At 34.6% G+C, this 121,090-nt stretch overlaps 2 protein-coding genes and 16 non-coding genes across 18 annotated transcripts; all 18 read right to left on the bottom strand.

Annotated features, from left to right (window-relative positions):
• Positions 1 to 5,786: 5,786 nt before the first annotated feature.
• Positions 5,787 to 53,589, bottom strand: LOC124541937 (putative fatty acyl-CoA reductase CG8306). The gene is made up of 12 exons (XM_047119876.1): positions 53,483 to 53,589; positions 19,215 to 19,437; positions 17,284 to 17,535; positions 15,979 to 16,124; positions 15,483 to 15,592; positions 14,052 to 14,135; positions 13,173 to 13,281; positions 11,156 to 11,272; positions 10,447 to 10,566; positions 8,914 to 9,073; positions 7,913 to 8,010; positions 5,787 to 7,292 (listed from the first exon to the last, which is right to left on the bottom strand). Exons 2-12 carry the CDS (start codon positions 19,410 to 19,412, stop codon positions 7,154 to 7,156), a joined length of 1,533 nt encoding a protein of 510 aa, XP_046975832.1. The 5' UTR covers positions 19,413 to 19,437; positions 53,483 to 53,589; the 3' UTR covers positions 5,787 to 7,153.
• Positions 53,590 to 57,987: 4,398 nt separating this feature from the next.
• Positions 57,988 to 102,460, bottom strand: LOC124541862. The gene is made up of 20 exons (XM_047119771.1): positions 102,130 to 102,460; positions 84,573 to 84,663; positions 83,667 to 84,169; positions 82,842 to 82,992; positions 81,382 to 81,577; positions 79,466 to 79,542; positions 74,141 to 74,339; positions 73,271 to 73,406; positions 71,876 to 71,993; positions 70,019 to 70,205; positions 68,836 to 68,995; positions 67,384 to 67,891; positions 66,604 to 66,766; positions 66,086 to 66,125; positions 65,017 to 65,124; positions 64,223 to 64,350; positions 62,785 to 63,175; positions 61,051 to 61,204; positions 60,008 to 60,194; positions 57,988 to 58,618 (listed from the first exon to the last, which is right to left on the bottom strand). The coding sequence occupies exons 1-20, from the start codon at positions 102,209 to 102,211 to the stop codon at positions 58,538 to 58,540; spliced, it is 3,660 nt and encodes a 1,219-aa protein (XP_046975727.1). The 5' UTR covers positions 102,212 to 102,460; the 3' UTR covers positions 57,988 to 58,537.
• Trnai-aau lies at positions 74,519 to 74,592 on the bottom strand. The gene has a single exon. It is a non-coding gene; the product is annotated as a tRNA-Ile (tRNA).
• Positions 75,260 to 75,333, bottom strand: Trnai-aau. Its single transcript has one exon. It is a non-coding gene; the product is annotated as a tRNA-Ile (tRNA).
• On the bottom strand, positions 75,997 to 76,070 carry Trnai-aau. The gene has a single exon. It is a non-coding gene; the product is annotated as a tRNA-Ile (tRNA).
• Positions 76,145 to 76,218, bottom strand: Trnai-aau. The gene has a single exon. It is a non-coding gene; the product is annotated as a tRNA-Ile (tRNA).
• Trnai-aau lies at positions 76,292 to 76,365 on the bottom strand. Its single transcript has one exon. It is a non-coding gene; the product is annotated as a tRNA-Ile (tRNA).
• Positions 76,587 to 76,660, bottom strand: Trnai-aau. The gene has a single exon. It is a non-coding gene; the product is annotated as a tRNA-Ile (tRNA).
• On the bottom strand, positions 76,735 to 76,808 carry Trnai-aau. Its single transcript has one exon. It is a non-coding gene; the product is annotated as a tRNA-Ile (tRNA).
• Positions 76,882 to 76,955, bottom strand: Trnai-aau. The gene has a single exon. It is a non-coding gene; the product is annotated as a tRNA-Ile (tRNA).
• On the bottom strand, positions 77,177 to 77,250 carry Trnai-aau. Its single transcript has one exon. It is a non-coding gene; the product is annotated as a tRNA-Ile (tRNA).
• On the bottom strand, positions 77,472 to 77,545 carry Trnai-aau. Its single transcript has one exon. It is a non-coding gene; the product is annotated as a tRNA-Ile (tRNA).
• Positions 77,767 to 77,840, bottom strand: Trnai-aau. Its single transcript has one exon. It is a non-coding gene; the product is annotated as a tRNA-Ile (tRNA).
• On the bottom strand, positions 78,062 to 78,135 carry Trnai-aau. Its single transcript has one exon. It is a non-coding gene; the product is annotated as a tRNA-Ile (tRNA).
• On the bottom strand, positions 78,210 to 78,283 carry Trnai-aau. Its single transcript has one exon. It is a non-coding gene; the product is annotated as a tRNA-Ile (tRNA).
• Trnai-aau lies at positions 78,357 to 78,430 on the bottom strand. Its single transcript has one exon. It is a non-coding gene; the product is annotated as a tRNA-Ile (tRNA).
• On the bottom strand, positions 78,505 to 78,578 carry Trnai-aau. The gene has a single exon. It is a non-coding gene; the product is annotated as a tRNA-Ile (tRNA).
• Positions 78,652 to 78,725, bottom strand: Trnai-aau. Its single transcript has one exon. It is a non-coding gene; the product is annotated as a tRNA-Ile (tRNA).
• Positions 102,461 to 121,090: the final 18,630 nt, after the last annotated feature.

Raw genomic sequence — 121,090 nt, 5'->3', positions numbered from 1 at the left:
CGATATACACCTGTCAATTTGACAGTTATTACAAAGTAGCATAGGCTTAGATTTAAGACTCTAGATTTATTAATAAAATAGTCATATTATGTCTACATATAAGCGGGCTTAGATGAAGTATATGTTTGTGAAAATATAGAATATTATATGTAAATTATTTATAATGTTTCGATGTCACAAAATTACTATAATATAATTGTTTATTTCTAAGCCATAAATTTGTCTTTATAATAATTAGACAAATAATTATATTGTATCTAAGTCCGCTGAATATTAAAATATCAGAAGTGACAATAGTATCGATATATCGAGTTTAGTTATACATCACTATTTAGTGCTTATCTTATAGTTATTGTGTTTCAGTAAAACTATTCTGTAAATAATTTTAAAATCGACAGAGAAAATAACTCATAATTATTTTGATCGTAAAATTGCTTATTTTTATATTGGAAGTGTTCGTAAATAAGGATAGTTTGGTTTGACGACATAGATAATGAAAAATGTATTACATCAATATCATGCCAATGTGATCTTTCCTGTGAAAATGTAAGCCAAGCCCGCCTGGGTAGGTACCACCCGCTCATCAGATATTCTACCGCTAAACAACAGTACGCAGTATTGTTGTGTTCCGGTTTGAAGGGTGAGTGAAAGTGTAACTACAGGCACAAGGGACATAGCATCTTAGTTCCAAAGGTTGGTGGCGCATTGACGATGTAAGGAATAGTTAATATTTCTTACAGCGTCATTGTCTATGGGTGATGGTGACCAACAGGTGGCCCATATGCTCGTCCGCCAACCTTTTCCATAAAATATTGCCTTGCATTGCCTAAATGATACCGTATTTAATGATAGCGAAGCTATTTACAGTAATTGGGAAGTTTAATATGCATATATGTAGTTAATTGAAATAATGTTGTATTATAAATAAATATATATTAGGGAGTTTGTATTTAAGGCTTTCAAGCAATTTATGTACACTTCTTAATTACATGTAGGCTTTCTCGAATGATGTGTCGATTTAGATTAATTACAGAATAGTATTGCTAAAAAATCTTGAATATTTTTGTATATCGAAATCAAAAATATTCGTTTAATATAAGTGTTTCTTTGGCAATTTTTGTGTTGGCAACAGTTTTGTTGACAACTTACGTTACTAAGTTTCTAACACAAAAGTTGTTGCTACACAGCTTAATGTTTTTAAACAAAATAGCTATCCATAATGTGCAAAAATAATAATTAAATTGCAATTAAAAATGTGCTTCTGCTGTCGGTACCTATAATGTCACCTTGACATATGTCAAAATGACATTTCAGTTACCTAAACTAGTGCCAATATAATAATTCTAATGGCGTCCAATACTGTGCCATCTCATCATACTATTCCCATATCTAGATCATTAAGAATGCATGGATTTTCAAATTAAATATTCCCGACTGCCCAATAAAATATATGTAGTCCGTATATTTTGTAATCAAAGTCAAAATCAAAAATCTTTATTCAAAATAGAAGTGATTACAAAATCGAAAATCTACCACCGGTCCGGTGTTAAATCCTACCTATAAATAAATATAACCTTGTAATATGTAATATCACTTATATACATAAGTACAAACCTCATTTCATTCGGTGTGAAGCTGCCACCGGTACGGTGTTAAATTCCGGGCCAGTGGTAGATTTTTGGTTCGGAATTTAACACCTCAGATTATATGTAATGATACTAACATATATCCACATATGTTAAAATTAGGGTGGATTTTAAAATCACAAATATATACATTTAAACCATTAAATATGTAACCATCAAGAACCAGTGTGATCTATAAGATATAAAATATATACCCGAAAATGTAAAATTGCTTGGTATAAATTGATATGCAAGTATATTATATAAATCTATCATTTTAATGACTTACCAGTTAATTCGTGATAATAATATTGAACTTTATTTTCTGTAACTTATGAATGATAAATGTATATCTTAGACTCTGTAATAAATCAAATCAAATATATATATTGTTAATACGTCAGAGGCCCCCATACCCCTAAGTTATGAAACCCCTTAGGGGCCAGTATCTTCAAAATCAGTGTTTACATTTATTAGAATTTAAATAAGTGTATGCTTAAATATATTATATACAAAAAAGAGAAAAAATATATATACAATAAAAAAATATTTCAAACTTAATTGGTGATGATTTAAACTTATAAAAGACTACATAACATACATATACATAACTAATGTATATTTTCGTTCCTATAATGGTCAGTATAATTTATAATTAAGTTAAACTTTATTAAAAAAAAAGTAACTTATATATAATTATTGTACTCAGTATATATGTAATATCACTTATGTATATAAGTGTCATTCAGTGTGAAGCTGCTTAAAGTCTGTTTTAAATCACATTATCATTCTTTTTCGCGTTGTAATCGGTAAAAAAATATATATTTTTATAATCAATCATTAATTTTAATATAAATATCACATGTAATACTAATTTCCTTAAAAACAGTGTTGCTAAACATTTTTCTTAGCTTAGTATGAAATTACATCCCTTGTTGAAAAATTCAAAACAATATCACCTTATAGTAGATAAAGCTTTCTGATGCTCAAGAGTGCTTCTAAAAGCTTACTTGAATAAAGAATATTTATACTTTGATGTTTTTCTTGAACAATACACCTATAATAAAATATTATAATACTGTATTTTAAGAAAAATAATTATTAAAATTATTTCAAAACACTTGTACATTTTTTAACGCTACCAAATGTTTAGAAATTCTGCCTATTAAACAATAAAATAACGTATCTCATAAAAGCATTTTCTTTAACTAGTCGTTTGTATAAATAATCATTTAACGCATTTATATAATGACAAAATATATAAAACTTGAATAATAACTATATAATAAAGTTCAAAGATGTTAATATTTTAAATGAGGCGGTGACCCAGTGGAGTAAGCGAAGATTATGGGATTCAATCGGGAAAATCCGCTGAATTTTCATGTGCTTAATTAGTGTTTATAATAATTAGTCTAAAGAAGTAACTCTCTTGAGTTAGATAAAACTTAATATCCTTATATAACGCGTCGGGGTTTCTTTCAATATTTTAAGTCCATATTTTGAGATAGGAACACAGTTCTTTCCTTATATTGACTTAAATTATTGAAATATATAATCACATGAAAGGAATCTTACATAAAGTCATAAGAAGTGTGCTGGATTACGTACTAATCCTCATTGAGAGAGGAGATTTTTGTTCAGCTGTCATTTAAAACTTACTGTAATCTATTTACAATTTACTGTATCGATATATATGTTGCCGAAAGAATTATTTATCTAATTATATTACTATAATCTGGCAATACTGTCAAAAATAATTTTGACAGATGACAGTGTCAAGTTAGTTTAATTTTTGTTTTGATTTTCTTTGAGGACTTTTATTACATTAACTCGTAGTCCGTAAACTGAAATTTATGATAAAGATAAAAGCTTACAAGGCAGATGATTTATTGATATATAAATATCATTTGACCTTAATTCCGGTTTCATATGGAAAGCGAGCCTGACATCTGTCAGTTTGACATGACATAACTGTCAAATTATATGTTGATATAATTAATGTCATTCGTAAATAAGGCAAATAGATAATAATACGTTATCGTAGATTTTTGTCTTTTAATGTTATATCTGTCAAAGATTGGATGTATTTTGTCAATAGTATTTTTCGACCGAAATATTCATAGCTCTGACTGGAGCGGATACTTTAAATAAAATATTTATAAAATATATGATATGTCATAAAATTCGATTGTATTTTGTGAAATTATAAAAGATTATAAGGCTTTGCCGTTTCCCGTCCGTGCTTACAAAATGTGTAGTTAAATAAAAATGCTTAGAAATATTTTTGTAGTCAGTAGCTGTTACGTCGTTTTGACATTAATATAAACGTATTAGGCACAAATATTATGGTAAGGTAGTCTCACAACATTTTCTTTTTATTCTTTATTTAAATCAAATACTACAAAAAGACATATTTTTGTAATAAATACTAATATTTGTGAAGATTTCATCTAAATCGTGCCTCAATGGTCCAAATGCTGACTTATAACGTTGCTTCCAAAGCTTGCCTCGTTATTAAGTAACTGCAATTTGATCTTTGACCTTATATAAGAATGTATCAACTGAAACATTAAACCCATCAAACCTTGATGCACTATTTATTATTTGTTACGAAATAAAGTTGTGATTTTTTTTCTTCTTATATTATAATGAATGTGTCTGTTTTTTGTATACGCTAGTTTTTTTTTTAGGTTATAAGTTAGATGATATATTTTTTCAACAGATTAAATATAAATACAGATATATTGCAATAAATACACATCACACACAATAAAAGTGAAATAGAATAAGTACTTATTTTCATATATTTACAAAAACTGTAACGTACAAGTTTATTTAAAACGAGTGTTGAGTGATGCCATGTATATTTAATTTTTCGCGTTTTATTTTAATTGTGACTAGCTCATAATTTACATTTCTAGAATATTATACATGTATTACTTTAAATATATTTTAAGGAAAGCATTGTATTATGTATGTACTGATGTGTAATAAAATTTATTTAGAAGAACGTAAGAGCATTTTTTATTTTATTACCTCTTTAATATGCATCCGTTTCATATTTATTTTTTAAAGTTATGGGTCACTTTTACCTTATATTTATGGGTAGTCTCCAAATGGCAATGTATTTGGACTCAAATCCGCTGCTTTCTGCACCGTAAAATCCTCCAAGCTTTGATGGGTAAGTATAAATTAATGGTAGTTAATTATTCTTGTAACTGAAATTTCACTTATCTGTACTTTTAAACAACAGTACAGCATGGCAACATATTACAGTAAAGTAACAGCCTGTATATTTCCCACTGCTGAAAAAAGGCCTCCTCTTCCATTAAGGAGTGGGTTTGGAACATATTGTACCACACCAATGCGGGTTGGTGGAATGCACATGTGACAGAATTTCGATGAAATTGAACACATGCAGATTTTTCCACGATGTTTTCCTTCACCGCTGAGCACGAGATGAATTTGCCTGGGTTGAACCCACATTTTCGGTTAAGATGCACGCTTTCTAACCACTGGCCCATCTCAGCTCAGGCAATATATTGTGAAAAATTATATGAGCGCAGTATCATTAAGCACTTATATACGTCATTTAGAAGTATGTATGTATCAAAATATACTTTATTGAAGCTCTTTAGAATCGTCGTTTAACAATTATATTAAGTGAAGCTACCACCGGTTCGGAAAGTAGATTCTACCGAGAAGAACCGATAATGAAACTCAGTAGCTACTCTTTTTTACCATTTTAATATACAGTCATGTTAGTGAATTACAATTACATATGTATGTAATTTATCATATGTGGTGAAATGGTCGCCGTGATTCAAATCGACAATGGAAATGTATTTTTTCCGACTAATCGAAGTAATATATATATTTTAAGATATTTTATACAAGATTCATCCTAATGCAATGTCTTCGCTAAAGTAAGACTTGTATTATACCGTCAAAAATCTATATTTCTTTTTATCCCTAATATATTGATAATTTGTATATCTGGAAAGCTATTATATTAGGATATAATAACACTATATATATATGTATATAATAAAACTCACATTTCAATAAAAACTATTTATTTGTAAAAATATATTTCCAAATAGCACAGATTTATTTTGTAAAACAATAAAAGGATATAAAAAATAAATCCCAAGCATATTCGTAATTGTACTGTATTTTCACGAGTCAGCTTAATCGATCAACAGCTAAATTAAAGCAATTCAATCACCTAAAGAATATATTATATGTTTGCCTCACAAAATTGGCTTAATCAAATCTATATTTTTTAATTTTCTGTTGATCTGCTAATATTGACTCATGAAACCATTATCAGTAAGCAATCAAAGCCTTCAATAGTAATTTAATATAATATATCTCTGAGAACCATTTCCCATACAGTCAATTATTAAACTTATGATATCAATAATACTAGCAGGAGACAGGTATAACAATTAATCAGCAAAAATTCTCTCAAATATTGTCATGAGCCCAAATACAAAAATGACAAAATAATACGTTGCTTTAGTTTATATAATATATATCTCAAAATACTGCAGTGGCGGATTTACCAATAGGCTAAGTAGGCTGGAATCCTAGGGCGGCTTATTTGGCGGCAAATTTAGCCCAAATTTGTTATTATCTTCCAGAAATTAAAAAAAAAGGAAATCATAATTATATGTATACACATTACGTCCGTAATCCGTATACTCGTCACTACATAGCGAGTTGGAAAAATAATCTAATAACTGACAGAAATATCACCTAGTTTATAATCATACTAATAACGGGAAAAAACCGATGTAATGGGGACGATAGAACACAAATCATAAATGTTGCAAAAATAAGTAGGGGCGGCAAAAATTGAATAGCCTACTAGCCTACTAACGGCAGATTTGTTAATCCGCCACTGAAATCTGAATTAAAATATGAAATTGTATTTTTCCAGAATAATAATATTAAAGAGATATTAGCTCTAATAAAATAAATCTGTAATTTTTGGACGTATTTTAAGAAAAAAATATTTTTACTTATCTAAATAATTCACTAAAACCATTTTAAGCCAAAACATCTTACTGTAGACATACCTAAACCAGTCTAATCTTTCCTAAATTATATTTATCTTAAATTAATAATATAATATATATAGTATTCAACTTTTTATACATTTCCAATAAATTAAAGAGACATTCATATAATATATAAAAATTATGCTTGATTAAAATGGTCATATAAATATATATAATATGTAATAAAACTAAATGTCAGTTTGTTCACTGTGATCCACAATTATTGTGGCTCATTGACTCCTTCAAGCCTATAATATTACACAATGATCTGCATAATGAGATTCTTGTTTTAAAATTGGAGAGATATAGACAAAAACAATTTGTTAAAATCAGTATATACTAATAATAAATATATAATACTCATTTTAAAACAATTATAAGAAATACTGGAAGTCATTTTAATTAGTAGGAAAAAAAACCCATTAAAAATCATGTGATGTTCCTGACAAATTAAAATATCATTTATAAAAGACTGTATAAGAAGTAAATAACAGGTGGACACCATGAGGTCTGGATCATAGTGAGCCCAGTGATGAGTGCGAATATGAACCACACTAAAGTAATCACTAAAACTTGCCATACGATATGTGCCATCCTCAAGCTGAAAAAAAAGTAATAAATTAATTGAATATAATTTTTATACATTTGTTGGTTACGTTGAGTGAAAATTTAAATTACAAAAATCATTATGAAATTAATATAAAAATAATTTTCTGACCTAACTAAGGTATGGATTATATATGAATTATTTTTATGAAATAATCTTTACGATTCACAATATTTTAAACAAAAAAACTGGTAAAATAAGTATTTAATTTTACACCCAACAATTTTAACCAAATAAGTATTAAATTTTAACCCTATGTTACATAATAGTAACACTAAATATCTATCTATACATATAATAAAATTGGAGTGTCTGTTTGTAATATTAAAATAGCCTCTTTTTAGTCAATGGATATGTTTTTATACGGCACATTTACCAAAATAACAATTTTTACAATTTTTGTCGGTCTTTCTGCCTGTTTGTTCCGACTAATCTCTGGAACGGCTGGACCGAATTTGACGGAACTTTCACTGGCGGTTAACTTACATAATAGGGAGTAACTTAGGCTACAATAATATTTATTTTTTTGTTAAAGTCAAACGCGTACAAGGTTGCGGGCACAACTAATTGTAGAATTGTAATATGTAAAAAAATTACATAGATGAAGAACTTACATGGACTGTTTGCTTTTCGCAGCCGGTAATGTCTTCTCACTTTCCTTGTTCAAATATCTTCGCACGCCCAAATGTAGATTAACAAAGTACTCCTCCCACTGTCGATAGAATAAATCACCACAATTAAAACATATACATATATGTCACCGTAAAATTGTAAATACCATAAGATTGTCATATATCTCGAGATTGTCAACTGTCGGATAATTGTGAAACATAACAACAACTTAACGCGTAAGATTCAGTAGTTTATAATCTAACGAAATGAACTTTTTTTATGGAATAGGTTGGCGGACGAGCATATGGGCTACCTGATGGTAAGTGGTCACCATCACCTATAGACAATGACTCTGTAAGAAATATTAACTATTCCTTATATCGCCAATGCGCCACCAATATTGGGAACTAAGATGCTATGTTCCTTGTGCCTGTAGTTACACTGGCTCACTCACCCTTCAAACCGGAACACAACAATACTGCGTACTGTTGTTTAGCGGTAGAATATCTGATGAGTGGGTGGTAACTACCCAGGCGGGCTTGCTTAAAGCCCTACCCACCTACTACTTTACAATTATAATCTAACGATATTCACAATTTTGCGGTGACACATACATTAACAATGTTACAATTTACTTATAAAGTTACTTATAGATAGAATCGAAACCAGTTACTGATTTTACCTAACTTGAAAATTGTTCAGTTAAAGTCAGCTTGTACAAATAATAAACATATTTTTACATTATCTAGTCTTGTATACTATATCAGCAATTATTATGTAGGTAGGTAGTACTCATTCATCAGATATTCTACCGCCAAACAGTACTTGGTTTGAGCCTCAGTTCTCAAGATTGGTGGCGCCTTAGTGTTGAAATAAATGGTTAATGTTTCTTACAGCGCCATTGTCTATGAGCCTTTTGACCACTTACCATCAGGTGGCCCATACACTCATCCGCCAACCAATAGCATGAAAAAAAATTACTTATGTACCCTCGAATACTTACATACATACTCTCGATGTTTATATAAAACTTCTCCTTGTCTGTCTTGCTGAGTTTCTCACTGAGTTCCCTCGTGTTTGGATTGTGGAATTTCCATTCAGTGAATATGAAAACCTCGAGACGATTGAGAGAATTCCATACGTTTTTATGCAAACGGAACAATCTGTAATAATTAATGTCATACATATATGGATTTGGAGATGGCCCAGTGGTGAGAACGTTTGCATCTTAACCGCACCGCTGATTCATGTGCTTAATTTGTCTTTAAAATTCATCTCGTGCTCAGCTGTGAAGGAAAACATCGTGGGGAAACCTGCATGTGATAAATTTCATAGAAATTCTACCACATGTGTATTCCACCAATTGCATTGGAACAGCGTGGTGGAATGTTCCAAAACCTCCTCAAAGGGAGAGGAGGCCTTTAGCCCAGCAGTGGGAATTTACAGGCTGTTGTTGTTTGTTTGTTGTTATATATGGATTTCAGATTTCCGTAGTACATATACAGGTCACCTAATGATATTTTCTATCACACTGGATTATGAGGCTTAGTGTTAAAGACACAAAGTACATTTTTAAGTAAAATGTATTCGTACGAACGGGAAAATAGACCATCTGATGGTAAGTGGTCATCACTGTCCCTTCACACGACGTATGAAGGCTTTGATACTGAGACGTTATTAAGTCTCTTGAGCCTGTTACACTGACTTAACCTTCAAATCGGAACACAAAAATACTAAGTATCTACGTATATCTTGCCTCTTGATCTTGCTCCATCAAATAAAAAAATACATGGTATATATCCCGTTTTCTTTTATTCAACTTTAAACTTTATTCAAGTAGGCTTTTAAAAGCACTTTTGAATCGTCATTTTACAATTAGTGAAGCTACCACAATACTTGCAGTAATAAAAATGACCATCAATCAAGCAGTAATCAAAATCTAAAAATACCAAGCATTTTTGAACGGCAGTAAATATGTTGGGTTACTAGTCTAGTTAATAATACCAAACATTACATAATAATAACAAATATTATGTAAAACTGCATATAAAAACCCATATTTCTTATTATGATAACCAACATTTTGTAAACAAAAATTTAGTGACTTTAAACATGCATTATTCTTTTAAAATTAGCAAGTTCTAAATTTAAACATAAGAAACATACATACAAGATTACCTATCCATCCACGGGTTTGCTAAATAGAAAAGAAACAATTATAATTCAATATATTACAAAGTAACACAACTCAGTTTCAACGAAACACATTTTCATAATAAATAAAAACTATAAAGATAAAACGACCTCCGTGGTCGAGTGGTTTGCACACCGGTTTTAATGGGTACGCTACTCCGAGGTCCCGGGTTCGATTCCCGGCCGAGTCGATGTAGATTACCATTAGCTTTCTATGTTGTCTTGGGTCTGGGTGTTTGTGGTATCGTTACTTCTGATTCCCATAACACAAGTGCTTCAGCTACTTACATTGGGATCAGAGTAATGTATGTGATGTTGTCTCATATTAAAAACGTTCACTTACATGGGTTTCCCCCCCATTATCCTCAATAACGTATCCAATAGGACGGCCGGGATGAAGTGTACGAATATAGCGGACAAGCGAAACAGCCAGAGCGATGGAACAAAACTCAAATACGGATACCTGGTAGGAAAAAAATGAGATTACTTCTATTGCTCTAGCTGAGCTGAGATGGCCCAGTGGTTAGAACACGTGCATCTTAACCTATGATTTCGGGTTCAAACCCAGGCAAGCACCACTATATATATGTGCTTAATTTGTGTTTATAATTCATCTCGTGCTCGGCGGTGAAGGAAAACATCGTGAGGAAACCTGCATGTGTCTAATTTCATCGAAATTCTGCCACATGTGCATTCCACCAACCCGCATTGGAACAGCGTGGTGGAATATGTTTCAAACCCTCTCCTTAATGGGAGAGGAGGCCATTAGCCCAGCAGTGGGAAATTTACAGGCTTTTACTTTACTTTACTTCTATTGGAACTGAGAAAATAATAAAAAAATGATTAATTCAACAAATAATATTGTCACCATATCGTTCAATTGACATCACAAGTTAGCATTATGAAAATGGAATGAAATTTCATTCAATTCATCAAAATAGATCTTCAAATGAAACTAAAGGCCTGATTGATTCTACAATGCTATATTTATCTAAAAGCAAAGAATTAAAAATGGCCCACTATCACGATTAGATATAAAAAAATACACTTACCACACAGCGCTTTTAAGAGGATAGTTGTGTAGTATATCATTGACTACAGGTTCTATAATTGACCATCTGAATGGTCTTTGGGTTGAAGACGAGCAGTGGTACACTGTGAGCCCAGATCTGTAAATAATATTACAATTTGTATTGTATTATAAAGAGTTAAGATTAGTAATTATTGTGTATTATAAAGAGTTAAGATTATAAATTAAAGACAGAATATTTTGTGTTCTATTGTACACCAATTTCAATTTAATATAATTGAATATTTCATTTATTTATATTTGGAGCCTATTTGTTTATTTTTTTTTATTTATTAATGATGTAAGGATTAGAACTGTTTGCTTATTGTACGAACGTATAAAGAAATTTTATTTCAAAGTAATACACTATGAGCCACATTACAAAATTTTATGAGCCATAAAATACAAAGTTATATTAATAGTATACATGTATAACTTTCTAGAGTACGGTAATAACGATAATGATTCGGTTCTATACAATACTATATAACGAGTTTTTGATAACATTATTTTAAAGGTGCAGAGAAATGAATCACAGCTATGTTTGCAGATTGATAGTATAATTTCCTTACTCAAATACGATCAATTAATTCTAAGACTAAGCGTTTTATATTTGTTAACTAGCTGCGCCTGCGACCTTGTATGCGTTTGAATATAACAAAAAGTAATATTGTAGCCTAAGTTACTCCTTATTATATCAGTTATCTGCCAGTGAAAGTCCCGTTAAAATAGTCCCGCCGTTCTAGAGATTAGCCGGAACTAACAGACAGACAAAAATTATAAAAAAATTGTTATTTTGGTATATGTACCGTGTATACATACATATGCATTGAGTAAAAAGGGCTACTTTAATATTACAAACAGACACTCCAATTTTATTATATGTATGGATATGAAAGTTACTAAGATTAATGTTGATATAATCGCCTGAAGCAAGTTCGTAGCTGACTCAACTAGAGCACACCGGTTTCATCATATTACTTTTTAATCTGTTATCATTACATAGCAAAAAACAAAGATGTGACCGCTGTCCCTATGTATGCTTAGATCTTTAAAACTACGCAACGGATTTTGATGCGGTTTTTTTCAATAAATAGAGTAATTCGAGAGGAAGGTTTTTGTATATAATACATGTACAATATAGTAAAGAAACAATGATAATTTTAGACGTTTCAAAGTGATGTTTTTAATAAACAAATTCTGTAGTATATTTAGTATCAGTATTGCCCGTGCGAAGCCAGGGCGGGGCGCTAGTAGAAAATAATTATAGCTTTGCGAACTAGTTGCAATGACCCTGTAGAGTTCAGAGCTGTGTTACTCATCAAGCAACAAACGAAAGTAACCAATAGTAGCTCTTTAAATTTATACTAAACATTTTACCTATGTGTGCGAATATGTGAATTTGTATGTATGTGTGTTTGAGCGTTCTATACATTTTAAAATATTATTTTTCAATTAAGATTAGTAATTTTTTTTTTATGGTATAGGTTGGCGGACGAGCATATGGGCCACCTGATGGTAAGTGGTCACCATCGCCCATAGACAATGACGCTGGAAGAAATATTAACTATTCCTTACATCGTCAATGCGCCACCAACCTTGGGAACTAAGATGCTATGTCCCTTGTGTCTGTAGTTACACTGGCTCACTCACCCTTCAGACCGGAACACAACAATACTGAGTACTGTTATTTGGCGGTAGAATAACTGATGAGTGGGTGGTACCTACCCAGACGGGCTTGCACAAAGCCCTACCACCAAGTGAAATATGGATTGAAATAAAGATTTATTAAAATTTTACGATAGATCGTGATTGAAAAGTATTTATTTATTTATGCTTTGTGCCCTAATACTAATGTTACATTATACCTAAGTATTAACATTTAAAGTTGCATTATGCAACAGTGATATTTCTCAGGCAACCTTTGGGAGGACGGTTTGTGAAACTAATTTGTTACAAACCTGAGAAGGTTATATAGGAAGCTAATAAATAAAGCTTACTTGGTGGTAGCAGCGTTCCACCCGGCGACGAGAAGCTGGTTAACCACCACATCCACAGGGATATAGTCAGCTATATTCTCTTTCGCTAGAGGAAGTCTACGGACAACACCTGTGGATGACATACTAAATAAAATCTACCATTACACTATACATATACATAGTACGACACAGCATAGATGTAGCATCGGCAAAAATCGTAAAACCGATCACATCCGAATTGAGTACGCTATCCCAAATTATCAATATTTCTTTCTCACGCGAATATGATGTTTACACAAACGTAATAACTTGTAATATCATATGACCTAATATATTCGTCAATTTGACACGTCACTGACGCGAGAATCTATAGCGACGAATAGCGTCGAATGGCGCGATAGGGAGATATTTCTACTGTGTAAATCGGCAGTAATCGGTTTTTGCCGATGCTTCATCTAAGTTGTGTCGTACAATTATATAATTATATAATAATAATAAAGATTTATTGGTCAAGTTGCACTACAACACAGTAACATCTTATTCACATATAAAAACAGTATAAAAAACACAATAAATTAAAGTTACACAAAAAAAAAAAAATATTATAATAGAAAAAGGGAAGAAAAAAAAATTGTGCTGCTGTACAACAATACCAAATGGAGATTCGCTCAGTAAAAGAAGAAGCATCAATGATGCTTCTAAACTGATTTTCAGCGGTCTCCAGAAGGTATGCGCTGACAGCTGTGACACAAAAAAGAAATAGTAATAAAAGTAATACAAAGTAAATCTAAACACTAAAAACAAGCAAAAAAAAAAATTCTTACAATAATATAACGAAAGTAATTAAAAAATAATATAATAATAATAATAAAATGTATATATAATACAAATGTATCGTACCTTTAGCGGCTCCCATTAGGAAGCCTTGAGGTCCAACTTTGGAACACGTCCAACCTATAACCGGCTCCTTCCATGACGCTACAACTGTAATTCAATAATCATTTATTATCAATACAATAATAATGTAATTTGTAAGCTATGGATACCATAACAACAGAACAACAACAGCCTGTAAATTTCCCACTGCTGGGCTAATGCCCTCCTCTCCCATTAAGGAGAAGACTTGGAACAAATTTCCACCACGCTGTTCCAATGCGGTGTGCCGGTTCAAACCTAGGCAAGCGCCACTATATATATGTGCTTAATTTGTGTTTTTAATTCATCTCGTGCTCGGCGGTGAAGGAAAACATCGTGAGGAAACCTGCATGTGACAAATTTCATAGAAATTCTGCCACATGTGTATTCCATCAACCCGCATTGGAACAGCGTGGTGGAATATGTTCCAAACCTTCTCCTCAAAGGGAGAGGCCTTTAGCCCAGAAGTGAGAATTTACAGGCTGTTGTTGTTTGTTTGTTTTTTATAATATATATAACATAACATAACATAACAACATAAAATACAATATAATCTTACGTTCATACGTTATATCAAACTTAAAAATAACATTAGTTTTTTTTATTAATAATAACATGAGATACTGACCAGTTGAGGCTCAATATATCTATCATTCGAATAACGACTTTATTACAAACGAACTAAGGTCTAATTTCGACTAACATACATTCACTGGTTTAAATATATAGCAATTATTTCGATGGAGTTAAACAACCTCAACCTTGAATTGAATTGTAATCATTGGGATGTAATCGAGATCTAAAATCGATATTATTAACTCGTGAAGAAATATCGATTTGAAAATTTTTTTTTTTTTTATATAGGTTGGCCGACGAGCATATGAGCCATCTGATGGTAAGTGGCCACCATCACCCATAGACAATGAAGCTGTAAGAAATATTAACCATTCCTTACATCGTCAATGCGCCACCAACCTTGGGAACTAAGATGCTATGTCCCTTGTGCCTGTAGTTACACTGGCTCACTCACCCTTCAAACCGGAACACAACAATACTAAGTACTGTTATTTGGCGGTAGAATAACTAATGAGTGGTACCTACCCAGACGGGCTTGCACAAAGCCCTACCACCAAGTAAGGTATACTGTAACATTAAGTGTTTATTCAATAAAGCATAAATAAATAAATGAATATTTTGCAATGTCATTAGTCTGCCACACTAAGAACTGTTGTTTAGCGGTAAAATATCTGATGACTGGATGGTACCTACCATGACAGAAACACAAATCCCTACCACCAAATAAAGATATGTGGAAGAGGTAAGTATGACGTTTGTACACGTTCTCTTTCAACATGTTTTCTATCTATTTCTTTTGTGTTACCTATAGATAATAGATAGTTAAATAAATCAACTTACTCATCGTCGGTCTGACTATCGTACAGGGGAATTTGTCAGCACATTTCTTGACCTCATGCTCGGCGAGGTGTTTTGTAAAAGTGTATGTGTTTGGATGATCCTTCAATATTCTGAAACATATATTATTTTTTTAATTTGATACGAAAATAAATAACAAAACGACCTCAGTTTCGGGTTCGATTCCCGGCCGAGTCGATTTAGTAAAGATCATTAGTATTCTATGTTGTTTTGGGTCTGGGTGTTTGTGGTACCGTCGTTACTTCTGATTTTCCATAACACAAGTGCTTTATCTACTTACATTGGGATCAGAGTAATGTATGTGATGTAGTCCAAAACATACCTTACTATAATACATATATATTTATTAAATTTTTATTTATTTTTAAAAGTTAAAAATCATCAAATTCATGATCCACTATGAGCCAAAATGTATTAATGAGCTATAATGTATAGTGTATTATTTTCCTTATAGATTTTTTGTACTGTATTTACTCACGTCTTCTCCAAATCAATCAACGCTTGTTCCGTTAGTTTTTCAGCCATGCTTATTACTGATTCAACCTCCGCTGGCGCATCATAAACCTTCTCATCAACTTCCTTTAAATAAGAGTTCACATAGGCCGATGATACATGAACCATGACCTAAAAAAAAAAACATTTTGGATCATACTTGTAATAGGGCTCATTGTGGTTACTATGAATATATACTAACTACTTAGGATATATCTTCACTGAATATAGAAATTAAACTAACGTTACAAATGTAAATATAAGCGAAACCGTAAGTTTTACCATATGAATACACAAGAAAAAATTGTAGATCATAAAAATCTCTACAAAAAATGTATTAATAGGCTATTTGACTGGTTTTTTAAATCCATTTTATATTATTTAGTAGAGGTTAAGGAACCCAGTAAAAGTTGATTTTTTTTTATTTCTAGTACATATTTGCCGAAAGATATCATATTAAAAATTCCATATTTAAATAACGCGCGAAAACGATACTTGGACAACATGGCGCTGCAATGGGGTCGGTGACGTCACTTTGCTGTATTTTAATCTGTGGTACATATAGTAGAAAAGCAAGGTTTACAAGAAAGTGACTTAATCATAAGCCCGGCCAATCAGGAGCGTTTTGTGTCACGTGACAAACGTTTGAAAAAATGCATTTTTATTTATTGAAATTCGCAATTTATTTTTCGCATTGTCAAATAGCCTATACTTCTTCCTATGAGTCACCTTAGGAATTCAGTTTCGTTAAAAAATCTAAATATAAAAAATAAGGTCAATTTATTTGTTATTATGTTTGAACACTTTTACTACTACTAATATTGTTGTAAATTAATGTATCATCGAACATATAGACCTGACCTGAGTATAATAATAATAATAATATTGTTTTTAAATTTAGATACATTAATTATATACCAAAACAATGTGTATTTGACCAAATATGGGAGTCTGCGTCCAGTCTCAATTCTAATCTATCATTATTAATGCAAATTTAGGATAACTATCCTATTCTTTGGATATATATCCAGGCAATCATCGCATGATGCGTAGCAGTCCCCCAGCAAACTGCGCAATCACGGGTGATTGCGCAGGTTTCCTCACGATGTTTTCCTTCACCGCTGAGCACGAAATGAATTATAAAGACAAATTAAGCACATGAAACAGCGGTGCTTGCCTGGGTTTGAACCAGCAGTCATCGTTTAAGATGCACGCGTTCTAACCATTGGGCCATCTCGACTCTCAACCCAGATATGTAAACTACGAAATAATAATAAGTCAATCATCTTACCTTTAAGTTTTTAATCTGTTGACAAAGTTCCATAACCTGCCGTGTACCCAATATATTGATTTTGACTGTTGGCTTCAAGCTCTCTTCAAAGTCAAGCGTCGCAGCTGAATGGATAACAACATTGACATTATCGATAAGTATCTGCCGATCTGTGCTACTGATACCGAGGTCTGGTGACCCCACATCACCAGATATTGCCACCAGTTTATTGAAGATATCTTTTGATTCTGTCGTTAGGAGTTTCTCGAATACCTAAAACAAGAATTATTAAATTAGTCAGTGGCTAGTTAGATAATACTGCATATTGTTATTTTGATATACATATTTTTATGTTATGCCAAATGGGATACCTTCATTCATAAACATTGGCGATGGGTCACCAACATTGAGAACTAAGATATTATGTCCCTCTCTGAGTGAAATATATTCATCAGATATTAATATTGTTATTAGTGGTACCTACTCAGAAAGGCTTGTACAAAACCCTAACACAAAGTAGTTGACAAACCAATAATTAAAAAAAAAGAGATATCAGTGTATATTTGAGACTACACCCATAACATTTTCCATTTTGAGTTTATACAACAGCATAAATCTTTTTATATATAAATATTCTCCATGTGTGAATATATAATTAAAATTCTACACCTACACCTGACTTATTGTTTGTATACTACAAGTTATTTATTTGATAGGTTTGAATTGTTTGGACCCAGTAGATGATGCTGTGACCAGGAACTACATAAATAAAATTCTTATTTCCCCTGAACAAAGCCAGGACAGGTGGACATTTTGAATGTAATAAATACTAAGGTATCATTGTCTATACAGGTAATACAATCATAAACTGATTTATATTCATATAATTATCTCTAATAACATTTTAATAATATATCAATGCAGAGATGCAGAACTTTTTAATTAGTTTAATCAAGGCAATTATTTGCTATGCTCACAAGGATAATTCATGTAGAAATGAGTACCTTATCAACATATATTTATAATAACATCCTCGAGCCAAGAATATAAGATTACTCTATGTATTGAACAGCTTTATTTACATATAATAATAAAAAATCATACAAACAAAATCATTACATTTCCATTTCTAAAAATGAACACATTTGCAGTAACTAAGATATATTTGAAATAAATTTAAATAATTCAGTTGCAATCATATACAAATGCAAACCAATCAGATGTGTGGTCATTGCATTATGATTTACGAAATATATAAATGAAATACAGGGGCATTCATTATTATTATTATTATTAATGAATTACTTGTGAGAGGACATCTGACAGAGAAGTATGGAAGGAGAAGACATGCTGCACCAACCCCAAATAAAATTGGGATGAGGGAGGAGGATGATGATGATGACAGGGGCATATACAAAGTGGTAAATTGTGCCTTTGTGTATGTGTAGGGGACACAGGGAAAATATATAAAAGTTAGACATGACTGCTAAAGCTACCGGTTAAAATAAGAAGAAAGGAATAGTAGAATGAATAGATTTACAAAGAAAGTACAGTTCTGTTTGTTAAAATTGAGTAACTCATTGCTGGCTTCAAGTAAGTACAATAAGTGTCTATACATAATTTTAAAATAAAGATAGTTCTAATTCTTGACTTTTCAATACTATAGTATTGATGTATAAACTTTCATCTTCAATCACTCTGTCTATTGATAAACTGTACTAATAACCATTGCGATCTAAACATACAAACAGATGACGAGAACCGACTTTGTTTTATTAAGTAGCCAGTGTATATTTGAAGGTAGAATCCTTATTACCTAGAGCTCTAACACAATTTATTTTTAAAAATGTATCTCTATGATTTCGTATTAATAAATAAGAGATTCAAGATCACAAAGATACGTTAATCAGATACAATGTATGGAAAAAAGTGTCATTAAAATAAATACTTACAGGATTGGTAGGAAACTCCTGCAATCTCTCCGATATCTCCTTGCCCTTCTTCGGTCTCATTAATAAGTATATTTTTCCAACATCGGGTATTGAACGAAGTATTTTCTCAATAAGACACAATCCTACAAAGCCGGTGCCGCCGGTTATAAAGATGTTTTTGCCGGCGTAGAACGCGGCCACTTGGGAATCTTCTGACATTTTCACGGTTGTTCTTTGGTTACTTCTGTAACAATCATTGACTAATTTATAAAACTTATAATTAAACGAAACTTTCTTTCGATTAATAAACAAAAATTGACAATTCTATTTTCAGATGTCACCAGGGTTGCCAATGCCTATTCACCTGATTCTCCAAAAATCTCAGCGAAATTCCCCAAATTGGGGAAAAATAAAGTCCCAATTCTAAACTAAAAAACGGGTAAACAATCAACTACCGATCGTTTTGCTATAAAACGCATAAGTATATATTCCTCTCATTTTCCCCACATCAATCCCCGATCGACTTGCGATTCCCCGCAATTTGGGGAATTCCCCACACATTGGCAACACTGGATGTCACAGTCGAGGCTATCAGTAGAGCCAACATGAAAGCTACGAATTACAGTATCAAATATTATACAAATTAACAAAATTGCAGCAGTGTTACCGTGAAATTACGGACGCACTTTTTTCAGGTTTCCAAATGATTTGTTTAGTAAGGGACAGAATTATTTTAAGTAATCGCCAATTTTAATTTTAGGTTTCGACTTATCGGTTTATTTTTCTTAAGTTACGTATACAAGATAATCAAATCAAAAAGCCAACCTGCAACTACAAACATTTATATTCTTGAAATGCGTTATAAAATCTTTAGCAATACTTTACTAAAGTATTCAAATCTTTTTTTAGTGATTATAATAAAAATTTTGTAACTTTGAACAGGAAATGATTCTCTAATTTGTATCAACATCGATTTGACTTAATTCCGCTGTTCAGGTGTAGTTTGCGCTTAACAAATTACTTTTCAAATGCTTATATCCAAACGGCTCTAGTTTTGCAGTACGAAAAAAAATCGAATATGGACGGTGCAATTTCGATTTCTTGACGGTGTTTTCTTTACGGCCGAGCATGAGATGAATAGTAAGCAAATTAACTACGTGAAAATTAGGTGTTTCTTTGGGTTTGAGGCAACAACCGTCGAATAAGACTCAGTTGTTCTAACCTAACCGCTAGGGTTTCTAGACACTAGCTTAGCATAACATAAATAGTTTTCCGTTAATTAATTATAATACAGTCAGAATATTTTACATTGGAAATATATTTATGACATGATAAATCTTCGAAAATATTCATTTAAATTGTAATTTCATATGTATTTAAGGTAGTTTAATTTGATAAGAATTAACGCCGTATTTCTAAAAATCGCCAATAAATCAAAATATTTCACGTAAAAAGTAAAGGTTAAACAATTATTAGTGTGGGTTATACCTAAGATATTTATAACATCTCAGACCTTTTTGAAGATTTTTTTGAAGATTTGAAATGCTGTGATACATTACATTAATCTACAACAACAAGTTTACAATTTAAAAGCAAAAAATGTGTATTACATTACATTAAAACCTCTAAAACTATCCGTATTTCTCTACCATATTGTGCATGTGTTACACACAAAAAGCTTCCTCTAGAATCATCTAACTCAGCGTTTCTTAACCTTAGGTCGTGGACGGTATTGGGATGGGTCGCAGAAATTTTGAAAAGACATGGTGAACACCGTAATCGATGTCATTCTTTACTCGAATCGTAACGCAATACATATTATGAGACGGCTGGATTATAAGAAGCACAGCAAGATTATATTTGCCACAATTAGTCTGTTTCCACTAAATAATATACTCCTATTATTTTAATATCACTGGAACATATATGAAAAGTCAGGGTTTAAACGCAGCCTTAAAATATATTTACATTTTGGGTCTAATTACCTATTAAAAAAAAAACGCATCAAACTTAATTGCGTAATTTTAAAGATCTCAGCATAAATAGGGATAGACAGCGGTAAGCGACTTTGTTTTATACCATGTAATGATCTTGTACAACTAGCTGTTAAAACCATAAAAAGTAAAGAAAACTATTACGTAGTGTTGTGTTGTGTAAAAAACATGTACAAATTATATAGAGGTCAAACATGTCTTATTAACCTCTATTCCCATGAGTCAAAGTAAAGTAGTAAAGTAACAGCCTGTAAATTTCCCACTGCTGGAATAAGGCCTCCTCTTCCATTAAGAGGGTTTGGAACATATTCCACCACGGTGTTCCAATGCGTGTTGGTGGAATGCACATGTGGCAGAATTTCGATGAAATTAGACACATGCAGGTTTCCTCACGATGTTTTTCTGCACCGCCGAGCACGAGATGAATTATAAACATAAATTAAGCACATATATATTATAGTGGTGCTTGCCTGGGTTTGAACCCGCAATCATCGGTTAAGATGCACGCGTTCTAACTACTGGGCCAATTTAGCTCATTCAGTCAAAACTGTATTAAAATTTGTTGAGTGATTTAAGGAAAGTGGATATACAGACAAAGATAGAAAGCGACTTTGTTTATCGAGATTATTTGGCTTGTTATATCTAGATTTGGTACCGTTTATTATAATTTTGAACCCATTTATACACTGGCTCACTCGCTCTGATTCCGTTTAGCGAAATATCAATTAAATATGCAATATTCTAATTTTAAAGATATCACTATTTTATTGAATTTACCGGACCGGCAAGTACCGGTTTTTATGGAACATATAATATGATAAGAATAATCTAATTGCAGAAATATAATGTATAAATCATAGATAATTATTTTTTTTCTTTTTAGTAGTTTGAAGTTTATATTTATGTATGTAAATACATATTAGTAAAGCAAGTATTAGAACCGTTTGTTCAATTAAATTTAACTTTTTCTTTTAAAATCGAATTGTGCAATTAATACTTTTGAAGTCGAAGAAAATATTTTATGAATGAAACCGTAAGAAAATTCAGGGTAAAATAATGCTAGTTGATTTCGAGAAAGTTGTCAGAAAATTTAAATACTGAATATTAAGGTTAACAGACTAAAAATTCAGATAACTTGCGTTTCCAAGCGGAGATGATTATATTATTTTATTAAACTAGCTATTCCTCACAGGAGAATTTATTCAAAAATCCATGAATAAAAATTCATTTTTTCTAACGTTTGTCAAGTGACACAAAACGCTCCTTATTGGTCGGGCTTATGATAAAGTCACTTGCTTGTTAACCTTGCTTGTCTACTATATGTACCACAGATTCAAATACAGGAAAGTGACGTCGCCGACCGCATTGCAGCGCCATATTGTCCAAGTAGCGTTTTCGCGCGATTTTTAAATATGGAATTTTTAATATGATATTTTTCGGCAAATATGTACTAGAAATAAAAAAATAAACAACTGTTACTGGGTTCCTTAACGTCAACTAAATAATATAAAATAGATTTTAAAAACCAGGCAGATAGCCTATTCTGTCTTAGACCTCAAAACCTATTCCAGTACATGTAGTTTCCTGATTTCCTTGAAGGTCATTTGTCCACTGAGCAATCAGTACCATCAGGTAACTGAGTATTCAACACTTATGAACTTATATGGAATACGCCTACATAAGATGTTTATTACATTACTCACATCATATATTGTCTGTGAATAACACACTTTGCATACATAATTGGTAATTAAAAAAAATAACAACACATATATTATGTTTTTGACGTGAAATATATCTTAGCGAAGGGAAGACGGATTCGTATATGTCTGTAACGGTATGTCGTTTTCGCAGTTTCGAATAAAAAAGTAAATAAATAATTATTGAACAACATCACATACATTACTCTGATCCCAATGTAAGTAGATAAAGCACTTGTGCTATGGAAAATCAGAAGTAACGACGGCACCACAAACCCCAAGACAACATAGAAAACTAATGAACATTTTCTAATGGACAGAGAATCGCTGAACCGAATTAAATCAAATCAATTTTATTCAAGCAAACTTCACAATGAAGCGTTTTTGTCATCATCATCATCATGTCAATCATCAATAATTAATTACTACCACCGTTTCGGAAAGCAGCTTCTAGCGAGAAGAAATAGCAAGAAACTCGCATAGTTACCCTTCTGAATTAAACAGATTTACAATGCTGTTATTTACAGTAATTAGTGTCCTATGATGGAACCCGAGCCTAACTCTATGCGTTTCTTTCTAAAAAGTACTCTTTTAATGAATAATATGATTTATTTATTAATTAAGTCATTTTAAATTTTGAAAATGGTAAATTGATTATATTTTCCGGTATCTTATTATATGCGTATACCATTGCTCAAAAACGTTCTGTTTACCGTATGCAAACGGAAACTGGGGGTTACAAGTTTATTCTTATTTCTTGTATTAATAGTATGTATACAACAACAACAGCCTGTAAATTCCCACTGCTGGGCTAAAGGCCTCCTCTCCCTTTGAGGAGAAGGTTTGGAACATATTCCACCACTTTGTTCCAATGCGGGTTGGTGGAATACTCATGTGGCAGAATTTCTATGAAATTTGTCACATGCAGGTTTCCTCACGACGTTTTCCTTCACCGCTGAGCACAGGATGAATTATAAAGACAAATTAAGCACATATATAGTGGTGCTTGCCTGTATTTGAACCCGCAATCATCGGTTAAGATGCACGTGTTCTAACCACTGGGCCATCTCGATTCTATTTTGTATGTATATCAGCATGAAATCTGGTATGAAGCAAACTTGAACTACAAGGAAGAATATAGGCTATATTACCACAGCGAAGCCGCGGGCAGGGCCGGATTTAGGGGAGGGCAACCGGGGCAACTTCCCCGGGGCCTCCACATAAGTGGGGGCCACAAAAGTTTTCCGTGAGTTAACAAATACCGAGATATAGTCAAATTATAATAATCTTACTACTTAATATTATAAAAGTTACCGATACCAGTCGAGAAATACTTACTGATTCAAATTAATAAAAGCTTAAACTAATCCATTATTAATCCATGATATAATTATTAGGATCTCCACGTTCCTGTTGGTCTAGGGCCTCCACTGTTTTGTGGCCCCAGGGCCTCCAGACCTTGATATCCGACTCTGGCCGCGGGCTATTACTAGTTATCTTTACGTTCAAGTGATCGGTTGCCCTTATATGATCTCATTGCTTGCTCTCCGTTTGACACTTCACGAGTGTATCTTAAACATTGCACGACGCTTCTCTGTTTACGTAAAAACTGGTATATGTTTGTTCTTTTGTTACACAATCAGATTCATTAGTAATCATTGACGTTATAACAAATTGTTTTTCTGTTAATAAATCTACTTTTTCGTGTGTTTTTGTCAACCTTATAAAGATACTTCGATGGGGGACGTTAGCTGAGTTTCTTTCGATGATACTTCTCAGGTCAGGATTCTTTTTCCGAACCGGTGGTAGTGTTTAATTTGATCAAAAGGTAAGTGAGTAGGCTATTTGACAATGCGAAAAATAAATTGTGAATTATTGTAATCAGTGTATATTATGAGGTTATTTACTAAAGAAACTTGAAAATAATACTTAATTTATTCAAAAAACAATAAATAAAAATGCATTTTTTCAAACGTTTGTCACGTAACACAAAACACACAGTCAGTCACTTTCTTGCTTTTCTACTATATGTACCACAGATTAAAATACAGCAAAATAAATTGTGAATTATTGTAATCAGTGTATATTATGAGTTTAAAAATGGTTATTTACTAAAGAAACTCGAAAATAATACTTAATTTATTCAAAAAACAATAAATAAAAATGCATTTTTTCAAACGTTTGTCACGTAACACAAAACACACAGTCAGTCACTTTCTTGCTTTTCTACTATATGTACCACTGATTAAAATACAGCAAAGTGACGTCACCGACCCCATTGCAGCGCCATATTGTCCAAGTATCGTTTTCGCGCGTTATTTAAATATGGAATTTTTTATATAATATTTTTCGGCAAATATGTACTAGAAATAAAAAAAATCTACTTTTACTGGGTTCCTTAACCTCTACTAAATAATATAAAATGGATTTTAATAACCAGTCAAATAGCCTATTGTTCATTGAATAAGAATTTGAGTTTGAGTTATGATTTTTATTATACGTACAAGTCAGCGGGACCTTCAACGAATATTAACGGCAAGTGCTACCATCGTTTACATAATCCTGTACCATTTAAAGTGCCATCGTATTGCATTTTTGTAAAGAGTTATATGTTTAGCTACACCCAAATGCTAAAATAAAAAAGTACTCTATTCAAGTAGGCTTTTACAAGCACTTTTGAATCTACAACCGATTCGGAAACTAAATTCTACCGAGAAGAACCAGCAAGAAAGTCAGTAGTTACTCTTTTTCAAAATTTAAAAATACAGTCATGTTAGTTGAATACAATTAATTATATATGTTCGTAATGTATCTGCCTGGAAGTCAACATGTATTAGTAATGTAATACTTATTAATCTACTTCTCTCTTTTATACTCAAAAGGTGCTTTTGTTTTTTGTCATCAATTGTCAAGAAACGTCAACGTGACAGTTCCTTTTCGGGCACGCTACGTGACCAACATAATACCGTTAGAACGCCGAGAAGCATCATTATCATTACATAGTATAAAACAAAGTCGCTTACCGCTGTCCCTATGAATGCTTAAAATTACCCAACGGATTTTGATGCGGATTTTTTTAATAGATATAGTGATTCGATAGGAAGGTTTTTGTCTATACATGGACAATATAGTAAAGAAACTCTATCTAATATCTACTGTGATGTTGTACATAAACAAATTTTGTAGTATATTTAGTATCAGTATCGAAGCCGGGGCGGGCCGCTAGTTAATAAAAAAAAGAAAAAGATTGAAACTTAAGTTAAAGCGAACGTCTAGTTTATACTAAAATTTTAAGTCATGTGTCAGGCAAAAAGTAGCCTATGTTAAGTAGCCTTACTTGGAGTTCAATTTTGGCTCAAACCAAATTTCATCAAATCGTGTTCAGAGTTTCGGTCGTGAAAGAGCGACAGACAGACAGATAGGGTTCGTTTCACATTTATAATATTAATGTAAGGGCACTGGAGCGCCATTATCATCTTTGTCTCTCAGTATAGGATTTGTATCACTCATCATGAAGGCGTGGGAATTCGCGTGGTTGCTATGAATTCCAGAAATAAAAGTTGGTATAGTTAGATTACCTACAATGTTGTTATGCTTTACATGCGTTCGGACAATTATTTTCAATAGTTAAATCGCATAATTAACTGGGATTACACTGATACACGTCGGCGATTCGTTTGCGTGACATATACTGCTTTTACCGGCCGTTATTCGTTCCTAAACAATATTAGCCATCTAGCGCGCTGCACGTCAAACGTTTCACCAGAGCAAGCTTAACTCACCCTTGTCAAATAATCAAAACTTTACAATTTAATTCAACATTAATCAAATAGGCACGGCATTTCAAGGTCAAATGCTTTCTCTATTCCAATGGAAATAGGAGAAAAGATAAATAAACAACTTTGACCTTGAATTGACATGTCATTTGAGTCACACTAGCGAAGAGAACAAATTATTGAGTGACTGGATAATGAATGCTAAGGAACGATTTATTTTTTTGATTTTAAACGTAATATTATGTTATTTTTTCAATAAATTTTATGTAAATAGCATATACCTAATTTGAATATGTACTTTATGTATTAAAATTTTTAGGTAGAAGTATTTTTAGTCACAAATAAAAATTGGGTCGTTAGTTCATCGAAAAATGGCGATTTGTATCTCAGCAAATCTGTTTTACGTTATTTGGAAGTAAAATTAAATCGTTTACGTTGTAGTATTACAAATGAAGATATATTAATGAAGTACTGTTTGTAGTAAACCATGTAGTAGACTTATTAACAAAAGACTTGTATTGATAAGTACGGTTTGTTTTGGTTGTTTTCTATTCTCATTGGAATCATGGAATGTAGTATTGCGGAATGCACGATGTTTATATATATTTTGCACCCGTGGGAAGCTGGGTTGCTAGTGTTAAAATATATTTAAATTAAATTGTGATTAAAATTCATCCAACGTTCGGATGTGAAGGATATAATGTGCAACTCTCACGTATTAAAATAAATCTAAGACGTAAATTGAAAATAAATTTAAATGAACCTAACTAGAGCAAAATTTGAAATTACTTTTTAAATTTATTTTTTTTATTTTGTCAGCCTGTAAATTGCCCAATGCTAAGGCCTCCTCTCCCTTTGAGGAGCAGATTAGCATATTTCACCACGCCGCTCTAATGCGGGTTGGCAGATAGATATACATGTGTCAGAATTGATCATGCATGTTTCCTCACGATTATAAACACAAATTAATCAATGAATAGTCAGTGGTGCTTGCCTGGGTTTGAACCCGCAATCATCGGATGCACGAGTTCTAACCTCTGAAAAGTGTACACGTATACCTAAGTGAAGTATACACGTCTAGTACGCCTTAGTACACTGGAATACCCATATTAAAGTCAGCGGTTTCTTGCACGTATTTTCGGACCCACGTTATCGTTTTCATCTGCTACTGTGGCGGAAATGAATCATCCTGTGTATTCCGTTTTTAATCTATAACGAGAGCCGATTTTAAGGAAGTTTTTTTATCATCTGATTTTCATATATCAACTATAAAAACAAATATGTATTTTACTTTGTACTTTTAATACTTTTTTTATATGAGATAATAATTCTCGCCTGTACTTATCATTATGATAATACTAGTTCGACATTATTTTACGTTTACCTAACTGTAAATCGTGATTCACGTGCCGGCACGAATAAATATTTAGATCTAATTTGACTGTGTTCGTACATTCTGGTGTGTTATTTTAATGTCTTTATATTTGGTTATAATAGTACAGTACATTGCCAATTATCCGAATCAATCCCAGTCTCAATTAATTCGAAAATTCGTTTAATTGTAATTTCACAGGTTCTAAAGGTACGCATCCCAGTCCCGGTGTGCTTGAGCGCATTCGGCGTTCAGGGCTAACGGGGAGTTCCACACACCCCCCCACTTTCATCACGTGGGGGAAGCGCGTAAGGGGTTTATCAGCGAGAAAAAAAATTTAACTTTGCGCATATTTTTGATCTTACGTTAATCTTACTTGGTGGTAGGGCTTAGTGCAAGCCCGCCTGTGTAGGTACCACCCACTCACCCACTCATCAGTTATTCTATCGCCAAATAACAGTACTCAGTATTGTTGTGTTCCGGTTTGAAGGGTGAGTGAGCCAGTGTAACTACAGGTACAAGGGACATAACATCTTAGTTCCCAAGGTTGGTGGCACATTGACTATGTAAGGAATAGTTAATATCTCTTACTGATGATGGTGACCACTTACCATCAGGTGGCCTATATGCTCGTCCGCCAACCTATACCATAAAATAAAAATCGTATTATTTCTACAAAATCACTTGCCCCATAAAAATGAATATCAAAATATAAAGTCTTAATACGGATCTGTTCCAGTTATTTAATAAAACAACTTTCATTTTAATTGTTCTTAAATTTATAAAAAACACACATAAATGAATGTTGATATGTAGAGTACTTTCTACTTTATTAATTTAATCAGTGATATATTTTGATTAAGATATTTATGTATCGTCAATAATTTCACATTAACGATTTTTCAAACGAAAATAATCTCATTTCAAAAAACAAATTTACAATTTGATATGAAAACGCTACCATCCACGATACAAACTATAAAAAAAAACTTTATTCAAGTAGGCTTTTATAGTCCATTCCAAAGACAAAAGGAAACATTCAAAACATACCGTATTTTTCAATATCACAAGTGTTTTGTTGATAATTCCACTATATGATTAACTACACACAGTTCTTGATTAATATATCTTCATTTGTAATACAACAATATTTCACTAAACTACATAGATCCACTTTAATTTCACTTCCAAAGTAACGAAAAGAGTTTTGTCGACATTCAAGACGCCATTTTTCGATGACGAACATTAAAAATAGAGGCCTCATCTAAGGATGTTCGCTAAACGAATGTAGACAAATGAATTTAAACAGATAAAAAATAAATTATTTTAGTTTTAAGATTCATTATAGATATTTTTTTAATATATATTTATTTAATTGGTTGTAATATATAATATGAATTATTTATTAGAAACGTAAAAAGTTACCTAACGATAGTTAAAAAAGTTATTTTTATACAGTAAGGTTTTTACATAAAAATAATATTTTTACCAAAAATGTTAAAAGAATTATTTTACTTAAAAATAATCTCTTATCTCGAAATGTAGATCAGTTTTGTGCATAGCAATTTTATAGTTTTGAAAATAATACAATGGTAAGAAAGACATTCGTCTCTCATCTTTCGTATCATGTGCACGGATGCATATTCGGAATTCTCTGAAGTTTTTTATTACGACCTGACTTTTTTTAAACGGAAAATTACTTTTAAAATCAAAAAATATATATCGTTCTTTAGCATTAATTACCCATTCATTCAATTATTTTCACCTCACTAGTCGACATCGACATCGACAAATGACATATCAATTCAAGGTCAAAGTTGTTTATTTACCTTTTCTCCTCTTCCCATTGGAATAGACTATACAAGCACTTTTGAATCGTCATTTATCAAATAAGTGAAGCTACCTCCAGTTTGGGAAATAGATTCTACCGAGAAGAACCGGCAAGAAACTCAGTAGTTACTCTTTTTCAACATTTAAAAAATACAATCATATTAGTTAAATACTATATATGTATGTATGATCAGCTCGCTAAATTCGTTTATACATTGTAATCAAAGATTTACAAATAGCATTACAAAATATATATGCAGCCCCCTATGGCTGCGTTCTGTTTTTTTTTATATGTGTGAAGTATTGCTGTTGACCCTACTGGCCTTTACAGCGTCACCGGACGTTCGGGCGAGAACTGATGTCCTCAGACCTGAGGTTGAGCGCGGGGCTCGAATTTAAAGTTCGTCCTGAGGGTGTCTCAAATCAAATCAAAATAAACTTTATTCACGTAGGCTTTTACAAGCACTTTTGAATCTACCACAGGTTCAGAAAGTAGATTCTACAGAGAAGAACCGGCAAGAAACTCAGTAGTTACTCTTTTTAACATTTAAAAATACAGAGTCATGTTAGTTAAATACAATTATTTAAATAAATATATCCTGCGTGGAAGTATTAGCTCCACGCTTTTTTATCATCTATAAAATCCTGTATTGAATAATATGCTTTTTCTACCAATGGATTTTTTAACAAACGATTTGAATTTACGAAACGGCAAAGTTAAAAATGTCTGCAGAATTTTATTAATATATAATTATAATGATTATATATACATTCTCGATGATGATGATGCCTGGATTTGATCATCGGTTAAGATGATTGCGGGGTCAAATCCAGGCAAGCATCGCTGATTCATGTGTGTTACGAGAGTACCCTTATCCTTCAATACGGTTATGACATTTGATTCTATATCATAATTTATATCACAGTATTATTGCATATTATTAATATCGCAGGTGCTATTGAATTTACTTTATTATATTTAATTACAATTATTATTGTAATTAATTGATCAATAATTTGTAAAACTGTAATTAATATTATTTTATATGGCATAGCATTTAATACCGGCATGTAACACTATTTCTTATTTTAAATATGATTGAGCTGTCATTATAAAACATTTGGACTATAGCGTGGGGCATTCTAGAAAAAGATAGAGACATTGAAGCATCATTGTAAAACGATAATATTATTTTGGCTATCCCGAACTACTGATATAACATTTGCTTAATTTGTCTTTATAATTCATCTCGTGCTCGGCGGTAAAGGAAAACATCGTGAGGAAACCTGCATGTATCTTATTTCATTGAAAGTCTGCCACTTGTGCATTCCACTAACCCGCATTGGAACAGCGTGGTGAAATATGTTCCAAGCCCTATTCTCAATGGGAGAGGAGGCCATTAGCCCAGCAGTGGGAAATTTACAGGCTGTTACTTTACTTTACTACTTTTCTCACGTTTCACGATCGAGTTCCGCGGTGAGATTCGCGTTCGTGTTTACGGAATAGCTCTACATATAACGCATTCCTTCCAAATAAGGTAAGTGAAAGCGGCTTACGTCACTGCTCGCTTTTTGGAGACTATTCCACCACGCTCGTTCAATTTGATTTCGTGATAGATTGTCATCATATAAGATTGAGTTTGTGAACGAGATTGAACTAAGTAAAGTTCATTGATGATTTGATAATAAATTACAATTCATCTGTTTTAGATATCGGTATAGTAAGACACAAATTAGATGTAGCATCGGAAAATGCTATGGAATGAAAATAAAACCGATTACTGCCGATTTCAACAACCAATAGAAATAGCTCCCTATCGCGCCATTCGACGCTATTCGTCGCTATAGATTCCCGCGTCAGAGAAAGCAAGTGCATGTAAATCGACGCGTCAAATTGACGAATATATTAGGTCATACGATATTACAAGTTATTACGTTCGTGTAAAGATCATATTCGCATGAGAAATAAATTTTGATTATTTGGGATAGCGTACTCAATTCGGATGTGATCGGTTTTACGAATTTTGCCGATGCGACATCTAAGTTGTTTCGTACTATATATCTCAGCTCAACGAAGATTATTATATGTAGTAATCTTATAAAATAGTTGATAATGATAATAAACTGGCGACACGTCCCGGCTTCGCACGCGTGTACATACGATGTTTTTAATATTTTTAACTTTTGTTGCTTTTTTCTAACACGTTTAACAATTGTCATCCAATTTAAATTTATTTACACAAAAATCTTAATAAAGTATATACTTAAACCTTCCTGATGAATCCATCTGTGTATTAGTGAAAACCGCATGAAAATCCGTTCAGTAATTTCGGAGTTTATCGCGAACATACAGACGGTAGACGCGGCCAAGGATTTTGTTTTATAATATGTAGTGATTAATCTAAATTTCAGCAGCAATTTTATAAACCTATTTGTAACACAGATTTGTTTGTATGCACGTAGTGTGTGTGTGTGTGTGTGTGTGTGTGTGTGTGTGTAATTATATACATTTTAAAGTGCTTCTGAGCTTCATACTGTTCTCTAACAAAAGCATAAACCTACATTCACGAGGTCTCGGGGTCAATGACCATACACGCTCTCATAAACTTGCGTAGATCTGCACTTAATGGTTCATAATCATATATTCATGTTTTCCTCGGCACGTCGCCGGCATTGTATTCATGAAAGGAGGTTGGTAAAAAAAAGGTTTTAATGTCTAGAAACTATTTAAAATAAAATAAAAAATAACGGATATAAATGAAACGCCATGCTCTAAAATTAATTTGTTAATTTTATTATAATAACTGTATTTTTTATTTAAATTACGAAATTTGTCAATGTGTGCGTCCATTTTGAAAATATGTGTAACAAATACAGTTGATACAGCTTACTATTGGCAATTTCTTGTAACAGTATTTTTATTTTCTACTATAGTAACATTGATTACTTTGGTAAAATCTATGATATATCATATGGCATATTACTTTAGCGTAACACTGCAGATATTGAATCTGACTTTATTTTACAAAAGAGCTAGAGACTCTCTTCGGGATGTTTTTAACAGAGTAGGAATACTCACTGTTGCGTCGCAATATATTTACAACAATATCATGTATATTCACAGTAACATTGATCACTTATAAAATCAGTGATAATCATTGTATGTGCACAAGCAGTAAGGATAAACTTATAATGCCAAGTTTCCGACTTCGCAAAGTCAATAAATCCTTCTAGGGGCAAGGTATCCGTATCTATATTAAAATTCTGCAGGCATTTATACTTTGCCGTTTCATAAATTGAAACCATTTGTAAAAAATACATTGGTAAAAAGGCATATTATTCGATACAAGATTTTATAGATGATAAAAAAGCGTAAAGTTAACACCTGTTGACTTCCAAGCAGGATACATTACATACATAATTGTATTTAACTAATATGACTGTTGTTTTAATTGTTGAAAAAGAGTAACTATTGAGTTTCTTTGCGGTTTTTCTTGGTAGAATCTACTTTCCGAACCATTGTCCAAATTTTCAAGTCCCATATCAAATGAAAAAATAACTTAATTAAAAGTATAACATCTCACTTTATTGCCTCCACTGGTGACAGGAGGGCTGGTTCGTTTGCCCAGAGGATCGGAATTGCGATTCAACGGGGAAATGCTGCTAGCATTCTTGCAATTGCACGCGGTCAAGATATATACAGTTACTATTTTTAATTCATATTCTTTTATATTTAAGGACTTAATGTCAATAATTCTTATGCCAATAAAATATATTATCATAGATGCCAATCAGTTGATTAAAACATATATAATTAATATATTAATCATAGTTTCATGGCAAACTTGATCTTATCGCCTTGACCGTAGTCCATGGGTAATTAAAATATACAATTAATTATTTAATATCGAATCTTTAGGGATGTTGTGTTGTTTGTTTCACTGTAAGAAACATACAACGGCCTGTAAATTTCCCACTGCTGGGCCTACTCTCCCTTTGAGGAGAAGGTTTGGAACATATTCCACCACGCTGTTAAAATGCGGGTTGTTGGAATATACTTGTGGCAGAATTTCTATGAAATTAGACACATGCAGGTTTCCTCACGATGTTTTCCTTCACCACTGAGCACGAGATGAATTATAAACACAAATTAAGCACATATATATAGTGGTGCTTGCCTGGGTTTGAACCCGCAATCATCGGTTAAGATGCACGCGTTCTAACCACTGCACCATCTCAGCCATATTCTATAACTATATTTAAATTCTATTATTTCATTATCTACGTTTTATATTTATATTATGTAAAATTCGGAGTTGAAACAACGTAGCACGACCGTTATAATTTTGTGGAAGTGACCTCACGAAGAAGCGTTCTCCGTGACAAATATCCAACGTGCGTTAGTAGAAGTGGAGCTAAGTGTCTTAGTGTGAGTGTGTGTAAGAGTACAGACAGCAAAAAAACAAATTAGATCAAATATTTTAATGCACTAAGAGCGTTGAGATGTAGATGAGTTTTTTGTACACATTTTTTGCTGTCACTATTCGTTGTCTGTTAGTTCATTTATTCATTTTTTACTCGTTTTAATATAATCTATACTTTCCGATTAGTTTTTTATCTTTTGATTAAAAATTGGTTCGTACTACACTACTCTGAAATAATATTTAGGTCTCAAGTCAGTTTTATTATCATAAATGGCAAAAAAGAAAAAAATACAGACGAATTGATAACATCCTTTTTGAAGTCAGTTAAAAAATAAAATCTTCCGCCACTTTAAGGCAACTCGATGCGCCTTCATGAGTAAACAGATCTATCATGTACAAACGACTGACATAAGGATTTTTAATCTGTGGAATAAAGGAGACAATGCTTCTTATATAGTTAATGCGAAACTTTGTAAGGATGTATATATGTACGTTTGTTACTCTTTCAAAAACTGCTTGAATGGATTTCAATGAAATTTAACAGTAATATAGATTATACATCAGAATAACACATAGGCTACAATTTATAATGACTTTATGTTATGTGGTCATAATATAACGATACATATCAAATAACCGTACAAAGTCGGAGCGAGTCGCTAGTTTAATAAAAATGTATAATAGATGCAACAACAAACAACAACAACAGCCTGTACATTTTCCACTACTGAGTTAAGGCCTCATCTCTCTGAAGAGAAGGTTTGGAACATATTCAACCAGGCTGGTTCAATGAACGGAACAAAACTTCTATGAAATTAGACACATGCATTTCCTCACAATGTTTTCCTACACCGTCGAGCACGAGATGAATTATAAACACAAATTAAGCACATATTTATATAGTTAAGGTGCACGCGTTCTAGCCACTGGGCCATCTCGGCCATAATAGCAGAAATGACAGATTTCCAATCAATTTAAAATGAATAAAATGACTATCGCTGATTTATATGGTGGAATTTTTTTTATAATAATTATTATAAAATTGTGTATTATTTGTGTTAGTCTTAATAAAAAATGAATCAATCATAATAATAACTTTTTTTTTTAATCCGCGTCGCGAGTTCTGAGCCTGGCGACATACAGACGCAAAATAATTATAATATATTTTGTATGATTTATATGACATTTCAAGATGAAATATGTCATGTATAAATTAGCAAGTGTAATTAAGAATAATACCTTAAGCAATTCTGCCTTATTTTTTAGAGTTCTCGGATTCAAACCCTGGTCGGATCGATAAAAAATGTATTTTCTGTTGAAAATTAAACAACAATTAAAAAAAACCGCTATAGGGTCATCGGTAAGGGTCTATGAGCCGAGATGGCCCAGTGGTTAGAACACGTGCATCTTAACCGATGATTTCGGATTCGAACCTACGCAAGCCCCACTATATGTAGGTATATATGTGTGCTTAATTTGTGTTTATAATTCATTCATCTCGTACTCGGCGGTGAAGGAAAACATCGTGAGGAAACCTGCATGTGTCTAATTTCATTGCAATTCTGCCACATGTGCATTCCACCAACCCGCATTGGAACAGCGTGGTGGAATATGTTCCAAGCCCTCTACTTAATGGAAATTTACAGGCTGTTACTAAGGGTCTATCTAGGCAGTGCTAAAAACATATAGTTTATGAAATTGTCGAAGGAAAATTAATTACAGTTTTTAATCAAATATGTTAAATTATCGTAATGTAAGCTAATATTATACATGGGAAAGTAGCTTTGTTTGTCTGTCTTTCACGACCAAACCACTGAACCGAATTGAATGAAATTTGGTATGAAGCAAACTTGAACTCCAAGGAAAGGGCATATTCACTTTTTTGTCTAACACATGATACCTAACTTCTAAAACGCGAAACTGCGGGCAACGACTAGTTTCGAATAAGACTGCCTTATACTAGGATATATATATACAGGTATCTATGTATTGGCTAGCGGTCCCCACTCCGCTAATCCTGCTCTAGGTAAGGTGTCATTAACCCTGGAAGGACTGGAATTTTGCTCTCCACTATGCAGCATTGCGTTCATTTAATTTTAAGAGTACAAATTCAAATATAGACGTTATATATTACTAGATGTCGCCCACGGCTTCGATCGCTTTTTGGGTGTTGGTTGTCAGGCAAAAAAGTAGCTTAGCTTGGTGGTAGGTAGTCTGGGTAGGTACCACCCACTCATCAGTTATTCTACCGCCAAATAACAGTACTCAGTATTGTTGTGTTCCGGTTTGAAGGGTGAGTGAGCCAGTGTAACTACAGGCGCAAAGAGCATAACATCTTAGTTCCCAAGGTTGGTGGCGCATTGACGATGTAAGGAATGGTTAATATTTCTTACAGCGTCATTGTCTATGGGTGGTGGTGACCACTTACCATCAGGTGGCCTATATGCTCGTCCGCCAACTTATACCATAAAAAAACCTATGTCCTTCCATAGAGTTCAAGTTTGCTTCAATTCCCTCATTAATCATCAATATCCCTTCATTGGTTTGGTCGTGAAAGAGCCACCGACAGACAAAGTTACTTTCACATTTATAATATTAGCATTGATATTGATAAAAGACTTTTAATTTTAAATGGTACATATTAAATACACATATTGATAAAAGAAAAAGTAAAAGGGAAATATCTTTAAATATATGTATATATAAGTTTTTATCTTATTTGTTGAATTGAACTGCGTTTATGTGACTTTCACCGTTAACGAAATTTGATTTGTGCGATTTGTTGGCGCCAATTGAAAATTGAAAGGCTGACAATTGAAAATCGTTACCTGTGCGTACAAAAAAAGTTGATCTGTCAAAATTTCGCGCCTAATTTTTTTTTTTAATTCCTTGATCATTTGTTTTGGTCTTTCGATTTAATATTATCTATTTGTTGCCCGCGGCTTCAGTCGTCTAGTGTTAAGCTTTAAAAGTAGCCTACGTTTCTTCTTGGTCTGTAAGCTACTTTCATCGAATTCGGTTTAGGTCTTAACCGTGTAAGAGAAACAAAGAAACAGACAATTACTTTCGAGTAACTGCGCTTTGCAATGTTCGAAAATTTAATTTAATCTTTTGACGTTTCAAGAGTAATTTTTTTATTCTCGTGTCTAGATATGCGCTAGTGTGACAAGCTAAGTTCGTGTAACAGAAGTGGCAAGCACTGCGTGGGCACTGCGTTTCTCCAGAGATTGCCATACAAATATAATAATAATAATAACAAATTAATGACCGGTTCAGTTAAAGAACAGCCATTTCCAAACCGCTAATCGTTAAAGAAACTCTTACTAGAAAGTAACACGGTAGAGTTGATGCGAAAGGCAACCTCTGAGGTTTAACCGTCTGTGAAATTTTAACTTATGCATTCTTAAAAAAAGATCCAGCGACCGTCGAGATGATGCTGTGAATACGGAAAATCATTATCCATAATTGAGACAACAAACAAACAAACAACAACAACAGCCTGTAAATTCCCACTGCTGGCCTAAAGGCCTCCTCTCTCTTTGAGGAGAAGGTTTGGAACATATTCCACCACGCTGTTCCAATGCGGGTTGCCGGAATACACATGTGGCAGAATTTCTATGAAATTTGTCACATGCAGGTTTCCTCACGATGTTTTCCTTCACCGCTGTGCACTCTAAAAATATTTTGAGTACGCAACTATTTTTATTATTTTTTTGGTGCTTTTTATATTTGAGTATGATTAACCATTTAGGTGTCTAAGCATGTAGGCTTGTTTGCATGTATGTTTGTGTACGAATTTCTCGAAAACCAAAGTCGCATTGATATGATCATTTTTAATCTAAGTGCAGTCGGGGTAAGAAAAGGTTCGTCAACTTAAGATCTATTTTCGTGTGCTCGGTATGAGCGATAATCTGCTTTACCGATCGAGAATGACATATTGCGTCGCAATGATTCGATGTTTAGATTCAAAAGGTACTAAGAGTTTAAGATTCGATAAAGGAATTAATTTGAAAACTGAAAAAGATTTTCCTACTCTGATTCTGAGTTTCATTAAAATCGCTGGATTAATTTTCACTAGCTATTTCTAGTTTTAAAGTCTGTTTAATTTATTTATTTTGTAACAATTGTATACTTCAAAGCGTCACCTTGAGGTACGCAGTACCATCGAGTTTAACTTAGATACGATTTATGAAACTGGTTTTACGTTGACAAAGTACTTATAATGTTAAGCAATTATAACTTTAATTGAATAAAAACACGATATAAACAAGTTACGTACGTTATATTCAAGGTTTGCTTAAATATTAAATTAAAAAGCCTGTAAATTTCCCACTGCTGGAAAAAGGGCTCCTCTTCCATTAAGGAGAGGGCTTGGAACATATTCCAACACGCTGTTCCAATGCGGGTTGGGGGAATGCACATGTGGCAGAATTTCGATGAAATTAGACACATGCAGGTTTCCTCACGATGTTTTCCTTCACCGCCGAGCGCGAGATGAATTACAAACACAAGTTAAGCACATATATATAGTGGTGCTTGCCTGAGTTTGAACTCGCAATCATCGGTTAAGTTGCACGCTTTCTAACCACTGGGACATCTCAGCTCTATTTTTCCTAGACATATTTTAATTTCTTAAAGTTTATAAAAGATGAAGGATACTAATATAGTCTTCCACTTGGTTTGAGCTCGCCTGGGTGGAACCAAAAGCGATCCCGTGGCACCGATCGAAGAGAAGGTACTGCTGTTACTTTAAGTGGGTATTCCGGTGTAACGAGGCGCCATCTTCTTGGGCACTGGCCAAGTACCCCTTCTCCCACTATATAGAAAATGGGGAAACACAATCCACTCATAAATATTATACCGTCTAACAGCAATACTCAATATTTTTGTGTTCCAGTTTGGAGGTCGAGTGAGCCGGTGTAACAACGGACATCAACGGAAACTTAACACAAAGTACAGTACAGTTACATTAATCTTATAAAAATACTATTACTAGAACTCATTTTGGGTACTCTGATGTAATGCAAGACAAAATATTTATATGAAAATCGTTTCTAATTTTTGTACTTTTGTCAAGTATGTTTTTTTTTTAGGAACGTATGAATTATATATAATCAAATTGAACCTAACAAGTTGTATTGTATGTAAATATAGTCAGCACGACATCGTGCTCACATACACAAAAAAATCCACATAGCTTCTGAAGCGAAATTTATTTCCAAAAAAACGTCATTTGCAACAAAGTTACGAATAATATAAACGCGAGTTACTTAGTATGTTGGACGTTTTTGACTCTTCGATGATAGACGCTATTAATTACATACATATAATCTGGGGGCACGGCGGTGCCCCAGCCAAGTCTCGTCATCACATACATAGAAAATAATAATATAAATGTAATACATAGACTGTAATGAATACAAATTAATACATGAAGTTCATAATTTTAAATAATAAAATTTAAAATTAATAAATTTAAAACTCCATTGTATAGCGATAAATATTGTATGCGCGCTCGGGTTCAGGAGACAGCAATGGCTGAATATAATCGACTCCGAAGTATAGGTATTCTTAATTATTGTATTGGAGCATGTAGTCGGTAGTGACCGTCATCATTCACACATAGCAAATAATCTGATCACAGGTCTCGTCAGTAACATTTGCACATAATTCCAGACAGCAAGCAGCTTTTAATCTGTGCTCATTGCCACGTCACTATAACTATAATATAAAGAAAACTATTGATACAATTACTTGATTTATAACTACATAACAATTTGAATAGGACTTCGCTTCTATGAGATCTCAAAACTTTTTACGGTGGAAAGACTGCATCGAGAGGCTTGGCATTTTTTTACATTTCATGTTTTTGGTGGGATATAATTGTAATGAACTATACAATATTTAAAAATACATGACTGTATTTTTAAATGTTGAAAAACAGTAACTACTTATTTTCTTGCTGGTTCTTCTCGGTAGAATCTACTTTCCGAACCGGTGGTAGCTTCACTTAATATAGTTGTTAAATGACGATTCAAAAGTGCTTGTAAAAGCCTACTTGAATAAATCTATTTTTTAAACTATACCATATTAGCATATTGCCATATTTTTGGGTATGTAGGGCTTGTTAGAATACCGCCTAAAAAACCAGCGTTGCCCACTCTTCAGGGGAGCATCATTATCGCTTGCTCATGCCACCGTGACGTCCAAGATTCAATCTTGAGGGGTTTTACAACAAGCACAAGACATATTAACCACTTACCAAGAATGTTGGCATTACTACATAGTATAAAACAAAGTCACTTTCTCTGTCCCTATGTCCCTTTGTATGCTTAAATCTTCAAAACTAGGCAACGGATTTTGATAAGCTTTTTTTATAAATAGAGTGATTCGAGAGAAAGGTTTTTGTATATAATACATGGTCAACATAGTAAAGAAACTCTGATAAAAATCTGTAGTATATTTAGTATTAGTATTGTACCCGTGCAAAGCTGGGGCGGGTCGCTAGTATTAATTAAGAAATCTTACGATGCCAATGATTATAAACAGTGGTGACCACTTAGCATCAGTTGATCTATTTAGTTGATGCATACCTATACCAAAAAAATGATATCTTTACGAAATAACCCATGGGTCATTAAACTTAACCCAACAATAAAACGACGTATTGCATCATTATTTCTCAAGCAGCTAAGACCTTTGATCCTGCACACAATGAAAGCCTTTGTGTAATTGTTTACTTCACTGAAAAAAATCTTAGACAATGACGATAATAACGATGACTACCATTTGTCTATTTAAAAACGAGCTGTATGGTGGCAGTAATCGAATTCTTGGCTAGACTTGGCTTGGCTAGGGTACTTAACCCGATGTGTTCAAATCAGCATAAGCCGGGATGGCCCAGTGTTTGGAACGCAGGCATATAAACCGATGATTTCAGGTTCAAACCCAGGCAAGCACCACTGAATATTTATATGCTTAATTTGTGTTATAATTCATCACGTTTCCTGCCACTCTGTCTATCTGCCTGTGTCTAATTTCATAGAAATTTTGTCACATGTCGACTCTTATTTATTTATTTATTTATTTATTCATTTATATCTTACTACAATGATTGTACACTTTTGGATCCCTGATTTCTAAACTAGATTAAACTGTATTTTAGAAATCAGTGCTAACTCATCGGACATTTAACATAAGTAAAATATAAAAAAAAAAAAAAAAAAAAAAAAAAAAAAAAAAAAAACAAAAGAAACAAACAAAGAATAAGGTCAAACATAACATGCTCATAGGGTTAAAGTAAAGTAATACAATATAAAATTATTTTGTGTCTCTCTGTGTGTGTATGTGTGTGTGCGTGTGTGTGTGCATGTATGTGTAGGTGTGTGTGTGTGTGTGTGTGTGTGTTTGTGTATGTATGTGTGATTGTGTGTGTATTTGTGATTGTCTCATTTAAATAAGCTTTCGAGGTTGACATATTCCAGGTTATTTAGCCACGCTAGTATGGCTCTTTTAAGTTTAAATTTATTAAATGTTATAACTTGGTTATTTGCAATATCGCGGATAAACTTATTATAGAGGTATGGAGCATAGTAATGGAAGTGCTTCTGTGCAAATTTACTAGATGTACTTGGTAGCGGAATTTGAAATAGTCGTTTTTGGGACGTTTTATGTGATATTGGAATTTTAAAGTGGAACCTACATAAGCATCTTAACACAAACAATTTCCTTACACTCAATACTTTGGCTTCCTTGTAAAGTTCAGTTGTTGGATGCCTTAGAGGAAGTGATAATATAACTTTGAGGATGGTTCGTTGTGATCGTTCTAATTCTAGCAGGGCTGACTTGTACGCGCCTCCCCACGCACAGATGCAGTAACTTATGACACTTTGACATAAGGCTTTATAAGTAGACATAAGAATTTTAGAACTAGCTACTGTCCGCAGTGATTTAAATGCGTAAATTAGTTTTCTTGTACGCTTAGCAACGCTTTTAATTTGACTGTCCCATTTCAGTCGACAATCTATCACGACCCCTAGGTACTTTGTTGTTTCGACCCTAGTCAAGATTTCACAGGAACATGTTTCTGAGTTATCATTACAATTCTGTAAATGGATGGTCAATCTATAATTATTATCAGGCCGAGTGGCGTTGGTTTTACTGAAACATAAGTAGTTCGTTTTCTTAATATTTAGCGTGAGAAGACTGTTATCGAGCCACTTGGTCACCCTTTTTAATTCTGATTCGGTTGAACGTTTAATTTGTTCCCAACTTATGTGTCATAAGAGTCGAGATGGCCCAGTGGTTAGAACGCGTGTATCTTAACCGATGATTGCGGGTTCAAACCCAGGCAAGCACCGCTGATTCGTGAGCTTAATTTGTCTTTATCATCTCGTGCTCAGCGGTGAAGGAAAACATCGGGAGGAAATAGAAATTCTGCCACATATGTACCAACCCGCATTAAAACAGCGTCGTGGAATATGTTCCAAACCATATTGAGGAGACTCAAAGAGAGCCTTAGCCCAATAGTGGGTTGGCGGACGAGCATATGGGCCACCTGATGGTAAGTGGTCACCATCACCCATAGACAATGACGCTATATGAAATATTAACACATCGTCAATGTGCCACCAACCTTGGAAACTAAGACGTAATTTCCCTTGTGCCTGTACTTACACTGGCTTACTCACCCTTCAAACCGGAACACAACAATACTGAGTACTGTAGTTTGGCGGTAGAATAACTGATGAGTAAGTGGTACCTACCCAGATGGGCTTGCACAGAGCCCTACCACCAAGTAACTATATACTAAGTAACAACTACATACTAAGTAATGTGTAGTTAAATTAAATATACGATGTGTTATAATTCATCTCGTGCTCGGAGGTGAAGGAAAACATCGTGAGGAAACCTACATAGGTCTAATTTCATAGAAATTCTGCCACAAGTGTATTCCAACCGCATTGGAACAGCGTCGTGGAATATGTTCCAAACCATATTGAGGAGACTCAAAGAGAGCCTTAGCCCAACAGTGGGAAATTTACAGGCTGTTGTTGTTGTTTGTCTTAGTACATTAATTAGTTGTTTATATTTGTTGCAAAAATATATTTTTTTAATATAGAACGGATCAGTTGATAACGAAACAGTTTTCGAAACATATAAAAGATATAAAGATTCGATCACAGCAATTAAATATTTATATATATGCGTGTAAAGATACTTTTATGGAAATGGAAAAGTACAGCGGATTGCTCGTTTTTAGGGTTCCGTAGGCGTGATAAAAAGTTTAAGAAGTCACAATTTTTTTAATATGAATTATGTTGGCAGTCTCCTGACCTACCACCAAGTAATGTGGTACCCACACTAGGTATTTCGTTCGAAAACGTTCTAATCTAAATAAAACTAATTATAACGGATTTGAATCGCGTATATTAATTATTTTTTAAACATCCCGACGTTTCGAGCACTTTACAGTGTTCGTGGTCACGGGTAGACTGATCTATTAACGAATAATCTCCAATTAGTTTGTAAAATGACGATTCAAAAGTGCTTGTAAAAGCCTACTTGAATAAAGTATATTTAAATATTGATTTTAATTAACAGTACATTGGAAAAAAGCATATTATTCGATACAAGATTTTATAGATGATAAAAAAGCGTGGAGTTAATACCTGTTGACTTTCACGTAAGATATATTAATTTATTAAATAATTGTATTTAACTAACATGACTCTGTATTTCTTAAATGTTGAAAAAGAGTACTGAGTTTCTTGCCGGTTCTTCTCGGTAGAATCTAGATGCCGAACCGGTGGTAGCTTCATATGACGATTCAAAAGTGCTTGTAAAAGCGTAATTGAATAAAGTTTATTTTGATATGATTTTAGTACAATTGCAAAAGATTTCAAAGAAATGCTCATTTATTATATATTATTTAGTATAGATTATGTATATATCATTTTAAAATAAAAAAGACAGCGTGATGGAAGAGGTGCTTCCAAGAAGACGTCAAGTTTGATCCAGAGAAGATCTGCTGATGTTTAGTAAAAAATATAAAACGTCAATATGTATAAAATCGTCTGTGAGCAAGTATGAGCCCGTGGATTTTGTAAGTTAAATAAAAAATTAAAAAATTACAGTACAAATATTGAAAGTTACATTAATGCATGAGGCGGCCTTATCGCTAAAACAGCGATCTCTTCCAGGCATCCTTTGGGCAGAGCTGGTTCTAATATAAATCCTATTCTAACTATTCTATATTTATATTTCATAGATTGAAAGAAAATATTTAAAACCTGCCAAGTGCGAGTCGCAATCACAAGTAAAGACTTCTTACATTTAAAAAGTGTTTTATTAGTATTATTTCTGAAAGCAGAAACAATTTCTTCCGTATAAATTCAACAAAAAGACTGACAAATCTACGTACTCTTACCTCAAAATAAATCATATTACTAACAACGCCTTTGTTTTACCAGCTCTTCTCGATAGAATCTACTTTCCAAACCGGTGGTAGCTTTCATTTTATTAAAGACAGTCCATATACGATTAAAAGGAGCTTTCATGAATCTAATAAATAATAATTTTTTTTTTCTTTTTAAATAAAAAGTTATGCTTATAATAAATGCCTACGGAACACTATCGCACTCGTTACGCCTGACTGGTTCTGAGACTATCGACCCAAACGATGAAGCTCGAAAAAATTTCCATTGGCAGCGTGGAAAAATAAGATTACGCAAAACGTTTCTTAATATTGTATTAATAAAAACGAATGTATCTTTGCATAGCACGACACAACTTAGATGTAGCATTCGGCATCGGCACATTTAATAAAACCGATCGCTGCGGATTCACACAACCAATAGAAATAGAGCTTATATTAGGTAACAATTAGCTTTTAGTTCATGTAAACAGCATACAATTTATTATTTACTTTTATTTTTTTAACCCTTAACGTCACAACAGATAAATTAGTTATTAGTTTATATAGGGCACGTGTAATAATCATATATTTTATACAAGAGTCTTTTGTAAAAATTTTTACAATTTAATGTATAGTACGACACAACTTAGTCAATAAAACCGATCTCTGCCGATTTACACAACCAATAGAAATAGCTCCCTATCGCGACATTCAACGCTGTAGATTCTCGCGTCTGTTCAACCCGAGGAAGCAAGTGCATGTAAATCGACGTGTCAAATTGATGAATATATTAGGTCATCTGATAATCTGATATTACAAGTTATTACGTTTGTGTAAATATCATATTCACGTAAGAAATAAATATTGATGATTTGGGATGGCGTACTCAATTCGGATGTGATGGGTTTTACGAATTTTGCCGATGCTACGTCTAAGTTGTGTCGTACTTTACGTTTGTTTTCTATGCGTTATTAAAACCGGTAGTGAAGAAAGTTTTTGCTTGCGAATATTTCTGACACAAAATGAGGAATTTTCCATTGCAGATTCGTCATCCTCGTCAGTCAGGGTAGTAAATACATTATTATTGGACAACATCACTTACATTACTCTGATCCCAATGTAAGTAGCTAAAGCACTTGTGTTATGGATAATCAGAAGTAACGACTGCATCACAGAATTAATTTTGGTGTTTGAGGGTTTTTTCGTCAAGTGCTAGATAAAAAAAGTAACCTATATCATTGATCATTGGGGTTCAAGCTAAATTCATAACAAATTTATCAAATTCGGACAAACTAAGAGTAGAAGTACAGTATAGTACAGTAACAGCCTGTAAATTCCCACTGCTGGGCTTAGGCCTCCTCTGCCTTTAAGAAGAAGGTTTGGAACATATTCCACTACGCTGCTCCAATTAATTTCGTTAAAACTAGACACATGCAAATTTCCTCACGATGTTTCTCTTCACCGCCGAACACGAGATGAATTATAAAACACAGATAAAGCACATATATATAGATGGTAGGCTGGGTTTGAAACCGAAATCATCGGTTAAGATACACGCGTTCTAACCACTGGGCCATCTCAGCTCGATATAATATAGATACAATAAAGTCCTGTATATAAATACAGATTTAAGAAAGTACGAAACAATAAACCTTGTTTCTTTCCGGTTAGGAAAGTTGAATTCGAACCTAATATAATATGCATTTATAATACACATAAATCTTCCTATTGAATCACAATGTTTGGTGATGAAAACCGCATAACATATATAATTAATAAACATTGCATAAATTAAAATATCGAAACGTATCCTTGAAGCAACTTTTCCATACTATGCTATACTATAATATAAATAAAAAAATAAATATGTTATGAAGCAAACTTGATCTCCAAGAAGGGACAAAGGCTACTTTTTTTGGTTGACACATGACAACGAACACTGTTTTTAGCACATGTGTTTTTTTATGGTATAGGTTGGACGAGCATATGGGCCACCTGATGGTAAGTGGTCACCATCACCCATAGACAATGACGCTGTAAGAAATATTAACTATTCGTTACATCGTCAATGCGCCACCAACCTTGGGAACTAAGATGTTATGTCCCTTGGGCCTGTAGTTACTGGCTTATTCACCCAAACCGGAACACAACAACACTGAGTACTGTTATTTGGCGGTAGAATAACTGATGAGTGGGTGGTACCTACCCAGACGGGCTAGCACAAAGCCCTACCACGAAGTAAACCATATAAAATGTTCTCTCTATAAGAAACCTGACAAATTTTAAATTTGTAAGTGTTATAGTTTCTAAGATATCTTTATTAATCTTTTATGTACATATAGATTACTAGTTGTTGCCCACAGCTTCGCTCGCGTTTCAGACGATTGCTTGTCATGAGTTAGGTAAAAAGTAGCCTATGTCCTTCCATGGAGTTCGAGCTTGCTTTACACAAAATTTCATCAAATTCGGTTCATGAGTCTGGCCCTGACAGAGCAACACACAGACAGACAGACAGAGTTACCTTCACATTTATAATATTAATGTTTTGATTTAGTAGTTAGACGTAAAAGACTAACAAACGAATTTAAGCACATTTATAAAAAAAAAAAGTAACAGCCTGTAAATTACCCACTGCTGGGTTAAGGCCTCCACTCCCATTAAGGAGATGGTTTGTAACATTTTCCACCACGCTGTTCCAATGCGGATTAGTGGAATGCACATGTGGCAGAATTTCAATGAAATTTGACACGTGCAAGTTTCCTCACGATGTTTTCCTTCATCGCCGAGCACGAGATGAATTTTAAACACAAATTAAGCACATATATATATAGTGGTGCTTGCTTAGGTTTGAACCCGAAATAATCGATTAAGATGCACGCGTTCTAACCACTGGGCCATCTCGGCTCTTATATTAGTAAGGAATTAATTAAAATACCAATGTAATTTAATCATTGGTAAAGAGTAATTAATACGTATCTATCTCTTAATGATATAATTTACGTCAACATCCGGTGGTAGCTTAGGCTTTAATTTAATGTGGTAAGGTAACTCAACTTTTTTTTTTTCTTTATAGGCATTAAGTATGATTTCATTCAACTACTTTGTCTTTGGTATTTTGCTTTTCCGAACCGGTGGTATTGTTTCAATTGACCATCAATAAGAAAGTGTAATGCTTTTATATTGAATAAAGTTATTTGAGTTTGAGTTTGTGTAGTGGTTAGATATAAAGTCGTAAGAGGTACTGGGTTCGTTCAGGTAGGGAATTTCAATTGAAAAGATCTCAATGCCTTGCTTAGAGTATGGATGTTTAAGATGCACTCTCTTCTGCCTCAAAATACAGTCAGAATCACTTGTGCACTAGTATGTTGTCGTACTAGGTAGACGCGACTCCGTGCGCTTTTTATATTAACAAACACTGTTATTGTTGATTCCTATGTTACTCCTTGTTACATCAGCTGCAGCCGTCTAGACATTATTCAGAACAGACAGACAGGCAAGAAACGTAAAAAATGATAGTTTGGTATTTGTACCCTGCATTATACATATGCATTGAGTAAAAAAGGGCTATTTTAAAATTACATTCAGACACTCCAATTTTATTATATGTAGAGATTTTTGTTATACTTCTTGTTAGTGTCAAATAACTTAAACGGTTGCACAAAAGGGGCGTGAAGATTTCCCCCAGTTCACTCTAAGCCGAGTCAACACCCCCCCCCCCCTCTTTCAACTAAGCAGTCTCATCTTACCATTCATAGCCCCCGCGTGATCTATATTTGTAATCCGATGCAACTTTCGAATGATATGGACGACAAATCAAATAAACTTTCACTTTAAAATAATTTTTGGTTTGCCTTGCATTTTGCACGATAGCTAATCCTGCATGATGTACTGTAGAATATGCTGTGTGTACTGTAGTATGTTGTAGAGTTATAGTTTTTTAGAGAGGACTCGCTTATTAAAACTTTAATTAGGCTATATTACAAAATGTCTTACTTATGACTTAGTTATTGAATAGTATTAAGTAAGTAAGTTATGTGAGAAAGTAAGATTTTTTACATTGGATATTATTTTTAATTAACTTTGTGGGAATTTTTAGGCGTCCTTTCTGGTAATTTTATTTCGGCTGCTTTGAAATCAATTCCTAATTTTTTACATTTTTGGAAAGGTAAGAAAACGGTTATGTTTTTAAAATAATCTACAGAACATGTTCCATAATGATTTTTTTAGTTTTTAAGGCAATTTTGAGGAAACAAAATTTTAAAAATATTTAAGTAATATCGTTTTCCATCTATTTTTAAATTTGGGCTGATAATTATTGTTTAAATATTCACAAATATCGAGTGTTTATTCGTTTTTATAAATCAGAAGAAAACAATAGAGTTTTATTGATATTTTTTTTCTAAATAAATTTTGGAAGTTGCATTTTTGACAAATTTTGAAAAAAGCTAAAAATCGTGATAACTCAAAAATGGTTCACTTTTGGATCACGCATATAGATAAAAATTATTGCAAATAGTCACTCCTATCACCTCCTAGCGGATGTACGTCGAATTACCAATAACCCTGTATATAACGCATTTAAAATTACTTCTATATAGTAGGACACAACTTAGATGTAGCATCAGCAAATCCGTTAAATAAAACCGATTACTGACGATTTATGCAAACCAATACAAATAGCTCCCTATCGCGCCATTCGTCGCTATAGATTCTCGCGTCAGTTCAACAGACAGAAAGTGCATGTAAATCGACGTGTCGAATTGACGAATATATTAGGTCATATGATATTATAAGTTATTACGTTTGTGTAAAGATCATATTCGCATGAGAAATAAATATTGATAATTTGGGATAGCGTACTTAATTCGGGTGTGTCCGGTTTTACGAATTTTGCCGATGCTACGTCTAAGTTGTGTTGTACTACCTGTGATCTCAAATGTAGTCTAACATTTGTCTTGAGGCGCTGAGATTGTTTTCTATAAACCAAAAGCGGGTTAGCCAGCGGTAACTTAGTTTAAACAAGCGACACACGCTAACAAATACGACGCAGTTGAAATTACTTCTATGGAAACACACATTTATTTCTACAACGCGTCTTAGACTAACTAACTTGATCTTGAAATATTGAAAACTCGATAGTGTTACGCGATTCTGATACCAATATCCAGTAAATCTTATAATTCTAAGCGTCAATGTCGCATAACGTATATATATATATTTATGACATTTTACGATGATACATATTTTTTGACATTGTTACGGTACTACAGTATAGTGATATGATTCTCGTACATACAGACAATCATACGAGTTAATTTAAAAAAACATATAACGTAACTTTGAAACAAATAATCATTACTCAGTATGAAACAAAGTCGCTTACCACTGTCTGTCCTTATGTATGCTTAGATCTTTGAAATTATGCAACGGATTTTTATGCTGTTTTTTTTTTATTCAAGAGGAAGATTTTTGTATATAATACATGGACAATATAGTAAAGAAACAAGAATAAATCTGTAGTATATTAGCATTGCACCCGTGCTAAGCCGGGGCGAGTCGCTAGTATCCAGCATATATTATATTTTCAACCGACTTCCAAAAGGAGGAGGTTATCAATTCGTCTGTATTTTTTTTGTTTGTTACCTCATAACTTTTCACTGGGTGGACCGATTTTGATAATTTTTTTTTTGTTTGAAAGGTAGTGCTTCCCGTGGGGTCCCATTTTTTATTTTTTTTCCGATGATGGTATCCATGTGAAAACGACATAAGTCTTAAATTTGCATTATGTATATGCGCGACAAATAGGTGAATAACTGAAAATCACGTTAACCAATTTTGATAATTCTTTTTTTATTATAAAATATATACTTCAAGGGTAATTTGGTGAAAGTTTGGTAAGGTTCTGAGCACAGGATCCATGACAAAGTAACGGAACGGAAGGGAACGAAACAATTCTGAGGAGCACGTTAGCGATACTCGGTCGAATCTTTTATTTATAGGTTATTTGGATATTTGAGTCACCTTCCGTAATGTGGTTATGTTTATGTAATTATCGTTGTCGAATATTATAATCAACTAGCTACCCACCCCGGCTTCGCACGGGTGCAATAGTGATACTAAATATACTACAGAATTTGTTTATATACGACATCACATCGCAAACTTCTCAAAATTATCAGTGTTTCTTTACTATATTGTTCATGTTTTATATACACAAACCTTCCCCTTGAATCACACTATCTTTTTAAAAAAAACCGCATCAAAATCCGTTGCGTAGATTTAAAGATATAGGGACAGAGAAAGCGACTTTGTTTAATACTATGTAGTGATGGAACTCCTATACGGCTCGCAGTTAGGGTGCGATATGGGGCAGAATTTCTTACTATCTTTAATCAAATTTTGTGTATGTGATGTGATGTCATATGATGTACGAAATATAGTTGGTCTTTTTCAAAGTTTTTTTGCTGAGTTCGATTACAGCTCTTTCGAGGGATCCTTGTGGTTTACGCCGTGTGACGTATTAAATCCGCATTTTCGAAAGTCTATTTTTGCTTTATTCGCCAGTTTCCTTTGAAATTGTCCTCGAAGTAGTTTCTGACTCATATAAACGGAACGTTTAATCTATCCAAATTTAAAAAGAATTAGTTAGTCAACATCAGCTTCACTTAAAATCAAAAAATAAATAAAATTTTAACAAAAAGAAAAACCGACTTCAAATAAAACACTATTTTAAAACAAATGAATATGCACGAAAAAGTAATAAAAATAATTGCGTTTCAACATATTTTTTAGAGTCTTCCTAAGTTAAATGAAATGAAAAATATTAGACTACTTAAAAGTCGATTAACGATTATATCATGTAGTTATAATTATTGTTATATTTGGAGTCGGTGTCAGCCAATAAAACCCTACAGTATATCTATCAAAAAACAATACGAGAATACTTTAACAAATATGTTTTTTACAAATTACCTTTTACACAATAATATACTGGATCAATCAAGGGGCTCGTATCGCTTCTTTTTTTTGATTGTTGGGGCAAGGGCACCGTGGCTGACACCGGCTCCAAATATACCAATAACTATAACTACATGATATAATCGTTAATCGACTTTTAAGTAGTCTAATATTTTTCATTTCATTTAACTTAGGAAGACTCTAAAAAATATGTTGAAACGCAATTATTTTTATTACTTTTTCGTGCATATTCATTTGTTTTAAAATAGTGTTTTATTTGAAGTCGGTTTTTCTTTTTGTTAAAATTTTATATAAAGTCAATATCGTATAATATATAAATTTATTACATTTTACGATGATACATATTTTTGACAATGTATTAAGTTACGATACACTACAATATAGTGATATGATTCTCTTATAGATTAGTTCAATCGATAAAAAAATCGATTTAACATACCGTAGGAGTTAATAAAAAAAAATTATAATCATTACGTAATATAAAACAAAGTCGCTTACCGCTGTCTGTCCTTATGTATGCTTATATCTTTAAATGTTTTAATAGATATATTGATTCGATTGGCGGTTTATGTATATACATGATCAACATATTAGAGAAACACTGAAAATTTTAGAGCTTTTGAATCGTCGAAATTAACAATTGAAGCAACCACCGGTTCGGAAATTAGATTCTACCGAGAAGAACCGGCAAGAAACTCAGTAGTTACTCTTTTTTATTAGTAGTTACTCTTTTTTATTGCGCTTACATTGCAAACGCTGGCTAAAACCTACGAGATATATAAAAATAATGTACTACAGAATTGTACGCCTTAAAAGGGTCTTCAAAAAGTTCTTATATCTATATTTAGGGGATACTCTACTAAATATTTTTTTAATTTAGTATCAGCATTGCAGCCGTGCTAAGCCGGGGCGGATCGCTACTTACTTATATTAGTGAAAGTAAGGGGCTGGGATTGTCATAAAGTGAAGGGAACGATGGTTAAATAAATTCACAGGCCATGTTTCATTTAGATCCAATATATTCAAAAACAATAACAACGGCCTGTAAATTTTCCACTGCTGGGATAAGGGAACATATTCCACAAGGCAGTTCCAATGCGGGTTGGTGGAAAACACATGTGGCAGAATTTCTATGAAATTAGACACATGCAGGTTTTCTCGCGATGTTTTCCTTCACCGAGCACGAGATGAATTATAAACACAAATTAAGCACATGAATATTCAGTGGTGCTTGAACCCGCAATCGGTTAAGATGCACGCGTTCTAACCACTGGGCCATCTCGGCTCGGATTCAGACATGTTTAAGAAAAACTAAAAGTCTAAACGTGCTTAATATTAGTAGGCTGATTTAGAAGTCGTATTATTATATGACTAAATTATATTTAAACTTACTACTTCGGAATGTAATTTTACTGCGAAGATTTAAACATAGAATGGAGTAACACGTTTTTTAATATATTGTCAATAACAGTGTATCTTCAAGAGGCTTATTTCAGGGAATAGCTAATGGATTTGTTTTTTTTTTTGTTATTTAATTAAACAGTACTTTTTAGTGAGATAAGTTACACAAATTTGAAGAGGTCTCTAAATATAATGCGAATGACAAATGAGGCACAACTTTAATAATACAAATATTATCAACACTTAAAAATACGCAAAAATAACTACGTAATTTTAATTCGATGTAACATGTTAAACTTTTTGAAGTTATTCACAGATCAATTTACGATCTCTACAAAATATATTCACGTACAAATATTAAATCTTATAAGCTAGTAATCATATATAAGCTACTTACAGATTACAGTTATGTCAATAAAATGATATTGCTGTGTTAGAAATCACGGCACAATAATTAACTTAACGGCACAACGTCGCGTGGTCACCGCGCGATGACAACTGACAACTGTCAATTGCCTATAGAAATGAAACGTCTGTGATTGGCCAGCTAAGTACAGTGCTACCAACCTAAAATATGGCTTATAAATATATTAATATAATTTGTATTTGATTTTGAGCTATTTTAAACTGACTTCAAAAAGGAGGAGGTTATCAATTCGTCTGTATTTTTTTAGTTTCCTCATAACTTTTTACTAGGTGGACCGATTTTGAATTCTTTTTTGTTTGAAATGTAGTTCTTCCTGTGTGGTCCCTGGTTCTCGTGTTGTTTTTTTATAGATATACTGTAGGGTTTTCTCGGACACCGACTCCAAATATAACAATAACTATAACTACGTTATATAATCGTACATCGAATTTTAAGTAGTGTAATATATTTCATTTTATTTTAATTAGGAGGACTCTAAAAATATCTTGAATACGAAATTATTTTTAGTACTTTTTAAATAGTGTTTTGTTTGAAGTCGGTCTTACTTTTTGTTAATATTTTTATTTATGTACAAATTAAGCTAACTTTATATAAAATAATACCTATTCTTGTTATATTTATTATAAGATAATTATTAAATATTTAGAAAATATATGTCATCCATTAGAATAGGATCTGGGATAATAAGGGGGATGAGGGAATTCATCGCTTTCATCGAATTAAGAAAGTGCAAGCTTTATGTCTTTAAATATATTAGTAATGTCTAACTGAATTATATTGGGTCGAATTTAGTAACTTTTGATTTTTCTTAAATATGAAGATTTTAACTAAGGTCTCAGGTGAGATTCAGATTGATATTACGACTAAATACAATACTAGTAGTTGCCCGTGACTTTGCTAGCGTTTTAGAGTGTTGGGTATCATGTGTGAGGCAAAAAAGTAGCCCATATACTTTCTTGGAATTCAAGTTTGCTTCATACCAATTTCATCAAAAACGGATCATATGTTTGGTCGTAAATAGCGACAGACAGACATACATAGTTAGTTTCAAATTTATAGTATTAATATAGATTTTCTAAGTTCAAAGTGTTACGGTTAGAAGGGTAGGTTTCTAGTGTGAGTGACCCCTTTTTTATCGCTGGAAAAACGCTTTACGCGCTTCCCCCACGTGATGGAAAGTGGGGGGGTATGTGGGACTCCCCGGTTTCCTGGACACTGAGTGCGCCCAGATCCACCGGGTTTACCCACTAAAACCAGCGGTACCCTCACCGTCTCTCGTCGGGATACGGGATCGCTTACGCATGCACTGTGGCGAAGTGTGAGTGACCCAGGGTAACCGTTAGCACAAGATATATAACAGTAGTACTTAGTTGGTCACACATGAAAGGAACGGTTAGAATTTCCTAACGACCTCAATGTCGATCTGGATATGCGGTGGTGACCACAATGAGCTCGAGCGAAATAAATAACTCTTCAACGGAAACATAGACAATACATCTTAGGTAGAGCTGGATGCGAGTAGCCGGAGAAAGACCACAACAACAACAACAGCCTGTAAATTCCCACTGCTGGGCTAAAGGCCTCCTCTCCCTTTGAGGAGAAGGTTTGGAACTTATTCCACCACGCTGTTCCAATGCGGGTTGGTGAAATGCGCATGTAGCAGAATTTCTATGAAATTTGTCACATGCAGGTATCCTTACGATGTTTTCCTTCACCGCTGAGCACGAGATAAATTATAAAGACAAATTAAGCACATGAATCAGCGGTGCTTGCCTGGGTTTGAACCCGCAATCATCGGTTAAGATGCACGCGTTTTAACCACTAGGCCATCTTGACTCTGAAAGACAGACCACAGTGGAGTTCATTTGGAGAGGCCTATGTCCAGCAGTGGACAAGCACAGGCTAATAATGATGATGATGATTTGGGAAAATAAAAATAAAAAACCTAAATTATATTTCTACAAGTAATATTTTTATTTTCTTAAACAATGTTTTGTCGTTTACCTTAAACTAGTAAAAATTACACCTTAGTATAAATAACTAATTTATATTTTATGACGAATTTTAAAAAAAGCACATTAAATATGGCGTCATAGATGAAAAGCCACACAGAAACTATTAAAGAAAAAAAAAAACGTTTTGTCTCTATTTGTATACAAAAGAAAGAGACAGGTTATATGCCACAATTAAAAATAACTGTAAATTAATAATCTGACAGTAAAAGCAAATCGATTGACTTTTTTAATGTATATTTAAATGGTGTCAAGCTGCTCTGGTTTGAACAGTAAAATAAGTTTTCTAATAGTTGCACACTGTAATTATATTGTTATATTATAGGTAGGTGGACTGGCAATTTGTCCAATTGATATATGAATATTTATATTGATCTTTAGAAATGATAACTGTGGATGTATGTACTCGACATTTGCCTACTTGAGTTTTGATGATTAAAGATTATCTGTCAGTGTCAAACTGAGATTTAATACAAAATAGTTTTAATTACAATAAAATACCAACAAATACACAAATTATAGATAAAAAATGACAAATATCCATTTAAAAAACATGCCGTTTTAAATTATAATAATCCGTCATGAAAATACAATTATTTATAAAGATTTTTGTATTTCATAGTTGCCTTTTCATTACCATATCGAAAAAATTATATACCACTGGCAAAACATAAGCTATGTTAAATATGAATGACATAAATTATACAACATATATAATAAAAAAAATCTTAATTAAAGATAAACCAGGAATATGGCAAGACACATTAATTCTAATCTTAAAATCTATACTTATATGTAAAAAAATGTTCCCTAAATTTTATATTATATTGTGAGTTTCAAAATTACTACAGTGTACCACACAAATCTAACTTTACTATAAATAGTCCTATTCATTTTTTTTTTTATATTAAAAACATTAATTATGTATATTGAGATTCATCGTTATTTATTCTTTTTGGCAATAAATTCAAACGCAAGTTAAAAATTAACTAATTTATGATCGATTACATTCAAGATCTGTGGTTTAATGTACGAAACAAATTAGTTAAAACAGAAACAATTCGAAAATTAAAAATGTGTCAAATCTAGAGTGAGAAGAACATCATTAAAAAAATATGGTCCAAAAAACTATTTTGCGAAATATTTAAATTACAACCAAAAAGAATAAGCACTATTAACAGTTATCATTAATATAAAAAAATCAAAGTTTCTAGCTTTTGAAACCTATTCTGTAACAGAATGTAAATATTAAAAAAAATTGTGCGTATACATAGAAATATATTATACTTAGCATAATTAAGTACTGGCTTGGAATGTTATTATAAATCTGTAATTCAATACGAAATATATTTGAAACAATATTAACTGATATATCAATTAAACATATTTACTATTTTAAATGTTATTTCTACGCTAAAAAAAAATTAATACATGCTTGTTGGTTGGGCTTTGTGCAAGAACGCCTGGGTAGGTACCACCCACTCATCAGATATTCTACCGGTTTGAAGGGCGAGTGAGCCAGTGTAACTGCAGGCACAAGGGACATAGCATCTTAGTTCCCAAGGTTGATGGCGCATTGACGATGTAAGGAATAGTTAATATTTCTTACAGCGTCATTGTCTATGGGTGATGGTGGCCACTTACTATCAGGTGGCCCATAAGCTCGTCCTCCAACCTACTCCATAAAAAAGCATGTACATATTTGCAAACTAATATATATGTATATATATGCGTGAAAATTGTCAGAATATTTATGAGTATTCACTTACGTACTAAAAATAACACTAACTAAAAAATAATACATTCGAAAAATCAATTCATAACTGTACAATACGGTATAAAAAATACAGGCGCGAATTTAATAATAATAATAAAAAAATAGCTACCACCGACTTTAAACAGCAACATATCTAATGAATTAACTAAATAATCTATAAATCTGCATTATAGTATTACAGGTACAAAATAAAATATATCTTTAGACAATTTTTTTTTATATTTCAATATCTAAGAAGAAAGAGCAGGGAATACAAGCTTCATACTTAATTTTTAGACCCAGAAAACATCAAAATTTTTGTCAGTTATATATTAGAAATTATATTAATAACTGTTCTTTTTATAAGAAACATATATTATTGCTTTTATATTCACATTTAAAATAAAAGAAAACTTTTTTATCTGTAGTCTGAAGTCATGTTAACTATAGATGTAAATATAGTTTGACTTATCACTAGAAAGAGACAAAACTACTGCTATAATAAAGTCTATAGTGCGACCAATAAATAACCACTAGTCGAGCTATCGTTCTATCTCCCTCGCACCATTAATCTAAATCCATGCTTAGTACATATGACACACATTTTCATATGAAATCGTTAAGAAATTTTATAAAACTTTCGTTAATCAAAATTGCCATAAGTGTTATAAATACTAACATAGACAATATAGTTGAATCAAAAATAATTATTTCCAGTACATTAATTGCTTAAACAAAAGTTTGTTTCCGACAAAGACTGAGCGAAATCCTTTAAACATAAAAATACGTGCTAGAAAGAGACAACTGCTGATCGGTAAGCCTTGTCTAACAATTTACTGCCTTTATTAATTTGACAGCTACATAATGTCCCAAATTATGCGTCACTCTTTGCCTAAAGTATCCACAGTTTAAACCTTTTCTATATTTTTAGAACTATTGTATGTCAAAATGTACACATCTTTTATATATCATACATATATGACATATATTATGATGTTTCATTAAGTTATTCGTCAGTGTTGCCAGAATTAAAATTACTCGTAATAAATTCCATTAATTTTAAAGCTATAGGAATGTTGAACAAATGTATAAAAAATAAACATATATATGTTATATGTTATATGTTATAATAAATCCGGACGGATATATAATTGCACTTCTAGGAATGTTTTAAAGTTAAAAAAAATATAATAAAAACATGTAATTTGTGATGTTATCAAGTCATTGCTTGAGAAATATATATATGTATATGTATATTTAGTTACGACAGTCTCTATAGACGTGCATATTGAATTCTATAAAGGGTGTCTTGCTGTCTGGGCTTAGATAGCACAAATCCTGTTGAAAAAAAAACATTTATATTAATTGAAATACATTAATTACATGTATCTATGTCACCGTCAGATTACTAAATTCGTTAGATTACAATCTGCAAAGATTGTAATCTAACGAAACATTGTCAACTGTGAAATATGATTGCAATTATGTATTATATTTATTATTATTTCAATGATGGATATAGATATATTATGTAACGTATTATTTTTCACTTTATTGTAATTTATATCAATGGAAAGCGGTAAAATTGTGAACTGAACTAGAACGGATGCATATCGCGCGCTAAATTTCGATAGATTAAAATCTGCCTCGTCAGATTGTAATCTAGCGCATTTTGTTATCTTATAGTGACAGATACATTACATATAATTACCAAAAATCAGAACGTCGTTCTTTTTTAACTTATTTACAAAAAACCTAAATAAATCATAATCCTAAACCTGCCTACTGAATCCCTCTCTCTATTAGCGAAAGCCGCATGAAAATCCGTTCAGTAGTTTTGAAGTTTATTGCGAACATACAGACGCACAGATGTGGCCGGAGGATTTTGTTTTATAACATGTAGTAACTAGTGATATTTATGTATACTCTATTCCAACAATAGGAGAGAAAAGTCAAATAAATAATGTTATTGTTCAAAAGCTTATTCACTATGGATTTGCCTAAGACATATGTACGGTCGGGGTAAGAAAAGGTTCGTCACCTTAAGATCTATTTTCGTGTGCTCAGTACGAGCGATAATCTGCTTTACCAATCGAGAATGACATATTGCGTCGCAATGATTTGATGTTAAGATTCAAAAGGTACTAAGAGTTTTAGACTTTTTAAGAGTTTTTCACTTGGTGGTAGGGCTTTGTGCAAGCCCGTCTGGGTAGGTACCAACCACTCATCAGTTATTCTACCACCAAATAACAGTACTCTGTATTGTAGTATTCCGTTTTGAAGGGTGAGTGAGCCAATATAACTACAGGCACAAGGGAACATCTTAGTTCCCAAGGTTGGTGGTACATTGACGATGTAAGAAATAGTTAATATTTCTTACAGCGTCATTGTCTATGGGTGATGGTGAACACTTACCATCAGGTGGCCCATATGCTCGTCCGGCTACCAATAACATAAAAAAAAACAAAAGACTTGATAAAGAAATCAATTTGAAAACTGACGAAGGTTTTCTTACTCTGATTGTACTTTCGGATAGGTATCAGCAGCTAATTGACATTCCCTAATCATCACACAAACATCCTACACGTCGATCTCATCGTGCAGGATTGCCTACCAGAATATAACAGCCTAAGGAGAAAAGAAATCGAAAAAGGCCATTACGAGATGTAATTATATAATGACGATTTCTCAGCAGGACAAACTTTGGTCTAATAGTAAATTACATACCTTCAGAGGCACGAAGGCCGCTCTGATCTTCATGTGTCTGTCCATGTTGCACTCCAGGGTCATCTTCGAGGTCCAAAACTCGCCAGTCGGTACCGGTTTCGCGATTTCGCGGTTCAGTTGACAGTTCTTGATCGTATCGTATTTGCAATGGAGGTCGCACAAACGCATTTCTTTTAATTTTGACGATCTGCAATTATATACATAATCTGTAACGTAAAGAGGCCCAAAAGAGGTATTCACTGTTCACTCACTTTGAGGAGATACAAGATAATTTTAACTATGCCGATTTGTACATTCAAATCGTTTGTTAAAAATACATGGGTAGCAAAAGCATGTTATTCGATACAAGATTTTATAGATGATAAAAAAGCGTGGAGTTAATACCTGTTGACTTCCAAGCAGGATACATTAATTGAAATAATTGTATTTAATTAACATGAAGTTGTATTTTTAAATGTTAAAAAAGAGTAACTACTGAGTTTCTTGCCGGTTCTTCTCGGTAGAATCTACTTTACTTTACTACGGATTGGTGGAATAAACGTGGCAGAACTTCTATGCAATTAGACATGAGCAGGTTTCCTCACGATGTTTTCCTTTACCGCTGAGCATAAGATGAATTATAAAGACAAATTAAGCACATGAAACAGCGGTGCTTGCCGGGGTTTGAACCCGTAATCATCAGTTAAGATGCACGTGTTCTAACCACTGGGCCATCTCGACTCTATATAGTATGTATATCAGCATGAAGCGTGGCAGAATTTGTATGCAATTAGACACGTGCAGGATTTCTGACGATGCTTTCCTTCATCGCCGAGCACGAGATGAATTATAAAAATTAAAATACAAGAAGAAAATTTTGGGTTCAATTTAAGCCCCAGAGTAGAGTCACGTGATCTAACTCCTGGCCGAGCTCGACTAGAGATGAGTGAGTCTATGGTGCTGTCGGGATCAATGGCCGCGTGTAAGCAATGGCAGGTGTGTGTGTCTGTGTGTGTGTGTGTGTGTGTGTGTGTGTGTGTGTGTGTGTGTGTGTGTGTGCGCACCTGAATGTGAGGTCGAGGCGCTCGGCGCGCAGGCAGCGCGACAGCGGCACGGTGAGCGAGTAGTTGTGCGTGGCCCGCGAGCACGCGCGCGCCGCGAACACGCTGGCGTTGGCGCGCGCCGCGCTCCACACGCCCACCGACACCGTGTCGCACTCTGCCGCCGGACAGAGATAGCTGAGCATTCGACTCATTCTCTCTCGAGACAAATATTATACTAGTATAAAGCTGAAACCGCACTTTGGCGGCGCGGAGCGGAGAGGCGCGGCGCGGAGCGGCGTCGATTAATATTATATCTAAATAATAATATGATTCAAACCGCACCACAGCGGCGCGGCGCGGCGTGAAGCGACGCAGCGCGGCTTGTTTGGGCACCAAAGAATATTTTGCCGCTAGTGCGGTATAGCTAGCGGCGCGGCGCGGCCGAATGTAATATGCTCATTTCGAGTTCAACTAGCAGCCAAACAAGACGACGCACGATGGACGAGGAGAAATTGATATCGATATGAATTTTTCTTTTGACAGTCTCAAATTAGTATGAAAACGAACGGTGTCTTTCAAGAGTCGTGGAAAAAGTTTGTGGTATTCTCCCTCTTTGTAGCGAGAACGTGGGATGTCATGTATCCATGAAGATTTCATACATTTCCTTTTTAAATTCTCTAATTTTTCTGCCTCTTCACATAGTAAAGACACCGCGATAACTTTTTCAAAAGTTTCGTCCATCTTCAATGTCGTCTAGCTACGCACTGACTAGTGAAAAGGCCGCAACGCGCCGCTCCGCTGCAGTCTAGTCTAGTCCGCTCCGCGCCGCTAAAGTGCGGTTTCAGCTTAAGACCGCAATAGTGCCGTCTTACTGACATACTGACGCCATCTTACATGTCAGGTTATATTGAAACTGTACATTTTGTGTATGGACTTTCCAGAAGTCATTTAAGGTAGATGCCTTAGTTTACGATTGTAGAATAAATTTTGTAAGAAACACCAAAACACAGAACATTAGTAAATGTTGTCACGTGACCAAACATTGACAAAAAAGGTCACTTCTACTCAAATTGAAAACCTGAACTCTTTCGTCACCTAAACTTATCGGCATACTAATATATGACTTTAATATATAACCAAATATAGAATAGTCCAAAAAAGATAAATTTTAGATAAAGCTGAATTGTCTTTTCAGTTATTAACACAATACCACTTGAAAATATGTAACTACTTGTTACAAGCGGTTTCACTCGCTTTTTAGGGGTTAGTTGTTATTTGTCAGGCAAAAAGGTAGCCTATGTCCTTGGAGTTCAAATTTGCTTTACACCAAATGTCATCAAATTCGTTTCAGCGGTTTGGTTGTGGCAGTGTAACAGAGAGACATACAAAGTTACTTTCACATTTATAAAATTCATATAGATAACACAACGTTATACAATATCTAATCCCCCCCCCCCCCAATCTAGGTTTTTTTTTTGTTTTTATTGTCACCATCACCCATAGACAATGACGCTGTAAGAAATATTAACTATTCCTTACATCGTCAATGTGCCACCAACCTTGGGAACTAAGATGTTGTCCTTGCCTGTAGTTACACTGGCTCACTCACCCTTCAAACCGGAACACAACAATACTGAGTACTGTTATTTGGCGGTAGAATAACTGGTTAGTGGGTGGTATCTACCCAGACGGGCTTGCACAGAGCCCCACCACAAAGTAAAAAGGGTTACATAATTATAAATCATATCAAATCACCTGGCATACTTATCTCTTCCGATTGCTCAATGATCATCTCCTCGGAGCTACTCCTCAACAAAGCCTCATTCGTCTCCCTTGCATCTCTCGTCAGCTTATCCCTCACATCTCTCCTCAGCCTCCCACTCTCCGAGCCATTCACTTTATTTTGCTCCAAGTAATTCGATTCAGCCATGATTTCCTCATGAATTGCGTTTTTCAGGGAATCGTTTTCGGTTTTTTGTATTTTCGAACTGTTCTTCTCTGGTATGACTGGTGTCAGGGGAAGTTTATCCTTGGGTATAGTCTCTAGTGTCCTGGGGTAGGTCTCGTTTAGCTCTTTGTCCGTTTTAGAACGCTCTAAGGGTTCCTGGTTTTCGTATGTCTGTGGAGGATCGAGGCCGCAAGAAGACTGAAAGAAAATTATTTTATTTATAATAATAAATACTTATTTGACAACATCACATACATTACTCTGATCCCAATGTAAGTAGCTAAATCACTTGTGTTATGGAAAATCAGAAGTAACGACGGTACTACGAACACCCAGACCCAAGACAACATAGAAAGCTAATGGTAATCTACACCGACTCGGTCGGTAATCGAACCCGGGACCTCAGAGTGGCGTACCCATGAAAACCGGTGTACACACTCGACCACAGAGTTGACTATCAAAGATTATATAATATAAAAAATGGTCCTTCGAGGCGGATCCTATAAGATATATTTATAAAGTACTGTTTTTAGAAAACATATTTTGTTTAACTCTACTTAAAACAATAAAAGAAATAATCCTCACCAGAAAATACAATATCCATTTGGAAATCCTTTTAATATCCTTTTTTAAATGCAGCGTGAAGAGAAAATTATACTATTATTAAATATAAACAAATCATATGAGGTTACAATCACATATATGACACAACTTGGTTTGGAGGATGAGTGAGCCAGTGTACCAACAAGGGACATAACATCTTAGTTGCCAAGGTTGGTGACGCATTGGCAAAGTAAGAAATGGTTATTATTTACTACAGCGCCATTGTCTATTAGCGGTGATGACCACTTACCATCAGGTGGCCCATTTTTGCTCCTCTTTCAACCTATACCATGAAAATAAATTATTAAATAATAATAAACATAATGTCTGTACAAAACATTAAACAACAGACCACATTTTATTCAAAAACATAAGTTTTTGTTACTTTACTTATATATACGATGATAATGACTTTATATTTTTTAAATTTTAAAAAAGACTAACTACTGAGTTTCTTGTCGGTTCTTCTCGGTAGAATCTACTTTCCGAACCGGTGGTAGCTTCACTTAATTGTAAAATGACGATTCAAAAGTCCTTGTAAAGCTTACTTGAATAAAGTTTATTTTGATTTTGATTTTACATAAGCTGTACACCTTTTTGGAACTGCAGGTTGGTTTATTCCGAAATCGATTGTCATCTCACCTGGCACTCAGCGTCGAGTTCGTTATCGGAATTCACGGTGAAGGTGCAGCCGCTGCCGATGACGTCAGCGATCCGAGTCAGTACCACCGGCGTGTCCAGTTGTGGGGTTTGGGATGTTTGGTCCATGTCTGAAATTAAATGTCAAGAGTTAAACATGAGGCCATTGTGTCTCAACAGGCTTTACTCGGTGGTAGGGCTTTGTGCAACCCCGTCTGGGTAGGTACCACCCACTCGTCAGTTATACTACCGCCAAATAACAGTGCTCAGTATTGTTGTGTTCCGGTTTGAAGGGTGAGTGAGCCAGTGTAACTACAGGCACAAGGGACATCACATCTTAGTTCCCAAGGTTGGTGGCACATTGACGATGTAAGGAATAGTTAATATTTCTTACAGTGTCATTGTCTATGGGTGATGGTGACCACTTACCATCAGGTGGCCCATATGCTCGTCCGCCAACTTTTAGGGTAGACATCCACTAAGACATTCACGAAATTCCACCCGAAGGGTGTAAAAAGCGGGTTGGAAGTTTGTATAAGAAATCATATGATTTCTAAATAAGAGAATTGAAATTAAATATGAATGCTCTTTAGATTCGTGGAGGCGTAATAATTATATATCTTTAGAAATCAACCCCCTTTGGGTGTAAAAACAGGGGATGGTAATATAGATAAAATAAGAATCTTTACAAGCTGAAATAACTGCAGGCACAGCTGGTAATAAATAAAAACCAAAAGATTTCAAATCCCACAGCTGGGTAAAGAGCCCAGAGGGGGGGAAAGACATAAAGTACTTACTTAGGACATTCTTTACGTAATTCCTTGACGCGTGCATAGTTGTCGCCGTGAAGTGCGGGTCGGGGGTCGCCGTCGTGTACTCCGGACTGGTCTTATACGGACCTTTCTCTGTTGACAATAACACAGCGCCATGTTTTACATATATGATATTAATGGAAAACTTTAAAACTTATTCTTAATGCAAAAGATAACTTCTGAGTTTGTTACTTGTTTTTGGTCGAATCTACATTCGGAACCTGTGGTAGCTTCGCTTCATATAGTTTGTTACAACAACAACAACAGCCTGTAAATTCCCACTGCTGGGCTAAAGGCCTCCTCTCCCTTTGAGGAGAAGGTTTGAAACATATTCCACCACGCTGTTCCAATGCGGGTTGGTGGAATACACATGTGGCAGAATTTCTATGAAATTTGTCACTTGCAGGTTTCCTCACGATGTTTTCCTTCACCGCTGAGCACGAGATGAATTATAAAGACAAATTAAGCACATGTATCAGCGGTGCTGGCTTGGGTTTGAACTCGCAATCATCGGTTAAGATGCACGCGTTCTAACCACTGGGCCATCTCGACTCAAAAGGTATATTTGGATATTGATTTTTGGTAACAAACGTCAAAGGGAAAAACGTTAAAGTCAGTGAACTTGACGACCTCCGTGGTCGAGTGTTGTGTACACCGGTTTTCATGGGTACGCCACTCCGAGGTCCCGGGTTCGATTCCCGGCCGAGTCGATGTAGATTACCATTAGTTTTCTATGTTGTCTTGGGTCAGGGTGTTTGTGGTACCGTCGTTACCTCTGATTTCCATAACACAAGTGCTTTAGCTACTTACATTGGGATCAGAGTAATGTATGTGATGTTGTCTCATATTTATTTAGTTTGTTTTACGCAATCGATACCACATATAATATATGTATTATATACATATTATATATTACGTACCAGTAACACCTGCTTTAAAGTTAAGTATATATTCAAGTTGGTTCGTTCATACTGAGAAACATTGTTGCATAATGTGTTACATTAGTGTCTAAATTATTATGTATTTGGAATATTGTTTTTAAATTATAACTTACCTTTAGTCTTCTTAGCGACTGTATGCTGTGATTTTAGGTTCTGTAAAATAAATTAATATTTGCGTTAAAGTTGACGTAACACGAAGTTTTAAAAACGCTGACTATACAGGAAAATATATTAAAAACAAATTTGCTGCCAGAACGCTTTGTCAAGTATTCTGCTAGTATTCTTGCCGCCATTCCACGCTGTCATAATTCATACAGTAACTATTGTTAATTCATATTTTTATATATCTGAGCATTTAATGTTATTAATTCTTATGTTAATGAACGTCTTGTACATAGCAAAATTAGTAATAAATAACTGTATAATTTTTGGTATAATACATCCGTTCTGAATTGTTACGGGTAAATCTCGTCCCATTTGAATCATGCATTCAAATCATACAATCATTCTAATTCAAATAAACAAAGTATTAAACGTGTCAATCACTCACTCGCTCACAGTTCAAACCGGTACTTAACAACGAGCAGGATGGTAATTACAATTTAATACATATGAGTAGCGTCAACACAACAATGTACGAGAGCAAAGTGTCGCGGGTAGCGTCAGCAGCGGCGCTCACCTGTATGCGGTTGTGCGCGCGCGGCTCGTGGCGCGGCGCGGGCGCCAGTGCGCGTGCTCGAGCCGCCACAAGCTCGCGGTGCTCGCGGAAGTACAGCGCCGACATCGCCACCAGGCTGCACACACACACACACACACACACACATACAACTTAAATACACAAGTGGGGCTGAGATGGCCCAGTGGTTGATTGCGCGTTCAAACCAGGCAGGCGCTACTGAATTTTCATATGCTTAATATGTATTTATAATTCATCTCGCTCGGCGATGAAGGAAAAAGTCGTGAGGAAATTAATCGTTTATTTAATTAATTGTATACGAGTATACATGCTTTGTTTACACAGACAATGATGTAACAAAACCCCCACTGGATTTATCCGTACATTGGTATTCGTTGTCAACACTTATACAATTATAATAAAAACGAAACGCAGTTACATATCAAAAACTTGAGATGGATTTGCATATGCCATACCACCGAGTACAACGCGTTCAAATTAATTTAACACCTTAAATCTATACTAATATTATAAAACTAACTAACTCTGTTTGTCTGTCGCTCTTTCACTACCAAACCGCTGAACCAAATTTGATGAAATTTGGTATGATGCAAATTTGAACTCCAAGAAACATAGGGTACCCCTTTTTTAGCTAACACATGACTGATAACTCCCTAAAACATAAGCGAAGCCGAGGGCGACAGCTAATTATGAATAATAATAACAAATACTCACCATACGGCCATTATGAATATTAGTATAGTTATTATAATCTGTAGAAACTTATTCGATATTAATTCGTTACTGGCATCCCCGTATCTGTATTTCCTTCGACAGCAGAAAGCCAAATTAGTGTTGCCATTTCCAAAATTGTCCTCATCCTTCAACCATAGACACGAATCCTTCTTTTTGGACGTGTGCGTATAATTTTCATCTGGCAACTTTTGGGTACTTTCAATCGTATTTATATAAGCGGGATAAACTTTCGGTTCTTCTACCTTTTCTTTGCTGGAATGATATCTGACGCACGTTTTGTTGTAATTATAATATTTCCCGTATTTCGAGTAGCTGCCGTGGCAGTTTTTGCATTGTTTGCGCGTAAATTTCGGGGAGTTGTGGCTCAATTTGTGGCAACACTCGTGCTTGCGGATGCTCCGTGCGATGTCCCTTATCTGGTCGATGGATATGTTGCCGTCGCTGTAGAAGGACTTCGATGATGTTGATACGCCGGAGAAACGGGAATCTACAAACATACATTTCATTTAACATGTATTATTATGTACATTAGTACCATTTCCCATTGGATGTTCTAAATATTTTTTTTTGGAAAATTGTATGTTTCCATAATTTTGGGTTAACCAACATTGACCCCGAGAATCCCCCCTAGGTATTGGAGACCGCATAGGCGGGCCAACCGTCAGGGCGTCACGGCATGCGTAAGCGATCCCGTGGCGCCCGCCGAAAGACGGAGAGAGTACCACTGGTTTTTTAGTGGGTAAACCCGGTGGACTTGGGCACACTCGGCGTCCAGGAAACCGGGGAGTCACCCCCCCCCCACATTCCAGTTTTTCCAGCGAAAAAAAAAACCAAGCAAACAACACTGAATTCATCCAGTGCTCAGGAAGAACATCTTAATGAAACCTGCATATTATTTAAACATATATACACACATTGAAACAATATAATGGAAAAAGCTCACTACCTTTTAATTTCCAATTTTCTGTCATGTTGTAAACTTTTAGGATGACTGAAAGACAATTGCTTGTTGTGGAGATGAGAATGCTGAGAGGAATGTGGTGTTACGCGAATGGATAGAGTAAGGAATGAGTACATAAGAGGAAGTTTGAAAGTGACATCGATAGCCGAGAAGTTACGTGGAAGGCTATCATGGTATGGGCATGTGATGCGGAGGAATGAGGAACATATTATGAGGAAGGCCTTGAGCATGGATGTGGATCCAAGAAACGATGGAAGGATTGTGTGCAGATACGGTCTTGAAAGAATGTTACTTGTGACAGAGAAGTATGGAAAGAGAAGACATGATGCGCCGACCCCAATTAAAACTGGGATAAGGGCAGGAGGATGATGTTGTAGGCTCTTTGGACGCTCAGAGGCCTAAAGTTTGGAAACTTCACTCAAGCGGTATTTCATTCGTTAAATACTGTACTCTATACGACCTATCCTTACCATTACTAATGCTAGACCTCGAACTGTCCCTCCTCTGAAGGACGCTGATCTTGCAGAGCTTCCTGTTGATCCTCTCCAACTGATCGATCCTGGATTCCAGATTACCCGTCACTTTACACAACTCCTTGACAGCTCCAAGGTTCTCCATAAAGATACGATCCTGAATATAGGATAGAATATAATATAAGAATACGGAAACATATTATTTTATATTGATTCTTTATTTAACGTAAATACGACCTAATCTCATGTAGTTCAAGAGACATCAATTACTTAAATTAAGTACTTTTTTATTATTTATATTATATATTCTGAATATGAATAGAAAAAGAGCATCACATAGCAAATCTTAAATCTTTATAATATATTTATAATTCTTTATTGTAATAACTTAATTAATTGCAATCAAGAATCATCTATAATTATCTGCACACGGCTACGGCAAAATGAGACCATACTTTATGCGCAGCTATCGTCCCATAATAACTAGGACAATAATAATTAACTCACGTTATTAATATATGATATAAATCATAATAATTCAGTTGTAATAATAATAATTTCAAAATATGTATATATAACTAGTTTGATAACAATACAGAAATAAGTACATAAGAGGAAGTTTGAAAGTGACACCGATAGTCGAGAAGTTATGTGGAAGGCGGCTATCATGGTATGGGCATGTAATGCGGAGGAATGAGGGACACATTGTGAGAAAAGCCTTGAGCATGAATGTGGACGGATATAGAGGTAGAGGACGACCAAGAAAGCGATGCATAAAGTATGGTCTCATTATGCCGTATATGTGCAGATAATTATAGATGGTTTTTGATTGCAATTTATTAAATTGTTACAATAAAGAATTATTTTTAGAGGGCGAAAAAAGATAACTAGCTATTTAAAGATAACTAATGTGTTTAAGATTAAAAATAAATTTTAATAAAGGTTTCCTTCAAATCAGTTTAAAATGAAATGAAATCGAGAGAAAATCTGTCAGGACCAACTTTTTTGAATTTATTTGGTCCTAAATACACAACCATTAATCTACATATATATATATATACATAAATGAGAATTCCCTTTTTTAAATTTCAACTGAGAAAGCTACCAAACTATTATACAGCATGTTTCTAAAAAAGTGATGTACAGTCAGGGAAGAAAAGGTTCGTCGCCTTAACCTCACCTTGTTGACGACGAGGAACTTGTGTATGGTGTCGCCGCCGGGCAGCGCGACGTCGCCCGCCTCGCGCACGGCGTCGGGCAGCACGCGCCGCACCTCCTGCGCGAGCACGCCCGTGTCCGCCGGCGGCGCGCCCGGCTCGCGGCCCAGCAGACCCGAGTGACGCGCGAACGACGGGTCGTACGTGAACCTACGGGGCCACTGGTTACAACGCGACCCTTCTACCCGACATTGCGGGTTCCAACCCAATGTACTCTCGTGCTCGGCGGTGAAGGTAAGCATCGTGAGACAACCTGCACGTGTCTAATTTCAACGAAAATCAGACACACGTATCCACAGAACCTTATTGGAAGGTGAGCAGAGATGGCCACAGTGCGGGTTCCGAGCCTTTTCTATCTCGTAATGGGAGGGGGGTACTTGGCCAGTGCCCAAGATGGCGCCTCGTTACACCGTTACCCGCTGAAAGTACCAGCAGTACCTTCTCTTCCACCTACCCAGACGAGCTCGAACCAAGTGGAAGATTAAATTATATCCTCCATCATTTAAAAAATTACCGAAATTAAAATATGTCTAGGAAAATTGGAGCTGAGATGGCCCAGTGGTTAGAACGCATGCGTCTTAACCGATGATTGCGAGTTCGAACCCAGGCAAGCACCACTATATATATGAGCTTAATTTGTGTTTATAATTCATCTCGTGCTCGGCGGTGAAGGAAAACATCGTGAGAAAATCTGCACGTGTCTAATTTCAACGAAAATCAGCCACACGTGTATTCCACCAAACCTTATTGGAAAAGTGTGGTAGAATATGTTCCAAAACCTTCTCCTTAAAGGGAGAGGTCGAGAGAAGCCCAGCAGTGGGAATTTACATTGTTGTTGTATCCACCGAACCTTATTGGATCAGTGTGGTGGAAAATGATTGTACTGTTCTCCTTAAAGGGCAACAATGACAAATGTACAAGCTGTTACTTTTCTTTTCTGTTTATTTCAAAAACAGCTATGCTAATAAATCACAAGGTACATTGAGGACCTAATAACTCAAACTCGTGAGTTACGTCTTCCATTGCTCATCTATCTGTAGCAGTATGAAGCTTTGAAGTTCGCAATATTGGAGAGTACGTAACCTTTCCATTTCCGTAACCATTGATCCTGTGTCTGAAATTCCAGGACATTTAGGGCCGGATTTTTTTTAATATTATAGGTTGGCGGGCGAGCAAATGGGCCACCTGATGGTAAGTGGTCACCATCACCCATAGACAATGACGCTGTAAGAAATATTAACTATTCCTGACATCGTCAATGCGCCACCAACCTTGGGAACTAAGATGCTATGTCCCTTGTGCCTGTAGTTACACTGGCTCACTCACATTCACACAATTTTCACATTCACATTCACACGGATTCCATCAGATGGAAAAAAAATACAAATATTATAGTACCTATTTTAAAACACGTATTTGTACACTAATGTCCTGTACATTTGGGTATTCTTAAATGTACAGGACAGGTCAAAGTCAACATCAGTCGAACATGTCCTGTATTTGATGGACTATTTCATCTCGAGTCGAGATGGCCCAGTGGTTAGAACGCGTGCATCTTAACCGATGATTGCGGGTTCAAACCCCGGCAAGCACCGCTGATTCATGTGCTTAATTTGTCTTTATAATTCATCTCGTGCTAAGCGGTGAAGGAAAACATCGTGAGGAAACCTGCATGTGACAAATTTCATAGAAATTCTGCCACATTGGAACAGCGTGCTGGAATATGTTCCAAACCTTCTCCTCAAAGGGAGAGGAGGCCTTTAGCCCAGCAGTGGGAATTTACAGGCTGTTGTTGTTGTTGTATTTCATCTGATACTCACTTGACGACCCTTATGCTCTGCACATTCTTCAGTTGCTGTGCCGTGTCCAACTCCTCGATATTGTGCTTGGCCCGCGCGTCCGAAGGATGCACTATATGGCCCATCACTTTCAGATTACCTGTAACAATTGTATTTAGGTTGAAAACTCTTTTAAATGTTATATATGAAATTATATATTTATGTAATTAAAATCTGGGGAGGAACTGACTTTTTTCTTCTGTGTCATTCTTTATTTTTGTTTATGGCGTACAATTATGTATAATATTATATATTAAGAAATAAAGAAATCAAGATAATGACTATTGCTTCTCAATATACATATATTCTGCAATGTTATGTATGTACGAAAAAATATTAATGATTTCATGAGAAAATGATTGAATTCAATATATGTCGCAGACGCCATCTTGTTTTTTCTGACCCTATCGCTTTAGTACGAATGTGTGGAAATGGAAAAGGATTTTATAGTATGTTTATATTCGGAACTAGATGGCGCTGAAACCTTACGTATGAAACAATCAGCCAATCATAATCCAATGCTGCACTTAAACCTTCCATAGAAGCGGATAACACTTGTCCCTCCATTGTTTTTTTTTTATGGAATGGGTTGGAGGGGTTGGCAGACGAGCGTATAGACAATGACGCTGTAAGAAATTTTAAGTATTCCTTATATCCCCAATGCGTCACCAACCTTGGGAACTAAGATGCTATGCCCCTTGTGCCTGTAGTTACACTGTCTGTCTCACCCTTCAAACCGGAACACAACAATACTGCGTGTTATTTTTTTAGCGGTAGAACATCTGAAGAGTGGGTGGTACCTACTACCTACCCAGGCAGGCTTGCACAAAGCCATACCACCAAGTAAATTTTAATCTCTGTAAGTTTTAATCTCTTATTCACTTCTAACTACACCGACGGAAAGAGATAGAAGTTTTTTTTATTTAAGGTCGATGGATGGATCTCTGGACCATCTCTAATGGTAGGTGTTAACTACCACCCATAGACATTGACGCTGTAAGAAATATTTACCATTCCTTACAGCGCCAATGCGCTATCAGCCTTGGGAAATATGATATATCCCCTGTGCCTCTTACTCTGGTTCACTTACCTCTCAAACTGGTCGAAACAATACTAAATTACGTCCGTGAATATGTACAGATGCAGACACGAATGTCACCCAATTGTCACGTCGTAGCGTGCGCGCACCTCCATACATATTCATTGACTCGACAAGAGTGACGAAACAGTCACCGTGACAAAAGTTACCAGTGCGCGCTAGTGTGTTTAGTGTTTAGTGATAAGTCGATGGTGTAATTTTTAACAATAAATAAAGTAAATTAATACCTTTTGGGATTTGTTGTGATTAATAAATTAAGTTTTACAAGTATTACTAACCATTTATAACGCAGGCTTCGTCTGGTCTGTCAGTGTTGATGCCAACTCTACCGTTGTAATGGACGCTGTTCTCAGACACGCCACGCTGCCACCAGTTCTCTGTGCAATCCGACTCGAACTGACCGGGGTTTGATGCCTGGATAGTAAAAATAAAAAGTGGTGACATTTGTCCTCATACATATTTGGCCATACATAATTTTGTCCCGTGTGCCCATTATTACACTGACTCACTTTTACAACAATTGTTGGTGGTTGTTAATAGTTATACGGTGTAAAATAATGTCCATTATTATACTGGCTCACTTTTACAACAATTGTTGGTGGTTGTTAATAGTTGTACAGTGTAAAATAATGTCCTGATTTAGTTTTATAATCTCTGGAACCACCAACTACTAATCCTACAGACCAGATCACGTCAATTTAGTGTAACAATCTCGATTGACGGTTTAAAGGTAGATAGAACCATTGTAACTACAGGCACAAGCGCCATAACTTAGATTCCGTGATTTATAGCGCATCATATATGTAAAGAATTGCAAACACATTTACCATCAACTGACCTATTTTTGGGAACAAAGATATATTAAATGAGCCGAGATGGCCCAGTGGCAACACGTGTATCTTAACCGATGACTACCGTTTCAAACCCAGGGAGAATCACTGAACATTCATGTGCTTAATTTGTAAAAAAAAATCATCTCGGCGGGGAAGGAGAGCATGTGAGGAAACCTTTCATGCATGTGTCTAATTTCACCATTGTCCGCGTTGGAACAGCGTCGTGCACCATCTTCTCAAAGGGAGAGTAGTCTTTAGTCCAGCAATGGGAAATTTGCATTGCTGTTAATATATTAAAAAACAAATAAATCTTACCCTGACTATAATCCTGTCGCTGGCATGGGCAGCTACCATGTAATCCGCGTGGGTGGTGTGCGCTCGCAGAGCCACCACCAGTTGGAAGTGTCTCTGGTCTGGATTGGGTCTACCCTTCTTCCTCATGTTGTTATTTGTGGTTTCCGCAAAGTGAAGCCTACCGACTGTCACCTTAGCGCCTTCTCGACGTAGTTCCACACTGAAAGATATAAAAAGTTTATAATACAATACATAATAGTACAATTCATGCATCAACCACTGCTTAAAAAATGATATCTCCACAGACTTTCTTAGTAGACGTTTAAATAATAAAATAATAATGTTCCAAATTTTATTTTGTAAGGCTGTTTTAAACGGTATCAAAACAAAAGAAATCCTTGGCTCATGGGGGGATCGAACCCGCGACCTTCGCGTTATTAGCACGACGCTCTATCCAACTGAGCTAATGAGCCTGTTCTATGATATTGACAAATACTGAATCACTATGTGAGAGTATCTTAAATGCTATCAAAAGAAAATAAATCCTTGGCTCATGGGGGGATCGAACCCGCGACCTTCGCGTTATTAGCACGACGCTCTAACCAACTGAGTTAATGAGCCGGTTGTGTAATAAAGCTAAACGCTGGATCACTATGTGAGATTGTCTTGTTTGGTATCAAAACAAAAGATAATTCTTAGCTCATGGAGGGATCGAACCCGCGGTCTTCGCTTTATTAGCACGACGCTCTAACCAACTGAGCTAATGAGCCTGTTATGTGATATTGACAAACATTAGATCACTATGTGAGACTGTCTTAAATTGTATCAAAACAAAAGAAATCCTTGGCTCATGGAAGGATCGAACCCACGGTCTTCGCTTTATTAGCACGACGCTCTAACCAACTGAGCTAATGAGCCTGTTATGTGATATTGACAAACATTAGATCACTATGTGAGACTGTCTTAAATTGTATCAAAACAAAAGAAATCCTTGGCTCATGGAAGGATCGAACCCACGGTCTTCGCTTTATTAGCACGACGCTCTAACCAACTGAGCTAATGAGCCTGTTATGTGATATTGACAAACATTAGATCACTATGTGAGACTGTCTTAAATTGTATCAAAACAAAAGAAATCCTTGGCTCATGAGGGGATCGAACCCGCGACCTTCGCGTTATTAGCACGACGCTCTAACCAACTGAGCTAATGAGCCTGTTGTGTGATATTGACAAACATTAGATCACTATGTGACACTGTCTTAAATTGTATCAAAACAAAAGAAATCCTTGGCTCATGGAGGGATCGAACCCGCGGTCTTCGCTTTATTAGCACGACGCTCTAACCAACTGAGCTAATGAGCCTGTTATGTGAAACATCAAAACATTGGATGACTATGTGAGGCTGTTTTAAATTGTATCAAAAAAAAGAACATCTTGGTTCATGGGGGGATCGAACCCGCGGCCTTCGCGTTATTAGCACGACGCTCTAACCAACTGAGCTAATGAGCCTGTTATGTGAAATTGACAAACATTAGATCACTATGTGAGACTGTCTTAAATTGTATCAAAACAAAAGTAATCCTTGGCTCATAGAGGGATCGAACCCGCGGTCTTCGCTTTATTAGCACGACGCTCTAACCAACTGAGCTAATGAGCCTGTTATGTGGTATTGACAAACATTAGATCACTATGTGAGACTGTCTTAAATTGTATCAAAACAAAAGAAATCCTTGGCTCATGGAGGGATCGAACCCGCGGTCTTCGCTTTATTAGCACGACGCTCTAACCAACTGAGCTAATGAGCCTGTTATGTGAAACATCAAAACATTGGATGACTATGTGAGGCTGTTTTAAATTGTATCAAAAAAAGAACATCTTGGCTCATGGGGGGATCGAACCCGCGGCCTTCGCGTTATTAGCACGACGCTCTAACCAACTGAGCTAATGAGCCTGTTATGTGATATTGACAAACATTAGATCACTACGTGAGACTGTCTTAAATTGTATCAAAACAAAAGAAATCCTTGGCTCATGAGGGGATCGAACCCGCGGCCTTCGCGTTATTAGCACGACGCTCTAACCAACTGAGCTAATGAGCCTGCTGTGTGACAAAGCTAAACACTGGATCACTATGTGAGAGTATCTTAAATGGTATCAAAATAAAGAAATCCTTGGCTCATGGGGGGATCGAACCCGCGGCCTTCGCGTTATTAGCACGACGCTCTAACCAACTGAGCTAATGAGCCTGTTGTGTGATATTGACAAACATTAGATCACTATGTGAGACTGTCTTAAATTGTATCAAAACAAAAGAAATCCTTGGCTCATGGAGGGATTGAACCCGCGGTCTTCGCTTTATTAGCACGACGCTCTAACCAACTGAGCTAATGAGCCTGTTATGTGAAACATCAAAACATTGGATGACTATGTGAGGCTGTTTTAAATTGTATCAAAAAAAAGAACATCTTGGCTCATGGGGGGATCGAACCCACGGCCTTCGCGTTATTAGCACGACGCTCTAACCAACTGAGCTAATGAGCCTGTTATGTGATATTGACAAACATTAGATCACTACGTGAGACTGTCTTAAATTGTATCAAAACAAAAGAAATCCTTGGCTCATGAGGGGATCGAACCCGCGGCCTTCGCGTTATTAGCACGACGCTCTAACCAACTGAGCTAATGAGCCTGCTGTGTGACAAAGCTAAACACTGGATCACTATGTGAGAGTATCTTAAATGGTATCAAAATAAAGAAATCCTTGGCTCATGGGGGGATCGAACCCGCGGCCTTCGCGTTATTAGCACGACGCTCTAACCAACTGAGCTAATGAGCCTGTTGTGTGATATTGACAAACATTAGATCACTATGTGAGACTGTCTTAAATTGTATCAAAACAAAAGAAATCCTTGGCTCATGGAGGGATTGAACCCGCGGTCTTCGCTTTATTAGCACGACGCTCTAACCAACTGAGCTAATGAGCCTGTTATGTGAAACATCAAAACATTGGATGACTATGTGAGGCTGTTTTAAATTGTATCAAAAAAAAGAACATCTTGGCTCATGGGGGGATCGAACCCACGGCCTTCGCGTTATTAGCACGACGCTCTAACCAACTGAGCTAATGAGCCTGTTATGTGATATTGACAAACATTAGATCACTACGTGAGACTGTCTTAAATTGTATCAAAACAAAAGAAATCCTTGGCTCATGAGGGGATCGAACCCGCGGCCTTCGCGTTATTAGTACGACGCTCTAACCAACTGAGCTAATGAGCCTGCTGTGTGACAAAGCTAAACACTGGATCACTATGTGAGAGTATCTTAAATGGTATCAAAATAAAGAAATCCTTGGCTCATGGGGGGATCGAACCCGCGGCCTTCGCGTTATTAGCACGACGCTCTAACCAACTGAGCTAATGAGCCTGTTGTGTGATATTGACAAACATTAGATCACTATGTGAGACTGTCTTAAATTGTATCAAAACAAAAGAAATCCTTGGCTCATGGAGGGATTGAACCCGCGGTCTTCGCTTTATTAGCACGACGCTCTAACCAACTGAGCTAATGAGCCTGTTATGTGAAACATCAAAACATTGGATGACTATGTGAGGCTGTTTTAAATTGTATCAAAAAAAAGAACATCTTGGCTCATGGGGGGATCGAACCCACGGCCTTCGCGTTATTAGCACGACGCTCTAACCAACTGAGCTAATGAGCCTGTTATGTGATATTGACAAACATTAGATCACTACGTGAGACTGTCTTAAATTGTATCAAAACAAAAGAAATCCTTGGCTCATGAGGGGATCGAACCCGCGGCCTTCGCGTTATTAGTACGACGCTCTAACCAACTGAGCTAATGAGCCTGCTGTGTGACAAAGCTAAACACTGGATCACTATGTGAGAGTATCTTAAATGGTATCAAAATAAAGAAATCCTTGGCTCATGGGGGGATCGAACCCGCGGCCTTCGCGTTATTAGCACGACGCTCTAACCAACTGAGCTAATGAGCCTGTTATGTGATATTGACAAACATTAGATCACTACGTGAGACTGTCTTAAATTGTATCAAAACAAAAGAAATCCTTGGCTCATGAGGGGATCGAACCCGCGGCCTTCGCGTTATTAGCACGACGCTCTAACCAACTGAGCTAATGAGCCTGCTGTGTGACAAAGCTAAACACTGGATCACTATGTGAGAGTATCTTAAATGGTATCAAAATAAAGAAATCCTTGGCTCATGGGGGGATCGAACCCGCGGCCTTCGCGTTATTAGCACGACGCTCTAACCAACTGAGCTAATGAGCCTGTTATGTGATATTGACAAACATTAGATCACTACGTGAGACTGTCTTAAATTGTATCAAAACAAAAGAAATCCTTGGCTCATGAGGGGATCGAACCCGCGGCCTTCGCGTTATTAGCACGACGCTCTAACCAACTGAGCTAATGAGCCTGCTGTGTGACAAAGCTAAACACTGGATCACTATGTGAGAGTATCTTAAATGGTATCAAAATAAAGAAATCCTTGGCTCATGGGGGGATCGAACCCGCGGCCTTCGCGTTATTAGCACGACGCTCTAACCAACTGAGCTAATGAGCCCGTTGTGTGATAGAGCAATATAGTCAAATACTATATGAGACTAAATATATTTGTAAGGCAAATTTGTCATTATAACAAAAAATACATATTAAGGAACTTTTCTGTGTTAAAGATTTAAAGTAACGAATTTAACACGTATTATGAATCGTTTACAAACAGGGCTTTCCCCACATCGGAGGAGACGGTTAAGCTATATGTGAGCTATACTATACATTGTAATGTTAAGTAATAATCATTCAGCTGGATTGCGCAAAGTCCTACTAGCAATAATAAATATAATTTGTATATAATATAAGCCATATCATAATCATTTTTAGTCTAGCCAATGTAAGTAGCTGAGGCTCTTGTGTTATGGAAATTCAGAAGTAACGACGGTACCACAAACACCCAGATCCAAGACAACATAGAAAACTAATGATAATCTACATTGACTCGGCCGAGAATCGACCCGGGCGGTCGGAGTGGCGTACCCATGAAAACCGGTGTAAACTACACTCGACCACGGAGGTCGTCAACAGTAAAAATATAAGTATATGCAAAAACAAAAATGCACTTTTTCATTCAGTCATTAAGGTCTAATATTACGTGATCAAAAAACAGCTCATGTGATCCAATACCTTTATATATTCTGAACTCCCGCTGAGTATGTCATGTCAGAAGAACTTACATGACGATACTTGATCCTAGATGACCTTATAATCCTGATGATGATCAGAATTTATATTCATTTTGATACTCACGGAACAGGATGGAATGGTTTCTTCGTTCTGTCGGACTGGCTTTGTTCGATCCTCACTTCCTGACTTGGATCCTCGGCCTGGAAGATGATAATCATTTGTGAATTATATAAATAATTAGTCCTAGGTTGTCAGGATACAGAAGATCAACATAAAAGGCAAAAATGAGGGAATCACTTTTTTTCCATTTTCTTTAAATTTAAAATCATAAAAATAACTGCTTAGCATATAATAAAATAATTGATGAATTAGTTTGGTCATTCAATAAATAAATTAACTTTGACTTGATCAGAAAAAATGACGAGAACAATATACATATAATCTATATTAATATTATGTCTCTGTCTGTCAGTCTGTTGCTCTTTCACGACCAAACTGCTGTATCGAATTTGATGAAATTTTATAATGCAAACTTGAACTACAAGAAAGGACATGGGCCTCCTTTTTTGGCTAACACATGACAACCCTAAAACGCGAACGAAACCACGAGATATTACTAGTAAGAAATAATAAAACAGCACAACATACTAGAATTAAGACGATGCTACTAGTTTGTTTTGAGGGGGGGGGGGGTCTGTTAGATATTAAACCTGATTATCGCTTGACTAGAAAGGTTACAAACAACAATAACAGCCTGTAAATTCCCACTGCTGGGCTAAAGGCCTCCTCTCCCTTTGAGAAGGTTTGGAACATTCCACCACGCTGTTCGAATGCGGGTTGGTGGAATGCACGTGTGGTAGAATTTCGATGAAATTAGACACAAGCAGGTTTCCTCACGATGTTTTCCTCCACCGCCGAGCACGAGATGAATTATAAACACATATTAAGCACATATATATAGTGGTGCTTGCCTGGGATTGAACCCGCAATCATCGGTTAAGATGCACACATTCTAACCACTGGGCCATCTCGACTCTTACTTATTTCTCGACTCTTTTTAATTAATAGTATTAGCACTTAGACGCAAGGATAGACTACCAGGGACCCACTTGACAGCATATAGGTCGTGAGGGGACGATAGGTAATCCAAGCTGCCCTATACTCGCTTCGGAAATGACATTCAGGGGTGTACAATTTTTTTTTGTATTATTTACTTGAAGCTTATTTGTATTTGAATGATCGATTTAATAATACTATTCATATGTACTTAAATAGTAAAGTAAAGTAACAGCCTGTAAATTAACCAATGCTGGGCTAAGGCCTCCTCTTCCATTAAGAAGAGGGTGTGGAACATATTCCATCACAATGTTCCAATGCGGGTTTGTGGAAGGCACAATTGGCAATGTGGCAGAATTTCGATTCGAATTGAAATTACACATGCAGGTTTCTTCACGATTTTTTCCTTCACCGCCCAGCACGAGATGAATTATAAACACATATTAAGCACATATATAGTGGTGCTTGCAGGCAAGGCTTGAACCAGAAATCATCGGTTAAGATACACGCATTCTAACCACTGGGCCATCTCAGCTCTTGTGCTTAAATATTACATACATATATTATGTTCCTGGTTCTGATACTCTACACACATATATTGAGGATGAGGTTGAGGATGATAAAAGTCACTAACGGGTTTACGATTTACTAACGAGACGGTACAATTATACGGACTGTGACGCACTTGATAGACACTCTGTTTTACATATGCAATGCATCGACTTTTATACATGATATATGCCAAAGAATATGAGATACACAGATGTGAAATATTTTAGTCATAGAATATGTAACTTTACTAACTGTTTACTTTAATACCTATGTGCATATACGACATAGGACAAATAAACAAATACGAAACTGACATAGTATAAAACATAATAAAATAATTTGACAACCCTACATCACTATTAAGGCGATAGTCCAATGGTAGTTATTCTATACAATGCTGTATTTAAAGAAACTAACTTCGAAAATAATACCTTGACACCGTAGAAGTGAAGGCAGAAGTTACTAATCTTCTTGAAGCCTTCAGCCGTCTTGACGTAGTGCGGGTCGCCCTGCATGAGGATCTGACACGTCACTTGGAAGTGGTTCTTCTTCTGGCAGACGAAGGCTTCGTCGATTTGGGAGAAATTGAAACCCTTGTCCGCTCCGACGATGTAAGACGGGGGTGGTCTGAAATTAAGTACGTATGTAAAGGACTTTTTTACACCAATCATGATTTTAGATTTAATTATGAAAATCTCTATAACCGCATGGCCACAAGAAATTCGCGCGGTGCCAACGGCGAAACGTCTTGCAAATAAAACAAGCATATAGCAATGTACAAGCTTCGCCGTTCGCACCGCGCGAAATTTCGCGTCGGCGAATTTTCCGTGACCAGGCGGTAAGATATGGCCCAATGAGTCGAGATGACCCAGTGGCCCAGGCTAGAACGCATGTATCTTAACCGATGATTGCGGGTTCAAACCCAGGCAAGCACCGCTGATTCATGTGCTTAATTTGTCTTTATAATTCATCTCATGCTCAGTAGTGAAGGAAAACATCGCGAGGAAACCTGCATGTGACAAATTTCATAGAAATTCTGCCGCATGTGTATTCCACCAACCCGCATTGGAACAGCGTGGTGGAATATGTTTCAAAACTTCTCCTCAAAGGGAGAGGAGGCCTTTAGCCCAGCAGTGGGAATTTAAAGGCTGTTGTTGTTGTTGTTGTTGTAGGCGGTAAGAGATAAGTACGTATGAAAAGGACTTTCTATGTTTTTTATACTAATCATGATTTAAGATGAAAATTTCTGGAACTCTATCTATATATATATATCTGGAATTCCATCGCCAATGCGCCACCAACCTTCCAAACTAAGATGTTACGTATTTGTGCCTGTTACACTAGCTCAATCTTGAAACCGGAATACAAAAATGTATTGCTGATTCATGGTAGAATATCTGATGAGTGGGTGGTACCTTCCTAAGCGAGCTTGTACAATTTTTAATTTCTTCTATAGAAAGAGAATTCTTATTTTAAAAAGGTGTTATCTCCATCGCCAGTACGGTCAGCACGTATAGTACGACACAAATTAGATGTAGCATCGGAAAATGCAATGGAATGAAAATAAAACCGATTACTGCCGATTTACACGACCAATAGAAATAGCTCCCTATCGCGCCATTCGACGCTATTCGTTGCTATAGATTCACGCGTCAGAGAAAACAAGTGCGTGTAAATCGACGCGTCAAATTGACGAATATATTCGGTCATATGATATTACAAGTTATTACGTTTGTGCAAAGATCATATTCGCATAAGAAATAAATATTGATAATTTGGGATAGCGTGCTCAATTCGGATGTGATCGGTTTTACGAATTTTGCCGATGCGACATCTAAGTTGTGTCGTACTATATATGTATATTAAAATTAAATTTTAAATAAATACTTACAATAGCTTCGCATTGCAATCGTAAAGCGAGTGCCAGACATTCTGTTGGAAATGGGCAAAACGTATGCACTGCAACGGCGACTCGTCCCCCGCCTCCGATCCGTCCACTGAAGGTGGTGGACGGACCACTACGCTCTCCGGTGACAGGGCAGCTGTTAAAAGAAAAAATAACAATATAACATAGTAAGGAATCACAAAGCTAAATGTTATACATGTGTTAGTAAGGTATACTCACACACATAAACACGCTGTACGTTAAATTGTAATTATCGTGCATTAGTGTGAGTGACGCTCGTGCTTACACATCTTAGTTTGAGTCTAAGAGTACAGACAGCAAAAAAAGTTTTTTGTTTATTTTATTAAATCTATTCTATATAATTATCATTCGTGACTTCGTGTTATTATTAATTGATTTTTAATTTATTTTAATTATTAGATTATATATTTTATTGTTCGAAGCGAGTGTTTTGTTAAACTGGTTTCTCTTACCGACATTAAGGGTTTCATATTCGTAAGAGAAAGACAGCACATATCATATCAGCTACTGTATCGCGAACGAGTTACATAAACTTAAATTGTCAAACACCGACAAAAAATGTTTTGGGCATGTCGGATTATAATGGTGACAAATTAACGCATGTCAATTGTTTTTGGATAGAGTTTACAGTCGGTTTGATCGTATGACATCATATGCGTTCCATGCAAAAATGAACTTTCATAATCGTATATAAGCGTTAATTTCCTTCACCACAGGTTGTAATATAATTACGTTACGCACTTATAACAGTGCCTAGGAAAACCAATTTCAGGATATATGAAATCTTACCTGGCTCACATTTAACTTGAGAATTAATATCTTGCGAATGTTTTCTCTTCTTGGAACTCGGTTCCTGTAGATTCGTGTACACGGGCGTCAGGGTCTCGTGACCAAGCGATACTAGCTGAGGATTAAGCATGCCCTGTTCCAGCTCAGGCAATTCGACCCTTATTTGATTGTACCTGTTCTGATAAGCGATCTGCTCTGATAGGCTCATTTCGTGGCGAACTGTTCTCAAGCCCAGATCTATGTTCGAATCTTGGGGCAAGACCACGACTTCGTTTAAATTGTTCCTCAAGACTTCATGATCTATGTTATCCGTTTTCAATTCTTCGTAAATGTAATCACCGTTCTGGTGTAGGATCTCGTGGGGTGTTATATGGTCTGGGACCAGCATGTAATCAGATCCGAGGACCGTCTGTGACACCGCAATGGTGTGGGACACTTGGGTCTCCGGACTGTAGGGGTTTTCTGAACCGGAATCTGGTGGACTTTCAGGTAGTTGGTGGCCCCTAAAAGGTAAACAGTATTGTTGTACATGTTTATCAATGGTTTTTATTAAATATTTAGATGTAATCTAGTAATTAGTCTATCTAGTTAATATAGTTATCTAGTTAATATAGTAATTTAGATGTAAATGTATTTAAATATAATGTAATGTAAATAAATATGGTTATTTGTCGTTTTAACCATTGGGTTTAATTGCATTCAGACATTTAAAGTTTTATGCTAATAATGAAAAATGATTAATAATTTCAATACTTTCTACCACCAAGTACAAAATTAATGTTTAATTTATGAAAACAAAATCTTGTAAGCCCATACTGATAATTAAAAAAAGTCACAAAAAAATAAAACAGGCGGGTAGCGATTAGTTGCCGTCTCATAAATAAGATTACATAAATCAAAACACACCCGATTCGGCGGGCGTCGATTGGCTGGGGCTGGTAACATCCCTCGCCGACGGGGGCCATGAAAGCCTCCAACTCGTCTATAAGACCCGGGCCTGGAATAAAAGAAAATTTATTTATTTAGTCCACTTAATTTAGACTCAGTAACACATTTCACAATAAGCAGATAATTGGTAAAATTATTCAAAATATAATCATAAATACCCGCCCACAACAAAACTACAACAGCCTGTATTTGAAGGAACAGGATCGCTTTTGCTACTTTGGCGCCCTGATGGTCAGCCGGTCTTTGCGGGACTCCAATTCATAGGGGATTCCTGGGGTACTGAGAACCCTCCTAGTCCGTGCGGCGCCCATTCAGGGATAGAAGGTGCACGCATTGTCCTATCCTCATCCCCGGTCTTTTTTAAGCCACTTTGTAGGGTTTAGCTGTTAACTGTTAACTGAGTTCCTTGCCGGTTCTTCTCGATAGAATCTACTTTCCGAACCGGTGGTAGCTTCACTTAATTGTAAAATGACGATTCCATTTTTTTGTATTTAAAAGATTTTGATTTTTGAAACCAAGCCTTGTTTGGTTGGCTTGGTTAACTTAATAATACATCAGAAAAACACGTTGATGAGCAGTGACTGAGTTATTTGCTAGATTTATATATATCATGGTACGGAACCCTTCGGGCTAGAGTCCGAATCAAACATGACCGGGTTTTTATTATTATTTCTGAATCGAATATTACATTATTTAAATCATATACAAATACAAACACGACAAACGTTTCTGATAAAACGATTCGTTTTGCCTATCGATTAATTAATTAATTTTATATACACTTGTATCCTATATTCGGTTACGCCTCGTAGGTAATAAGCTATTTGACTGCTTTTTAAAATCAATTTTATATTATTTAGTAGAGGTTAAGGAACCCATTAAAAGTTGATTTTTTTATTTCTAGTACATATTTGCCGAAAAATATCATATTAAAAATTCCATATTTAAATAACGCGCGAAAACGCTACTTGGACAAAATGGCGCTGCAATGGGGTCGATGACGTCACTTTGCTGTATTTTAATCTGTGGTACATATGTTAGAAAAGCAAGGTTTACAAGAAAGTGACTTCATCATAAGCCCGGCCAATCACGAGCGTTTTGTGTCACGTGACAAACGTTTGAAAAAAATCATTTTTATTTATTGATTTTTGAATAAATTAATTATTATTTTCATGTTTCGTTCGTAAATAACCATTTTTAAACTCATAATATACATTAATTACAATATTTCACAATTTATTTTTCGCATTGTCAAATAGCCTATTATACCATCCATAAATAAGTAACTTTATGCATATAGAAATAGTCATAAATAACCTTAATTCAAGTCTTCTTAATTTCACTACCAACCGATCTGACTTCGCACGGGTGCAACACTGACACTAAATGCATTACAGAATTTGTTTCTGTACGTCACATTAGAAACTTCTAAAATAATGAGTGTTTCTTAACTATATTGTCTATGTATTATATACAAAACCCTTCCTCTCGAATCACTCTATCTATTAAATAAAACCGCATCATAATCCGTTGTTTAATTTCAAAGATCTAAGCATACATAGGGACAGACGGCGACTTTGTTTTATACTATAAAGAAATATACGTAATCTAGCATAACTGAAACCAAATAATAATAAAACTATAACTCACTTAAATTCACTGATAATCTATTAACTCAAAATCCACAATTATCCAAAATCTATGTTCCTATAAAAACACAAAATAAGTCAAATTTAAAAACATCTACTTTTAAATAAACTAAAAATGCAAATAACACAACACACTGCAGCATATATTTCCAAACTACTAATACGACTTCTTCACACTGTTAAAACGGCGTGTCGATTCTCTAGATGAAAGAAATTAACTGTTCAGTTACGTTTGTTACGTATTTAATTGCGTCACGATTAATCAGAAAGAAAATGTTGCGGCTCATGTGTGAAAAACAGACGTATGTCGTTTTAACTAGCTGTTAACCGCGGCTTTGTTATACTATATTATGCATGTATATACATAAACCTTCCTCTTAAATCAATCTATCTATTGAAAAAACCGAATCAAAATCCGTTGCGTAATTTTAAAGATCTGAGCATACATAGGGACAGAAAAGTAGTAGCTTGTTAATGTTTCTGATAGTTTACTGTTACTGATGGCTTAAAGTGAGGTGAGGTTGTTTGTGGAATTGTAGAAGTGTATATCTACGGCACTTGAACAAGTAATTTCTTCCGCCGGTTCTTATCAGGTCAGTGGTCAGTCTTTTACATTCCTTTAGGTTACTGTTTACTTCTGTATTAAATAAAGGATTTCGATTTGATTTGATTTGACCTTAGACAGGTATTTAACGCATGCAGGTTTCCTCATCAAGATGATTATAAAATTAATAAAAGAAAGTATAAATTCACTTACATCGATAATAAACTATTATGACATAATATATAACATAGTTATTCTGATAACAGAAGTTCCGATTCTCAAAAATAACCGTCAATATCAGTTTTAGAACAAACGACGCGTGTTTAAATTTTTAATTTAAAACGTTAAATTTCATTGTTCATTTTACCGTTAGCTATAAATAATTATCATATGACATACATAATGTTGCTATTAATAAAAAATATATGAAAAAGAAAACATGCATTTGACATTACTGTAAAATATACAATGACAGTATACTTATTTATTTGTCACATTATATCATAGTATATTCCATGCGTAACATTTTTAACGGGAAGTACATATCTATTATTTACTAGTAGTCGATTGCGGCTTCGCGTTTTAGGGTGTTTGCTGTCACGTGTTAGGCAAAAAAGTAGTCTATTTCCTTTCTTGGAGTATAAATTTGCTTTATACCAAAGTTTATCAAATTCCGTTCAGCGGTTTGGTCAAAGAGCGACAGCGACAGACAGACTTACTTCCACATTTATAATATTATTAACATAGATAAAAGTACAAGACCAAAAAAAAAACAAAAAAAAAATACTTTTTCTTGTTAGAAATAAATAAAAACTCCCGAATCTCGAAAGTCACTGCAACATGTTAAATTACAGCGCTGAAGAATGCCGGCGGAGTGAAAGTTGCGTTAACGTTCTGAGATGTAACAAAGCAACGTGTTTACTTAGATAAAGAAAGGAGACTTCGCATGTTCACATACAACTTAACACTATATGTTATTTATATGTTACTAGCTGTGTCACGACCTTGTACGCGTTTGTATTTAACAAAAAAGACATTATTGTAGCCCAAGTTACTCCTAGTTACATCAGTTATCTGCTAGTGAAAATCCCGTCAAAATCGGTCTGGAGATTAGCCGGAACAAACAGATAGACAGACATACAAAAATTGTAAAAAATGTTATTTTGGGATATGTACCGTTTATACATATGCATGATACTAGAATTTTATTATTATGTATAGATTTCGAATCTTAATATTTTATCGATTTCAGTTAAAGATAGGAAATTACTCCATTTTTAAAACGACTTCAAAAAGGGGGAGGTTATCAATTCGTCTGTATTTTTTTTTAATGTTTGTAACTTTTTACTTGGCGATTTTGATAATTTTGTTTTTGTTTGAAATTTAGTCCAATTTTGATGATGGTATCTATATGAAAACGATATATGTATGTCTCAAACTTGCATTATGTATGTGCGTCATAAATAGGCAAATAACTCAAAATTGCGCCAACCAATTTTAATTATTCTTTATTATATTATTTTTTATTATAAAGAATATACTTCAAGAGTAGTTTCGTAAAAGTTTGGTAGGGTTCTGAGCATAGGATCTATGACAAAGTAACGGAACGGAAGGGAACGGATCAATTCTGAGGCGCACGTTAGCGATACTCGGTCGAATCTTTTATTTATAGGTTATTTGGATATTTGAGTCACCTTCCGTAATGTGGTTATGTTCATGTAATTGTCATATCCGAATAATATAATCAACTAGCGACCCGCCCCGACTTCGCACGGGTGCAATACTGATATAAACTCTACTACAGAATTTGTTTATTTACGACATCACATAAGAAGCTTCTAAAATTATAAGTGTTTCTTTACTATATTGTCCATGTATTTATATACAAAAACCTTCCTCTCGAATCACTCTATCTATTAAAAAAATCCACATCAAAATCCGTTGCGTAACATTAAAGATCCAAGCATACATAGGGACAGACAGCGGTAAGCGACTTTGTTTTGTATCATGTACTCGTTATGATAATGATTACAATAATGATGAAGATATATTAATCAATTACTCTTAGTATTTAGTGCACAATATATCTATGTTATTACCAAATCGCATGAAATACGTAAATCTAAGGTTTGTTTGAGCTGAGATGAGATGGCCCAGTGGTGAGAATACGTGCATCTCAAACGATGAGTTCGGATTCAAACCCAGGCAATAATAATAGGCATGAATGAATTATTGTGTGTGTAAGTAGTATGAATTATAAACACAAATTAAGCACTATATGTGCTTAATTTGTGTTTATAATTCATCTGGTGCTCGACGGTGAAGGAAATTACCATCAAACTGTGAAACTTGCTTCTTTACACTAACTTCAATGAAATTAACCCACATGTTTATCCAACAACGGCATTGAGGCAGCGTGGTGGAGTAGGCTCCAACCTTTCTCGAAATTTACAGGCTGCTAATGTAAAAAATGTAATATATTTGCGGATTATCCACAGCATTATGTATATAATTAACTTGTAATTAAATGCTATGTACGAAATGCGACATTTATATTTGAACGGGTTTTGCATTACCGCGGTATTTTCCAAACGCGTCACTATGTAATGTACCATTATGATATCCAATGCCGAGAGCCGAGATGGCCCAGTGGTTAGAACGCGTGCATCTTAACCGATTACGCAGGTTCTAATCCAGGCAAGCATCACTGGTTGTTCATGTGCTTAATTTGTGTTTATAATTCATTGTGCTCGGTGGTGAAGGAAAACACCGTGAGGAAACCTGCATGTGTCTAATTTAATAGAAATTATGCAACATGTGAATTCCACCAAGCCGCATTGGAACAACGTGGTGAAATATTTTCCAAACCTTCTCCTCAAAGGGAGACCTTAGCCCAGAGGTGGGAAAATAAGAGGCTATTTTTGATCATTGAAAGAGATTCATGGTTTATTTTAAAAAAGCAACTATGTGTAACATCTCGTTGGAGTCTGCTTTCCGAAACGTTGGTAGTGTTTAAACATTTACGATTCAAAAACGCTTCATTGTGAATTTTACATGAATAAAATTGATTTGTTTATAAGTAATATTTTCGGTAACATTAATGATGTTCTCAAAACCGATTTATTTTCGATTTAATCTGCCTACGCAGGACACATAAGGGCAAAAAAAAAACAATCAAAATATACTTAATTCAGATAGGCTTTTTACAAGCACTTTTGAATCGTTTAACAGACTATATTAAGTGAAGCTACCATTATGCGGAGCAATGAGTACCATGTTGTGAGGAAAGTCTTGGGCATGGATGTGGATGGATGTAGAGGTAGGGGACGACCAATGAAACGATGGATGGATTGTGTGAAAGACGATATGGCTAGAAAGAATGTTACTTGTGAGATGACGTCTGACAGAGAAGTATGGAAGGAGAAGACATACTGTGCCGATTCCAAGTAAAATTGGGATAAGGGAGGATGATGATGATTAAGTGAAGCTACCACCAGTTCGGAATATAGATTCTACCGAGAAGAACCGACAAGAAACTCAGTAGTTACTTTCAACATTTAAAAACACAGTCATGTTAGTTAATTACAATTATAACAAGTATTAATTCCACGCTTTTCTATCTATATAATCTTTTGTTGAATAATATGCCTTCTTTACAAATGTATTTTTTTTTACAAATTATTTGAATCTATGGAACGGCAAAATTAAAAATATGTAAAAACTACAAAACAGCAGTATTCAATATTGTTTTTTCCGGTTTGAAGGGTGAGTGAGCCAGTGTAACTATAGACACTAAGGTTATAACATCCTTAGTGTCTGTAGTGACTTCAATCAAAAATCAATATACTCTTTATTGTACACCAGTAAATAAATCACATAGACACAGTTAGGAAAGATGTACAAGAGGCGGCCTTATCGCTAATACGGCGATCTCTTCCAGGCAACCTTTAGGTAGAGGAAAACAGATATAGAAAGAGGTAAGGGTGTACTGAGCAGATATAAACATAACATATAAATACAGTGTAATTAATATACATGCAATATACAATGTAATATATTTAAAAAATAAAATAAAATAATGTACAGTACCTGATATCTAAAAATGCATACATATGTGTATCATCTAATTAGTAATTCATTCCTACATTTCCAAGGTTGGTGGCCCATTGGCGATGTAAGGGATGGTTAATATTACTTTTAGGCTCAATGTACTATCTCTATAACTCCCTGCTTTTTTATCATCTACTTATAATAATATTTTAGTGATATATGTTATATGTGTTGCTATGGTTATCACACGTATTTTTTTACTGATTACTATGGGAAACATTCTCAGCAATAAACTGACAAGCAAAGGTGTTTTTCTATTATACACAAACGTTACAATTTTGGTGAATAACATTTCATATTTATTGAATGGTTTCTTAATAATTGATTTGACTTAACTAAAGTTATTAATTTCGGGTTATTTACCATGTTTTTTATTTTTGTTCGGTGGAGCTCGATATTTCGACATTATCTACGAATGTCTTGTTCACGAGACTGAAGTTTGCGGGTAGTAAATTATCCCGAAATTAATAACTATGGTCATAAGAATAACCATATTCATTTAAAATCTTGATTTGACTTTATAAGTCAAGTTAAAAAAGTATAACACGAATTGTCAATTTTCTTTTCACATAAATAGTCGAGGAAATATTTGACACGCCATTCGGTTCCACTGGCTTATTGTATTGCTAATGTAATTTACTTTAATCGACAACTAAGCGGAAGTACGAGACATTTATAGAATCATTAGAAAAGGCAAATCATTATGAAAAAACGATTTCAAGTAATATTCTAAAGATAATAATTTATAAAAAAAAATCAGTCGTAAGGGTAATGAGAGCTGAGATGGAACAGTGGTTTGAACATGTGCCTTTTAACCGATGATTTCGGGTTCAAATCCAGGCAAGCACCACTTTATATATGTGCTTAATTTGTGTTTATAATTCATCTCATACTCGGCGGTGAAGGAAAACATCGTGAGGAAATCTGCATATTATTATATAGATGTCAATCAAAAACTATTGAAACAATAATTCTGACACTGTTTTGTTAAGTTTATCATGATGATATTAACTTTCGCAGTATAAACGTAAAAATATTTGTAACATATTTTACATATTAATATCTTAAGCCGATCTTTGTCCCAGTGAATATGGGACGAAAGATAGAATATAGAAAGTCGGTTAGACGGTTTCATTGTGAAGAGTTCCAGTCGTAGTTGTGTTAAAAATTAAAGAGTATTCTTGATTGCAATACTACTAAATCAGCGGTCGACAACACGCGGCCTGCGAACATCTTCCTTGCGGCCCGTGAATGTTTTGTAAAAAAGTTGACAAATATATTAAACATACAAGAAATAGCGTCTCAAATGCAACCTCAGACATCACACTAAAATTTGTGTAAAGTCAGTTTTCTATTTGCAGTTTTCATTTCTTTATTTTTCCTTTAGATTTCTAAGCGCAAACATATAAACATACTGTAAGTATTATGTGTACGAATTCAATTCTGTATTTTTTAACAATTATCGATAGCATACTTCTTTTTTTCTATGGAATAAGACTAAAAAACACTGATTATGCGTAGGTATATTAGGCTTCTAAGGTTTATATCGTGACTGCGGCCCGTCTATACTTTATTTTGCCACCTTGTGGCCCTTGGGTACCAAATGGTTGCCGACCGCTGTACTAAATGATTACAATTTAACAAAGAATTAATTTTAAACGACGATAAAAGGTACTAAAATAAAAGGTAAAATAAAATAAAAGGAAAAACATAAACAAAATTAAAGTAAATTATATGAAATAAAAATTTAATTCAAATAAGGTCGAATTACTTAGACGCCAAAAATAGATGAGTGACTCACTGATGAGCTTACAATGAAATGGAATCAAAACGAAAGTCAGAGGTCTCGTAAGTTCGAAAAAGTCTTTTGAAAAGACGCGAAGTTCCGCGAGAGACCCAATAGTGTAAACAGAACTACTGGACCGCATGAAATTTGTATGAATCAACTTTGAACACGCCAGAAAATGGGCAACTTTTTAAAATCATCTCACAGCCTACCATATATATATATATATATATATATATATATATATATGTCGTCGATTACGAATCTGGGGGCACGGCAGTGCCCCAGCCAAGTCTCGAACCAAACGGGCACGGCCGTACCATCTTTTCTCGAAGCGATTCGCGGCTGTTTCGCCCCTCCTATATCTTCGAAGTGGACAATGCTAGGAGTTTGGGTTTTAAAGAAAACTATTGATACAATTACTAAATGTTGATTTATAACTACATAATAATTTGAATAGGACTTCGCTTCTATGAGATCTCAAAACTTCTTACGATGGAAAGACTGCAGCGAGAGGCTTGGCATTTTTTTACATTTAATGTTTTTGGTGGGATAATTATTAATTTGATGATTTTATTGTATCTGTGAGGTGTGAACGCCATGGCACAAAATGTCACGTGATCGAAATCGTTTGAAGGGACAACTGTCACATTCTTTAATTTTTTTCGAGAGCGAACAGTCGGAAGCTCAATATTTTTAAAGAGAGATATACTGTTCGGGCCTTCCAAACGGGAGCATTTGTTCACGCAACTGTGATAATTACTGCTAAAATATTATACCTACTTTATAATTTGTTCCTGCATACAATACAAGAACTGTCATAATTGTCATACTGTATCTTTGTAATTAATTGCCTGCGACCTACGCCATTAACGTTTTCATTATCCATTAACGATTTGAGATGGCCCAGTAGTTAGAACGCGTGCATCTTAACCGATGATTGCGGGTTGATACCCAGACAAGCACCGCTGATTCATGTGCTTAATTTATCTTTATAATTCATCTCGTGCTCATCGGTGAAGGAAAACATCGTGAGGAAACCTGCATGTGACAAATTTCATAGAAATTCTGCCACATGTGCATTCCACCGACCAGCATTGGAACAGCGTGGTGGAATATATTACAAACCTTCTCCTCAAAGGGAGAGGAGGCCTTTAGCCCAGCAGTGGGAATTTACAGGCTGTTCTTATTGTTGTTGACGCCATGAACCCTGTACCAGAAGATTCTACTGATGAAGATCTGCCACTGATCTATCGCAGTCGCCGTCATATATATTTAGTAAAGAGATACAAAGTAATGACGTATCAACATATAGAGATATATTAAATAACAGACATAATATTAAAACTGACAACGTTTGAAATTAATTAAATTAATTAGGAACGTTATTAACAATGTAACCAATAATTATTGTAATTAATTACTATAAAATACGATCACAAGTAACGCGTATGCCACACGTCAGACACACGAACAATTATAAAAATTTAACGCTCGCACTTGACATTGGCGAAATAATCTGTGCCATTGAACAAAAAAAGTGCCTTTTTGACAAAAAAAAGTGATATTTGAGGTATTTTTTCATAGACAGAGTAATTCGATAGAGAGGTTTTTGTATATACATACATAGACAATATAGTAAAGAAACACTGATCATTTGAGAACTTTCTAATGTGTTAGCCGAGATGGTCCAGTGGTTAGAACAGGTGCATCTTAACCGATGATTTCGGGTTCAAACCTGCCTGGGTTTGCACCACTATATTTATATACTAAATTTGCGTTTATAATTCTTCTCGTGCTCGGCGATGAAGGAAAACATCGTGAGGAAACCTGCATGTGTCTAATTTCATTGAAATTCTGCTACGTGTGCATTCCACCAACGCGCATTGGAACAGCGTGGTGGAATATGTTCCAAACTCTCTCCTTCATGGAAGAGGTCGTATCTCAGCAGTGGGAAATATACAGGCTGTTACTTTACTTTACTAATGTGTTGTCGTAAATAAACAAATTCTGTTGTATATTTAGTATCAGTATTGCCGTGCGAAGCCGGGTCGATCGCTGGTTTAAACAAATCAACAAAAACCAATATGCGACCCACAAAAAATAGCATAAATTTTAATTTTTCGAACGTTAAACATAATTTTCACGGTTGAACAACATTAGGGTGGTTTCACACGATCATGTTTACAAATTAGCGATATTGGGGGATTCGAAGGGGTAGCTTGATCAGTGAACCGTTTGATTTGTCGAACACGCCAGTCTTTGATAAATACGGAGCTATGTTTAAACGGAAATAAGCGTGAACCGATCATTACATCTATTCAATTATATCAGCAGGTGATTTATATTTAAAAGCACGAGCTAATTCAATTATTTTAACTAAGAAAAGTTACTTAGTTACTTTACATTTTACGAGATATAATGGCTTATTTTCGAAGATATTTCAAGTGATACAACAATCATCCTTGTCTCATTAAGTACTTTAAATACATATTACAGATTAAACGCAGGGATAAAGAAATTTGTACTTTTTAATGACGAAAAATCTATGTACATAGACTAAAGACTAGTATATTGGTATTGCACCCAGGCGAAGCCGGGTTAGATCGCTAGTAAAAAATAAAAGCTTTAGTCTTTTCAGGATAAGATCTGGTTCCCAAGGTCGTCCCCAATTTAAAGGCATTTGCGACAATCGGGTTTGATACTACAATCTTGAACCATTAGGCACAATACTAAAATAATAAATAAAATAGGTTTTACAGACAGACAGGGTTTATAATATTATTATAGTTTACTATTTTAAAAAGTGTCTACTGATGGCCACAATGTATAATAATATTATAAAGGCAAAAATAACTCTATCTGTTATCTCTTTATGGTTAAACCGCTGAACCGATTTCGATGAAATTTGTTATGGAGATAGTTTGAATCCCGGGGAATAATGAGGGCAATTTTTAATTTACCCCTCCAGGGAGAAAAATGTAAATGCATTTTTAATCTCAGATTCATTTATGTTTCAATATAATTCAAATCATTTATAATTTTACAAAACGAATGCAGCTATTTAATAAATTAAAGCGTGCTATCGCGCTATATGTCTCCAAGTTCGCTGGATAAAGAGCATTACTTTATAAAACCGTTTCATTGTAAACACGCTAGCATTAATTACCTATAACAATGCTAACAACAATTATTCACCTGCATTCACGTAAAGTCATCATTAAAACGCATTATTAATTATACTATGGAAATATTTATTACTTATGGAAATAAAATTTCCTTATTCCCGACTACTTATTAATATAATAATTATTGAAATATTAATTATTGTATGTACAATATGCTTATGTACTATGTAAAGAATATTAAAACTTTATCACTTTAATTTGCATTTTTAATCTGTAATAACTGCTTATTTACATTTTTTTTTATGGTATAAGTTGGCGGACGAGTATACGGGCTACCTGATGGTAAGTGGCCACTGTTACCTATAGACAATGATGCTGTAAGAAATATTAACTAATGCCTACATCGTCAATGCGCCACTAACCTAGGGAACTAAGATGTTATGTCCCTTGTGCATGTAGTTACACTGGCTCACTCACCCTACAAACCAGAACACAAAATACTGAGCACTGTTGTTTTGCGGTAGAATAACTGATGAGTGGTACCTACTCAGACGGGCTTGCACTAAGCCCTACCACCAGGAAAATACCATATGAATTATTAATATTAAGGTCGTAAATATATACAAACTAGCTTTTGCCCGCGACTTCGTTCGCGTGGACTTCAGGTTCGTCCCGTCTAGTCTAGTAATCGCTTAAAATCGCTTCGTAAATAAGTCATTATTTCTCGTACAAAGTAAAGGATAAAAAATGGTTATTGTGGGTTATTCCTAAGAGATAAACATATACCATCACGGACTTTTTGTAGACCTTTTTAAGTTGTACAATACTGTAGTACATTGTTTTGATCTGTCTTGTAGGATTCAGTCAGCGTTTGCAATGTAAGCGCAAAAAATGTGTTTTTTTACGACCTCACATTAGAAACCTCAAAAATTGTAGCCTATGTGTTATTCTGATGTATAAGCTATATTGTGGTAAAGTTTCATTCAAATCCATTCAGTAGTTTTTACGTGAAAGAGTAACAGACATCCATACATACAAACTTTCGCCTTTATAATAGTAGTAGGATATGAATTAAAAATAGTTACTATATAGATCTTGTCAGCGTGGAATGGTGGCAAGAATGCTAGCAGCATTTCCCCGTTGAATCGACCAAATAATACGTATATGCTGTCTTCATATATTAATTTATATATCAAAAATTTAAAGGCTAACAATGCTAGCTACATCGTGTTGAATTTTAAATTTGGAATGATTTTATTTATTAGCTACCCGGCAGACTACAATCGGGTAGTCGCAGTATAATAAAAATAGCCTAAATCCTTGGAACTGTTGTTGCACGATTTATATACTTGCTGTCTTAGGGTGAAATGACGCAAGAATCTATAGCGACGAATAGCGTCGAATGGTGCGATAGGGAGCTATTTCTATCGGTTGTGTAAATCAGCAGTAATCAGTTATATTGAATTTGCCGATGCTATATCTAAGTTGTGTCATACTATACCGTATTTCTAACGCCATTTTTTTTCAACATTCAATCAATATTAACTAAACGGACATATGCGTCGTTTATTTATAGATACGTTCGAAATTCGAAATTCGATACCACAGATAACGTTATTACAGTTGTCGCAGAAACTATATATTTTATCTGTGACGTCAATGTGTTGCAATTTGTTTTTAATTCGATATTTAAATTCAATTAAACGATTTTTTAACTTTGAAAATCGAAGATTATCGATAAAAAAATAGGCAGTTATTGTTAAGAGTAAGAGGGACGGGTTATAAGCTGGTTCCTCCATCCTGCTCTAACGCTAAATAGTTATTTAGCTGTGGTATATATTTATCTAACGAATTCTCATAGTATTTTCGTTCGTACCGCTTATGACGAGATTAATGGTTTGAATCTACAATCTTCGCTATAGATTCAGGTATCCTAACCACTGAGCCATCACGGCTTTTATTTAGCCAATGAATTAATTCGGTATAATTTATAGACTGTGACAAACAAGTGATTTGTTACGAGCTGTTTATTTACTAATTTATGAATGTTATACATTTTATTAATGTGATTAGTAAAAGTTAAGATTATAAATAAATAATTAGTTATCATTAATTAACTTGACAATTATGCTTTCATTTGACGCACTCATTTAGTCCAATTTTTTAAACTTTGTTTTTATGTAACTTTTATTCTACAAATCAAATCAAAATAAACTTTATTCAAGTAGGCTTTTACAAGCACTTTTGAATGGACATTTTACAATTAAGTGAAGCTACCACCGACATACAATAATGGATCCTTCAACAGATTTTGATGAGGTTTTCACTACAGCTACACTATAGTTTGTAAATAAAATTTGGACAAATTGGCTCCGACTGTGTTTTATCCAAAAAACTGTTTAACACTTAAATGCATCAAAACTATGCACTCTATAATTGTAGATCTTAAAAAGACTTCCAGAAATGTCGGGATAGCATGGGTCAATTCCTTTAAGGTACACTTATAATAACTATTTTATATCTATTATCATTTTAACCGATGATCACAGGTTCAAAACCAGGCAAGCATCACTGAATTTTCATGTGCTTAATTTGTGTTTGTAATTCATCTCGTGCTCGGCGGTGTGGGAAAACATCGTGAGGAAACCTGAATGTGTCTAATTTCAACGAAATTCTGCCACATATGTATTTCACAAATGTGGAACAGCGTGGTGTAATATGTTCCAAACCTTAGGGCCCAGCACTGGGAAATTTACAGACTCTTGTTGTATATGTGTATATAATTGTTTATGTATAAAACGAAATACCATTCACAGATTTATTACGAAATCTCAGAAACTAACCAACCCTCATTGAAGCAGCGTGGTGGAATATGCTCCAAATCTTCTCCTCAAAGGAGAGGCCTTATCCCAGCAGTGGGAGATTTATAGGCTGTTGATGATGATGATCTATTTGGAATACCATAAATTCTGTACTGATAATACATAGTTGAAGAGTTTGTTTGTATGCGCTAATATCAGGAAATTTACTTGGTGGTAGGGTTTTGCGCAAGCCCGTCTGGCTAGGTACCACCCACTCATCAGATATTCTACCGCCAAATAACACTACTCAGTATTGTTGTGTTCCGGTTTAAAGGGTGAGTGAGCCAGTGTAACTAAAAGCACAAAGGACATAACATCTTAGTTCCCAAGGTTGGTGGCACATTGACGATGTAAGGAATAGTTAATATTTCTTACAGCGTCATTGTCTATGGGTGATGGTGACTTACCATCAGGTGGCCCATATGCAAAAACATGCATCCAAATTACATTTTAATAATCGTAAATATAACATACGTAACAAATAATCAAGCTAATTAACTTGTAACGTAAACGTTAATTATTATCCAATGGTTATTCATTTACTTATGTATGTATAATAACTTGTATTTTGTCGGTCCATTTGTTCGGAATAGTTTCAAAACTGATCGACCTGACTTATATGTATAAAAACTGATGGTCGCCCGCGGCTACACTTGCTTTTTATCGTTGATTATGGGGAATTAGGCATAAATAATTTATGTCCTTCCTTGGAGATTAAGATAATTGCAAAACAAAATTCATCAAATTCGGTAAAGTTATCCTTGAAAAAGTCAATAAACAACGGACAGAAAGATTTGCTTTCCCATTTATTGTAAGAAGTATTTTACTAAGTTATTGTATAATATTAGAATCTTATACAATAACTTAGTAAAATACTTCTATAGACTAGGGTGAGTTGTCAAGTGTTAGGCAAAAAAAAATAACCTGTGTCATTTCCTGGAGTTCAAGTTTGCTTCATACCAAATTTCATCAAATTCGGTTCAGCGGTTTTGTCGTGAAAGATCGACAGACAGGGTTACTTTCAAATTTATAATATTAATGTAGATTAGCTTAACGCGGGGGAACTGAACTCAAACTACACGCAAATCTGATACAATAATTAACTTTAAAAAAAAAAACCGACTTCAAATGCGTGAACACAGAAAAAAATCAAATTCGTTTATAATCGGCGAGGATATTTGCGGATAAAAAAGTTCATCCCCAATTTTCCACCCTCGGGCGTTGTTTTTTTTATTATTAAATTTAAATGGGACCACCCTTGAGGTTTTACCTATACGCCGAAAAAAGATTTGTTCAAATCGGTTCATAATTGGCGGAGAAAAAACATACGGGTCGAATTGAGAACCTCCTCCTTTTGTTTGAAGTCGGTTGAAAAGTACAAGATTAAGTAATAAAGTAGTATTACAACGGATTGAAGGGATTTTTGAAAATTATAAATAGAAAATATCAACCTCTGAAATGCGAGCGTAACCACGAGGGAAAGCTAGTACACAATGTTAGTAAAATATTGACTGCATTGGTCTCGTAGCTTGATTACGTGGATGAAGATCTTAAGATCCGTTAATATGGGATAAAATATCATTTGACTGCAAATCGACAAACTTGGGAAAACCTCGTATCTCAAGAAACATCAAAAGAAGCAGTAAAATAGTTTATATGCAAAAACATCACTCATCTCATTGGCAAACCTCCACTAGCTGACTGATTCTGAGAGGTCAAACGAGAGACAAGAGTTTCAAGAACCAAGTTCAAAATTCCGCTGTTCAAAATATAAAGTCTAGATTTAATATTTTCGCAAAAAAAGTAATACTTACGTACAGTACGACATAACTTAGATGTAGCATCGGCAAAATTCGTAAAACCGATCACATCCGAATTGAGTACGCTGTCCCGAATTATCAATATTTTTTGTGTAGTACTATATATAGTAAGTTCGATTATTTATAACATACGTATATGCGAAAGTTAGAGTTTATTTGAAAACATTTTTTAGGAATTCTGAAACCTGTCAGGTTTTGTTTTGCTTTTTTTATTTAATTGTAAACTGCAAGTCATTTAAACTTGGCGCCAAAATGATGAAACCTCTTTTAAACAGTGATATTATAATAACAGATATGTTATATCCATACTAAACAACAGAAAAAAGTGTGCCCCGCCGGGGACCGTTTATTTTAGTTTATTTTTGCATTTCGTTAAAAGGATAGCTTGATAAAAACAATAAGTAAAAGGGATAACTAGATGTTTTAATTACGCAAAACGTATTACTATGTAATTATGATGTATTATAACGTATTACTTCGTGAAACGACTAAAGGCAAACGTTCCAATTAGGACGTTTTCTAGTCTTCACTTTTTGCGCGTTAATAACATATATCTGTTTACTAAAACATCATTGCTTTTAAATGAAATTTTTAATACTGTGTTATTAAAACAATGCTATCTCCTTCTTTCATACGTCGATTTCATCGTGACGAAAAGAGACCAATCAGTATTCAACTTAGGTATTTTCTGAACGTATGTATACATAAAAAACCCATATTTTTCTGGCATTTTTTGCGATTGTTTTTGCGCATTCAATTGTTTAAGAAAACGTGAGGATTTTTCAAAGTGCTCGAAGGTTACCGTAATTTTAATCTCAACTATAATTATAAATGCAACGTCAGATTGTTCGTTTGTTATAATTTTATTTTAACTAATAAACATAAGAATTAATAACATTAAATATATACAAATATGAACTAAAACTAGTTACTGTATAAATTTTGACCGCGTGGAATGGTGGCAAGAATGCTAGCAGCATTTCCCCGTTGAATCGCAATTACGATCCTCTGGGCTAACGAACCAGCCCTCCTGTCACCAGTGGAGGCAATGAGGCGAGGTGTTATACTAATAAACCTGATCATATACAAGTTGTTAGATGTACAGGGCACAATTCTACATGTGGGTGAGGTACTCAACTTATATTAAGACATAACATTCCTATACCCACTAAGAAAAAACTGTTGAAACTGCGACGTTACTTCCATCATAGTACATTAAAATCTTTTCCGACACTCCATATTTTGGTATAAATTTTATGTCATATTGGTTTAGTAGTTGGAAAACGAATCTTTTATTCAAGTAAACTTCACATAGACTACATTTGAGCCGAGATGGCCCAGTGCTTAGAAAACGTGCATCTTAACCGATGATTGCGTTTTCAAACCCAGGCAAGCACCACTGAACATTTAAGTGTGTGAAAACATCTGCATGTGTCTAATTTCATAGATATTCTGCCACATGTGTATTCCACCAAACAGCATTGGAACAGCGTGGTGGATTATGTTCCAAATCGTCTCCTCAACGAGAGAGGAGGCCTTAGCCTATCAGTCGGAAAATGTACAGCCTGTTTTTGTTGTTGTATACCCACTAATTATTTAATTTAAAAAAAAAACTACCTTGGTTTCTGCCTTGGTTTCTGTTATTTCGTCCGTTCGTATCTTGGCTCCCTGAGTCCTCCATTTGCCAAGAAAATTCCATTTTTATTCAAACAATACTCATGTCCACAAAATTTACGTCGCGTCCAGGGCGAAATCGGAACACATAATTAGAAAAAAAAACGTTCCTTATTTGAATTCCGATCAAAACTCACAACGAAAAAGTTTATTTAAAAATCACAATGTTATTTAAATTTGGAACTTTAGTTCGATATTTAAATCTTCGTTAAAAAAAATTTGCTTATTTTAAGAACAGAGTATTAGGTATGACTTATACGTCCGTTTATAGTTTAAACTTGGAAGGCACTGACGGTGTACCATCGTCGCCACCCTGGCGTGAAAGAGGCAGCAAGCGGAACGTACCGTGAGCAAGAACGAGACATCTGTATTTGTCATTTAATGGTTTTCACGAAAAACATTGGCGGTTTGGAGGGAAATATTGACCAATGGGGTGTATACGCCCCTTGTATGTATTTAGGTACAGTAAACATTATCGACTGTATTCTATGAGCTTTTGAATTCATCTGATGGTTTTAAATCAAAGTTTACATGTAGTTCATAAGAAAATAAATTTTAAAAAATTGACACTAGACGAATGGAATAGACCAAGTGAATCTTAAGACAAAGATTGCAGGTTCAAATCCGGACAAGTACCACTAAGTCACCCTGACTTTTTTATAATTCATCTCGTACTCAGCGGTGAAGAAAAACATCGTGAGGAAACCTGTATGTGTTGGACGAAGTCCAGTCACATTTATTTCTTACATTGGAGCGGTGTGGTGGAATGTGCTCCAATCGTTCTTGTCTTAATAGTTACAAGTGGGATGATTATAGCTACCACTAAAACTAGTTTAATATTAAGATTATATTTTCTATAATTACACTTGTTTATAGAACTTTGGGCAAGCCCATCTGGGTACCATTCACTCATCAGATAATCTTCTCATAACCTCATAGCTTCTAAGGTTGGTGTCTCATTGACCATATAAGGTATAATTAAAATATCCCATACAGCGTCACTGTCTATGGTCAGTGGTGACCACTGACCCCACTGACCATATTTACATAGTCAGTGTAAAGAAAGAAGGGTTCATGTACAATAATGAAGCTTTTGGAAAATGACAATTAAAATAAATAGTATACCTCATTTCCTACAAAACCAAAACGGTAAATGCCTTTTTTGAAATTCGATCATGATCATGTAAATTGAATTGAATATAGCAACTGTTACCATACTAGCCGGTTTTTCTCTAGAATCTACATTCCAGATTGATAGCTTTCAATTTATTTGAATGCCGTGACAAATGATTCAAGAGTCCTTGAAATGTCACTAAAATTTTGTATCGCCATTTTAAAGGATTATATTAAATGTTAAATTAGTACTGGTACAGAATCTTTACATATTATAGTATAAAACAAAGTCACTTACCGCTGTCTGTTCCTATAAAATCAAAATCAAAATCAAAGTATACTTTATTCAAGTGGGCTTTTACAAGCACTTTTGAGTCGTCATTTAACAATTAAGTGAAGCTACCACCGGTTCGGAAAGTAGATTCTACCGAGAAGAACCGGCAAGAAACTCAGTAGTTACTCTTTTTCAACATTTAAAAAAATACAGTCATGTTAGTTAATTTTTAAGTTAATACAATCATTAAATTAATATATCCTGCCTGGAAGTCAACAGGTATTAATTCCACGCTTTTTTATCATCTACAAAATCTTGTATCGAATAATACGCCTTTTTCACCAACGTATTTTTTATAAACGATTTGAATTTAGGAGACGGCAAAGTTAAAAATGTCTGTGGAATTTTATTATAGAAATGGATACCTTGCCCCAAGAAAGATTTATTGACTTTGCGGAGTCGGAAACTTGGCGTTATAAGCTTATCCTTACTTCTAGTGCATATACAATGATTATCACTGATTTTATAAGTGATCAATGTTACTGTGAATATACATGATATTGTTGTAAATATATTGCGACGCAACAGTGAGTATTCCTACTCTGTTAAAAACATCCCGAAGAGAGTCTTGTACTTAAATCTTTAAAATTACGAAAATTTGACGCGGTTTTTTTTAATAGATAGAGTGATTCGAGAGAAAGGTTTTTGTATATAATACATGGACAATATAGTACAGAAACACTGATTATTTTAGAAGTGTTTAATGTGATGTCGTAAATAAAAAAAATCTGAAGTACCTATATTTAGTATCAGTATTGCACCCGTGTGAAGCCGGGGTGGGTCGCGGGTGTAGATTAAAGAGTAGGCCCGTAAAGAAACCCAGTTATTCTCCACCAGAATTCAATTACATCGTGATATCAATTTTCTATCCCATATTGTTTTGTTAACAATGTATTGCAATGTATTTATTGGTCATTTTAAAAATATATTCAGAATTTTAACAACATTTGACACTAATTGATGAGAGTTTGATTAATCTTTAATATTCACTTTTTTTTTATGAAAAAAATGACGTTTTAAACGTCAACTGTGGGTGTTTAGGAAGTGGAAAATTAAAGTGCATACAAATAGTTAAATGTAATATTGTTTTATTGTAAACTAGAAACCCGCCCCGGCTTCGCACGGTTGCAATGCTGTGCATGTATTATACATATAAACCTCTCTCTTGAATCAATCTATGTATTACAAGAAACCGCTTCAAAATCCGTTCCGTAATTTTAAAGATGTAAGTGACAGCAGTAAGTGACGTGGTTTGTGGTGTGTAATGTTAAAGATATATTAATCATAAACCTATTACTAGTGCACAATATAGTGCTGAGTTATTAGCAAATCGCATGAAATTTGTTTAACTTTAAAGTTAAAAGTTTGTTTAACTTTATTCCTATTTCGATTGGAACAGGCTATAATTTAAAAAAAAAAGCTTTGATGGCCCAGTGATTAGAACCCGTGCATCTTAAACGATGATTTCAGGTTCAAATCCAGGCAAGCACCACTATATATATGTGCTTAATTTGTGTTTATAATTCCTTTCGTGCTCGGCGGTGAAGGAAAACATCGAGAGGAAACCTGCATGTGGGTAATTTCATCAAAATTCTGCCACATGTGCAACAGCGTGATGGAATATGTTCCAAACCCTCTCCTTAATGGGATAGGAGGCCAGCAGTGGGAAATTTATAGGCTGTTACTTTACTTTACTTTTATACTTAAAAACTGAAATTAGAAAATATAGCGCCAAGTATAATTTTGAAATTAGAAGCCAAAAATAAAGAACCACTTGACCAAATCGTGCAGCTTGACACAGACATGTGCTGTACCGTTTTCGATGCAATGACGCGTGAAATATAATCGTAGTCCGTCAGGTGGCGATCGAGGCGATCATGTGTGACATTAGGGTCAGAGCACCTGGATTTGAACTAGTACACGTCAATAACAAAAGATGATACGTTACATGTTTTTTAATGGAACAATATCAATAATCTACACAACAATTTACGTGGTGGTAGGGCTTTGTGCAAGCCCGCCTGGGTAGGTACCACCCACTCATCAGATATTCTACCGCTAAACAACAGTATTGTGTTCCGGTTTGAAGGGTGAGTGAGCCAGTGTAACTACAGGCACAAGGGACATAGCATCTTAGTTCCCAAGTTTGGTGGCGTATTGATGATGTAAGGAATAGTTAATATTTTTACAGCGTCATAGTCTATGGGCGATGGTGACCGCTTACCATCAGGTGGCCCATATGCTCGCCAAGCTATTCCATAAAAAAACAATTATTTACTGTAGTCTCCCCGATTTCTTTTTCATTTTTTTTGTTTTCGAAAACTTTGATAGACTTTTATTTTTATTTCATTTCACTGTTAACTAAAAGGCACTTATCTACATTTGGCGCCAAATTGATGAAACCAGTTTAAACTTAACTTTTATAGCTCAAATAGTATACAGTTCAGGTAGAATTGAGTTTTTCGATAACAATTTAACCTTGTTTACGTTTTTCATTTTTTCCCTCTAAACGGCCAGTAACTTTAACCAATCTTTAAAATTGATTATTTATTAAATCGTCACAATTTAAAGTTTATATTGCAATCAAAAAGCCACTCCACGGGAGACAAAAGATATAGAATGATAGGAGTTTTGGACTACTACTTTAGTACAATAATAATTTCCTGTAAATGTTAAAGTACTGGTTTTAGGCAGGCTCCTATTGGGATGTTTTTGGAACGTATACAAGCAGCTGCACCAATGTGGATTGATGGAGATGTTGCAGATTTCATTAGGCAATGCATTTGTTCATAATGTTCACGCTCATCTATGTAACATGTACATGTAACAGAATTACTACTGTAAGTACAACAAGGAAGGGACAACACATTTCAGCTCCCAAGATTGGTACAGGACGTGGCAGTAGTGACCACTTACCAGGAGATCCATTTGTTCATCAGTCTATCTACCTCTATAGGTATATATAAGAACATGTCTGTAATATGGGTATTTTAATATTTTGTAACATGAACACGGTACATATACCGAAATAACGTTTGTTACAATTTTCGTCTGTTTTTTTATCTGGCTAATCTCTGGAAGGCCTGGAACGATTATGACGAGACTATCACTGGTAGATAGCTGATGTAATAAGGATTAACTTAGGCTATAACAATAACTTTTTATTAAAATCTAACGCGCACGATTTCAAGGACACAGCTATTATATATCGTCTAACAAATAATTTTATTGAATACATTTTCCAGGATTTCCGATAAATGTCGTTTCCTATTGTCACCACTAAACATAAAACCTTTTTGGAAAACTTTACGTGTCTTAGTGAACTCAATTATGTAAAACGATACAATAAAAACTATAATTACACTAAACGATTGTTTCAATGTTCAACCCCAAACTGTTAAATAGAGCCCGTGGGAAGCGTTACGTCCTGCTAATTCGTAACGCAGGTGCATTTTAGGGCACCTCGGGAGATTTAAACTTACCCCTCGTGTATTAAAAGTCAGGGCTGTTCTAACGCCCTTTATACACTCCCTGTGTCTTTTATTGCCTACCCTGCGACCTCGTCTATCCTAGTCAGCACCACTCTATCATACACATCCCAGTCATCCATCCACCATCCGAGACAGTTCCGTTCTTAATTCAAATTCTGTTTCCAATTTTAAAAAAAGTACAAAATCCAACTGACGATTCTTTTTTTAAAAAAAAAGAAAAACGAAAACAAAATAAAAAACAGTCCGTTTAGATTAAATGGACCGTGGCAACATTGTTCCATTACAAAAAAAGAAAATTAATAATTAAAAAAAATATCTGATCTTGAGAATTCCTTTATTAATGTCGTTGACCAATGTCGGCCACGACGGTTAATACAAAGAAGACTAGAAATATAGTTCACAAAGGTGACCGCAAACAGGATAACCCTCTATTCCCTCAAGCAGACGCAAGACTATCGGCTGAAGATGTCTCCGAGGCACATGATACACATTGCATAACCACTCACTCTTCCAACTGTGTGATTTTGTTCTGAGATATACCGACAGAAAAATCCGATAGTTCTTTATTGGTCCAACATAGGATTTGAACCCAGACACTAACGAGGCAAATGGAAATGAGACGTAAAAGCATAACAAACAAACATATCACTTTCTCATCACTACATAATATAAAACAAAGTCGCTTTCTCTGTCTCTATATCCCTATGTATGCTTAAATCTTTAAAACTACGCAATGGATTTTGATGCGATTTTTTTAATCAATAGAGTAATTCGAGAAGAAGGTTTTTATTTATAATACATGGACAATTTAGTAAAGAAACACTGGTAGTTTTAGAAGTTTCCACTGTTATGTCATATCTTTGCACCCGTGTGAAGCCGGGGCGGGTCGCTAGTTTACAATAAAAGTTGTGATCATAAATCAAGCTTATGATACTGATATTCAATTTAATATACATATTCTGTATAGCATTAAGTATAGTGTTAATAATTTCGTCCGTCGATCACACGACCTCTTTAACGCGTATATCCGCTACATTACTGGAATGAACTATATCGAACAATAGTATAAAACAAAGTCGCTCACAGCTGTGTATGCCCTATGTATGCTTAAATCTTTAAAATTACGCAACCGATTTTGATGCGGTTTTTTTTATAGATAAAGTGATTCAAAAAAGGTTTTGTATATAATACATGGAAAATATAGCAAAGAAACAATAAAGCTTAGCTTAGATGTTTGTATTATGTAGTGACTGAAAAACTGTGAACGTGGTAAAACATTTTGTAGTATGTTTAGTATCAACGTTGTGCCCTTGCAAAGCTAGGGCGGCTGACTAGTAAAGTATAAAGTGAAGCAATACAGAGTTCACTTATGAACTAATATCTCTTGCACAGTATAGTCTCTCTGGAAGCACCTGAAAAAAACTCCATCGAATCTCCACCTTGATGTCCGAAAATCCACAACAGCGCGATTTCTCCGACATTTTCTGCCTCGTACAAACACTTTGTGGAACCAGCTTTCGCCGGCGGTTTTTCCGAACCGATACGACATGGGTATCTTCAAGAAAAGAGCGTACGTATCATCAAAGGCCGGCAACGCACCTGCTAGCCCCCCGGTGTTGCAGATGTCCATGGGCGGTGGTAGTCACTTTCCATCAGGTGAGCCTCCTGCTCGTTTGCCACGTATCACATAAAAAAAATGAATCGAGCGGAGTACATCACGAGGCCGAAGATGCATTCTATCGATACGATCGCGTAGTATTTAATTAATTTTCTAAAATAAATAAAAATTTTAACAAAAAGAAAAACCGACTTCAAACAAAACACTATTTTAAAACAAATGAATATGCACGAAAAAGTAATAAAAATAATTGCGTATTCAACATATTTTTTAGAGTCTTCCTAAGTTAAATGAAATGAAAAATATTAGACTACTTAAAAGTCGATTAACGATTATATCATGTAGTTATAATTATTGGTATATTTGGAGCCTTTCAAACAAAAAAAAAAAATATCAAATCGGTCCACCCAGTGAAAAGTTATGAGGTAACAAACATAAAAAAAAAAAAAAAAAAAAAAAAAAAAAAAAAAAAAAAAAAAAATACAGACGAATTGATAACCTCCTCCTTTTGGAAGTCGGTTGAAAAAAACCGCAGTTTCTTTCGGCGGAACTTCTCAGGTCAGGATGTTTATTTTCCGAACCGGTAGTGTTTAATTTGACCATCAATAAGTAAGTGTAATGCTTCTATATTGAATATAGGAGTTTGAGTTTGAGTTAAAGGTACTCCAGTCCTCTGGAGGGGAAACGATATATCTGATTACTTCCAAAACGAATGCGATGGTATCGAAGGGACATCTCAATACGAAAGCAGCAGAAAACGGTATTAGTTGCTAGCAGAACATTATCTTTATCACCAATATAAATATCGACATTGGTTACAACCAATGATATTCTAATAAACAGATATGTTATATCCATACTAAACAACAGAAAAAGTGTGCCGCGCCGGGGACCGTTTATTTTAGTTTATTATTACATTTCGTTAAAAGTAAAAAGGATAGCTTGATAAAAACAATAAGTAAAAGGGATAACTAGATGTTTTAATTACGAAAAACGTATTACTACGTAATTATGATGTATTATAACGTATTACCACGTAAAACAACTAAAGGCAAACGTCCCAATTAGGACGTTTTGTAGTCTTCACTTTTTGCGCGTTAATAACATATCTGTTTACTAAAACATCATTGGTTACAACAAACATAGTTGAAATTAAACCAAACTTTAAATACATAATCGTGCAATTTCAAAAGTCATTTGAACCCGATTTATGACTGACTCTGGGCATAATTAAATACGCTTTTTCGACAACAAAAGCGCCGTAATTTCGGACGTAAAATGCAAATTCCGTAATCAATACTTGACATCGTCGAGGGCGAAGCGAACGTCATGCCAGTCACGAGATCATCATGGCAACGGACTGTTGGTTCGATGTCGAGTTGATGCTAACTTTTAATGTATTATCAAAATCACGAACATAACTATAACATACTAGCAGTGTCCGCTATAATGTAACAAAAAAGTAATTGTTGTAATCAAGTTACTGTGGTAAATTGAAATTGCTGTCAAAATTGGTCAAAGCGTTCAAGAGATTAGCTGGAACAATCAGACAGATGGACAAAAATTTAAAAAAAATGTTATTTTGGTACATGCACCTTGTATATGAAGAATCTACATTCCGAACCGGTGGTAGCTTCACTTATTTCTAAAATGACGATTAAAAAGTGCTTGTAAAAGCCTACTTGAATAAAGTATATTTTGATTTTGATTTATTACTTCTTATTACATCAGCTATATTTATATATTACATCAGTTATATCAGCCAGTTAAGTTCCTGACAAAATCAATCCAGCCGTTACACAGATTAGCCAGAAGAAAAAACTAGACCAAAATAAAAAAAAACAATAGTATTAAGATAATAGTCTTAATTTAAAACTGTTGATATTGCGACGTTACTTCCATCATAGTACAATAAAATGTTCTCCCACACTCCATATCTTGGTATAAATTTTATGTCATATTGGTTTAGTAGTTGGAAAACGAATCTTTTATTCAAGTAAACTTCACATAGGTTATACATTTCAGCCGATATGGCCCAGTGGATAGAATGCGAGCATCTTAACCGATGATTGCGGATTCAAACTCAGGCAAGCAGCACTGAATATCCATGTGATTAATTTGTGTTTATAAATTCATCTCGTGCTCGACGGTGAAGGAAAACATCGTGAGGAAACCTGTGTATTCCACCAACCCGCATTGGAGCAGCGTGGTGGAATATCCAAACCTTCTCCATAAAGGGAGGGGAGGGCTTAGCTCTGCAGTAGAAAATTTACAGGCTGTTGTTGTTGTTGTAACTTCACAATGAAGCGTTTTTAAAAACTATCATCGTTTCGGAAAGCAGCCTCTAGCGAGAAACCGCATGAAATTCACATTTTTACTCTTTTCAAACTTTTGAATTGTTATTTTACTGAGGGTTTAAGTTAAGCCACCGTTTCGGAATGTGGATTCTACTGAGAAGAACCAGCAAGAAATCTAGTATATTCTTTTCCAACATTCAAAATACAAAATTGTGTCAGTTACATACAAATATATATAATAATAATAGCTTAAGTTAATCAGTAGTTATAATTAGTTAATATATTTTCTATGTTTGTTATTATTCTTTTTTTTATTAAATTTTTTATACTTTTATTCTTTTTATAATTGTGTAGTGTCGTAATAAACATTTCATTTAGACGACCTCCGTAGTCGAGTGGTGTGTACACCGCCACTCCGAAATCCCGGGTTCGATTCCCGGCCGATTCGATGTAGAATTATCAGTTCAGTTTTCTATGTTGTCTTGGGTCTGGGTGTTTGTGGTGTTATGCCCAGAGTCAGTCGTTACTTCTGTTTTTCCATAACACAAGTGCTTTAGCTACTTACATTGGGATCAGAGTAATGTATGTGATGTTGTCTCATATTTATTTATTTCTTAATACAACCTTCCTGGAAGTCAACAAGTATTAATTTTACTCTATTTTATCATCTATATAATCTTATACTGAATAATGGTTTGTTCATTAAAGTAAATTTTTTAATAATTAGAATTAATAAATTAAAAATAATCGTTGTTAAGAACAACAATTAATTTTCCATCAATTCATCTGTTAAATACTTGTATAATAAAATCTAACTGTTAGCAACTAAGTGCAGCATCACGAAACACTGTAACCGCACAATTACTTTCAAGGCTACAAACAACAGTACAATCATAAATATATATATATATAATAATCTGTTATATTGATCAAACAACCTGTATATATATACGGGGCGGACCCTCCCTTCCAATAGGGGTTGAATCGACCAATCACGTGCTGAGATTTCAAATTGAGAACGCGTGCCGATGCGTCACTCGTGTTGAATGTCAAAATGTATCGTCAAAACATTCGTATACAGCGTGCTTCCATATTAAAAAAAATATATTGTTAGTTGGATTCGTATATATAAAAAGTGATAAAACGATTTTGATTAAATTGAGTAATAAATACCTTATATATTTATTTATAGATTAGCAGGGGCATATTATCTGTATAAATCTGAAGTAGGCCTGCAACTGACTTAATTACTCTATGCTGTAATAAAAGCAATACTTTTAACTATTTAAACATTGAGGTTATATTGTAATCCCATTAAAGTAAAGACAAAAAGTAAAAGTAACAGCCTGTTAATTTCCCACTGCTGGGATAAGGCCGCCTCTTCCATTAAGGAGAGGGTTTGGAACATATTCCACTACGCTGTTCCAATTAGACACATGCAGATTTCCTCACGATGGTATTCCTTCATCGCTGAATTTGTATTTTTTAAACGATGAAAAAGATTAACTATCTTGCCTGTAGAATCTAATTTCCGGACCGGTGGTAGCTTCACTTAATTGTAAAATGACGATTCAAAAGTGCTTCTAAAAGCCTACTTGAATAAAGTTTATTTTGATTAGATTTGATATGATTTAACTTTTTAGAGCACGCTGTATAACAAGACTCGTTCATTCATTCGCGTGCCGACCCGTTAACCGCGACGCACGCTGTTCCCATACATAAACACTGTTTTGGGACCGAATGACAATAACGAAAAAAATATGGCATTTTATTAAAAAAAATTACTAAATATCCTTTATTCAAGTAGGCTTTTACAAGCACTTTTGAATCGTCATTTAACAACTATGTTAAGTGAAGCTACTCTTGTCATCAAAAATACCTTATATGAACCCTTAAATGCTCATGGGATCGTTTACACCCCACTCAAAAATAACTCATTTAATATACAATGTTATTTTTAGAGAACGAGAGTTTTGAGTGTTCAAACTTTTTTTTCATCAATGATGTTGTAGTAAACAGATATGTTATTAACGCGCAAAAAGTGAAGACTAGAAAACGTCCTAATTGGGACGTTTTCCTTTAGTTGTTTTACGCAGTAATACGTTATAATACATCATAATTACGCAGTAATAAGTTTTGCGTAATTAAAACATCTAGTTATCCCTTTATAACATATATGTTTATTAGAATATCATTGGTTTTCATACTAAATATGATAAATACAAATTAAAAAAAAATTATGGCCTATATTTTCCCTGACAAGAACAGTCTGCAAGCAGACTGGGGTAATGGTTTCCAGTGTTACACGAGTCTCGGAAACCGATAAAAACATGGCCCTGTGACCACCAAACATATATAATATGCTCTTCTGTCTGTTTCCATAGACAAAAAAATTAATATACGTCTGTTTGCACATTTAAAAATCGAATATAATCTAACTTAAAACGCTGTTTTTTATATTTTAGCCAACGTAAAAGGCACAATTAAAAAAAAACATCACACTACATTCTTATTTTAAAAACCAAATCAAATTCTACATACTACCTTATTCGCTAAGCCTGTAAATTTTGATTAAAATTATTCACTATTTCTTTTAAACGTCATCAAAATCGGTTTAGCAAAAACAAAATCCTCAACGCTACCGTTTACAAGTACAGAGGCCATAGAATCGAACCCAAGCCATTGTATGGGCATTGTTGCGCCTTGAGCCAGCCTTCAATTAGATAACCACTGTAGCTGTGGACTTAGCGAAGCGATTGATTAATATTTTATGCCATTCAACACTTTTTTTAGATTAAAGTGTGACAAGTTTTTTTACTAATTGCGCCCTCGGTTTCGTTAGGTAGGTTTTTTTTATATACAATTATTAGCGATCCATCTCTTCTTGATACACAATATTCTACAGAATTTGTTTATTCACGACGTCACATTAGAAACATCTAAAACTGTCAGTGTTTCTTTACTATATTGTCCATGTATTATATACAAAAACCTTCCTCTCGAATTACTCTATGTATTAAAAAAACCGCTGCGTAATTTCAAAGATCTAAGCATACCTACATAGGGACAGACAGTTGTAAGCGACTTTGTTTTGCACTATGTAGTGATAATGTAACTTGTACAACAAATTTAATCATTTCTTACATATCCAATGCGGGACCGACCTTGAAAATTAAGTAATTATGTCCATTGTGCTTGGTATACTGGCTTACTCGCCCTTCAAACAGGCATACAACAATACAAAGTATTTCTGCTTAGCGGTGGAATACATGATGTATTTCCAATACCACCGCCCCGGACGGGCTTGTACAAAGCCCTACCAAATAGAAAAGTTTTGTGTCTTTAAGTTTCATTATTACTGAAATCAAATACCTATGTTACATTTTAATCGCAAAACAATTATTAAAACAGTTCAGTACTATCTAACATATATTTCAGAATCAAAATAAACATTATTCAAGTAGGCTTTTACAAGCACTTTTGAATCGTCAACAATTAAGTGAAGCTACCACCGGTTCGGAAAGTAGATTCTACCGAGAACAACCGGAAAGAAACTCAGTAGCTACTCTTTTTCAACATTTAAAATTTCCACTAAACTCAGGGTTGCACCCTTGCACAATTTATAGTTAAAAAAAAAAACAATAAAAAAACTGCACTCCGTATACCGTTACGCTAATTATTCATTAACGTTTTTCAATACCAAAAAAAAAATCCAACCTTGCCCTTGATAGAAACAAAATTAGAAGCGCTCGAACAAGTCAGGTCAAGTTATATTTTAAATGAATTGAGATTATGTCCAAAGTTTTCGTGATCTCATTTTCAATTGGTTATTGTACTCGCTGTATGAAAGACACCTTGCTTTCGTTACGATATCTGTTCGCGACAGATATATAAAACTAGCGACCCGCCCCGACTTCGCACTTGTGCAAAGCTGATACAAAATATACTACGGAATGTCTAACAGACTTTTTTAAGACCTTTATAATGTGTACAATACTGTTAGTATCTGTCTTGTTGGGTTCACACTTTGAAACATTTCAATTAGGTATTAGTGTTTCTCTACTATATTGTCTATGTATTATTATTATTATTTTTTATGGTATAGGTTAGCGGACGAGCATATGGGCCACCTGATGGTAAGTGTCACCATCACCCATAGACAATGACGCTGTAAGAAATATAAACTATCCTTACATCGTCAATGTGCCACCAACCTTGGGAACTAAGATGTTATATCCCTTGAGCCTGTAGTTACACTGTTATTTGGAGGTAGAATAACTGATGAGTGGATGGTACCTACCCAGACGGGCTTGCACAAAGCCCTATCATCAAGTGCCACACAATTATATACAAAAACCAATGCAAGGAATGCCTTCCAGATTATAATGGAATGTGCCCGGAACGAGGACTAAAGACGAATTATGTCATTTGTATCCCAATTAAAATCATGTGTGGGATACTTAAATACCATTTTAGCGGAACCCAATACAGAAAAAGATTCTCAATTAATAAAATTCGTTAAGGTCGGACTTAGTAATAGAAAGGTAAGGTAAGGCAATGTAATATTATAAGTAGTATTAAGTAACTTAACTTTAATTACTCGAATGTTAATTTTACAGAGTGGTATATTCGTCTTTAAATAAAGATAAAAAAACCCTTCCTCTCGAAACAATCCATCTATTAAAAAAAAAACCGCATCAAAATCGGTTGCGTAATTTCAAAGATCTAAGCATACACAGACAGCGGTAAGCGACATTGTTTTAAATTGACATTGGGTGAAAGTTTGAAATGAAACAATCGCGTATTCTTTTCAGTTTCTTTGTTGTAGGGCTTTGTGCAAGCCCATTTGAGTAGGTACCACTAACTCATCATATTCTACCGCTAAACCGCTTTACTCAGTATTGTTCCGTTTCGAAGGATGATTGAACCAGTGTAACTACAGGCACAAGGGACATAACATCTTAGTTCCCAAGGTCGGTGGCGCATTGACGATGTAAGGAATTGTTAATATTCCTTACAGCTTCATTCTCTATGGGTGGTGGTAACTACCTACAATCGAGTGGCTCATATCCTATCTATAAATAAAAAATACGAGTGTGGGATTTCAACATCTTAGGTGTAATTAAACAATAACTTATTTGCAGGCTTATAATTAACACAATAAAAGAAAAACTACTTAGCGACAATGAAATAATAAACATCATTACTTTAAGTGTTTATGAACAACAGCCTGTTAATTTTCCCACTGCTGGGCTAAAGACCTCTTCTCCCTTTGAGGAGAAGCTTTGGGTCATATTCCACTACGCTGTTCCAATTCGGGTTGGTAAAATTAATAAATGGCATAATTTCGTTGAAATTAGACATATGAAGGTTACCTCACGATGTTTTCTTTCATCGCCGAGCACGAGATGAATTATAAACACAAATTAAACACATGAAAATTCAGCGGCGCTTACTGAGTTTGAACGCGCAATCATTGGTTAAGATGCACGTGTTCTAACCACTTAGCCATCTCGGGTCAAGGCAAAACCTAGTCCAAACAAAAATCACAAAATATTTAAGCCATATATTTCATTACGTAAATAACAGGTGTACAAGAATACAACCTCCAACACAAGTTTTGACATTCATATTCAATTATAAGTCTTATTTTATGGGCTATAAGGTTTAATATGTATAATATGGAAGTTTCATTGTTTAGGTGATATTTTCTTTTTCTTATAAATCTATTGTTGAGTTTTGAATCGTGGGAAAGTTTGATAATTGTTTGCGAATTGTGTAAATAAAAGATTTTACATTGTCTTCAGCTGCGATGACCTAGTTGATAGAATACGTGGATGTCAAATGAAGATCACAGATTCAATTCCTTTTATTATGTTGTGTTTTTCACGTACTGTAATCTTTTCAAAAATTTTAAAGAAAAATATTGTCTGCGTCAACATTAGTCGACCGGAATAAATTTCATCATAGATGTATATATATATGTACATGTAAGTAGCTATCTATCTATATCTTTTGAGGTATCTTTCACGTTTTATACCAATTGGACTATCGCGGTTCATTGTTAATATAATATGTAAATTTCATATAATTTACTATTTTAAGCATTATAAGAACAAAACAGCATTTGTTTTTTGTATTCAATTTCCTTTTAAAACCGTAATGTAAGATTATAAAGGTACATAATTATTACTAAATACATATTATAAAACAAACTCCTCCGTCCGCGTCTGTCTGTCTGAATGTTCTCGATAAACTCCAAAACTACTGCACGGATTTTCATGCGGTTTTCACTAATAGGCAGAGGGATTCATAAGGAAGGTTAGGGTATATAATATATTAAGGTTATTTTGTAAATAAGTTAAAATAGAACGATAATTGTTACACATGTACAAAAAGCAACAAAACATATTAATTAAAGATAATAAATAAACATTTTAACAAAAAGAAAAACCTACTTTAAAGAAAACACTATTTAAATACAAATAAATATGCACTTAAAAAGTAATAAAAATAATTGCGTATTCAACATATTTTTTAGAGTAAAATACTAAGTAAAATGAAATGAAAAATATTAGACTACTTAAAAGTCGATTTACGATTATATAACGTAGTTATAGTTATTGTTATACTAGCCCATTGTTGTTATATTGGACCACACGGGAAGCACTAGCATTCAAACAAAAAAATATATCAAATTCGGTCCATCCAGTAAAATGTTATGACGTAACGTAAAAAAATATACAGACGAATTGATAACATGCTCCTTTTTGAAGTCGGTTGAAAATATGAAAAAATACTTCTGTCCACTGTTTTAAAATAAAAACGATTATTAAAAAGCATTACGTCATTATACGTCACGCTGGTTGGCTTGACGTCACGACATTATTAACATTAATAATCTGATTGTTAGACAATATAACATCTGCAATGCTTATCATAACTTCGAAAACATATCATGTATGTATATATTATTTTAAGGTTTTTTATATAGGAGCTGAGATGGCCCAGTGGTTACGCGTGCATCTTAAGCGATGATTGCAGTTCAAACACCACTGATTTTTCATGTGCTTAATTTGTGTTTACAATTCATCACGCACTCGGCGATGAGAAACATCGTGAGGAATCTTGCATGTGTCTAATTTTATAGAAATTCTGAAACATGTGTATTTTTTGACGACCTCCGTGGTCTTGTTGTGTACTTAGATATTCATGGGTACGCCACTCCGAGGTCCCGGGTTCGATTCCCGGCCGAGTCGATGTAGATTATCATTAGTTTTCTATGTTGTCTTGGGTCTGGGTGTTTGTGGTACCGTCGTTACTTCTAATTTTTCATAACACAAGTGCTTAAGCTACTTACATTGGGATCAGAGTAATGTATGTGATGTTGTCTCATATTTATTTATTTATTATTCCACCAACCAGCATTGGAACAGCGTGGTGGAATATGTTTCCAGTAGTGGGAAATAGACCGGCTATTGTTGTTGTTGTTGTATATTTAGGTGACGTCTCGTAGTAGCATGACTATAACTTATTCTAATCAAAGCTTAATAATCCTCAGATTTCAAGCAAGACAAAAAACTGTTATCAGAACTTTGGGATTAAAATTAAAGTAGAAAAATTAACTTATTCATGATTTTAGATAATAGTTTGTAATTTATATTATAATTGTATTATGAACAATACTGACACTAAATATACAACATAATTTGTTTATTAACATCACATTAGAAGCTTGTAAAATTATCAGTGTTTCTTTACTATATTACTTTATTGTCAGTGTTAGATACAAAAACGCTCCTCTGGAATCAATTATCTACTTAAAAAACCGCACCGAAATCCGTTGCGTATTTTAAAAGCATACATAGGGTTATAGGGACAGGTAAAGCGAGTTTGTTTTATACTATGTATAATAGTGATAAATATTATATTAACAAGTACTGTTAATAATACACGATATAGCTGAGTTTTTTTTTTATTTTTTTATTTTATTTGAATTAGCTATAGGTGTATCACATCAAACGATCACCTAGTCTACTTGTCAAATGTCTAGGCTAGACTAGCTCTGCGATGAACTAGGTCCACGCTGAGTGAAACCGGTTTCAGTGCTGTATGTATAATACAACACTAAACTAGAACATGATATGATATTTTTAAATAATAATTTTTACTGGAGCAAGATTCTATAATTCAAAAATTTTGAATTAAGAATATTTTCTTTTTTTTTTAAAGTGGATTAAATACAATTCATTAAATATATAACACCTAGCCTTATTGCCTTCACTGATGACAGGAGGGCTGGTTCGTTTTTAGCCCAGATGGTGGCCCAATGGTTAAAACGCGTGCATCTTTAGCGATGACTGCGAGTTCAAACCCAGGTAATGACCACTGAATTTTCCACTGATTTGTGTTTATAGTTCATCTCGTGCCTGAAGTAACACATCGTAAAGAAACACCTCCTCAAATAGGCCTTACCCTCAGTGGTAAAATAACAGTTAATGTAATATAATTATCGATTATGATAAAATCGATTCAGTCGGTCAGACCCTTACGATTCGAGTTGTATCGAATGAATAGATCGACAAGTGTATAATGGACACCGGATAGCCGCATTACCGATACGATGGCCCGCATTGTCCGCCCATCTGCGATGAGATTAGGCGCAATATAAACACTTCCCTTGACATCGTTCCCTCGTGATTGTCTGGCGAAAAACGATCGACCGACGGACAGGATATAGATGATTATATATACGAAATCTATATATAACCTACAAATATTATACCTAAATAAATATAAATATGAGACAACATCACATACATTACTCTGATCCCAATGTAAGTAGCTAAAGCACTTGTGTTATGGAAAATCAGAAGTAACTAAGGTACCACAAACACCCAGACCCATGACAACATAGAAAACTTATGGTAATCTACATCGACTCACACACCACTCGACCACGGAGGTCGTCAACTTCATAAATGCGAAAGTTTGTGAGGATGTATGTATGTTTGTTACCATTTCACGAAAAATAACTGAAGTGTTTTGGATAAAATTTTACAGCAATGTATGTTATACATCAGAATAGAACATAGTCTACAACAACAACAACAACAACCTGTAAATTCCCACTGCTGGGCTAAAGGCCTCCTCTCCCATTGAGGAGAAGGTTTGGAACATATTCCACCACGCTGTTCAAATGCGGGTTGGTGGAATACACATGTGACAGAATTTCTATGAAATTCGTCGCTAGTAAGTAATATAATATAAAAGCGATCTCAGAAATTACAACACATACATCCTTATAGAGTGTAGACATACGCTTATAATTATACGAAACTCTACCTCTAAAGAGGTAAAATTGGGTTCGGGATTTTGTGTTTCATAAATTTCGCTTGGATAAAGCCTCAGCTTCATCTAATCATATTTTAAAAATCATGAAAATGAGAAACAAATATGGCAAAGTTTGAATCATAAATGGTATAAATATCGATAAAAATATAGTGCTGTCCATGATCAAACAATAACTAGTTTAATTACTATTTCTGCTACAATGGCAGAATAGATTTTCCTTGACCACACTTACAGGAAAATCGGGTAGATATTGTGACGTTTTTAAATAAATATTTCACGATTATCTATCCGAGACGAGATGGCCCAGTGGTTAGAACGCGTGCATCTAATCGATGATTGCGGGTTCAGGCAAGCACCACTGATTGTTCATGGGTTTAATCTGTGTTTATAATTCATCTCGTGCTCGGTGGTGAAGGAAAACATGAGGAAACCTGCAGGTGTCTAACTTCATAGAAATTCTACCACATGTGTTTTCCACTAACCTAAATTGGAGCAGCATGCTGCGTGGTAGAATATGCTCCTAACCTTCTCCTTAAAAGGAGTGGAGGCCTTAGCCCAGCTGTGGGAAATTTACAGGCTGTTGTTGTTTTGATTATAATCATTCCATAGTATAAAACAAAGTCCGATATCTGTCCCTCTGTATACGTAGATCTTTAAAATTACGCAACGGATTTTAATGCGGTTTTTTAATAGATAG

This window comes from Vanessa cardui, chromosome 29 (genome assembly GCF_905220365.1).
Source record: "Vanessa cardui chromosome 29, ilVanCard2.1, whole genome shotgun sequence".
Lineage (NCBI taxonomy): Eukaryota > Metazoa > Arthropoda > Insecta > Lepidoptera > Nymphalidae > Vanessa > Vanessa cardui.
Note: the sequence above shows the minus strand (reverse complement) of the source record. Positions and strands in the feature narration are given on the sequence as shown.

What these genes read in the sequence shown, in the direction of transcription:
- LOC124541937 (XM_047119876.1), bottom strand. Translation starts at nt 19,412, where the DNA reads ATGTCAGAAGATTCCCAAGTGGCCGCGTTCTACGCCGGCAAAAACATC. An exon ending in AACAGATTAAAAACTTAAAG is followed by an intron (nt 16,125 to 17,283) that starts GTAAGATGATTG and finishes TTTTTTTTTTAG; the next exon opens with GTCATGGTTCATGTATCATC. An exon ending in TTGATTGATTTGGAGAAGAC is followed by an intron (nt 15,593 to 15,978) that starts GTGAGTAAATAC and finishes TATATGTTTCAG; the next exon opens with AATATTGAAGGATCATCCAA.
- LOC124541862 (XM_047119771.1), bottom strand. Translation starts at nt 102,211, where the DNA reads ATGGAATTTTCTTGGCAAATGGAGGACTCAGGGAGCCAAGATACGAAC. An exon ending in GCGACAGGATTATAGTCAGG is followed by an intron (nt 73,407 to 74,140) that starts GTAAGATTTATT and finishes TTTACTATCCAG; the next exon opens with GCATCAAACCCCGGTCAGTT. An exon ending in TTACGTAAAGAATGTCCTAA is followed by an intron (nt 64,351 to 65,016) that starts GTAAGTACTTTA and finishes ATTTAATTTCAG; the next exon opens with ACATGGACCAAACATCCCAA.